Genomic DNA, 144179 nt, shown 5'->3' on the forward strand with positions numbered 1-144179 from the left:
TATTTAGTCTAGAAATAAGTGTGCCAAATTATATAGAAATAGGTTCAGATTTGGATATAGCCCCCATATATATTTTCGCCCGATTTAAGGAATTTGGTGCACGAAACACCCTATATATGCCCCATTTCAATTAAATTTGGAATGTTCGACGGTATTTAGTCTAGAAATAAGTGTGCCAAATTATATAGAAATAGGTTCAGATTTGGATATAGCCCCCATATATATTTTCGCCCGATTTAAGGAATTTGGTGCACGAAACACTCTATATATGTCCGATTTCAATGAAATTTGGAATGTGCGACAAAATTTAGTCTAGAAATTAATGTGCCAAATTATATAGAAATCGGTTCAGATTTGGATGTAGCCCCCATATATATTTTCGCCCGATTTAAGGAATTTGGTGCAGGAAACACCCTATATATGTCTGATTTCAATTAAATTTGGAATGTGCGACGGTATTTTGTCTAGAAATAAGTGTGCCAAATTATATAGAAATCGTTTCAAATTTGGCTATTGCTCATATACATATATATTCTCGGCCGATTTTAGGTATTTGATGCACGAAAGGCGCTATATATCTACGATTTCAATAAAACTAGAAATGTTTGCCGGGATTTGGCCTAGAAACAACTGTGGCAAATCATATCGAAATCGGTTCAGATTTGGATATAGCTCCGATATATATTTTCGACCGATTTGAGGTATTTGATGCACAAAACACGCTATAGGGAAGTCAAATTTCAATCGAAAACTTAAAACGCGTTTTTCTCGAAACTCGATTTTTTGAGATGTGTCACTATTTGAGTAAATGAGCGATATGTATATGAATGTGCCTTTGTACATATTGCTGCTTTTAACCTTGAAGTGTAGTTATCACACATTTATTCATGCATAGAATTGTAGTTTCTTCCTGCTACCAGATACAACAAAGTAAGACGTGGTCTATGACGAACTAGCGCTCAATTGATAAGACTTATTAAACATGTGAAACGATTTGGGACCCCGAGCACAAAGATACGTATATTTCTTTGTTGCAGAATACCATACTTCCAAAGGTGTTCCTGACGTCATCCGAAAATCGAAATAATCCAAAGCGTTAGGCCCACTCGGAATCTCAATGGTAATGCTTAAGCAACTAGCCATCCATATTGTTCCACAAGCCTTGAATGTTGGCTGGAGGCTGCCGCTATAAAAGCCAGGCAAGGATGCCAGCAGATGAGAATCGTACAGGACGATTCCCCTCCTATATCCAGCAGTGAAGATTCTATTCATCCACATGGTTTCCGGAAAGTGCATAATACAACAACAGCCTTACACGCTCTAACCACAAATATCCATCATGAATTGAACCAGATATCTAAGGACTGCAGTTCCTGACCAGAAGATCAAAAATTTCGGCGGTGGCAAATTTTGGCTTAAGTTTTCTCGGTGTTCGGCCTCGGCGATAAATAAGTAAGTTCCATAGCATTGAGCCAATATGAATCGACTTGCACTCATTGTATGAGAAAAGTCTCCCTTGTCCTGTTGTGGGAACATATATGTACGTATATAAAGCCTTCGATACCGTCCACCGACAATATGGGTGAACGTCAGTCGTTTGTAGAATTCGGAAATAAAAAGCCAAACCTGAAACAGGGAATTCCCCATGTTGTGGTCAGGGTTTCGGAGTCGAGGTATTTTTGGCTCGACTCCGACTCCGACTCCAGACGAGTTTTTTTCACGACTCCGGCTCCGACTCCGACTCCGGGTCGACTCCGAGAGTGAATTCCTATACCACTAAAAATGAATAAAATGTGCGCAATTTTTTAACTTTTTTCCTATATTTTGGACTATATAGGCTAATGCATTAGATTTTTCTTACATGTTTATTAGATAGGACATTCGTTCGAATACATTCGGACATATCAATATTGTTTCTGCCGAATCTTGCATTGAAAAATAGCAAAGTTAGAAATTTTTTGTCGGATTTTCTATTTTTTTTTTTTTTTTGCACGAGTACATTCTGGACGGAATTCTTCCGCGTGAGAAAATCTTTAAGCTTTCAAAATATGTGAAAATGAAGGGGCAATACAAATCATAAGGACTACATTTAATAAAATTTTTAAGCACTTCATGACCAAGTTTCAAACTTGATGTAAGCCAACATTTTAGTGTGCTTAGCCTTAAAAGGAGACCCCCAGTTGTAAAGTTGTAAAAATAGCCATTTTTCATGATTTTTTCCGAGAAAACTACGTAATTTTTTGGCAGATTTTTTTTTCATCTGAAAGAAAAACGATTTCGAGAAAAAAACAGTTTATATGCTGCATACAAAATCAAATAAATTATTCCCATCCATCGCTCATAATAAGGCAATATTTATAAGTAGGGTGAAGACCAGTAAGACTTCTGACGACAGAGGTTAAAGGTCCAATCTTAATTCGATTGTCATAGTATTTTACTTTTGTTTTTGCAAAAATCTAAAGAATCAATTGGATCAACAAAATAGGGATTAATAGGCTACATTTCTGAGGATAGTAAATATCCTGTGAATTATCCTTTAACTTAGTATAATATATAATTTGCATATATATTCTCTTATACATTTCTTTTTAAAAAAATAGGTTTTAAAAAAAAAATCTTGTTCCAAATTTAATGTTATATTTCTATAACGTCGAAAAAATTTCGCCCGGAGTAGGAGTCGAGTTATTTTTCTCGACTCAGACTCCGACTCCGACTCCGGCAAAATTGCTCGACTCCGACTCGTAGACTCCGACTCCGAAACCCTGGTTGTGGTAATATCTCGGGAACTGTTTAACTTCAACCTTTCTGAAATTCCTCGGACGGGTCCTTTTGTCGGTGACATAGGTTAAATAAATATATAAACACCTGACTCAGTACAGATTTGCACAGGCAATTCGAATGCCTGAATTTTATAGAGTGGCCTCTATAGGAGGATTCTATAAAATAAAAGGCCGCCATAGGAGGCTTATATGCTTCTACAGAATAAAAAGCCTCCATAGGAGGCTTCTACAAAATAGAAGGCCTCCATAGGAGGTTTCCAAAGAATAGAAGGCCTAAAAAGACCACCATAGGAGGCTTATATCGAACAAATGCATCCATAGGAGGCCTCTAGAGAATAGAAAGCCTCCATATGAGCATCTTAGAGAATAGAAGAAGAGCCTTCAATAGAGTAGAATGCCTGCATAGGAGCCTGCAGAGCAGAAGACCTCCATAGAAGGCTTCAAAAGAATAGAAGGCGTCCGTAAGAGGCATCTATAGCATAGCAGGCCTCCATAGGAGACTTCTATAGAATTGAATGGTTCCATAAGAGGCTTCTATAGAATATAAGACCTCCACCTCCATAGGAGGCTTCTATAGAATAGAAGGCCTCCATTGGAGGCTTCTGTGGCATAGAAGGCTTTAATAGGATATAATTTATAGAATAGAAGGCCTCGATAGGAGGCTTCTATAGAAGGCATCCATTGGAGGCTTCTATAGAAGGCCTCGATAGAAGGCTTCTATAGAATAGAAGGCCTTGATAGGAGGTTTCTATAGAATAGAAGGCCTCGATAGGAGGTTTCTATAGAATAAAAGGCCTCCATAGGAGGCTTCTGTGGCATAGAAGGCTTTTATAAGATAGAACCTATAGAATAGAAGACCTCCATAGGAGTCTTTTAAAGAATATAATACCTCCATAGGAGGCTCCTATAAAATATAAATCCTTCATGCGAGGTTTCTAAAGAATGGAAGCAGTGATGCCAGATTTGCCGATTTATCGGCATTTTGCCGATTTTTAGTCCGAAAAAATAGAAATGCCGATTTGCCGATTTTTACCCCTAAAATGCCGATTTTAGTTAGGGCAACTTGTTCCCATAAAATATTCCCAGAATCCAATGTAGCATCTAATATGTCAATGGGAAGGACAAAGGCTAATTCCATTGTTACAAATCTTGTCGGAAGACGTCAATTTACGTCTGTGTGCGAATTGTTAAAGAACAACCCTTTCTCACTCTGCGTCGATGAGTCAAAAGATGTAGCAAACATTAAGTCAATGTGTATGGTAGTTAGAGTATTTATCGATTTTGAAATTAAAGATTTGTTTTTTGGATTGCTCCCAGTTAGTAGTCAGCCGATGGGGCCTCAGTCATGACAGGGAAGAACCATTCTGTAGCTCAGCTTTTAAATTTTACATTGAACTTTGTGATCAGATTTTGAAGCAGTTTGATTTTGAAAACAAATTAAAGTGCCTAGCTTCAATAAATCCAAGTTTTATAATAGATGGCACAGAAGATTAATTTTTCACCATTATAAAGGAATACGAATGATTTATAAACACAAACAAAAAACAAGACCTGGGATTAGAATTACGCGAATTTTTTACGTTTAAATTTCCAAAATTTGTTTAAAGATAAAAAATAGAGTTGCTGGAGTTTTGGAAAACAGTGTGTGAATTAAGATGTGCAAATTCTGAACCATTATTTTCTATTTTGTCCAAATTTATTAAACATAGACTAAAGTCTTGCCACATTCTTCAGCAAATGTGGAAAGAGATTTTAGTTTGCAAACGATCACCTTATTAGTTATCCTTTTAAGATAATATTTGTACAAGTTTTGTTTAGCTTGACTGAATTGAAAATATATTGATCTCACGTACTTATAAATATATACATCATATGCAGACATCGGATTTTGCATATTTTTTAATATTAAAGATACGAAGATTCTGATTGGACCAAAATTCGTTTCAAAGAAATCTAAATTCAATGGCAGGGTCATATTTCGTATTTATTTTGCATATTTGCATATTTTGCATATGCACAAAATATGCAAAATATGCAAAAAATATGCAAAATATGCAAAAAATATGCAAAATATGCAAAAAATATGCAGAATATGCAAAAAATATGCAAACAGTTTTTGGCCGAAAATTGTCATAAAAGTCGTAAAATTGACAATTAAAGTTGGGAAAAATCATCAAGGTGTCCTAAATTAAAATTGTTGGCCGTTTAACGTCGCTTTTTTTAGCAAATTATTATGCTATTGAGACCCCTTACCACAGTGTGGATATAAAAATATGGTTATATGTATATTGTAATACCATTTTTTATTGTTTACCTATTAAAAAATATAAAATTTGTTAAATTGTCAAATATTTTATTTAAAATTCAATATTTTCTTTGTCTTCTTTGTTGAATTAGTCTGGTTTTAACTCAAAGGGAAAACATCGATGTTGGATTTTTTATGCGGTACTCCCCTAAAGTGTTTAGTTTGGTTAGATTTTAAGATTGTTAAAGTTTGAGCACAATTGGAATATGTTAACACATGCCACTGGGTCCTCGTAGTTATGAAAATCTCGACTTTTTGGCTATTTGACTACTTCAGCTACCCATATCTATGAAACGGTTAAAACTATTTGCCCGTGTTATGCATTAAATTAAATGCCATACTATTCTTAATATTTCTTGCCGAACAACAAAATACGTAAGTAATACTGAATTCAAGATAATAAAGCCAATGTCCTGAAAACGCCTTAGGGGGAAAATGGAGTCTATTGTGAAAAAACCCCTTTTTACAGTGTTTAATTTAACTTGCTTTTGTGTCTGTTTAGTTCAAATCTAGTAACTTATTTTCCACACAGTTGTAGTTGGCCAATCGAACTAAAACTTTGCACACTTTTCAGACTTGGATGACAATACAGGAATATGAAACCAAAACCAATATGGGTCCATTTTTTTCTTAGAGCCCCCATATAGCGGTACCACACGATTTAAAGTATTTTAAGGATTCTGGTTAAATTTTTAGACCGAATTGGTTATAACTTGCCATTTGGAGTTCCCAATGGTACAGAAACTTCCTCACTAAAAATGTTGGACTCAGGTCAATGTTTTGGTATAGCCCCTATATAACGGTACAACACGATTTCAGGTATTTTAAAGTTTTTATCTATATTTTCGGCCTAAATTGGCTATAATTTTGTTATGAGGTTCCCAGTGGTCAAAAAAATTAAATGCTGAAAAGTTAAAAATAAAAAATAGTTAAAAAAATAAGTTACAGTTTTTTATTTACAAATGCACTTAAAACTAGAAAATATTTTTTAATGATTAAATCTCTCAAATAAAACGCTTGCATTGGAATTAAAAATTGTGGCAATATTAAATGGCCACCAGCGTTTTATTTGAGAGAATCCATCATTAATAATTATGCTTTAGTTTTAAGTGCTTCTATAAATAAAACATTGTAACTTAATTTTTTAAATATTTTTTTTTTTTCTTTCCATATTATCAATTTTTGGGAATGAAAACAATAGTACGTTTATATATAACCGGATTTAACAAACCCACTGGGTTTCAAATGTCAATTCCATTGCGTATACTTCAAATAAATCCTCATAAAGAGGGTTAACCCTGCAAAAAGCTATAATATAAACATGGCCCAAATGTCTTTTACATTTTGTTCATATTTAAATGTATTTAAGGGGCTGACATAATGTGATTTTGGAGACATCTGGGTAAAGATGACTACTTGGTGATGAACTCGACTCATTGCACTGCTATGTCGTTCACAACTTTCAAGTTGTTTAACATCCTTTACCCTTCCTGGTAATTGATGTTCTGCGGTCAAGTTACAGGATCTTTTTCAAGAAATTACGCCTGGTAGACTTTTTCTGGAAATTTAGGAAGTTGTTCTTTTGTTATACCCCGGTTACACTTAAACGGATTAACCCAGTGGGTTTGGATTTCAAATGTCAATTCCATAGCGCAAACGTCAAAAAAATCCTCTCAAAGTGGGTTAACCCGACAAAAAAACTCTAGTGTAACCGTACTATTAGTTTGGATTTTTGGCATTTGGCTCTATACGGTGGTTTGAACTATCAGATAAGGCCAACAAGTTCAGGACTAAGATTCCACAGATGATATATCATTTTGTTATTTCCTTTATCTGATATTTGTTTCGTATTTCAATAAATCTTCAATGCGGTTAAGGTCTTTTTTTGGACCTAAAAAATTTCTGAATTTCGCTTTCACTATTTGTTGTATTAAACCCAATCTATTGTCTCTAATCCTTTTCAACCAATTGATTATGTTTACCCAATCCATCCAATATTATATCTACATAACCGTTATCTTGTTCATTATAGGTTTTGTAAAATCAATAACCCACACTCTCATTTATAACACTCAGTTGTTGTCCTTTGATACAAAATAAATAAACAAAATAAGAAACGTTCTAGGCGCATTAAACCAGCCTCGAAAGATGAAAACACAAAGTGCTTCTACGACCTCTTGTTCTTGGGAAGTCAGCTGGGAAGTAGTTTTAAAACATTCTCTTCTACATCGAACTTGGATTTGTCAATCGCAGACTATTCTTATAGAAATCGCGTGAATATGTTTGTTTGATGTCCGGATGTGCTGCCAAACTTGCAGTCAAAAATCCCTCTCAACAATACTTATTATAAATCTGTACGCAGCTACAGAAGCTCTCGACTTAACATCTGCTCAAGCTGGTAAGACCCCATTATTCTAGGCATTCGTACACTGCTAAGACTTGTTTCTCCCCTGAGCTACTGTCAGTTTCAGGAACGCCCAGGAGTTGTTGTGAAATTGTCATTGCTGCTGGATCCCTGTAAAGTGTCCTATAGGAACGTTAGTCGTATCATTTTTTCTACAGTAAAAGCTCTCGGAGAGGACCCCAACAAATATATGATCTTTAGAAGCTTTATCCGTTTATTCCGGAGAATAAACAGTGAAAAATACTAGCAACAACTTCAAGGAAGATACCCCAAAACAAGGCTAGAACAAGTTGTTCTTTACCCCCATACCAGATGATACCAGAACAGCAACCCGTTCTTTCTGCACTGTTTTGGGAATACCTGGTAATAGTTTTCCATGCCAGTGCACGCAAATAGCCTTGTTTTGGGGTATCTTCCTTGAAGTTGTTGCTAGTATTTTTCACTGTTTATTCTCCGGAATAAACGGATAAAGCTTCTAAAGATCATATATTTGTTGGGGTCCTCTCCGAGAGCTTCTACTGTAGAAAAAATGATACGACTAACGTTCCTATAGGACACTTTACAGGGATCCAGCAGCAATGACAATTTCACAATTTGGTTAGGAGTTTTTGGTTAGGAGTTTTTGTTGAAGCTGCGCTTGATTATTTTCGGGACAGATGGTTCTTCAGATTCTACGAAGCGTTTAGCATCAAAAGAAGACCTAGACCTCATTGAAAATCTATTGAAATACGAAAACATTGACAGAAAAAGGAAATAAAAAATGATAAAGCACCTGTGGTATCTTAGTCCTGAACTTGTTGGCTTGGCATTGTTTGATCCGACAGTGCAAAACACCGTAAAGAGTCAAATGGCGACAAAAATCTTAACAAAGCGAAGATGGAAACTTCTCCGGAAATATTCGACCCAAACTTACCAAAGAACAACTGTTCGAAATTCATAAAAAAGTCACATTAACTCCGAGTCGAGCTCACCACAGATTACAACCAATTAATTACAAAGGACGAACAACTAAAACAATGCGTTCTCCAAGTAGTCGGCTATACCCAGATAGGCTCCATTTTCGCCCTAATCGGAACACTGTCTTTCTATCTCGAATTCAGTAATACGTACGCATTTTGTTTTTGAATATAAAATAAACAGAATGGCCTTTAATTTAATGCATAATACGGGCAAATAGCTTTAACCGTTCCACAGATATGGGTCGCCGAGAGAGACGAGATTTTCATAACTTCGAGGCTCCAGTAGCACGTGTTAACTTATTCCAATGGTGCTCAATTGGCAATCTTATTCTTAAATCTATCTAAAATCTAATATAAGTAAACAGTTTAGGCGGCACCCCCGCCTAAAAAAAACCGACATCGAGTTCTTCCGTTTGAGTTAAAACCAGCCTAAAGCTACAAATTAAGACAAAGAAAATATTAAATTTACATAAAATGATTGATATTTTATCAAATTTTATATTTTTGCATAGTTTAACAATAAAAATAGTATTACAATACCATATACCCTACACCATACCGTCGTAAGAGGTATCAATAACACAATAATCTGCTAAAAAATCGACGTTAAATGGCCAACAGTCTTAATTTAGGACACTTTAAAGTTTTTTTGATGCTTTTTTCCAACTTTAATTGTAAATTTTACGACTTTTTTTGACGATTTTCGACCAAAAACTGTTTGCATATTTTGCATATTTTTTGCATATTCTGCATATTTTGCATATTTTTTGCATATTTTGCATATTTTTTGCATATTTTGCATATTTTTTGCATATTTTGCTTATTTTTTTGCATATTTTGCATATTTTTTGCATATTTTGCATATTTTTTGGCATATTTTTTGCATATTTTTTGCATATATTTTGCATATTTTTTGCATATTTTTGATATGACCCCAAATATCGAAAAATTGACCCTCAAAACGCCTAAATCCAAAATTTGAGTCCAATCGGATGAGAAATAAAAAACATGCAAAAATCCGATGTCTATTCATATGTATATGGTAAAACCATTTATATTCATACATATTTTGAATTGTTGCCTTGTTTTATGAATTGTTAATTGTTTTGTTGTACTTAAATTGTCATTTTTTAAACTTTTGCTTATTAAATAAAGCGATAATTTGAACTGAAATAAATGTTTTTTAATTTGCCGATCTTTTGCCGATTTTGAAAATTTTCTGCCGATTTTGCCGATTTTGGCACCCGAAAAGTGCCGATTTTCGACCAAACTTATCTGGCATCCCTGAATGGAAGGTTTCCATAGGAGGCTTCTATAGAATAGAAGGCCTCCATAGGATACATCTATGAACTAGAAGGCATCCATAGGAGGCTTCTATAGAATAGAAGTCCTCCATAGGAGGCTTCTTCAGAATAGAAAACCTCCATAGGAGGCTTTCATAGAATATAAGACCCCCATAGGAGGCTTCTATAGAATAGAAGAAGGGTTCTAAAGAATAGAAAGAATAGAATAGAAGGCCTACATAGGAGGCTTCTATAGAACAGAAGGTCTCCATAGGATGCTTTTGAGGCATAGGCTTTTATAGGATAGAATAAAAGGCCACTATAGGAGGCTTCTATAGAATATAAGACCTCCATAGGAGGCTTCTATAGAATAGAAATCCTCCATAGGAGGTTTTTAAACAATAGAAAGACTCCCTAGGAGGCTTCTATATAATAGAAGGCCTCCCTAGGAGGCTTCTATAGAATAGCAGGCCTCCATAGGAGGCTTCTATAGAATAGAAGGCATTCATAAGAGGCTTCTATAGAATAGAAAGCCTACATAGGAGGCTTCTATAGAATAGAAGGCCTCCATAGGAGGCTTCTATAGAATAGAAGGCTCCTATAGACTAGAAATCCTTCATTTGGGGTTTAGAAGGCCTCCATAGGAGGCTTCTATAGAATAGAAGGCCTCCATAGGAGGCTTCTATAGATTATAAGGCCTCCATAGGAGGCTTCTATAGAATAGAAGGCTTCTATAGAATAGAAGGCCTCCATAGGAGGCTTCTATAGAATAGAAGGCCTCCATAGGAGGCTTCTATAGAATAGAAGGCCTCCATAGGAGGCTTCTATAGAATAGAAGGCCTCCATAGGAGGCTTCTATAGAATAGAAGGCCTCCATAGGAGGCTTCTATAGAATAGAAGGCCTCCATAGGAGGCTTCTATAGAATAGAAGGCCTCCATAGGAGGCTTCTATAGAATAGAAGGCCTCCATAGGAGGCTTCTGTAGAATTACAGCCTTTATAGGAAGCGTCATCAGAATAGAAAACCTCCATAGGAGGCTTCTATAGAATAGAAGGCCTCCATAGGAGGCTTCTATAGAATAGAAGGCCTCCATAGGAGGCTTCTATAGAATAGAAGGCCTCCATAGGAGGCTTCTATAGAATAGAAGGCCTCCATAGGAGGCTTCTGTAGAATTACAGCCTTTATAGGAAGCGTCTTCAGAATAGAAAACCTCCATAGGAGGCTTCTATAGAATAGAAGGCCTCCATAGGAGGCTTCTATAGAATAGAAGGCCTCCATAGGAGGCTTCTATATAATAGAAGGCCTCCATAGGAGGCTTCTATAGAATAGAAGGCCTCCATAGGAGGCTTCTATAGAATATAAGACCTCCATAGGAGGCTCCTATAAAATATAAATCCTTCATATGGGGTTTAGAAGGCCTCCCTAGGAGGCCTCTATAAAATGGAAGGCCTCCATATGAGGCTTCTATAGAATAGAAGGTCTCCATAGGAGGCTTCTATAGAATAGAAGGCATCCATAGGAGGCTTCTATAGAATAGAAGGCATCCATAGGAGGCTTCTATAGAATAGAAGGCATCCATAGGAGGCTTCTATAGAATAGAAGGTATAAACCCTCTTTAGACTAATGGCTGAGGATATAAATTAAAGGCTTCCAAAGAAGGCCTCTCTTCTATAGAAGCCTCCCATGGATGTCATCTATTCTATAGTGTTAGCGCCATGAGCATCCCTGAGACAATATTCTGGACAGGCTTCCCCACCCAGGCACATTAGGAGAAATCTTAAGGATCTACAAACAAAAAACTCTAGATCAAAGAACCTATCAGGCAGGATGGTACAGCATTAGCTCGAATGCCTGAATATTGCACTCCATAAGTGGTTTTTACAGAATATAAGGCCCCCAGAGAAGGCTTCTATAGAATAGAAGCCCTCCATAGGAGATTTCTATAGAGTTGAAGGCCTCCATAGGAAGCTTCTATAGAAGAGAAATCGCCCGTAGGAGGCACAATAGAAGAGAGAGTGCCTCCATATAGAATAGAAGGCATTCATACATTTATTAATTAATATTCAAAGTAGTTGCTAAATAGATAATTTATTTTGCCCAACATATATTTATTTTCGCTTATAAGAAAATGTTTCTTATAAGAGAATAATTGTTAAAATTCAAAGTAATTGTAAAAAGACATGTATGTATGTATGTTCCCACAACATCCCTGAAGGGACAAGGGAGACTTCTCTCATATCAATGAGTGCACGCCGATTCATATTGGCTCAATGATATGGGACCTACTTTTTATTGCCGAGTCCGAACGGCGTGTCTTTCGACACCACTTGTAGAGAAGTTTTTCATGGCTGAAATACTCAGGAAATGTCGCCAGCATTAATGAGGGGGAATTTTGCCACCGTTGAAAATTTGATGTTGTTTGGCCTGGTATTCGAACCGCAGACCTTCTGAGTGCAAGGCGGACGTGCTAACCATTACACCACGGTGGCCCCGTGGACATAAACATAGAATTTTACTTGTGAAAAATATATATATTCGGTTATAAGAAACTGTCTCTTATAAGCGAATACTTGTAGGAATTAATTTCTTTAGTAACGTTATTTAATAAAAATAAAAATATTTGTGTCAAAGTGTTTTAGACAACAACAACGTTACAGAAAAATGTACCCAATTTCAACTGAAACAAATGTGAAAATATTGCAAATTAACATCACCATTTATATAAAGTTTATGTTAATAAAATTACAATGCTAACAATTGTATTGGGTGTTAATCATTTATTAACAAATTATGTGTAACAATTTTCTTTTAGCATTTTCAAAATGAATTATGTCAATAATTTTGTTCACGTTTATAGCCATTGTTGTTTTATTAATAATCGTTTTTCTCCACATGTGTGTCTGTCGGTCGGTCTTTCGTACCTCTGTTTTTATATTTGCATAAACTTTAGTTCATCCAGTTTGACTACCCGGCAAATTAAATTTAAAATGTAAACAAATCCGGCGCGATAAACAATAAACAAACATAGCCAGTCGTACAAACAAGACGACGAGCGAACCGACAGACAGGCGTTCGGTTTGGTCTGACATCAAAACCACTAGGCAGACATTTTTTCTTATAAAAAACTACTGCGTAGTTTTTTTCCGTCTTCACAAACCGCGGAGGTGTAGGAGAGTAAGGGTGCTGGCCATATTAAAACGTATTTTTATTATTCATTGTTTGTTGCTTTCCATGTTGACTGATTCGCTTTAATAAGTTGAAATTTTTATGATCCCATCCAACATGTGAACGACACACGCTTACTGTCGTTTACAAAAATACAGATACACCCTCCAAAATAATTATGCATAGGTATAGCGCCGAGCAACGTATTGCCACCACTTATGGAACGTGTATTTTATGACCTACACTATCGCCATTACGTGTTGTTGTGAACTAATGGTCTGTTCCCGTACTACACATTTCTACACATTTTTACTCCGATAACCGATTTTTCCTTTATGTTATCGAAAAAAATAGTAAAAATGTGTAGAAATGTGCAGTACTGGAACAGACCATAAATGTGTCCAAAAGTTCATATATGGATCTTTTTACCCTACACTAACACATGTAAGGGTATATTCGTACCGACATCGTAATGAAATCGGAACAAAATTCGGACGCCACGTCCGATGACGGATCCGAAATCGTAACGACTGTTGTATGAAGTGAAGAAAATCCTTTGGAAATTCGGAAGGGAAATTTATTTTCGACATAAGCTCCGATATCGGAACGAAATCGGTACAAAATCTGAACTATTACTCCACCGAAAATATCGTCTAGAAATCGGAACGAATTCTGAACGATTTGGCTTCCGTAATTGTTCAGACGTGTCGGACATCTGACATTTGGTTTGCTGGGTTGGGATCTCACTACAACTTTTCAAAATACATATAGGACCATTATTATATGTGTTCTTTTACTTTGAAATTCAATCATCACTTTTAACTTTAAGTTAATCGGAACGCTTTAAATCTGTTCGGTAAATCCAAACTATAACAAAAGAAGACATATAATAATGGAGGTTGATCCTATAATTTATTTTCTATTCCATAGAAGCTTCCTATGGAGGCCCTCTTTTTTATAGAAACTTTCCATTGAGGGCTTCTACTCTATGGAGACCTTTTGTTCGATATAAACTTCTCTCAGGTCTAGTAGTGCAGCCTGATTTTTTTTTGTCGATTCCGAAATTCTAAGTAACTTCAAACATCACAAATCTGAGCGAAGTGTTTAAAAAACCGTTCGTCTGTGTGCAAGTCGGGTCTACTAACGGTCCACAAAACATGCTAATTGTCAACCCGAATTCCGAATTATTTTACATCGGTCCACTCCCACATAAAATTCTAAAATGATTCGAAAAAGCGCAGATGAAGAACCTGTTTCGGAGAGTTTTGAAACGTTTGCAGCAGGTCATCCCAGCGGCCCTCTTATGACTATACCACTTGTTTTCTCTGTGGCTCCTTCTTACTGCAATCATCATATACCCTTAGTAAGGAGAATCAGTCTTGTTGGCTCGGTTTGGCCCGATTGTCTCTATTTCTTCTTCATCTTCGTATAACCTGTAGTAGTCAGCAATTTCATCACTTTCCATGCGCAAGACATTAATATTATTCGGCAGTGACCCATAATTATTCCTGCCGTTAGTTTCAGGTCGGATTTCTTCATGGAAAATTGAGATGTGATTCTTCGCTTGGAGAGCATTAGCCAGATTTCCTTGGTTGCTATTTACGATCTTCTATTGCTTTTGTTTTATGCGGAATCTTATTCATCCTACACCAAAATGCAGTTTGCCTTCGCGAGTCCTTAAATATTCTTGTCTCTGAGTGTCTATAGACATCCCGCTGATAATACCCCCATTCTACGGACTGTGGCTAACCAGTTTCCACAAGCTGGTCAAGAAATTGGGATGCCTACCGAGTATTGTCAGTGTGGGTGTAGAATCCACAGGGGACAGTGGCACGCATGCTGACAAAACCATTCTGCAGGGGTCTCCTTCACACTGACAACCGCTAAATGACACCATTCCGAGAGTTCACTAAGGTCCTCCACCGTGTTAGTAAAAATTCTAGGTATACCTCATTTTCACAACAGATTACCTTGACTACTCTTTGGGTGACAGGGCTAACGAACTGCATGTATTTGGAAAGTTCCCCATCGCCCGATAACACAATGTCATGCAGGCGGTCTTCGATAAGCAGCCATTAACTGTCATCTGGTCCTCTGATTTTCTTTTCATCGCTGCTACCGTGAGAAGAGATCCGAAAGACACCTTATGGTTCAGGTTAGATTATGAGGCTACCTTGAAAGTGCTATCTTTTCAGATGTCATTCTTTTGGTAATAGCCAGGGTTAATGAAAGATTTGGAGTCCTGGCTCGGGTTTGGTCTATTGGTCTTAGGGTGTGGTCTCCTTTTACCAAACACGGTGTTCTTTGATAAATAAGAATTGAGATACACACTCCTAGGTACAGAGGTCGGATACAGATTAGACTTGCTTTCTGCATTCCATGGATTCATTCCCTTTGACTGAACATCCTTCGACATAGGATACACCTCCTACCTGTTTGGTGGCAGAGCCTACCTTTGAAGAGGTGGTGGAATCGAAAAAGGTGAATGAATCATGGGCGTTTAGACAAGTCATAATTGCTCCTGGTTTAGCTGTTAGGGACTATTGGGTAGAGTTGGGTCGTTCATGAACGAACCGGCTCAAAGGAACGATTCCGTGAAAAGAACGAACGGATCCGTATCCAGCTCATTGTTTTATATCGTTCATTTAGATCCCCGATGGACGAGTCATTGCTGCTTACAAAATTAGCAGCATTGGTTTTGCTCTAAACAAACGCTGCGTTAGCGGAAGCAGCACAAATTTCCACACAAAACAAACAATGATTCAGAGAGCTACTCTCGCTCAGTAACTCACCTCATTCAGTAGCACATCTCGGTCAAGATATGACTTTTGCATCATTCGTTCATCTGGTTCTTTCATATCAAAACCACCAACACTACGTTCAGAAACAAAACCACCCCCATTAGCACACAAACAAGCAAGTAACACAACAGTTGTGTCATTCGTGAACGAACATTTTCAAAAGAACGATTCGGTGAAAAGAACGACGGAGTCATATGCAGCAGAGAACGAACGACTTCAAAAGAAAATAATACAGTCAAATGTATTGTTGAACGAAAAGGAGCCAACGAACGAAGTAAATGACCCGGATCTTTTTCGTGAACGGAATGAAAAAGATCGATCCGCTCAATGGACGAGATTGCCCAACACTACTATTGGGGTCGATGTTGACATTGAACTGTCGGTCATCGGGACGAGAGGGAGCTAATTTTCTTTCTTTCTTTCGAACTTGCTCACCACAATGTTATTGATCCTGATTAATGTACACTCTCTCATCGAGATGGATAAGGTTTCCCTACCGATGTACTTTATGAGGTTGTGCATCGACCTACAGTAAGCTATTCTCCTTAGCCAATCCTCAGTAGCGTCATGCCTTGGAAGGCCAGTTCTATCGGCTTCGGCCAATGGAAGGTCTTGATTTTTTATCGACGAATGCAGTTGCTGGAACGACTATGATAACAGGTTTGTCATCGGCCCCAGCAGAATCATTCTACCCTGGCTGAACTCAGACCCAACATCTGCTTAAGAAGGGCTAGAAGTTGTCGACTTTGTTTAGCTAGACTATCTCTGAAAACTTCTTAATTTGGTACCCCTTGCCGTTCGGCAATTCTCGGAATTAATGTTCCGTCAACCGTAGGCTGAGATTCTCCAGACCTGTTTTTTCCAAAATCGATATCCATGGGTGTGTGGCCTCCATAGGACGCTTCTATAGGATAGAAAATCACCTAAGTAGGTTTCCATAGAATAGAAGGTCTCCATAACAGGCTTTTATACAAAATAAATCATCCGTAGGAGACTTCAAGAGAAAGCCTCCATAGGAGATTATAAAGCCTCCTTATGAGGCTTCTATAGAAAAAAGGGACTCTATAGAAGGCTTCTATAGAAAGGAAGGCTTCCATAGGTGGCTACTACATAATAAAAGGACTTCATAGGAGGGTTCTGTAGAGTAAAAGACCCCCATAGGCAGCTTATGTAAAGAGAAGGCTTCTATAGAATAAAATACCTCCATAGAAGCTTTCTATATAATAAAAGGCCTTAAAAGGAGGCTTTTTATCTATAGAATAAAAGGCCTTTTATGTAATAAAATGCATTCGTAGAAGGCCTCCATAGGAGGCTTCTATATAAAAGAAGGGCTCCCTAGGACGCTTCGAGGCTTCTAAAGAGTAAAAGGCCTTCCCATAAAAGGTTTCTATGGAATAGAAAATCACCATAGGATGTTTCAATAGAACAGAAAGTCTCAATAATGGGCTTTTAGAGAAGATAACTCATCCATAGCAGAAAGCCTTTATAGGTGGGTGGCATCTATGGTATAAAAGCCTACTATAGGAGAGAACGCCTCCATAGGAGTCTTTTAAAGAATAGAAGACCTCCATGGGAGGCTTCTATAAAATAGAAGACCTCCATGGGAGGCTTCTATAGAATAGAAGAACTCCATAGGAGACTTCTATAGAATAGAAGGCCTCCATAGGAGGCTTCTATACAAAAGAAAACCTCTATAGGAGGCTTCTATAGAATAGAAGACCTCCCTCTATAGGAGACTTCTATAGAATAGAATGCCTCCCTCCATAGGAGACTTCTATAGAATAGAAGGCCTCCATAGGAGGCTTCTATAGAATAGAAGACCTCCATAGGAGGCTTCAATAGAATAGAAGGCCTCCGTAGGAGGCTTCTATAGAATAGAAGGCCACTATAGGAGGCTTCTATAGAATAGAAGGCCTCTATAGGAGGCTTCTATAGAATAGAAGACCTCCATAGGAGGCTTCTATAGAATATAAGACCTCCATAGGAGGCTTCTATAGAATAGAAGACTTCCCTTCTATAGAATAGAAAGCCTCTATTGGAGGCTTCTATAGATTAGAAGGCCTCCATAGGAAGCTTATATAGAATAGAAGGCCTCCATAGGAGGCTTCTATAGAATAGAAGGCATCCATAGAAGGCTTCTATAGAATAAAACACTTCCCTTTTATAGAATAGAAGGCCTCTATAGGAGGCTTCTATAGAATAGAAGAACTCCATAGGAGACTTCTATAGAATAGAAGAACTCCATAGGAGACTTCTATAGAATAGAAGGCATCCATAGAAGGCTTCTATAGAATAGAAGACTTCCCTTCTATAGAATAGAAGGCCTCTATAGGAGGCTCCTATAGAATAGAAGAACTCCATAGGAGACTTCTATAGAATAGGAGGCTTCTATAGAATAGAAGAACTCCATAGGAGACTTCTATAGAATAGAAGAACTCCATAGGAGACTTCTATAGAATAGAAGGCCTCCATAGGAGGCTTCTATACAAAAGAAAACCTCTATAGGAGGCTTCTATAGAATAGAAGACCTCCCTCTATAGGAGACTTCTATAGAATAGAAGGCCTCCCTCCATAGGAGACTTCTATAGAATAGAAGGCCTCCCTCCATAGGAGACTTCTATAGAATAGAAGGCCTCCATAGGAGGCTTCTATAGAATAGAAGACCTCCATAGGAGGCTTCAATAGAATAGAAGGCCTCCATAGGAGGCTTCTATAGAATAGAAGGCCTCTATAGGAGGCTTATATAGAATAGAAGGCCTCCATAGGAAGCTTCTATAGAATAGAAGAACTCCATAGGAGACTTCTATAGAATAGAAGAACTCCATAGGAGACTTCTATAGAATAGAAGGCCTCCATAGGAGGCTTCTATAGAATAGAAGGCATCCATAGAAGGCTTCTATAGAATAGAAGACTTCCCTTCTATAGAATAGAAGGCCTCTATAGAAGACTTATATAGAATAGAAGGCCTCCATAGGAGGCTTCTATACAAAAGAAAACCTCTATAGGAGACTTCTATAGAATAGAAGACCTCCCTCTATAGGAGACTTCTATAGAATAGAAGGCCTCCCTCCATAGGAGACTTCTATAGAATAGAAGGCCTCCATAGGAGGCTTCTATAGAATAGAAGACCTCCATAGGAGGCTTCAATAGAATAGAAGGCCTCCATAGGAGGCTTCTATAGAATAGAAGGCCTCTATAGGAGGCTTCTATAGAATAGAAGACCTCCATAGGAGGCTTCTATAGAATATAAGACCTCCATAGGAGGCTTCAATAGAATAGAAGGCCTCCATAGGAGGCTTCTATAGAATAGAAGGCCTCTATAGGAGGCTTATATAGAATAGAAGGCCTCCATAGGAAGCTTCTATAGAATAGAAGAACTCCATAGGAGACTTCTATAGAAAAGAAGAACTCCATAGGAGACTTCTATAGAATAGAAGGCCTCCATAGGAGGCTTCTATAGAATAGAAGGCATCCATAGAAGGCTTCTATAGAATAGAAGGCATCCATAGAAGGCTTCTATAGAATAGAAGGCCTCTATAGGAGACTTATATAGAATAGAAGGCCTCCATAGGAGGCTTCTATACAAAAGAAAACCTCTATAGGAGGCTTCTATAGAATAGAAGACCTCCCTCTATAGGAGACTTCTATAGAATAGAAGGCCTCCCTCCATAGGAGACTTCTATAGAATAGAAGGCCTCCATAGGAGGCTTCTATAGAATAGAAGACCTCCATAGGAGGCTTCAATAGAATAGAAGGCCTCCATAGGAGGCTTCTATAGAATAGAAGGCCTCTATAGGAGGCTTCTATAGAATAGAAGACCTCCATAGGAGGCTTCAATAGAATAGAAGGCCTCCATAGGAGGCTTCTATAGAATAGAAGGCCTCTATAGGAGGCTTATATAGAATAGAAGGCCTCCATAGGAAGCTTATATAGAATAGAAGGCCTCCATAGGAGGCTTCTATAGAATAGAAGGCCTCCATAGAAGGCTTCTATAGAATAGAAGGCTTTCATAGGCCTCCATAGGAGGCTTCTATAGAATAGAAGGCCTCCATAGAAGGCTTCTTTAGAATAGAAGGCTTTCATAGGAGGCCTCTATAGAATAGAAGGCCTCCATGGGAGGCTTCTATAGAATAGGAAAAGAAAGAAGGCCTCCATAGGATGCTTCTATAGAATAGAAGGCCTCCATAAGAGGCTTCTATAGAAAAGAAGGCCTCTATAGGAGGCTTCTATAGAAAGGAAGGCCTCCATAGGAGGCTTCTATAGAATAGAAGGCATCCATAGGAGGCTTCTATAGAATAGAAGGCCTCCATAGGAGGATTCTATAGAATAGAAGGCCTCCATAGTAGGCTTATATAGAACAGAAGGCCTCCATAGGAGGCTTCTATAGAATAGAAGGCCTCCATAGGAGACTTCTATAGATTATAAGGCCTCCATAGGAGGCTTCTATAGAATAGAAGGCTTTCATAGGAGGCTTCTATAGAAAAGAAGGTCTCTATAGGAGTCTTCTATAGAATAGAAGACCTCCATATAAGGATTCTTTATAATGAATGGCCTTCAAATGACGCTTCTATAAAGTAGAAGACCTCCATAGGCGGCTTCTATAGAATAGAAGGCCTCCATAGGAGGCTTCTATAGAATAGAAGGCCTCCATAGGAGGCTTCTATAGAATAGAAGGCCTCCATAGGAGGCTTCTATAGAATAGAAGGCCTCCATAGGAGGCTTCTATAGAATAGAAGGCCTCCATAGGAGGCTTCTATAGAATAGAAGGCCTCCATAGGAGGCTTCTATAGAATAGAAGGCCTCCATAGGAGGCTTCTATAGAATAGAAGGCCTCCATAGGAGGCTTCTATAAAGTTGAAGACCTCCATAGGCGGCTTCTAGAGAATTGAAGGCCTCCATATGAGGCTTTTATTGAATAAAGGCCTCCATAGGAGGCTTCTAGAGAATAGAAGTCCCTCAAAAGAAGCTTCAATAAAAATTTAGCTCACCATTTAAAATAAGAAACCAGCTTAATTTTTTGTAAAGATTTTCACTTTTGTTTTATTGGTTTTTTACAATAATTATTTTTTTCTTCTTCTTATATGCTAAAAAATATAAAACAAATATTTATTTTGAAAAAATATATAAACAAATATTACACTGAATATACAATATAAACCATGTTTCATGTTTTTTCTTCATTATACATTTTCATACATATATATTATGTATGTATGTATAGATATTATAATTATATGTGTGTATAGATTATGGTTTAGTGTTTAGGTTTCCTAAGGAGGAGAATCAAGGACAAATTCTTCTAAATAAATTGGAGAGTTTTATGCTTAAATTATAAAAGAAATTGGTATAATATTATAAAATAACAAAAGTGTTTCCAATAATAAAATATTAGTTGTAATAAGTAAAAAAAAAAAACTAAATAAAATTCTATTATAAAAAGTTTATTAATATATTGCCAATTTTTGTTTTGCAGTTAAAAACTATGGAGACAAAAGTACAAACAAAAAATAATCATGCCAAATAAAGCAATTGTTTTTTAAATCCATGCATCAAAACCCTTAAATACGAAATATTAAACCTCTATGTTTTTTACTTCATTTTGATTTTGATCAATTGATTGGACTTTCAAATTCTAAATACGCATGTGCAATTAAGTGGTTAAGGCCTGCGTACATAAGCTGTCTTGCCTGCTTACCTTGCTTACTTCTGATAAAAGAATAAAAAAGAAAAGGGCAACTCAGTTCGAAATTTCCTCGGCCTTCTTTATTCTTTTATTTTTATTATGTCAAAAATGAAGCAGGAAAGCAAGGCAATCAGGCAGAGCAGCTTATGTACGCAGGCCTTTAGGTTGGTTTCTGTTTAAATGTTGAACGCATGCAATAAAAAACCAGTAAGGAAAGGATCAAAGTCGGGCGGGGCCGACTATATGATACCCTACACCACTGTGAATATGTAAAATATAAATCGGAGCTATATCCAGATCTAAACCGATTTTGATATAATTTGGCACATTTATTTCCAGACCGAATTCAGTCACACATTCCAAATATCATTGAAATCCGACTTATATAGCGTGTTTGGAGCAGCAAATACGCGAAATCGGCCGAAAATATATCTGAACCGATTTCGATATAATTTGGCACATTTATTTCTAGACTGAATTCAGTCACACATTCCAAATTTCATCGAAATCGGAAATATATAGCGTGTTTGGTACAGAAAATACGTGAAATCGGCCGAAAATATATATAGGAGCTATGTCCAAATCTGAACCGATTTCGATATAATTTGGCACACTTATTTCTATACCAAATTCAGTCAAACATTCCAAATTTCATTAAAATCGGACGTATATAGCGTGATTGGTACATCACATACGAGAAATCGGGCGAACATATATATGGGAGCTATATCCAAATCTGAACCGATTTCGATATAATTTGGCACATTTATTTTTAGACCAAATTCAGTCACACATTCCAAATTTCATCGAAATCGGACATATATAGCGTGTGTGTTACAGAAAATACGTGAAATCGGCCGAAAATATATATGGGGGCTATACCAAAACTTGGACCGATATAGCCCATCTTCGAACTTGATCTTCCGACGGCTAAAAAAATGGTATTCCCCAATTTTCAGCGAAATCGGTCAACAAATGCGACCTGTACGTTGCGAACGGACGGACGGACGGACATGCATAAATCGACTCAGAAAGTGATTCTATGTATATCCCTAGAAGGAACTATGGGTCTATCTCGCTTCCTTTTGTATGTTACATACAAATGCACTAACACATAATACCCCTTACCACATAGTGGTGTAGGGTATAAATAGGATTTTAAATTAATTATTAAAAAATTAAATAATTTTTATTAATTACTAATATCATTTATTCTAGAAGTAAATACAAAAAATAAATGATTATTAAGAGTAAAATTGTTGGTGAGAAAAATTAAAAAGAATTAATATAAATGATGTTGTAGAAAAATTGGAAGGGGCCAAAGGGCGGTATTGGTTTTTTTAGTTTTCATTATTTTAGCATAGTGTCCATACTTTATAATTTTTATACTTTTCACAGAACTTTAATAGGATTTATTTGTTGCTATTTTGTCTTGTCTATTTCTATGTTTGTTATTGTTGTCTATTAGTTGATAATTATATTTGTTTTCGTTCGTTCTTAAGTACAAACATGTACATAATTTTAAACAGCCATTAATTTATTTATTTTTGTTTATTTTCGCAATATAATTTGCATTTTTTTTGTTATGTTATGGATATTTGCATATACCATGTGTGTGAAACGGGATAAGGAGATCTCAATACAGGTAAATTGTTATGTATGTGTGTATATGGCAATTATATTCATTCGACTTTAACCCCCTGTTTTTGTAACTATTTTTTGTTCGTTCGTCTATATTCGTAATAATTTGGGCACCCATAACTCTGCCCCTAAATAACATACAGATCTAATTCATCGTAAACACGTTCTATATATAGTTAAGAATTCCTCATTCAAAAATCAGCGTTCCACACTTGCGCTAAGGCGAGTAAATCGATCTTAAAAATTTGACAATTCGTGTGAGAACATAAAATTTTTTTACAAAAACTGGGGGTAAGTATCAAATTTTTGTAGGCTTTGGAAGCTCATTAAATATTCTTTTGTTCTGTTATTATGAAATAATGCAAAGATGTCAATATTACAAGATAGGAAAAGTCAATTGTGAAAAATTAACTGTAGTGGGAGTTAACCTCTGTTGCTACGATATCATACACAGAAAAGAAAATTGTAGCCATTTGATAAAGAAATTCAAAGATTCAACCAAAAATTTATCGATTTTCCGGCAATAAATAAAATTGTCATATTGACAAAATTCGATAAAATTTTTGATCACAAAGTAAAAATACATGTTGATAAAATAAAATTGTAATATTGATTAAAATATTTATAGATTTTTTTTCTTTGAACTGATAAAACATTTCACATATTGACAAACATATTTATCAAAATATTCCACATTTTGCTTGATAAAAACAAAATATATTCTTGATTAAAAAAATTGTTGAATACCTTTTTTTCCTATCAATAAAAAAATATTCATATTTACAATTATTTTGTTGTTTTTTTGTTAAATACAAACCCAAACGCCACAGAAAAAGATACATACACACATTTATAAATGGTGGTGGTTATTTATTATTTGAAATGTCAAGAACAAAAGCAACACCAGACGCATAGGTACATAAAAAATAACAGATGAAAGAAAGAAAAACGGAATGGAATAATTAATAACAGAAGTACATAATTATTTAGTGCCACACATTAATTTTAATATAAGAAAACAAATAAATCACCTTTAAATATAAAATACAGGGAACATCATTGAACGTTGTAAAATAAAACACATTCTTCTGCCACATTGAAAATCATCAGCGGAAAATGGGTATCTGTAATGTGAGAAATAGTACATCCATATATATTTCAAATATATAAAATGTTTTGATGTTATTACCAATATCACATGCGGTTGCTTCTTTGTCCAATAAAATATTCTTATTACCCTTTTTCATATTCATGAATTCAATTATAAAATGTATTGGCCATTTAATTTACTTGAAAAGCACCTTTACTTTAAGAAAACACACAAACACAGATTTATGCACTACCGATCCACATACCACGACTGCTTTAAAGCAAATGTGTTCTTCTTTGACACAGCGGTGCCGAAGTTTTTCGGCAATTTACACACATACGACCCGAATGCATAGAAAGAGCGTACGAAAAAGAGATAATGTTTTGATTTGTTTTTGTTTTGTAGCGTGCGTGCATAAAAACACACTAACACACAGTCAAAAGTTGCCAATAGTTTGAATACATTCACATTTTGGGCTGTTCTCTTTTTGGTCACGTCTGCTTTAAAGGAACTGCCAAAATAAACCAAACTGATGGTTAAAAAATGTTATCTGCCTTCCTAAACCACTAAGCAGAAAAAAACATGAGAACTCGTACCGTTTTTTTTACATTCCCTCTTCGTTTGTTAGGTTCATAAAAATCAGCAACAAAAAACAGTAACAAATTTACATACAAGCCTTCACCCGAGCACAAAAAAATAAACAAGCCAAATGCCACACAAACGTGCCGCAAAAATTCCATGACCATGCTTTGAAATATACATAGCAACGATACTCACATCTCAAGAAAAAAACACAGCACATTGTTGTAGCGCTCTCTTTATGCCCTAATAATGTTGTTTCTCTCGCTCTTGAGAGCGAGAACATGCGACAAACGTTGAAAACCATTTCAACTACAGAAATTTATTAATAACCATAAACAAATTTCAATAAATTATTTGTTTGAAATCGTTTATTGATCGCTTTCTAGTAACATTTTCATGTTTGATAAACATTTTCCCTATATATTCGTAATATTTTATCGCCATTCGACAAAAATATGGTGATAAAGCTTTTAATCAAAATTTTCAGGGTGGCTTTTTTTTCTGTGTAGCAACATTCTGTTAAACGAAAACTGTTATTCATTGGAATATTGACAAGAAAAACATTAAAACTCAAGTTTGACGGCATTCACTTTTGATTTTTTTATTAAATAAACAATAAAAAAAGTAAAGAAATAAATTTCAGCCACAAAACACAATGTTAATGTTTTCTGCCGCGAGAAATGGGAATCAAAAACGATTGGCATTGCTGTTATCAATTCCAGTAAGTTGGGTAGCCATCTGTAACCAAAATGTGGAACTATTAGCATATGTTTTTGGAAAATGCATTTGTTCTGGTCTTTATTGCTATACGTCTTTGAATAATAAACAAGTAAAAAAGTATCAGTCGGCTTTGCCGACAGAGGTATACCCTCAGCATGTGTATATTGAAACAATTTTTTCCCAAAATACGTATGTATTTTGGGGGTTTTAAAAATGTTGGGCGTTTGAACCGACAAAAATGTTGATTAGGATTAAAGATCAAAAGTTTTGCGGAGGAGATACTAAAAGGAATGGATCGATATTGACCGTTATGGAAGTGGATCTCCAGCCACAACATATGGTGTCATAGCGGGTTTTACACTCTTCGGGCTGTTTGCTCAAGAAATATGGACTTGCCCCTAAAAAAACTTTTAATATCGTAATTGAGGCAGCGAATGCAAGTTGCTTCAACAAAAATCAAAGTGATTCGATATCAGGTCTTAAAGTGAACTTATCCGAAAATTTTGTGTGGGAGGTACCGGATGGAGTGGACAAATATAGTCCATATTTGAACCTGATCTATATCTGGTAGATATATTAGGATGTTTAAAGTATAGACCAATTCGAGCACTCCCTTCAAGAGTTACCGTACGAACAATTTTTCCGAACATATTTGAACTTATGTGGGGAAGGTACCTGAAGGAGTGAACCGATATGGCTTATCTTCAAACTTAAACTATGTTTGGACAAAATATTACTAAGGCCATATTTTGGACCGAATCGGCAGATCCGTTCGAGAGTTATCTTGCGCTCCAACCACCTCACACGGTGTCATAGGGGTTTTTCTGCAACTTTCATGCTATTTTCTCAGGAAGTATGGACTTGCCCCTGATGAAACTTGTACCGTCGTATGTAGGGCAGTGAATACAAGTTGCTAAAACAAAAATCAAAGCGATTCGAGAGATGGCCCTAAACTGAACTTTTCCGAAATTTTGTGTGGGAGGTACCCGAAGGAGTAGACCTATTGAGACCATATTGGAACCTCATATTACTCTGGTAGGAAATTTACGCTATACAAAGTATGGACCAAATCGGTCACTCCCTTCAAGAGTTATCGTGCGCACAAACTTTGCGAACATTTTCGAACTTTTGTGGGGGAGGTATCGGAAGGAGTGGACCGATGTAGCTCATCTTCGAACTTAAACTAAGTTTGGGCAAAATATTACGAAAGCCAAAATTTGAACCAAATCGGTTCATCCGTTCGAGAGTTATCGTGCGCTCCAGCCAGCAGGACAGACAGACAGACGGACGGACATGGCTAGATCGACTCCAAATTGTCTGAAACACATTTCGTCCAAACATACTTGGGGTCTAAAACCATTATTTCGACAAGGCACATTTTCATCGTATCAAAGTGTATATGGCGAAAAACAAACATTTTTTACAATCGATGAATCCGAGTTTCGCCCATTCAGAATTCGTGAACCGTTAACATATTCTATAAAGTATGACTACAATTCTTTAAAATGAAGTGTTTTAGGAGGGATCCCATAATGTCGACCATTAAAATTAATTTTCGTGGAAGCTGTGTTGGCATCAATGTAGAAAAATTAGTAAAAATGGGTTGAAGCCAATAAGTTTTTTTATGTTCCCATACGATTTCTGGCTTAACCTTACATTTTGTAGACCTATCCACAAAGAAAGAATCACAGAATACTCCATGGGCAACAAGATTGTAGCGTATGATTTTTCGATATATCCACTGCATCCACCTAAAATTGATGCTGACATTTTGAAGCCGGGATTTCGGCGTTTTTTGAATTTTTTAATAATCCGGACGCGCAAGAAGATAATATTCCAAACTCTTAACAAGATTATAGAACTCGTGATTTTACGTCGTTTGGTGCATATCTCATGAGTGTGCTCCTTACAGCATCCTAGTAATTGGAGTCGAAAGGCCAACATTTGATGCGTGAATTTTCTTACAAAACCTATTTTTTGCGTGTAAAATTTACAACTGTCATCCATTTCCTTTGAAACCCGCGTGAATTCAGTTTTTTTACGCGACGGTTGTAATGAAGCCTTCCGCGATCGAATCCATCTACTAAAACCGCGGATATAGATACCTTGAAAATCGGAAAATCAGCAAAAATATATTTTGACAAATCCGCGTACTAAACCGCGATTTTCTTTAAATTTTTTTACATACATGGAATCCTTTACTGGCGATTATAATATTTGCGAAAACGCGTGTCATAAAAGAAAAGAGATACGCGAGAAATATGGGTCTTTCACAAAAAATTGAATGTTGAGGCACATCCGCCGTTCTTGAAGAATCTAATTAAAATTGGTATATTTTCACGTATTTTTGATAGGCGCTAATGAAACCGGATGCGCATCAAAATCGTATGCACATTGCGCGACTTTTACCAACTTTAAGGTTTTTTGCAGTGTATGATGCAACTGGCGGCACACAATGGCCCCTAAGTGAAACATCGAAATATGCATAAATTTTGAAAGAGATTGATTCGCTGTATCCAATAACGGATGCGCATCAACCGACTTTAACTACTTCGCGAATAATGGGCTTTTTAATTTTAATATTAATTGAATGATTGTAATTTCAATATTACTCTTAATTTCCTACCCTTATAAGTTATTACAGTAATCAGTTAAACTCTCGCGATGGTAAACCATATTTTTTGATGAAGTTTTAACAGTATACATTCATTATTCTATGGGATTTTAGCAAAATAGTTGGAGAACTCCCAAATATTTTTTTCTAATTTTTAGAATCAAACCAAAAAAATATTTGCAACAATATTTTCCAACAATAAGTTTTTCTCTTTTGTTGTTGCTGTAATATGCAATTTATGTACCCAATCTCTATAAATTTCGTATCATATTTTTCTACGCATTGTCTAGATTCCGCTTATATTCTTTTATTTATTTTTTGAGGGTTTGTACGGATTCTGGGACAGGATAATTTGGATGTACTTCAAAATTTTTTTATTATTTGTTGATTTTCCGCGAAAATATTAATAAATTTAATAACTATTTAAACATCTACGAATAGATATGGAATGCTGTTAACGATTTGTGCATACATTTTCTCATAACAACAAAAAATATATTTTTAAATATTTTTTCTTTATATGAGAATAAAAACCGCTATAACTTTTGCGCGCATTGGCCAATTTCGTGAACGCGAGCAGATTTCAAACCGGATTTTTTTCCTTTACCTCTATACCAAAAATCGTAGATGTGCTCGCAAAATTTTTTTTTTTAATTTTTTTCAAATGGAATTGTAAAGGAATTTTGTTATTCGCCATATACCCTCCTTAGCCTAAAGGCTGAGGGTATAAAAAGTAGGGTTCGGTAGTGCGATGCTGTAATTAGTTAACGACAACATTATCGGCAATCACCGATAAATAAAACAAGTAAAGAAGTATCAGTCGGCTTTGCCGACAGATGTATACCCACCCTCAGCATATGTGGAGTGAAACACTTTTGGGCGTAAAGATCATAAAGACCAAAAATTTGCGAAAATATCGATAGATGGGACTTTTGTACCATACTTGCCTAAAAAACAATATCGCTGTAAACAGGGCCACTATTAAACCTTCGGTAAAAATTTCCACGGAATCCTAGAACAGACTCTTAACCCCTCTCAGACTCTTTGCCCCTGAAAGAGTTTGTACTATCGTATTTGGGGCAGCGAATGCAAGTTGCTTCAACAAAAAACTAATTGATTCGGGTGCAGGTATCAAAAAGAATTTATCCGAAATGTTGTGTGGGAGTTACCCGAAGGACTGGACAAATATAGTCCATATACGAACCTGATCTATATCTGGCAGATATATTATGATGTACAAAGTATGGACCAAATCGATCACTCCCTTCAAGAGTTATCGTGCGCACAATTTTTCCGAACATTTTTGAACTTTTGCGGGGGAGGTATCCGAAGGAGTGAACCGATATGGCATTTCTTCGAACTTAAACTAAGTTTAAACAAAATATTACGAAGGCCAAATTTTGGAACAAATCGGCAGATCCGTTCGAGAATTATCTTGCCCTCCAACCACTACACACGCTGTCATAGGGGGTTTTTGCAACTTTCAGGTTATTTTCTCCGGAAGTATGGACTTGCCCTTGATGAAACTTATACCGTCGTATAGAGGGGAGTGAATACAAGTTGTTACAACAAAAATCAAAGCGATTCGAGAGCAGGTCTTACACTGAACTTATCCCAAATTTTGTGTGGGAGGTACCCGAAGGAGTGGACCGATTGAGTCCATACGATTTGCAAAGTATGGACCAAATCGGTTACTCCCTTTAAGAGTTATCGTACATACAAAATTTCCGAACATTTTCGAACTTTTGTGGGGGAGGTACCGGAAGGAGTGAACCAATATAACCCATCTTCGAACTTAAACTAAGTTTGGACAAAATATTACGAAAGCCAGATTTTGGATCGAATCGGTTGATCCGTTCGAGAGTTATCGTGCGCTCCAGCCAGCCAGACAGACAGACAGACGGACATTGCTCAATCGACTCCAAATTGTCCGAAACACATTTCGTCCAAACATACTTGGGGTCTAAAACCATTATTTCGATGAGGCACATTCTGCCCGTATGAAAGTGTATATACCATCGTTAGCATAAATGCTGAGGGTATAAAAATACCGTACCTTTTATACCCTCAGCATTTATGCTAACGGAAATTTTTCAGAAAAGTTCAGTTTAGGACCTGCTCACGAATCGCTTTGATTTTTGTTGTAGCAACTTGTGTTCACTGCCCCCCATACGACAGTACAAGTTCCATCAGGGGCTAGTCCATACTTCCAGAGAAAATAGCCTGAAAGTTACCTAAAACACATATGACACCGTGTGTAGTGGTTGGAGCGCAAAATAACTCTCGAACGGATCTAACGATTCGTTCCAAAATTTTAACTTCGTAATATTTTGTCCAACCGTAGTTTAAGTTCGAAGATACACGATAACTCTTGATGAGAGTGACCGGTTTAGTCCATACTTTACAGATCCTAATATATCTACCACATGTAGATCAGGTTCGAATATGGACTATATTTGTCCACTCCGTCGGTAACCTCCCACACCAAATTTCAGATAAGTTCGCCTTAAGGCCTACTCTCGAATCACTTGATGTTTGTTGAAGCAACTTTCATTCGCTGCCTCAATTACGATGGTAAAAGTGTTTTCAGGGGCAACTCCATACTTCTTGAGAAAACAACCCGAAAGGTGTAAAAACCCCTAATGCACCATATGTAGTGGCTGGAGAGCACGATAACTCTCGAACTGATAAACCGATTTTGGACCAAATTTGGCCTTCGACATATTTTGTCCAAACTTAGTTTCAGTTCGGAGATGGGTAATACCGGCCCAAAACTTCCATATCTCGACATGCCGGCACCGGATTCTCTTCTCTTTGCTCCGATTTGTCACATCCGCATCTTCACCCATATCCAACCGTCTGTGAGATGCAATAGATGTCAGGAGTGGGTGCATCTAAGGGGTTGCTCTGGACTCGTCTACGTGAGGGACTATGACAGGGACTATTTTGCTGCATGCTGCGTGAATACAGTCCCCAGTGAGCCGTCATCAGATTACGAAAATCCGTCGTTGTCAAATTACGAAACTTTCACGCAGTCCTCTAGACAGCGCAGCATTTAACACCACCTGTTGTTGTTAAAATCCCAGAAAGTGAATCCTTTTTGCAATTTAATTGCAATGGACTCCGGGGTAAGATCGAGGAAATAGCCTGCCTTAATAATCGTCTGGTCCTGGGGGTCATTAATGCGCATCATGATATGTGGAATTCGGTCCTCGGAAACGACCTGAGGGGTACAGCGCTGTCTGAACAGATTGAAGAAAGGCGACGGGATTAGCAAATGAGCGCGATGAGCTTCGTCGAACCAACCCCAATGACCCCATAGTCAGCGAGCTGACACTGGAAGTTAACAAGATGGACGGCGAGCATAAGCGAACCAAGTGGTTAAGCCATTTGAAGAGTTGCAACATTGGAGCAGATATAAGTGAATTGTGGGCAACGGTTAAGTAACTCTCGAACCCTGGAAGGAGGGAAGATAGGACCTCAGTCACGTTGGGCGACGTTACGTTGACTGAACCGAAGAGGTGCGCAAGTAATTTCAATCGACAGTTTGTCGAGCACCTCGAGAGTGACAGGGCAAAGAGAAGAGATTAGATGAGAAGAGGATGTGGGAAATTAGCTTGCCTATTGCACCAGTCTGATCAATAAAGTCGGGTGTGGAACTGCCGAGATAGATTTGCTGAACATATACATCCCGCCGAGAAATAGCTGTATCTCAGATTCCGAGCCTGACATTAGGCTGCTTTTGAAAGGTCATAATCGTCTGGTCCTAGAGGACTTTAATGCGTATCATGAGATGTGGCATTCGGCCCTCGGAATCGACCAGAGGGGTACAGCGCTGTCTGAACATATTGATAACTCTATGTTTTGCACGGCAATGTGGACGCCCCTACCAGAATTCGAGGAGAGTGTCACAGTTCGCCAGACATAAACATCGTGCCACCTGCTACCTGCCAACCCGTGATTTCCCTTGGATCTGACCATCTCCCCACAATCGTCTCCATTAGCAAACCACCCGATCTTAACACCTCTGAACGAAGCACATCATCACTGTTGCAGCCGCTCTGCTGGTCGAATACCCGAAGTAAGACCAAACTTCCCAGCAGAGGCGACGGGATTAGCAAATGAGCGTGATGAGCTTCGTCGAGCCAACCCCAATGATCCCAGGGTCAGCGATCTGACACTGGAAATTAACATACTGGACGGCGAGTACAAGCGATACAAGTGGTTAAGTCATCTGAAGAGTTACAACATTAGGGCCGGTATAAGTGAATTTTGGGCAACGGTTAAGTCACTCCCGAACCCTGGAAGGAGGGAAGATAGGACCTCAGTCACGTTTGGAGACGTTACGTTGACTGACCCGAAGAGGTGCGCAAGTTATTTCAATCGACAGTTTGTCGATCAGCCCGAGAGTGACAGGGCGAAGAGAAGATTATTTAGTCGCATCAGATCTCTTCCTGCCGAGGATGAACCGCCACAGTTTACAATGGATGATATTGCGACTGTCATCAGGAACGCTAAATCATCCAAAGCGTTGGGCCCTAACGGAATCTGTATGGTAATGCTGAAGCAGCTGGATGAGCCGGGAGTGGAGTATCTCACTAGAGTTTTCACCTTGTCATTGTTCCCGAAGTCTGGAAAATGGGCAAGGTGGTAACACTACTAAAGTCAAAGTGAATGCCAGCAAAAGTCGATTTTGTCACCCGTAGCAAAGACCCTTGAGGACTTATCCTCCCCAATATCTGAAATAGCTATCAAGTTACCGATCATCAGCATAGATTCCGTTAGCAGCACAGCACAACAGCAGCGCTGCACGCCATCTCCACATATATTTGTCAAGGACTCAACCAGAGATGGTGGCGCTTAACTTATCAAAAGCCTTTAATACAGTCAGGTACTCCGCGCTGTTTGAGGACATTGAGTAGACAACCCTCCGGCCCAGCCTGAAACGTTGGATAGTCAATTGTATGTGTGGAATTCAGGAACAAGAAGTCCAAACCACGTAGAGTGAAACAGGGAGTTCCCCAAGGTGGGGTTATATCTCCGTAACTGTTTAACCTTTAAAGTGTGAACAGAATGAAATACACCGCCTTTTTCACGCTCAGTTTCATGTAAAAGATTAAAAGCCAAGTACTACCTAATTCAAATGCCTAATTCATTTGAATTGGGTAGTACTTGGCCTTTAGGCTTTTACATGAAACAGAGCGTGAAAAAACGGCGTATTTTATTGTGTTTCTACCTTAACCTCTCCTGTATTCGAGATCGCAACATATGCGGATGATTGCACGATCCTGGCGTCAGATACCTTCCCTGATGACATCTGTGAGAGACTGAACTGCTATTTTACCGATCTTACCACCTTTTTCCACGCGAGGAATATGCAGATTTCTGCCACAAAATCTACAGCCACTCTCTTCACCACATGGACAGCGCAGTTTGGAAAAGAGTTGAATGTCGTGGTCGACGGTAGCAGAATTCCGACCACAAACTGCCCAAAATTCTAGGGATCACATTCGTCACTACGTTCAAGTCGTGGGCGCATGCCACATCTATCTGCGACAAACTGAAAAGTAGGAACAAGGTACTCAAGTGCCTAGCCGGCAGCACTTGGGGTGTAGATAAAAAAACCTTTTTGGCCACATATAACGCGATAAGTCTGTCTGTGGTAACTTGTCAGAAAATATAAAAATAATTCAATACAATTTCATGCAGTTAAACATGAAAGAGGCCATGTTTATATTATAGCTTTATGCAGGGCTAACCTTCTTTATGAGGATTTATTTGAAATATAAGCAATGGAATTGAAATTTGAAAGCCAGTGGGTTTATTAAATTCGCTTATATATAAACGTACTATAATTGTAAAAAATATGTGTTCATCCTAAAAGTATGCTCTAAATTTGTCTGTCAACTTGTATTGTTTGAGAATATTTTACACTGACCAACAAAAAACTTTTAAATACATATAAAATCATGAATTTTATCAATGACAACTTTTACTCAAAGAAAGATAAAAGCATTCATAGTTGGCACATGAAGGGGACTGAGCACTATAAGTATCTAAAGGTGAGAGGTAATCCTAGCAGGCAAGCAGACTAACAAGCTATTTGTTGTACCACTGGACTCAAAAGAGGAACTTGTCATTGTCGTTGTATCAACGCAAATATGCCCGTTCGCGCATTATTTCAGTTATCTGGTCCTTCTGTATCCAGCCTCAAAAACCTAGACTGGCTGCGTCCATAAAGAATCAGGAGACATGTGAGTGGGTTAGCTAAGCAGCTAAAAAATCCAGTGTGTTATGTGGTACCAATCCACAAGCAGGTTATGTGTTTGATATCGTGGCATCAATTCGGTTCGACCGGATTTTAACTGGGCTAAAACCACTGGTCTCTGCCTTGATGTCCAATAAGGGGTGTCTACACTAGCCATCAATGTCATATGACCTGAAATTTTCCATCGTTATATATTCGCTAATGTGTGCAATATTGGGGATTTTCCCTACGCCATTTACTTTTTGCGTCACACCAGTAAAAACGCAGTGAAATTACCGGGTATGTTCTGAGACACACTTTACATCTCAAGCATTTTGTTGACCCCATTTACTGAACAATTTTGTGACTTTCTTGAGGCTAAGATACATTAGGGTATTTTAAAAGAATAGTACACCCTAGTCCGTATATAAAATGCTCGAAAAATAGGCGTAAATAGGGTGAACAAAATGCTTGAGGCGTGAAGTGAGAGGTGAAGTGTGTCTCAGAACATACGCGTATGTCTCCACATTGTCTGTGTGGGCAGATATGGAATGTTATTTCGGGTCATATGACATTGATGGCTAGTGTAAACACCCCTTAAGATAAATTGGTATTTAACTAGCGAAGACACAAACCATTCGAGCGGAGACGCAAGCCAAAATGGAAAAAAACGTCAAAAAAGCTGGAACAAATGTCAAAGTCGGTATACCAGCCAATCAGACGCCGAGTAAACGCGAGTAAGAAGTTTTTAAAGAGAGCGTCTTTCAACGCCATTTTTGTTTAAAGAGAAGTGAAAATTTTACAACTTTTTTGTGTACAAGAACGGGGTAAAATGTGTAAAAGTCGTAAAAATTGTAAAAACTTTTTAGTTCTGGAACAAAGCTTTTGTAAAAAAATATCCTGTTTAGGTCCTTAGAGGAGAATTCTGCTCGGACAATATGGGTATCATTGGAAAGCTTATCGAGATAGCTATCTCCCGAGCTAATAAAAGCGTTGTTCCTTTACTTTTTTAATGGTAAGGGCGGTAAAAGAGAAAGTGTCAAAATTGCTCAAAATTGCTCTCTCATGAACATTTTTACCAGAAATGTAAAGGAACGGAAAATGGTATATCTGGCAGCAATGTCAAAAAGAAACATAAAAAATCAATTTTTTTTATTTCACAGTTTTTAAATTAGTTTTGTCAGCGTTCGACTTTTTCTTCTGTTTTTCGTCCGTTTTCTTTTTCATTGTGAAGTAATCGTCAAACAAAAGTCGAAAAATCAGTTCTGCCATTTTTTACCTGGTACCCATGTTGTTCTGGCAGAATCTTCCTTCAACGATCTGTGGTCAAAACATGTATCCTTATTCCTAAAACAGTAAATATCGAGACATCAGTCAATATTTTTTTAAAGATTTTATTAGTGCTAAAGACGTGAGAGAAGTCTCCCTTGTCCCGCATGGGTCGTATGTGGAACAATTATATATATAAAGACGTTTTGACGTGCCTGGGTGGGGAAAATCAGTTTACTAAATCGTCACAGAGATGCTTACTGCGATAACATCCAAACAGGTACTGCATCGAAAACATCCTGTTATGAAAATGCTGCACTGGCGTCATGTTGCAGTCCTCAGAGCGGCATTCTGGCAGGTTTGAATATTCTTCTATACAACGCTGGCTCCGCATAGCTTACGACAGACCGACCTATTGCCTTGTAAGAAGTCAAAAAGGTTTCTTTGCCATCATCCCAAGTGGACCTTGTTCATACCTCTGATCTTATCGCAAATAGCTGTAGCTTGCGCGGACGACTTAAACATGCTATCGAACGTTTCACCCACATATTTTGTGATAGTTAGTGGTCGGAATCAGGACACCATCGACCAATATTTTTAGTGGTGTTCTGATTCCTACCACTATAATAATTAATAATTGTTCCACAAACAAGGGAGACTTCTCTGATATCAATGAGTGCACCCCGATTCATATTAGCTCAATGATATGGGACCTACAGTTTATTGCCGAGTCCAACCGGCGGTATTAAGACACCACTTGTAGAGAAGTTTTACATGACTGAAATACTCAAGAAATGTCGCCAACATTACTGAGGGGTATTTTGCCACCGTTGAAAATTGTTTTGTTGTTGCTTGGCCGGGGAATCGAACCCACGACCTTCAGCGAGGCGCACACCCGCCATTGCACCACGGTGGCACCCGATTCCTACCACTAACTACTCCATAATATGTATTTGTGTTCTGCGGAAGGTCGTCCTCTCTGACGTATGTATGTAACTAGCGGCTAGGCCATGCCTAAACGCCACTTCTATAACCGACTCAAATTAGAATCGGATGAAGTTAAAGAGCGCTTCATAAACAGCATTAACACTAAATATAACCCCCACCAATACCCAAAAACAGACGTGGACGAAGAATGGAACAAAATTAAAAAATCGTTCAAAGAGACAGCAAAAGCCATCGTTGGCATTGCACAAAAGGAAAACAAGGAATGTCCATCTCCTGAATTTTGGACCTTGGTAGAAGAACGACGCAAATCAAGGGAAGTTACGATACAAGAACATAATCCTGTAAGAAAAGCTGAACTCCAAGCAACGTTCTCTCAGCTAATCAAGGATGTAACAAGAAGAGCAAGACATTACAAACGAAGCTTCATCAATACAATGGCTAGCGACCCTGCACAATACACGGACGCAACAATGAGAGTGTCTCACCTCGGTTAAATAGCGATCCCTTTATAACCCATAGCGGGGTAAAACAAGGGCGTTTACTTTCACCACTACTTTTCATCTGTACCTTGGACGATATACTAGCATACACTAACAATCAAAACAAAGGCATCCAGTGGAGAATTAACCAAAAGCTCGAGGATCTAGAATACGCAGACGACATTATTTTACTAGCCACGACAAAAGAAAACATGCAACATAAATTTAAATGAAGTGGGCTGCGGGACAAGACCAAATCTATGGTCATAAAAGGGAATGTCAATTAAACCGCATTCCATCTCAACAACCTCCCAATCCAAAGTATCACTGAGTTTAGCTAACTTGGAAGCATCATAACTAGCGACGGAGGCGCAATAAACGACGTATCATCTCGCGTGGCTAAGGCGAGAGTAGCTTATTTCAACCTAAAGAATATATGTAAGGCCAGTGCTATGTCACCAAAAACAAAGATACACACATACAATGCCTGCATCAAATCCGTATTACTTTACGGGTCAGAAACATGGACTGTAAACGAAGAAATAAAACGCAAACTACAAACCTTCACAAATAGATGCCTACGAAACATCCTCAGAATATGGTGGCCTAGAATCATATCGAATGAAACCTATTAGAAATAGCGGAACAAGAAGACATCAATCTGCAGATCAAAAGTAGAAAATACTGCTGGCTGGGTCATACTCTGAGAAGACGATACAACGAAATATCACACGCAACTCTCGAATGGAATCCCCAAGGATACAGAGGCCGAGGAAAACGTGGAGGCGTACAATTTTTACAGAAACCGGAAAAACTTTTAATGAATTAAGATATATCGCATCAGATAGACATAGATGGAGATTCTATGTAAATGGCTTATGTTCCTGATGGAATATGCTAAATAAATAATATTCTTTGAGCTGTGGTGGATTAAATTCCGTCTCCCTCACTAATAAAGTTGAGGTCCAGCCGGCCATACTTTGCATGGTACAGATAAATCTGCATCACTGCAAAACTGCGGCGGTCGAAATTTCCCTATACCTTTCGTATTCCGAATTCAGCGTTGCTTTAGTCCAGGAACATTTATGTATAACTGGGGTGGTAGAATTATAAAATAATGCAGACTGTATCATTTTGTGGGAGTGAACGATGATACTCTTGACAAAAAACAAGTAAGAACGGCGTTAAGTTCGGCCGGGCCGAACTTTTTATACCCTCCACCACAAGTTGTATTGAAGTAAAATGGAATAATTAGTTTCCTTTAGTGTATGATGAAGACTTAATACTAAATTTCAGCAATTTCGGTAAAACAATGTGAGGCACCATTCTATGGGGGATATTTCAAAACGTCGATCTATATCGACAAATTTCTGACGGAAAGTTTTTAGGCTCAAAGAAGACTAAATACCAAACTTCCTATATTTCGGTAAGAGAATGCGGCTAAAACTTAAAAAATACCGAAAATCAAGAAGTACGCTTCTATGGGGATATAGGAAAACGTGGACCTATACTGATAATACTCTTCTGGAATATTTTATAACTCTTGGAAGACGAAATAACGAATTTCAGCCATTTCAGTTGGATATTGACGTCACAATCTTCAGTATTACCAAAATCGGGAGGTACCGTTCTATGGAGGCTATATCAAAACGTGGACCTATACCGACGAATTTTAGTCAGAAATGGGGCAATATGAAAGCGTGGACCTGTACAGACATATTTCTGGCGAACAGTTTTATATCACATTGAAGACTAAATACCAAATTTCAGCCATTTTGGTGGAATATTGAAGACACAACCTTCAAAATACGAAAAATCGGGAGGTACCTTTCCATGGGGGCTATATGAAGGCATGGACCGATACCGACAAAGTTCTGGGGGAAAGTTTTATACCACCAAATTTCAGCCATTTCGGTGTGATAATGAAGGTAAAACATTCAAAATACCGAAAATCGGAAGGTACCGTTCTATGGGGGCTATATGAAGGTGTGGACCGATACCGACAAAATTCTGGGGGAAAGTTTTATACCCCTAAAGAAGACTACGTACCAAATTACAGCCATTTTGGTAGGATAATGAAGCTAAAACCTTAAAAATACCGAAAATCGGAAGGTACCCTTCTATGGGGGCTATATGAAGGTGTGGACCGATACTGATAAAATTCTGGGGGAAAGTTTTATACCCCTAAAGAAGACTACGTACCAAATTGCAGCCATTTTGGTAGGATAATGAAGCTAAAACCTTAAAAATACCGAAAATCGGGAGGTACCGTTCTATGGTATATATCCCATTTTCAATACCAACCATCCTGCAAGTAATATAAACTTCTGTGCCAAATTTTGACTCTCTATCGTTAAAATTGCGAACTGTATCTTGATTTCAACAGACAGACGGACATGGTCAAATCGACATAGAATTTTATGCTGATCAATAATATATATACCTTATAGGGTCTCCGACGAATATTTCGATGTGTTACAAACGGAATGACAAATTTAATTATACCCTCCATATGGTGGAGGGTATAAAAATATAGAGGGTTATCATGAATGAAATTTCCCCGTGAGTTTTGTCTTTCTGCCGTTTCAACTTAAGGGAGAAAGTGAAAAAATTCACGGAGAATTACCGTTCATGATAACCCCCATGAAATACCTAAATAGGTTTCACGCATTAAGACGGGACCAGAACGTCGATGGAAGAAAGACAAAGTGGAAACTGATAACGCAAAACTTTATATTCAAAATTTGAAAGAAAAAAGCACGAAGTTTTTCTGAAATCTTAATACAGAAAAATTTTCACTAAGGAACCACCTAAGTATTTAACTAAAGAGAAAACTTTGTATTCTTAATATTAGAAAAATTTAAAATCGATACTTTCTTTTAAAAATATATCATATTTTTATTAGTTTTTTTTTTTACATAATATGTTTACACAATAAAACAAAGAAGAACTGAAGGAGAATTGGTTTGCATTGATTTCAATCTAAAAATTTTGTTAGACAAAATTCACAGAGATCATTGAAATCAACGGCATATTTAGCTCTGTTACCTGGTCAATTAAAATTGTATTAAAAATAAAAGAAGTTACAAAACTCTTCGATGATTATTTTGGGATTTATATAAACATGTATATAAAAAATGTGTTACTATAGTTTATATGTATTACAAAAATTGTTTCAAAATTGTAATGTTTTTTTTTTTTACTTTTAAATAACGGGGGTTTTCACTTTTTATTTTGTGGAAATTTTAATAATTTTGATATTTCTAAGAGAAATGTTTTTTTTTTTCAAATGTCTTATTTGATTGATCGGGTTGTTCGGATATTTAAGTAGTAGTAGTAGTAGTTTAGTTGTTGTATTAACGAATGATAATATTCGTTTTCCTTATACATGTACGATTATATATAAAAAAGTTACAAACTTTTAGTTAACAACAATTATTATTAAACATTATTTGTAATAGATTTCACAGAGTTTTTTTTGTATTCTTTTTATAAGCCAATTTATATATTATAGGTTTTATACATTATCAAAATTGTGTATTATTTTTTTTTATTTTATGTACTACAAATTTTGTCTCTATGAATTTCATAAGACGATAAAAAATTTCAAATTTTGAACTAAAAAAAAAATGTATTTGCAAATATTTGTTTAATTATTAAATTTTTTTGCAAATTTCCAATTATAAAAAATGTTTTTTTTTAAATTTTGAATTATAAAAATAAAATTGAATTATTAAAAATTGTCCCCCTTGCCTCTCCGGGAGTTTTCATGCGAAATATATTGGTACAGAATATGTAAACAATAAGCCTTAGCACTCTCGTCGAGAGTTCTAAAGTTCTAAGATTTTCAGTATTTATTATAATGTTTTAAGATTTGAATACGATGAAAAATGTTTCCTTAAAAATAGAATCCAAAAAGGCGAAAAGGAGCGTGCTACGCGTATTAAAAGTCCTCTCAGCCTAGGAAGTGCCACCAACATTTACTGTGAGCGATGTTTCAGATGTCGGCATAAGATGAGTTGGGCCGCTCAGCTCCGATCGAAATTTATTTTTATAGGTAGATCTCACCTTCCTGATCACGACAATATATAATTTCTTTTTGGGAAATCCATACTTCCCGAGATATGCTCCTTTGAAGTTCAAAAATTCCCTTGGTTAAAGCCCAGCTACTAAGAAAAAAAACGTTTAAATTAAAAAAATGTTGTTCCCGTGCCGAAGGCCGGCTATTTAAAAAAAATTACAATTTAAAGAAAAAAAATTTTAGCTGAGCGGCTCAACTCAACTTGCTCCCAGATGTCATCCAAACAGCAACATCATCCAAAGCGTTGGGCCCTCATGAAAAGTTGCTTAGGCAACTGGATAAAGCCGAAGTTGAGTATTTCACAAGTGTCCTCAACTTTTCGTTTGCCTCCCATATTGTACCAGAAGCCTGGAAAGCTGGTAGGGTAGTCCCGCTACTGAAGGCAGGCAAGGATGCCAGCAGACTCGAATCGTACAGGCCGATCTCCCTCCTCCCATCGCCAGTGGCGAAGACTCTAGAGGCACTACTTCTGCTTCCCATGATAAGAAGCAATTTCCCAACATCAGCATGGATTCCGCAAAATACACAGATTAGCTTTTTCCCAAAAAATGATGGACTTAAGGGGTTTTAGAATTGTATAGCTTTTTTTTTTTTTTTTTGAACGTATGAACTTACCAACTTAAATATAGAACATTTCGAAATATTTATTTAAAGATTGGGGAAGTCCCGAATAATGTGGACGTTTTACTTAAAAATTTGATTTGAATTAAAGGCCAAAAGTGTTGAACATTCTGGAGGAGGGACCTGAAGGAATGAACCGACATAGTCCATTTTGGAAGTGAATTCAATTTTGGAAGTCATTCCTTTCGATGGTTATTGTGCCAACTATAGTTGGTCACCGTTGGATTTTTTAGAGGTTTTGGGACATATGCCAGGGAGCATAGGTGTTGACCATATAGTCCACTTGGAACTTGATTTCAATTTGAGAGGCATGTTACGATGTACAAAGTCTGGCTAAAAGTCAATCACTCCTCTCGATAGTTATTGTGCCAACCAGCCCCTTAAGTTGGTCACTGTAGGATTTTTAGAGATATGGGCCAATAAGTCAGGAAACATTGAAAATCGTTGTAATCAGAAACACAAGGACTACCTTCGATGATTATTTCAAAACCATCCTCAAAAAACAGCCCTTGAGCTACAATTAATTAAAAATTTTGAACTTTTATGAGGCAAGTACCCGAAGGCGTTGTCCACGTTTAGAAGAAATTTTACGATGTTCGAAGGCTCGTCCAAATGGGATACTCAATTCGTAAGGTTTCGTGCTCATCACTCATATTAGATGATGATGGCTGGGTTCCAATGGCTTTTGGGACATTAGCTCAGCATGTTTGGACTTGCCCGCGAAAAAAACTATACCGTCTTAATTGCGACCGCAATGACTAACAGTTGTAAAAACTTCAAAACGATCCAAGAACTGATCTTAAACTATACTTTTGTCAAAAATTTTAATTTTTGTGTGGTGGTACACTAGGAAGAGGGCCAGCCAACACAGTGCATATTCGAACCTGATATGTGCCTGGAAGAAATATTACGATAAGCAAATTTTGGAGAGCTATTGTGCGCACGATTTTGTACTTTTGTGGGGGATGTACCCGTAGACGTGAACCGATATGGTCCATCTTTGTAGAAAATATTACGAGTGGCAAAGTTTAGACCAAATTGGTTGATCTGTTCGTGCACACCTGAAACGGATTTCGTCCCATCATACTTTCGTTCTATAACCATTTTTAGATAAGTTGCATTTTGATCGTCTCAAGTGTGTATACTGGGGTTATGACTGTTTTGCAACCTCATATTCATGAATCATAGCGTGATGAGTTTCTACATAAGATTACATAAAATCTTAACTATACTCGTAAGGAGAGGAGATTCGGTGAAAGACCTCACGCTCAAAATGTTTTTAATTTTTTTTTTTATCAGAATTTTGGACAATTTTAAAGTCACTGTAAGCAGATGAGATAACCAAACTGACGTAACATTTCATTCTCACTAAAGAAATTAAGGAATTTGGAAAATTATAAAAATTTCGTAAACGCTTTTTTTCAAAGATATAATTTTTTAGAAAAAAAATAAAATTCAAAATTGTTTTAAAGTGATTTGTGCAGGACCTTTTTCAATATTTGAATTGAATAAATGTTGTTTTATTTATTAGTAGGCTTCATTCGTGCAACGGGAAATAATTTTTGAGAATTTTTTCATTTCCGGCTTTCTTTTTTCACTCGCATCATGGTCATTAAGCTCGTTGTAACGAAAAATTGATTAAGAATTTGTTTTCATTTCATACCTTTTGCATGAACTTTTTTTTATATTTCAATGGAATAAAAGTTAGTTTTGTGATTAATAGGCAAAATTTAATTCATCCAGGAATTCATTTTTGAGAAAAAATGTCGAAAAGTCATAGCCCTAGTGTATACCCTCGTCGTTGGCCTAAAAACTGAGGGTATTAAAAGGGTGATGAATAATAAGGTAGGAGGGGCATATGAGTTGCGTAAGCTTAATATCCAAAATGGGAGAAAAATTGGAAAACCGGCACCGTTGAAAATATAAGTTGTGTTCCTGAATCTGCAAAATATTGCTATCTAGAGTACTATTTTTCCAATATAGTTCTAGAAATCCGTTTCCGTACTCCACAAAATTTAGTAAAACTTGCACTTCTCTTCAAACAAAAATGGCGCTAAATGACGCTCTCTTCTACTTCTCTTCTATGTTCCACCACACCAAATTTAGGTGGGTAGAAACTAGCAGCTTTTTTGCTGACATCTGATGATTGGCTTATAGCTTGACTTTGTCATTTCCGCGAGTTTATTTGCAATTCTTGCATTTTTCCGTTCCATACTTTTTGAGCAAATTTCTATGGGAAAAAAAGTTTTGACAGTTTGCCATTTTGCTAGCTTTGTCAATAAAAAAGGTACAGGAACAAAGCAATAGTCTTAGTTCCGGTTATTGAACAAAAATTCCTAAGAAACGGCTTTCTTATTTTTTATACCCTCAGAATTTATGCTAACGAGGGTATATACACTTTCATACGGGCAAAATGTGCCTCATCGAAATAATGGTTTTAGACCCCAAGTATGTTTGGACGAAATGTGTTTCAGACAATTTGGAGTTGATTTAGCAATGTCCGTCCGTCGGTCTGTCTGTCTGGTTGGTGCGCACGATAACTCTCGAACGGATGAACCGATTCGGTTCAAATTTTGGCTTTCGTAATATTTTGTCCAAACTTAGTTTATGTTCGAAGATGAGCTATATCGGTCCACTCCTTCCGGTACCACCCCCACAAATGTTCCAAAATGTTCGGAAAATTTGTGGGCACGATAACTTTTGAAGGAAGTAAACGATATGGTCCATACTTTGCCCATCGTAAAATGTGTACCAGACTTAGATAATGTTTTAATATAGACTCAATCGGCCCACTCCTTCGGGTACCTCCCACACAAAATTTCGGAAAAGTTCAGTTTAGGGCCATCTCTCGAATCGCTCTGATTTGTTTTAGCAACTTGTATTCACTGCCCTCCATACGAAGTTTCATTAGGGGCAAGTCCACACTTCCTGAGAAAATAGCATGAACGTTTCAAAAAACCCCTATGACACCGTGTGAGGTGGTTGGAGCGCAAGATAACTCTAGAACGGATCTGCCGATTCGGTCCAAAATTTGGCGTTAGTAACATTTTGTCCAAACATAGTTTACGTTTGAAGATAAGCCATATCGGTCCACTCCTTCAGATACCTCCCCCACAACAGTTCAAAAATATTCGGAAAATTTGTTCATACGGTAACCCTTGAAGAGAGTGGCCGAATTGGTCCATACTTTACACATCCTAATATATCTACTAGATATAGATCAGGTTCGAATATGGACTATATATGTCCACTCCATCCGGAACCTCCCACACAAAATTTCGGATAAGTTCACTTTAAGACCTGATATCCTATCACTTTGATTTTTGTTGAAACAACTTGCATTCGCTGCCTCAATTACGATGGTAAACGTTTTTTCAGGGGCAAGTCCATACTTCTTGAGCAAACATCCCGAAGGGTGAAAAAACCCCCTATGGCACCATATGCAGTGGCTGGAGATCCACCTAATGGTCAATGTAAATCCATTCCTTTTAGTATCTCCTCCGCAAAACGTTTCATCTCTAATCCTAATGAACATTTTTGTCGGTTCAAATTCCCAAAATTTTTAAAAACTCCTAAATACATACGTTTTTTGGAAAAAAAAATTTCAATATATACAGACTGAGGGTATATCTCTGTCGGCAAAGCCGACTGATACTTTTTTACTTGTTTTAATTTATTTAATTAAAAACACGGTACCTGGCCCACAGAGCCAATACGGTTCCAAATACAACAATAAAGTTACTACACCTTTCTTATCACCAGTCCGAGTGCTGTCTCTAAAATAATAATTTTTAAATACTCGATAAATTACACTGGGGGTCTTAACCACCTCCGAAAAGTGTGATGTGCTCTTTGCATATCACTACAGTGGCACTCATATATAGTGGCATAAGCCAAAACAGATCAACAAAACAAGTGTAGGAAGATTTCCTTATGCAGGAATATGCAAAAAAAAATTGTTTCTACGTTCGCCTTATGGAACAAATGTTCCTTAATAGCCACCTAAGTATGAGGTTCAACAATACTGCCGATCATGCATGGATTTCATTTTTTTAAAGTTCCATTTATACCACTTTTCTAATTTCTGGGAAAGTAGGACACTTCCTTAATGAATTCTGTTGTGTGCAGTTCAGAAAGAAATGGACTAAATAAAAATCAAATTCTGGAGGGAGATTCCTTGATACAGGAAAAATGTTTCCTACATTCTTTCTGCTTATGGAACAAATGTTCTGTAATAGGCATCTAAGAATTTAAATGTTAAGTCACATTTGAACTACTTTTCTAATTTCTGGGAAATATTACCAGAAACTAGGGGGTTAGTTTTTGTAACTATTTTTTGTTAGTTCGCCTATATTCGTAATAATTTGGGCATCCATAGCTCAGCCCCTAGATGACTTACAGATCTAATTCTTCGTAGACACGTTTTCTATATATAGTTAAGAATTCCTCATTCAAAAATCAGCGTTCCACATTTGCGCTAAGGCGAGTAAATCGATCTAAAAAATTTGACAATTCGTATGAGAACATAATTTTTTCTACAAAAACAGCTGAATTTTTTAAAATACCTAATAAAACTATGAACAAAGTGTTAAGGTTGTAATATTGCAAATAGTTTGTAGTTGCTGTTTTTCAATTTAGGATTTATCACAAGCCACATTTAAGGATAATCAAGTGAAAAGTTTTTTTTTTATATAATTTCTATTTTTTTTATTAAATAAATTAAATATTTAGAACAAAATTAAAAACAAATAATTAATAATGTACAAAAATAGTGTTTGGGGGCATTGTTTGTTTTTTTTTTTTCTTTTTTCTTACAAAAATTACAAAAAAATTATATATAAAATAAAATGTAAATAACTAACTAATAAACATAATCGTATGGGTGTGTGTGTGTGTGGGAGAGATATACCACAAGGACACAGAAAAGGTTTAAGGAAAAAAAGGAACCAGGGGGGACAAAATGGGAAGGAAGCACATGGGAAAATTAGTCGTATCATTTGTTGTATACGATATTACACAAACAAAAAAACTATAAACATAATCATTACTTTTTTTATCATTATACATATATCATTATCATTAATTAATCATGGTCACTTAATATATCACGCAAAATGCTAAGATCTTATATTTCTTTCATTTCATTTTTGTTTTAATTTGTTGTTTGTTTTAAACTTAAACATTATCATCACTTTTCTGTGTTTACCCCGCTTCGGTTTATGTGAAAATGTGGGGGGAAACAAAGTTCTGCTTTGCAAAAAATACAATGTTTTAGGAGATTTTTTTTTTCATTTCTTTCTAATTTTAGACAATATTACTTAACAATTTATGTGGTTTTCTTGTTGTTGTTGTAGTTGTGGGTTTTCGTTAATGCTTATCATCTAAAAAAATGTTATAATTTAGGGTAGTAGAAGATCATTTTCTTGTTGACTTTCTCCAAATATAAAAAACAAAGGCATACAAAAATACAAAAAGTAGTGTGTTTGTGTGTGTGTGTGCAAAAAACAATCAAATAATTGTACAAAATCAACAGCCAGCTGTAGTTATAGCACTAGACCTGTAGTGGAGGTTCTAACTCTCAAAGCACCACTTTCATTCTTCTTCATTCAAATTTCTTCTTCTTCTTCTATATACATTTCGTTCCGTTTTTCCATATATGTATAAGTATATAAATATATATTTGTAGAAACAAAAACAAATAGTAGAAGTAGTAGTAGTAGTGATGAAATTCCTTTATTCCATGGTTAAGCATCATTATCATCAGCCACTACTTACCTACATAGCGCACATTCGTTAACAAAAGTCAAGTGGATGAGATGACAATGAGACTGCTGAAGGGCGGCTCGGTTCTGTAGCTAACCAACATTCTCAGTAAAGTTGTTGTTATTCTTCTGGTGGTGATGTTGTTTTCCATAACTACAGATTACTACCAGGATAACTACTGGCTCCACCGCCATTGCCACCTCCACCATTATTGCCACCACCCCCACCACTACTACTGCCATAGGAATGTGCCTGTGGAGGTGTAGCTGATATGCTGGGTGGTGTTGAACTGCCGTATATATCATTCATATGCATAATTGCCGCTGATCCACTAACCGCTATTGGTGCTGAAACAGTACCCCCCAACGGTGGTGGCAGCAACATATTCTCCTGCATCTGTTGTTCCATTTCCTGCTGTTGCCTTTCCAATTCCATTTGTTCCTTGAGTTGTTGTGTTATCAGTTCTTTATTTTCTAGCCAATACAGCACGGGTATACTTAACGTTGTGGTCAGCGTATCATTGTGCTCCTCCAGTGAATTTGTTGCATAATGTTCAACAAGTTTTTTCAGCGAATGATAAATGTTATACGGCGCCGCAAAACCATAGCCACTATCGGTTTTATATATAATACAATGATTGATGCAATTCTTGCACACAATCGACAGGGCATAGTGACCGGCGGAACGGGCTCGTATTAAAAATGTACCAGTTGGTGCACCGCGTAAATAATCTTCAGCTTCTTGACGTGTTACGTCTTTGAGGAACCACAAAGATTCATCGTTGTGCGGTTGATTCGATTCAATTTCGTAATGCTGCTGCCATGCCTCAAAGCCCATTTCAATAAGCTGTTTGATATCTTCTTCCGATATGCCAAATTCTTTGAGACGTCTGAAACGATAAAAGGAAAACAAGAAGAAGAAAGCATTAGTATATATTGTACACTACTATAGAACAAGATTCCAAATAATTGAAGACTGTCCGTTTTTAGCTAACAAAATCTTAACGATCTTTTGAGACCCAAACGTGGGGTACCCATAACCTTACCTGCCTTTAAAGGGTCTCTTAAAGAATTGCTCTGTGTATATAAGATTCGTATATTTTGAATATACTTTTATGAAAGACCTATTCAATAAGTCGTCTGTCAATAGAAGTCCTCTTTAGGATGTATTTTTCATACAAAAGACCCCTGTAGGAAGTCCTCTAAAAAAAAAAGATTCCTTTGGAGGACTTCCATCTAGAAAACACACCTTCTTAAAGATGTCTTTAATCTATGGGACCTTCCATAGGTCTTCTTTTTATAGTGGGCTCCTTTAGGAGGTATTTTACCTATAAAGGACCTCTTTAAAATGTGTTCTATCTATAGAATAATTCTTTACGGAGCTTTCAATTGTAGAAGACATCCTATAGGTGGTCTTCTATTCAGACCTATTCAAGAAGAAGTCGTCGGTCTATAGAAGTCCTCCTTAGGATGCATCATTCATACAAAAGACCCCTGTAAGAAGTCCTCTAAGTAAAAAAAATCCTTTTGGAGGTCTTCAATCTAGAAAAGACCCTTCTTAAAGGTGTCTTCAACCCATGGAATGTATCTATAGATCTTCTTTTTATAGTGGGCTCCTTTAGGAGGTATTTTACCTATAAAGGACCTCTTTAGAAGGTGTTCTATCTATAGAATAATTCTTTAAGAAGCTTTCAATTGCAGAAGACAAACTGTAGGTGGTCTGCTATTCAGACCTATTCGAGAAGTCGTCTGTCTATAGATGTTCTCTTTAGGGTGCACCATATATACAAAAGACTCATGTAAGAAGTCCTCTAAGTAAAAAATATTCCTTTCGCTGGTGGTCTTCCATCTAGAAAAGACCCCTTTCTTAAAGGTGTCTTCAACCTATGGAATGTTTCTATAGATCTTTTTATAGTGGGCTCCTTTAGGAGGTATTCTATATATAGAGGACTTCTTTAGAAGGTGTTCTATCTATAGAATAAATCTTTACGGAGTTTTCAGTTGTAGTAGACATCCTATAGGTGGTCTTCTATTCAGACCTATTGAAGAAGTCGTCTGTCTATAGAAGTCCTCTTTGGAATGTATCATTCATACAAAAGACCCCTGTATGAAGTCCTCTAATTAAAAAAGATTGCTTTTGGAAGTATTCAATCTAGAAAAGACCCCTCCTTTAGATGTCTTCAATCTATGGAAGGTAGGTCTTCTTTTTATAGTAGGCTCCTTTAGAAGAAATTCTGCCTATAGAGGACCTCTTTATAAGGTGTTCAATCAATTAAATAGTTCGTTACGGATCAATTGTAGAAGACAACCTATAAGTAGTCTTCTATTTATGGAAGACCAACTCAGGTATTTTTCTATTTATAGAAGACTACCTCAAGTGGTATTCTACTAATAGAAGACCTCATATAAGATATAGTGGGTTATTCTGAACGAATGTTCCCCGTGAGTTTTTTCTCTTTGGCGTGAGATAGTGAGAAAATAACCCTTCCTATCTGTAGGAGAAACTTCAGGAGTTCATTTTGTAGAATACCCTTTTAAGAAGTATTATATCTATAGAAGATCATTTTCTCTTTCCAAACGACCCTTCTACAGAACACTCATTTAGAAGGTCTTTTAATTATAAAGGATACCTATAAAAGGCACACAATCCATAGAAGACTCCTTTCGGAGGTTTTCTATCTGTAGAAGACCCCTTTAGTAGGATTTCTATATGCACAAGACCTGTTTAGCCCTTTTGGGTCCCCTATAAAAATCTTTTAAAAAACCACGCCTATTTCTTTTCGTGTTCCTTATAAACCTCTTTTAAAAATCCACTACTATTTTCTTTTTGGCCCCCCTATAAAAATCTTTTAAAAATTAATGCATATTATCTTTTTGGGTCCCCTATAAAAATCTTTTAAAAAGCCACGCTTATTATCTCTTTGGGTCCCATATAAAAATGTTTTTAACATCCACGGCTATTTTCTTTTTGGGTCCACTATAAAAAAATCCCCTTCAATAGGACCTCTATCTTAAGAATACACCTTTCGGGCCCTTAAAATACCCTTCAAGGAGGTCTTCTATCTTTAGAAGGAGTTGTTCGCCTTTAGAAGACATCTTTTGGAGGTCTTCTAGTGTTAGAAAGCTCATTTAGGAGGTCTTCTATAGATAGAAGATCCTTCAAGGAGGACTTCTATCGTTAGAAGACCCCTTCTTTAGGACTTATTCTATCAATAGAAGACCCTTTTATAAGTCTTTCATCTGTAGAAGTCCCCTTTTGGAGGTTTTCTATAAACCCTTTTAAAAATCCCCTTCAATAGGTCCTCTATCTTAAGAATACGCCCTTCTGACCCTTAAAATACCCTTCAAGAAGGTCTTCTATCTTTAGAAGACCCCTGTAGGAGGTGTTCGCCTTTAGAAGACACCTTTTGGAGGCATTCTAGCGTTAGAAAACACCTTTAGGAGGTCTTCTACAGATAGAAGATCCTTTAAAAAGGACTTCTATCGTTAGAAGACCCCTTCTTTAGGACTTATTCTATGAATAGAAGACCATTTTATAAGTCTTCCACTTGTAGAAGACCCCTTTGGGAGGTTTTCTATAAACCCTTTTAAAAATCCCATTCAATAGGTCCTTTACCTTAAGAATACGCCCTTCTGACCCTTAAAATACCCTTCAAGGAGGTCTTCTATCTTTAGAAGACCCCTGTAGGAGGTGTTCGCCTTTAGAAGACACCTTTTGGAGGCCTTTTAGCGTTAGAGAACACCTTTAGGTGGTCTTCTATAGATAGAAGATCCTTTAAGGAGGACTTCTATCGTTAGAAGACCCCTTCTTTAGGACTTATTCTATGAATAGAAGACCATTTTATAAGTCTTCCACTTGTAGAAGACCCCTTTGGCAGGTTTTCTATCTGTATAAACCCTTTTAGGGCGTCTTCTATCTTCAGAAGACTCCTTTGGAAGGTCTTCCATCTTTAGATGCTCTTCTATCTTCGGAAAAATCTTTTAAATGGTATTTTGCTTTAGAATATCCTTTTGCGATGTCATCTATCTTTGGCAGACCCCTTTAGGATTCAATAACTAGAAGACCGTTAAAGGAGGTTTCCTATCTGCAGAAGATCCCCTAAATAAGTCTTCTTTAGAAGGTCTTCTACCTGTATAACACCTTTTCAGGAGATCTTCTATCTTTAGAATATCCCATTAGGAGTTCTTCTATATTTGGATGACTCCTTTATAGGATATTCTTTTTTCTGAAGATCCCTTAAGGTGGTATTCTATCTTCGCAGCCCCTTTAGGAGTTTTTCTATCTTTAAGAGGTCTGCTAACTTTATAAGGTCTCTTTTGGATGGTCTTACAATCTTCAGAAAACCACTTTAGGAGTTCATCAGTCTTAAGAGGACCTCTGTAGTTACTTAGTTACTTCATTAGGTTGTCGTCCATCTTTAGGAGGTTTGTTGTCTTTAGAAGACATTTTCGGGAAGTCCTGTATATTTAGGTGGCATTTTTAGGACGACTTTTAACTTTACTAAACCTCTTTACGAAGTCTCCACTGCTTAGAAAACCCATTTAGAAGTTCATATATCATTAGAGGACCACTTTAGAAGGTCTTCTGACTGTATACGATATTCATTAGTAGAATCCTTTAGGTGGTATTCAATTTATACAAGACCTCTTTAGGAGGTCTTCAATCAGTATACGTTGTTTTTAGAAGGTCATACATTTTAGAAGGCGTCTTAGAAGGTCTTATATCAGGCCCGTTTGGATGTCTTCTATCTTCATAAGACTTATTTAGGAGGTCTTCAGTCCATAGAAGAACCCTTTAGAAATTCTTCTACCTTTGGTTGGTTTAAGGATGCGCAGCTGCTTTGATGGCAGCCACTTCACTCGGAGACCTTGAGGTCCACTGTGGTGATCCAGAATATTTTATGTGATGGATAGCGTGGAGCTTGGGCTATTGCTTTGTGGGACTGTATATGATTGGTTGTTTGATGAGGGGTGTTGTGTAGTTGGAGAGTTTGAGCTGATGTGGATCAGGTGTTCGGGCTATTGAGTTGCGGATTATTTTGTTGGAGGTGATGAGTTGATGTGTAATGTGTAAATAAAAGTGTTGCTGTGATGTATACGAGCTGATCCTGAAGAAGGGTATAGGAGGAGGAAGGAGAGTGGATAGACGGAATAGGATTGGAAGGAGAATAGATATAGTAGAGAGATAGGTGGGTGAAGATATTTAGTTGAAGAGTTAAAAAGTCATAGCCTATATTGACCCACCCCATAGCCATTTAAGGCTCCTGCAGTAGGTTATCAGGACTGTGTGGAAATGGAGGAAAAGTAGGAGAGGAATTCAATCACGTATACACCAAACATTCTGTGTCTCCTTGTCAACAGTTTAGGACACCGACAAAGAAGGTGCTCGATTGATTCCGTCTCCTTCTCATCCTCACATAACCTGCAGTATTCGATGTTGTTGTCATTCCACTTGCTCGTCATAGATCTGATGCCGCAGTGGCCAGTGATGACCCATATAGCGATTCTGATTTCCGTAGTGAGTTCTACACAGTTCTACGCCCTGAGATAACCGTCCAGATCAACTTCGATACCTTACAACCAGTAGTGCGATTCTCTAACTCATTTTTTGAGTTACCGACAATTGTTGGTAAAATTAAAATACTTATAATTTCGGTAATTACCGATGTTTTTCGGTAAGTTAGCGACGAAAAAAAAGCTGTCGCACAGTTCTACCGATATCAAGAGTGTTGTCAACTTTGATTTGAAATTTTCATTCATAATTTTGCGTTTTAATTTTACCGATTTTTGTCGGTAACTCAAAAAATGAGTTAGAGAATCGCACTACAGGTACATCTTGCCAGATTCTTACGTAGAGAACTACGTAGAAATTGCTGAGTTTGCTAAGGAAAAAGCAGAGCGGTGGCTTGACACAATCCTCCAGTCTTAGGTCCGAGGATTTGGAGCCACACCTTGCCAATTCGTCAACTATCTCATTACCTTCAACATCGCAGTGTCCCGGTACCCAGCAAAAATTAACGTCTATGTTACTTGCTCTAAGGATAGACCTACAATTTTGAAGGCCTTTAATTTGTAGAAGAAGGTCTTCTATCATTAGCAGACCCGCTTATGAGGTCTTTTATTTTTTAAAAAATCTTCTTTAGGAGGTCTTCAATAATCAGAAGACCCCTTTAGAAGGCCTTCAATCTTCAGAATGTACCTTTAAAATTTCTTCTATATTTAAGATATCTTTATACGACCACTTTAGGGGGTCTTCTGCCTGTTAAGAGATCTTTTTAGGAGTTATTCAATCTTTGGAAAACCCATTTGAAGACCTTCATTCTTTAGGAGACCCTTTAAGAGGTTTTCTATCCGTAGAATACCTTTCTATGAGGTTTTCTATCATTAGAAGACCTCTTAGAATGCCTTCATTCATTTGAATGACCTCTTAGGAGGTCTTCTATCGATAAAAGACACCTTTAGAAGTTATTTCATCGTTAAAAGATCTCTTAGAAAGCCTTCGTTCCTTAGAATGACCCCTAGGAGTTCTTCTATCGATAAAAAAACACACCTATATACGACCACTTTAGGGGGTCTTCTGCCTGTTAGAGATCTTTTTAGGAGTTATTCAATCTTTGGAAGACCCTTTTAAAGACCTTCATTCTTTAGGAGACCCTTTAGGAGGTCTTCTATCTGTAGAATACCTTTCTATGAGGTCTTCTATCATTAGAAGACCTCTTAGAATGTCTTCATTCCTTTGAATGACCCCTTAGGAGGTCTTCTATCGATAAAAGACACCTTTAGGAGCTATTTCATCGTTAGAAGACCTCTTAGAAGGCCTTCGTTCCTTAGAATGACGCCTTAGGAGTTCTTCTATCGATAAAAGACACACCTCTATATGACCACTTTAGGGGATCTTCTGCCTGTTAGAGATATTTTTAGGTGTTATTCAATCTTTGGAAGACCCCTTTAAAGACCTTCATTCTTTAGGAGACCCTTTAGGAGGTCTTCTATCTGTAGAATACCTGTCTATGAGATATTCTATCATTAGAAGACCTCTTAGAATGTCTTCATTCCTTTGAATGACCCCTCACAGGAGGTCTTCTATCGATAAAAGACACCTTTAGGAGCTATTTCATTGTTAGAAGACCTTTTAGAATGTCTTCATTCCTTTGAATGACCTCTTAGGAGGCCCTCTTTCGATAAAAGACACACCTATATACGACCACTTTAGGGGGTCTTCTGCCTGTTAGAGATTTTTTTAGCAGTTATTCAATCTTTGGAAGACCCCTTTGAAGACCTTCATTCTTTAGGAGACCCTTTAGGAAGTCTTCTATCTGTAGAATACTTTTCTATGAGGTCTTCTATCATTAGAAGACCTCTTATAATGTCTTCATTCCTTTGAATGACCCCTTAGGATGTCTTCTATCGATAAAAGACAGCTTTGAGAACTATATCATCGTTAGAAGACCTCTTAGAAGGTCTTCATTTCTTAGAATGACCCCTTAGGAGTTCTTCTATCGATAAAAAAAAAACACTTTTAGGAGCTATTTAATCGTTATAAGACGTCTTTAAGAGTTATTCTATCGATAGAATGAGCCCTTAGTAGGGGTTCTATCTACCTTTAGGGTCTATGTTGTCCTTATAAGTCGTCTTTAGGAGTCATTCTTTCGATAGAAACCTCCTTTAGGGGACTTCTATCTTTATAATACCCTTTTAGGGCATATTCTACATTAAGAAGACCCTTTTAAGTTGGCTGATATCTTTGGAAGACAATTTAGGTGGCCTCATATCCTTAGTAAACCGCTTCAGGAGGTCTTCTGTCTTTTGAAGACTCTTTTAGGTGGTCTTCTATCTATATATGATCCTTTTAGGTGGCTTTTGAAGACATCTTGAGGAGACCTTCTATTTCAAACGTCTCTTTGGAATGAAGACCGTTTGTCTTATATATTTCTTTAGAATACCTTCATAGAAGGTATTCTACCTGTATAAAACCCCATTAGAAAGCATTTCAACTGTAAAAACATCTTTACGAGCTTTATCTGAAAATGAAATTGCTTTAATTAAAAAAAATCCAATTCTTAGGCAACATCTTAAATTCTAAGAAAAACATTTCACTTTCGAATAAATTTGAATTGCATCAGGTGTTCTGCGAAAAAATGTTGTGCCATATTTTTGAAATATGTATGTATGTATGTATTATTTCACAGTTGGAAACAAAACATAACCCAGAAAAAGTAGAAAAAGTGCATTGTCATCAACAGTGACGACACAAAAAGAGAGAGGGAGAAAAATCTAATGTTCTCTTTTATGATTCATTATTCCATAATGAATATTATACATTTTTCTGGTTTTTATGAATAAATAACTCAACAGAATATCCTGCCCTAGATACCTATATTTTATCTACGACGTGTTTTGCTTGTCACTGTGCGCCGTCAGTGGTGCATTTTAATATCTTAATGGGATTGATAGCAATCCACTGAAATGAATGACCTTGTTCGTGTATTAGGCGTTCAATGAACTTATTATCAATTCTGATATATTAGAAAATATAAAAATTAATAGTGAATTCCCAGAATTCCCATACAAAGAAGCAACTTTGCCAAATTAGAAATGAGAAAAAGCAGCGGCAGCAGCAATAAAAACAAAAACAATAAAGGAATGATGAAATAACCTTCATTCGTAAGAATAAAAATGTGCATACAACAAAATATGAGTTTTTTTTGTGAGACATAAGAAGATTTCGATTACATGTGTACATATTTAGGTATTATATACGATACGCCCGATTAAATTCGGAAAATGACATTCAACAGGCAGATCATTTATATTAAACATGGACGTAGGTCATATAGCGAGCAATGAGCCTATCCAAATCACTTTGTAATAATTGTAGAACAACGTTGTGACACTACGCCTCTGTTTGTAACGACCACATATGTACATAAATACGTATGTATGTACATATGTATGCAATAATTATCTCAAAAAGTAAATAATTGCAATGAAACCGCCCCCGCCGCCCTCACATGACAATCATCATTACTACTGTTACTAAGTAGGTAGCCAATACAAATCGTTTTAAAAATTAGCAACAATTTAGTCTCTGAATGTAATTCTATTCATTTATTCCCAATTGTGAGATGTCAAAGCACAGCGATAAATTTAAATTTATTAGATATTGGGTTAGGATATCTACGTCACCATGGATGTCGCAGTTGTTGGTGCTGGAATTTATTGTGGTGTTAGGTACACATTTAAATACATATATTATATATTAGATAATTGTTATATTTATTGGTTAAGCGATAAGAAGAAGAACAACAACAAAAATGTATAAACCAACCGGTTAATTCATAAACCAGATTCTAGATTTACTTTCTCAGGGGAGCCATCATCATCGTTGTTAAACAAAGTGGTATGTATACATTTTATCCAACACTTAAAACAGTAGCCGAATAACATTAATTTACTAATGACATGCTTGATTTGTTATACCCTACACGCCACCACGTGCGTTGAGAGGACTGACATTGGTATTGGACAGTCCATTGCGAATATACTGTATTTTGGAATTAAAACGTTATGTTAAAAGGCCATGTTTTGTAGGAAAGTACCTCATAGGTCTTTTAAGGCCAATTTGACGTGGTTTCGATGTCCAAGAAAAATGATCAGATGTCTGAAAATAGTGAACTGTCGTGGAAACAAGTAAAAAAAGGAATAAATCTGTTTTGGCCACAGCTAAAGAATCAAGACTTCCTAAAGGGGGTTCTATCGATAGAAGAAATTCCAAAGATGTCTGAAAATACTGAACTGTCGTGGAAAGAAGTAAAAAAGGAATAAATCTGTTTTGGCGACAGCTAAAGAATCAAGACTTCCTAAAGGGGATTCTATAGATAGAAGAGATTCCAAAGAGTTATTCTATCTTTCAAAGACACCATCAGGAGGACTTTTGTCGATAGAAGAGCCCTGTATTAGTAGACTTCCTGCTGGAGAAGGTCCTTTAGGTGGTCTTCTATCTGTAAAAGACACCTTCAGGAGGTCTTCTATCGTTAGAAGACCCCTTTAGGAGGACATCTATCATTAGAAGAAGGACTTCTATCATTGGAAGATCCCTTTAGAAGGACTTCTATCATTATAAGACCCCCTTCTGAATGACTTCTATCGTTAGAAAATCCCTTTAAAAGGTCTTCTATCATTAGACCAACCCTCCTTAAGGCCTTCTATCGTTATAAGACCCCTTGCGGGGGACTTCTGCCTTTAGAAAATCTTTTCAGGAGGTCGTCTGTCTTTATAAGATCGCTTGAGGAGGATTTCTATCACTATAACCCGCCTTCAGGAGGCCATCTATCTTTATAATGCTTCTTTAGGAGCTCATCTATAATTAGAAGACTTCTTTTGAAGGTCTATCATTAGAAGACCCCTTCAGGAAGCCTTTTATTGTGGGAAGACCGCTTTAGGAGGACCTCAATATTTAGAAGACTCCTCTAGGAGACGTTCAATCTGTAGAAATCTCTTAGGAGGTCTTCTTCCTTTATAAGGCTGTTTTATTTATTTATTCATTCATTTATGGCGATTAATGCTTTTAAGCCAATAAACATGTCATTTTAAGTGGTCTTCTCTCTTTAGAAGACCTCCTTAGGTGGTATTCTAACTTTAGAGATCCTTTAAGTGACCAACTGTCTTTAGGAGATCTCCCACCTTTGGGAGACCCCTAGGAGGATCTTTTATCTTTAGAAGACGCCTTTATGAAGTTTCTATCTTTAGTAGACCTCTGTACGAGGTCTTCCATCATCAGAAGCTTTTTAGTAGGTCTTTAATACCACTTCAGGATGTCTTCCAGCGATAGTAGACCCCTTCAGGAGGTCTTCTATCTTTAGAAGATCACTTGAGGAGGTCCTCTATGCTCAGAAGGAAGAACCCTTTAGGATCTTATGACTTTAAAAGACCACTTTAGGAGATCTTCTATAGTTAGATAACCCCTTAAGGGGATCTTCTAGCATTAAAATACCCCCTCAGGAGGTCATCTATCGTTAAAACATAGAATACCCGTTTACGTGTTCTTCTATCAATGGAGGACCCCTTTAGCAGGTCTTCTATCATTAGAAACCCCCTTCTAAAGTCCTTCTCTCGTTATAAGACCCCTTAAGGAGGACTTCCTCCTCTAGAAGATCTCTTTAGGAGGTCTCCTGTCTTTATAATACCGCTTGAGGATATTTTCTATCAATATAAAACCCCTTCAGGTGGCCTTCTAACTTTATAAGGCTCGTTTAGGAGCCCATATGTAATTAGAAGACTTCTTTCGGAGGTCTTCTATTATTAGAAGACCCTTTAGGAAGCCTTTTATTGTGGGAAGACCGCTTTAGGAGGACCTCAATATTTAGAAGACTCCTTTAGAAGACGTTCAATCAGTAGAAATCCCTTAGGAGGTCTTCTTCCTTTCGAAGGCTATTTTAAGTGGTCTTCTCTCCTTAGAAGCGCCCCATCAGATGGTATTCTAACTTTAGAGAACCTTTTAGTTGACCATCGGTGTTTAGATCTCTCACATTTAGGAGACCCCCTAGGAGGTATTTTATCTTTAGAAGACGCTTTTAGGAAGTTTCTATCTTTGGAAGACCTCTTTAGGAGGTCTTCAATCATTAGAAGTTTTTTAGGAGGTCTTTAATCATTTAATACCTCTTCAGGATGTCTTCCAGCGATAGTAGACCCCTTCAGGAGGTCTTCTATCTTTAGAAGATCACTTGAGGAGGTCCTCTATGCTCAGAAGGAAGAACCCTTTAGGATCTTATGACTTTAAAAGACCCCTTTAGCAGATCTTCTATGGTTAGATAACCCCTTAAGGAGATCTTCTATCATTAAAATACCCCCTCAGGAGGTCATCTATCGTTAAAACATAGAATACCCGTTTACGTGTTCTTCTATCAATGGAGGACCCCTTTAGCAGGTCTTCTATCATTAGAAACCCCCTTCTAAAGTCCTTCTCTCGTTATAAGACCCCTTAAGGAGGACTTCCTCCTCTAGAAGATCTCTTTAGGAGGTCTCCTGTCTTTATAATACCGCTTGAGGATATTTTCTATCAATATAAAACCCCTTCAGGTGGCCTTCTAACTTTATAAGGCTCGTTTAGGAGCCCATATGTAATTAGAAGACTTCTTTCGGAGGTCTTCTATTATTAGAAGACCCTTTAGGAAGCCTTTTATTGTGGGAAGACCGCTTTAGGAGGACCTCAATATTTAGAAGACTCCTTTAGAAGACGTTCAATCAGTAGAAATCCCTTAGGAGGTCTTCTTCCTTTCGAAGGCTATTTTAAGTGGTCTTCTCTCCTTAGAAGCGCCCCCTCAGATGGTATTCTAACTTTAGAGAACCTTTTAGTTGACCATCGGTGTTTAGATCTCTCACATTTAGGAGACCCCCTAGGAGGTATTTTATCTTTAGAAGACGCTTTTAGGAAGTTTCTATCTTTGGAAGACCTCTTTAGGAGGTCTTCAATCATTAGAAGTTTTTTAGGAGGTCTTTAATCATTTAATACCTCTTCAGGATGTCTTCCAGCGATAGTAGACCCCTTCAGGAGGTCTTCTATCTTTAGAAGATCACTTGAGGAGGTCCTCTATGCTCAGAAGGAAGAACCCTTTAGGATCTTATGACTTTAAAAGACCCCTTTAGCAGATCTTCTATGGTTAGATAACCCCTTAAGGAGATCTTCTATCATTAAAATACCCCCTCAGGAGGTCATCTATCGTTAAAACATAGAATACCCGTTTACGTGTTCTTCTATCAATAGAGGACCCCTTTAGCAGGTCTTCTATCATTAGAAACCCCCTTCTAAAGTCCTTCTCTTGTTATAAGACCCCTTAAGGAGGACTCCCTCCTCTAGAAGATCTCTTTAGGAGGTCGCCTGTCTTTATAATACCGCTTGAGGATATTTTCTATCAATATAAAACCCCTTCAGGTGGCCATCTATCATTATAAGGCTACTTTAGGAGGTCATCTATAATTAGAAGACTTCTTTTGGAGGTCTTCCATCATTAGAAGACCCCTTCAGGAAGCCTTTTATTGCGGGAAGACCGCATTAGCAGAACCCCAATATTTAGAAGACTCCTTTAGGAGACGTTCAATCTGTAGAAATCGCTTAGGAGGTCTTCTTCCTTTCGAAGACTATTTTAAGTGGTCTTCTCTATTTAGAAGCCCCGCTTAGGTGGTATTCTACCTTTAGAGATCCTTTTAGGTGACCATATGTGTTTAGATCTCCCACCTTTGGGAGACCCCTAGCAGGTATTTTATATTTAGAAGACGCATTTATGAAGTTTCTATCTTTAGAATACCTCTCTAGGAGGTCTTCAATCATTAGAAGTTTTTTAGTAGGCCTTTAATCATAAAATACTCATTCAGGATGTCTTCCAGCGATAGAAGATCCCTTCAGGAGGTCTTCTATCCTTAGAAGATCACTTGAGGAGGTCCTCTATGTTCAGAAGGAAGATCCCTTTAGGATCTTATGACTTTAAAAGACCCCTTTAGGACATCTTCTATGGTTAGATAAACCCTTAAGGAGATCTTCTATCATTAAAATAACCCCTCAGGAGGTCATCTATCGATAAAACATACCCCTTTACGTGTTCTTCTATCAATGGAAGACCCCTTTAGCAGGTCTTCTATCATTAGAACACCCCTTCTAAAGCCCTTCTATCGTTATAAGACCCCTTGAGGAGGACTTCCTCCTCTAGAAGATCTCTTTAGGTCGGTCTTTATAATACCGCTTAAGTATATTTTCTATCAATATAAAACCCCTTCAGGAGGCCTTTTATCTTTATAATGCTCCTTTAGGAGATCATCTATCATTAGAAGACTTTTTTTGGAGGTCATATATTATCAAAAGACCCCTTCAACCTTAGGGTGTATTATATCAGAAGAATATCCCTTTTAGGAGGTCTTTTACCTTTAGAAGACTCTTTTAGGAAGTCTTTTACATTTAGAAGCTCAGCTTATGTAGCATTTTACGTTACATTAAGAAGAAACGTTTGGAAAGTCGTCTTCTATCTTCAGAAGACCCGTTAAGGTAGTCTTAGAGATTTTCTATCTTTAGAAGGCCCATTTAGGAGGTCTTCTATTTTTACAAGGCCGCTTTAGCAGGTCTTCTATGTTTAGAGAACCGCTTTAGCAGGTCTTCTATGATAAGAAGACCCCTTTAGAAGGTATTTCATTGGTAGAAGACTCGTTTAGGAAGTTAAATCTTTTTCAAGGTCTTCAAATCTAAAAAAAAACCCTTAGGACGTATTTTATAAGTATAATATCCTTTTTAGGAGGCATTTACCTTTAGAACACTCTTTTAGGAGGTCTCTTACATTTAGAAGCTCAACCTATGTAGTATTTTACTTTATCTTAAGAAAAAACCTTTGGAAAGTCGTCTTCTATCTTCAGAAGACCCGTTAAGGTAGTCTTAGAGATTTTCTATTTTTAGAAGACCCCTTTAGGAGGTCTTCTATTTTTAGAATGCCATTTTAGCAGATCTTCTGTCTTTAGAGAACCGCTTTAGCAGGACTTCTATGATTAGAAGACCCCTTTAAGAGGTCTTTTGTCGGTAGAAGACCCGTTTAGGAGATATTCTAGCATTAGAAACCCCCTTAATGAGGTTCCCTTTAGAAGGTCGTATACCTTTAGAAGACTGTTTTAGGTGGTCTACCTTTAGAAGCCCCTTTTAGGCGGCATTCTATATTTGGAACTTCTCGTTATGAGGTCTTCTATCTTTAGAAGACGCTATTATGTGGTCGTCTACATTTAGAAGATCTCCTAAGAATATCATCTACCTTTCGAAGACCCTTTTAGGTGGTTAGAAGACCTGTTTATGAGATCTAAATTTTTTAGAATGACCTCTTTAAGATATGTCTTTTATCTTTAAAAGACACTTTTAGGTGGTCTTCCACCTTTAGAAGGAGGTCTTTTTCCATAGAAAACGCCTTTATGAGGTATTTTATCATTAGTAATTCCCTTTAGGAGGTTTCTATCTTTAGAAGGCCCTTTCAGGTTGTCTCATACCTTTTGATGCCTCCTTTAGGTGAAATTCTTCCTTTAGAAGCCCCTTTTATTTATCATCTTTTATGATTAGAAGATCACTTTTTGAGGCCTTCTTCCCTTATAAGGCCCCTTTAGAATTTCATCTATTTTTAGAAGACCATCTTAGGTGGTCTTTTACCTTTAGAAGATGTCTTGGACTACATTATCACTGATGCAGTTTCACAGGCAGTTCGAAGTTATAATTGACTGCCCTACTCGAAGACCTCGGCCCCATATTTTTCGCAGCAGAAGAACGCCTGCCGCCATGGCAAACACGATTGTTTTAGTCCAATTGAAATCCGGACGGAATAGCCGCCTTGACACCAACCCATGCCCTACATGAGGACTGGAACCGCACGATGCCCTGAATCTAAACCAACTAAAATATTTCCCGCAAAAGGGAATATTTTTTCGATTAGGCGAGAATATTCCACCGATAGTTTTCCACGTTTTAAAATATTGATTTTTTTAAGAATTTCACCTTTTTTAAATAATTTTCCGTGCGGAAAAATTCCGAAAGAAATATTCATGATTTCCCTGATTATTTTCAGCTGGTAGGGTTTTATGTCACAAGTCCACAAGGGCTATCTTCGGTTAAAATTGCAATACGATTCTCGAAAAGTCCTTAAGTCATTTAAGTGAAAATGTTTGGACTTTTGTACCGGCAGAAGTGGACAGATATTCTTTCTTCGCACTTGATTTACGTTTAGGGGAAATATTACATTTCGTTCCTTTGAACTAGTTCGTTCATGAACAACACAACTCTACTTTACATCAGTCAGCCAGACAGACGGACGGACATGGCAAGATCGACTCAAATGGATTTGGGCTCATATCTGATCGTAATCATTAGGGGCTGTGCGTACGAAATTATGACTAACGAACTCCTTGGAACTGCAACAAATTTGGTTGTACCCTTGTGTGTGGGACTACATCATACCGAGGATCTATGATGAACATGTTTTGCAATAATGTCCGACATTTCAACAAAATATGAAACAATATACCGATTGCTATAGCGCCTGCATATTCTCCTGTAGTGATGAGCAAGGTAATCTGACAACAGATACAGATAACCTGCTCAGGTTATCTAAAGGTCACTTTACCAAGCTGCTGGGTATGCAGTAATAGTGATGATGTTGATAACAGGTTGTTATCATCTTCCTCATCCTTTCAGTTATATTGACATCACCATGGCAGTGTTACGAATAACTTTGCCTGGAAAGATGAGACAGCAAGATTCAACTGATTTACCAATTGGAAGAAGACACATGTGAAATCGATGAGCATGGCCCATCCATCCTATAATTTTTTCCTTAAAACTTCATTACAAGTATATTTTGAATATAAAATACTTTTTTGAACCCTACAACATTGTGAAATAATTATCAAAAAAATTCATATGTATTTAAAATCTCAATACTCACAATCGTATCGTAAAGGCAATGGAAATTTCTTCCGTACACCAACCAAGCAGAGCGCTAACAAGACCGGACCAGACAGTTTGACTACAATGGACTTACAATCAATCGGTTGATGAAATTCCCCAACGGTTAAGTAGTCGTAATAGTTTAGTCACCACAAGAGCACGAGCGCAAACCAACAACTAACAATTTCCGATTTCCACTCCACACAAAAATAATGTCAAATTGTTTTAAATAGATGACAGACAGCGGCTGTTCTTTACATAGAAAACGAATATATAGAAAAGCGTGACAATATTTTTTGTTGCTGTCGATTTTTTTTTCTTTTTTTGTTGCTGCTTTCAGTTGAAATCAACTTAATCGCGTATCGATCACACGACAATTTACAGACAGACAACAACCATATGTTTCAAATGTTTGGCGATGTTGTGGATGATGGATGGATGGTGCGGCAGAGAGGAATTGCGGGCAGTCGGTCGTTTGAACGGCAGTAACGTAAGATTATTTAAAAATATATCAAAGAATAAATCATCATTCGCACCATCACCGGCAGCGTCGTCGTCATTAAATTAACAAAAACATTTCCTTTATTTAATCTTCTTCTTCTTTCTCTGAAATGTGGTGGAGACGCTGTTGCATTAATTTGCAAGAACCGAAAAGTCTGTGCGAAAAAAGGGTCAAATGAATCACAAAACACTCTCTCTGCTGGCTCGGAAACACTACCAAATGCCTTGGTAACAAATGTTTAACTATTCGTGTTTTCAGAACGATCAAACGCTAATACCGGCAACAACAAACCTCAGCAGGGTGAAGAAGAAAATTGTCGGGTGGTATAATTTTCAAAGGGAAAGAATTGAGGGTACACCAGAACACATTGAATCATTTTTATATTCAACTACAACAATAAACAACAACACATCGTTCCGAAAAATCATTCTAAAACAACAACAACAACAAAGAATCAGGGATGGGAAATACCTCCTAAAGGTTTTCTATGGGTTGGGTATCTATTAATAAGGTTATGGTAGGGTATCTATAAAGTAAAGTTATAAAGATAGAAGGCCTCCTGAAGTTCTTGTAAGGATGGAAGACCTGCTAAAGATCTTCTAAGTATAGAAGATCTGCTAAAGGTCTTCTAATGAAAGAAGACCATTTAAAAACTTCTACGGAAAGAAGACCTCCTAAAGGTCGTCTACGGAAAGAAAACCCCTTAAAGGTCTTCTACGGATAGAAGATCTCCGAAAGGTATTTTACGGACAGGAGGCTTCCTAAAGGCCTTATACGGAAAGAAGACCTATTAAAGATCGTCTACAGATAGACGACATCCTAAAGGTCTTCTACACATAGAATACCTCCTAAAGGTATTCTAAAGAATAGAAAACCTCCGCAGGAGGTTTCTATAGAATAGAAGACCTCCGTAGGAGGTTTCTATAGAATAGAAGATCTCCGTAGGAGGTTTCTATAGAATAGAAGACCTCCGTAGGAGGTTTCTATAGAATAGAAAACCTCCGTAGGAGGTTTTTATAGTATAGAAGACCTCCGTAGGAGGTTTCTATAGAATAGAAGACCTCCGTAGGAGGTTTCTATAGAATAGAAGACCTCCGTAGGAGGTTTCTATAGAATAGAAGACCTCCGTAGGAGGTTTCTATAGAATAGAAGACCTCCGTAGGAGGTTTCTATAGAATAGAAGACCTCCGTAGGAGGTTTCTATAGAATAGAAGACCTCCGTAGGAGGTTTCTATAGAATAGAAGACCTCCGTAGGAGGTTTCTATAGAATAGAAGACCTCCGTAGGAGGTTTCTATAGAATAGAAGACCTCCGTAGGAGGTTTCTATAGAATAGAAGACCTCCGCAGGAGGTTTCTATAGAGTAGAAGACCTCCGTAGGAGGTTTCTATAGAATAGAATACCTCCGTAGGAGGTTTCTATAGAATAGAAGACCTCCGTAGGAGGTTTCTATAGAATAGAAGACCTCCGTAGGAGGTTTCTATAGAATAGAAGACCTCCGTAGGAGGTTTCTATAGAATAGAAGACCTCCGTAGGAGGTTTCTATAGAATAGAAGACCTCCGTAGGAGGTTTCTATAGAATAGAAGACCTCCGTAGGAGGTTTCTATAGAATAGAAGACCTGAGTAAGGTCTTCTACAAATAGAAGACCTGCAAAAGGTATTCTAAGGATAAAGGACCTACAGACAGAAGACCTCCTAAAGGTATTTTATGTATAGAAGGCCTCCTAAAGGTGTTGTATCGATAGTAGACCTCCTAAAGGTCTTCTAAGGTTAGAAGACCTCCTAAAGGTCTTCTAAGGAAAGAAGACCTCTTAAAGATCAGGTAAAGGATAGATAGACGACTTCCGAAAGTTATTTTACGGACAAAAGACCTTTCAAGAGCCTTCTGGGTAGAGCTCCTAACGAACTGGTAGGAAAATAAGACCTTTTAAAGATCTTCTAGGAAAGAAGATCTCTAAAGGTCTTCTATGGATAGAAGACCTAATAAGGTTCTCCAAAGATAAAGGTCTCTTAAGATAGAAGACCTGCTAGAGGTATTTTACGGACAGAAGACCTCCTAAAGGTGTTCTGGGTATGGAAAAACTCCTAAAGGTATTCTATGGATAGAAGACCCACGTAAGTCTTCTGTAGGTAAAATACATATCTTAGTTTTTCTGCAGATGGAAGACATAGCGGTCTTCTATGAAATTAATATCTCCAAAGTTATTTTAAAGATATTCATTTCCCATCCCTGTTAGCAACAATTACCGACGACAAGTGGTCTGGCAATAGCAAATGTTATTTTTGTTGTTGTTAAATTTTCATTCGTTAGTGATCGAGTGATGTGATGTGGTAGTGCACGAGTTCAGAGATGAGGTAGTTAGTTAATAGCAGCAGTTGGTAGCTACAGTTGTTGTATGTCATTAATACACTTAGTTTATTTTGTTGTTCTGTTTGTGTGTTCCTTTGTTTCGATTTGAAGCGAATAAATGGTCATATAATCGGAAATAGACACAAAGGTTAACCCTTAAGTTAGTCAAGTGGTCCCATGTAAACCATTTTTTCAATATATAAATTCTATTCTATAGAAGGAGTTCTGCCGTAGGACGCTTCTAAAGAATAGAAGACCTCCGCAGTAGGCTTCTATAGAATAGAAGACCTCCGTAGGAGGTTTCTATAGAATAGAAGACCTCCGTAGGAGGTTTCTATAGAATAGAAGACCTCCCTAGGAGGTTTCTATAGAATAGAAGACCTCCGTAGGAGGTTTCTATAGAATAGAAGACCTCCGTAGGAGGTTTCTATAGAATAGAAGACCTCCGTAGGAGGTTTCTATAGAATAGAAGACCTCCGTAGGAGGTTTCTATAGAATAGAAGACCTCCGTAGGAGGTTTCTATAGAATAGAAGACCTCCGTAGGAGGTTTCTATAGAATAGAAGACCTCCGTAGGAGGTTTCTATAGAATAGAAGACCTCCGTAGGAGGTTTCTATAGAATAGAAGACCTCCGTAGGAGGTTTCTATAGAATAGAAGACCTCCGTAGGAGGTTTCTATAGAATAGAAGACCTCCGTAGGAGGTTTCTATAGAATAGAAGACCTCCGTAGGAGGTTTCTATAGAATAGAAGACCTCCGTAGGAGGTTTCTATAGAATAGAAGACCTCCGTAGGAGGTTTCTATAGAATAGAAGACCTCCGTAGGAGGTTTCTATAGAATAGAAGACCTCCGTAGGAGGTTTCTATAGAATAGAAGACCTCCGTAGGAGGTTTCTATAGAATAGAAGACCTCCGTAGGAGGTTTCTATAGAATAGAAGACCTCCGTAGGAGGTTTCTATAGAATAGAAGACCTCCGTAGGAGGTTTCTATAGAATAGAAGACCTCCGTAGGAGGTTTCTATAGAATAGAAGACCTCCGTAGGAGGTTTCTATAGAATAGAAGACCTCCGTAGGAGGTTTCTATAGAATAGAAGACCTCCGTAGGAGGTTTCTATAGAATAGAAGACCTCCGTAGGAGGTTTCTATAGAATAGAAAACCTCCGTTGGAGGTTTCTATAGAATAGAAGACCCCCGTTGGAGGTTTCTATAGTATAGAAGACCTCCGTTGGAGGTTTCTATAGAATAGAAGACCTCCGTTGGAGGTTTCTATAGAATAGAAGACCTCCGTTGGAGGTTTCTATAGAATAGAAGACCTCCGTTGGAGGTTTCTATAGAATAGAAGACCTCCGTTGGAGGTTTCTATAGAATAGAAGACCTCCGTTGGAGGTTTCTATAGAATAGAAGACCTCCGTTGGAGGTTTCTATAGAATAGAAGACCTCCGTTGGAGGTTTCTATAGAATAGAAGACCTCCGTTGGAGGTTTCTATAGAATAGAAGACCTCCGTTGGAGGTTTCTATAGAATAGAAGACCTCCGTAGGAGGTTTCTATAGAATAGAAGACCCCCGTAGAAGGTTTCTATAGAATAGAAGACCTCCGTAGAAGGTTTCTATAGAATAGAAGACCTCCGTAGAAGGTTTCTATAGAATAGAAGACCTCCGTAGGAGGTTTCTATAGAATAGAAGACCTCCGTTGGAGGTTTCTATAGAATAGAAGACCTCCGTTGGAGGTTTCTATAGAATAGAAGACCTCCGTTGGAGGTTTCTATAGAATAGAAGACCTCCGTTGGAGGTTTCTATAGAATAGAAGACCTCCGTTGGAGGTTTCTATAGAATAGAAGACCTCCGTTGGAGGTTTCTATAGAATAGAAGACCTCCGTTGGAGGTTTCTATAGAATAGAAGACCTCCGTTGGAGGTTTCTATAGAATAGAAGACCTCCGTTGGAGGTTTCTATAGAATAGAAGACCTCCGTTGGAGGTTTCTATAGAATAGAAGACCTCCGTTGGAGGTTTCTATAGAATAGAAGACCTCCGTTGGAGGTTTCTATAGAATAGAAGACCTCCGTTGGAGGTTTCTATAGAATAGAAGACCTCCGTTGGAGGTTTCTATAGAATAGATGACCTCCGTAGGAGGTTTCTATAGAATAGATGACCTCCGTAGGAGGTTTCTATAGAATAGATGACCTCCGTAGGAGGTTTCTATAGAATAGATGACCTCCGTAGGAGGTTTCTATAGAATAGAAGACCTCCGTAGGAGGTTTCTATAGAATAGAAGACCTCCGTAGGAGGTTTCTATAGAATAGAAGACCTCCGTAGGAGGTTTCTATAGAATAGAAGACCTCCGTAGGAGGTTTCTATAGAATAGAAGACCTCCGTAGTAGGTTTCTATAGAATAGAAGACCTCCGTAGTAGGTTTCTATAGAATAGAAGACCTCCGTTGGAGGTTTCTGTAGTATAGAAGACCTCCGTTGGAGGTTTCTGTAGAATACATGACCTCCGTTGGAGGTTTCTATAGAATAGAAGACCTCCGTTGGAGGTTTCTATAGTATAAAAGTCCTCCGTAGGAGGTTTCTATAGAATAGACGACCTCCGTAGGAGGTTTCTATAGAATAGACGACCTCCGTAGGAGGTTTCTATAGAATAGACGACCTCCGTAGGAGGTTACTATAGAATAGACGACCTCCGTAGGAGGTTTCTATAGAATAGACGACCTCCGTAGGAGGTTTCTATAGAATAGACGACCTCCGTAGGAGGTTTCTATAGAATAGACGACCTCCGTAGGAGGTTTCTATAAAATAGACGACCTCCGTAGGAGGTTTCTGTAGAATAGAAGACCTCCGTAGGAGGTTTCTATAGAATAGAAGAAGACCTCCGTTGGAGGTTTCTATAGAATAGAAGAAGACCTCCGTTGGAGGTTTCTATAGAATAGAAGAAGACCTCCGTTGGAGGTTTCTATAGAATAGAAGAAGACCTCCGTTGGAGGTTTCTATAGAATAGAAGAAGACCTCCGTTGGAGGTTTCTATAGTATAGAAGACCTTCGTTGGAGGTTTCTATAGTACAGAAGACCTCCGTTGGAGGTTTCTATAGTATAGAAGACCTCCGTTGGAGGTTTCTATAGTATAGAAGACCTCCGTTGGAGGTTTCTGTAGTATAGAAAACCTCCGTTGGAGGTTTCTATAGTATAGAAGACCTCCGTTGGAGGTTTCTATAGTATAGAAGACCTCCGTTGGAGCTTTCTATAGTATAGAAGACCTCCGTTGGAGCTTTCTATAGTATAGAAGACCTCCGTTGGAGGTTTCTATAGTATAGAAGACCTCCGTTGAAGGTTTCTATAGTATAGAAGACTTCCGTTGGGAGTATCAATAGAATAGAAGACCTCCGTTGGAGGTTTCTATAGAATAGAAGATCTCCGTAGGAGGTTTCTATAGAATAGAAGACCTCCGTAGGAGGTTTCTATAGAATAGAAGACCTCCGTAGGGGGTTTCTATAGAATAGAAGACCTCCGTAGGGGGTTTCTATAGAATAGAAGACCTCCGTAGGAGGTTTCTATAGAATAGAAGACCTCCGTTGGAGGTTTCTATAGAATAGCAGACCTCCGTAGAAGGTTTCTATAGAACAGAAAACCTCCGTTGGAGGTTTCTATAGTATAGAAGACCTCCGTAGGATGTTTCTATAGTATAGAAGACCTCCGTAGAATGTTTCTATAGAATAGATGACCACCGTTGGAGGTTTCTATAGTATAGAAGACTTCCGTTGGAGGTTTTTATAGAATATAGGACCTCCGTAATAGGTTTCTAAAGAAGACCTTCGTAGGAAGTTTCTATAGAAGACCTCCGCAGGATGTTTCTATAGAATAGAAGACCTCCGTAGGAGGTTTCTATAGTATAGAAGACCTCCGTAGTAGGTTTCTGTAGTATAGAAGACCTCCGTAGGATACTTCTACAAAATAGAAGAACTCCGTAAGAACTTTGAATTTGACTATAAATTCCTCTGCGGCGACACAAGAGAGCATCAGAGCCTTGATCTTTGCTTCCTGGAAGCTAAAAAACATTACATTGCCAAAAACACATTTATTTTTAGAACGAACCATCGTTGGCGATTTTTGCGGCACATTTTGTCCTCTTCCAAAACAAATACAACATTCATTTCATAAATGCTGCTGCATCTTCTTTGCACATCTTAAATGCTTAAAATATATTACCTGATTTTTTTTTCTTCTTATTTAAATTAGTCGAAACTTGCTGTGTACCCCAAAAATCAATGATCGGAACAATGGATGTGACTCACTTACTGCACAACCACCACCAATGTTTGCCAAATAAATGCGATTGATACTCCCCTCCTCCTCTTGCTGCTGCTCCTTTTCATGGGGGAATAAGATAAAACAAACGATCGAATGGGAGCCAAACGAACCAATAATAGTAAACAGAGAGGAGAAGATGTGCAAATGAAATTTCAGAACAAACTTTAGAAAAAACGTACAACTGAAACGAATTCATCAATATGAACGACAAACGACGACAGCGACGACGATGATAATTTTGATGGCGATGAAGAACCATTAATTCATATCAAGCAGGGCGATCACATTCAACTTTAATCATTCACAAATTTACAAACATACATACATATAAAAAGATTGCTATGGACAAACAACCAACCAACAAACATACATAAAGTACATTTTAGCTAGATTTGAGAAAAATGCATACAAGATGTTTGTATGTGCGTATTTATGTATGTATGTACGTGCAATTATAGCTGCTGTTAGATGTGTCGTCACATGTTTCAATTCGATTTTTTTTCGTTTTCATAAGAAATTTGCAATTTTCCCCCTAGACAGAATGTCGTCGTCGTAGCCGTAGTTGTCGTCGACTACGCTGGTACCGGTAACAACAAACAAAGGTTATAATTGATAATAAAAGCAAAACTCTATTACTTTTTTTATAGCAACAACAACAATTGGGTTAGTTACCAAGATAAAGATAAGTGTTTTTTTTTTTTAATTAACAAGTCGAGGAGGGTATCTGTCTATTATGGCAATCGTAAGTAAGGGTGGTGTCGTTTCGGGGCATGACGAAATCTATTATAAATAGTGCCATATATGAACACATCTGTGCCATTTTGATTATCTAAATTGGTGCTTATATAAAAATGTTCAGAAAAGTATGTGCCTGCCTGCCTGACTGTGTTTATAGATATGGGGGTTCTTCAGAGAGATAGTAGGAACTTCAAACAAATGATAATTTTTTTGTTTGGTTGTCTGTTAGAGTAGGAGATAAGAAACTACGCAAAAAACGTGTTACAACAAACCTATTTTACAACAACAACAACACTGTGTCAAGTATTTTTGTAGACAACAATGATTGGCCTTACCAGAAAGGTTTTATAAAATTTCTTTGAACCTAGGTTAGGTTCGGTTATAAACAAAGATGAATATAGAAATGTGGTGGAAATCACATTTTTTATAATACTTTTTTGTGGATTTTTTTCCAAGTCTTAAAAATTGAAATTGAGTTTATTAACTTCGCCATCCTTCGCCACTCTCCAAATTTTTTGAAGAATGTGCAAAATAGTGTCAAGTTTACAAAAAATTTGGTTCCAGCTGCATATATTTGCATTTCCGTGTGTGCCTTTAAAAATACTGACGACGCTCTGGTCGTTTCAGTGAATATGCCGTATTACTTATTATTATTCTCTGCTTCTTCTTTATTTTGTGTTTTAATTGTTTTTTTTTTATTTATTTAAAGATTTAGACATTTTTGTTTTGGGATCTACTTATTAGTGTTTTTTTTTTTCATTTGTATATTTTTGATATATGTATGATGCTACATATAATATGAAAAACAAGTAAAAATGTTAAGTTCTAACCTCAAATGGAATAATTTGTTTCCTTTTCTGTCCACGATACCAGTTGGAGACGTTTTTTGACCACTAAGAACTCCAAACAGCAAATTACAACCAATTCGAACCGAAAATGTAGATAAAAACTTCAAAATGCCTGAAATAGGGAGGTACCGTATTATGGGGGAAGGTTTTTGATCACTGAGAACTCCAAGTGGCAAATTACAACAAATTCGGGCCGAAAATTTTGATAAAATCTTCAAAACACCTGAAATCGGGAGGTACCGTAATATGAGGGGTATACCGAAACCTAGACCAAATACCACAATTTTTGGTGCAGAAGGTTTTTGATAATTGAGAACTCCAAGTGGCAAATTACAACCAATTCGGGCCGAAAATGTTGATAAAATCTTCAAAATACCTGAAATCGGGACGTACCGTAATATGAGGGCTATACCGAAACCTAGACCTAATACCACAATTTTTGGCGCAGAAGGTTTTTGATAATTGAGAACTCCAAATGACAAATTATAACCAATTCGGGCCTAAAATGTTGATAAAATCTTCAAAATACCTGAATCGGGTGGTATCGTAATATGAAAGCTATACCGAAATCGGAACCTAAGATCACAATTTTTGGCACAGAAGGTTTTTGACCATTGGGAACCCCAAATACCAAAGTACAGCCAATTAGGCCGGAAAATGTAGATAAAAGCTTGAAAATACTTGAAATCGGATGGTACCGCCACATGGGGGCTATAAGAAAAACTGGACCCATATTGATGATTTTTTGGCTTAAGTGTTTCATACTTATTTTTAGCATATACTAAAAAAATCAGATTGATCCGTCGATTATAAATATTTTTGTCGCACATTCCCATACAACTGGGAACACTGTGCAGCGCGCCCCTGTTTTAGGTAATCGAAAAAATGTTTGCCTATATTGTGGCGCCCTCATCTTCTTCTAATATAAAACTATCAAGTGTCCCCTACTTCGTTACAAAAAGGAGAATTTGATCAATTTCATCACCTCTGAACTTCTAGCATCACAACAAAATATTTACCGTACTATGAGGGCTATACCGAAACCTAGACCTAATACCACAATTTTTGGTGCAGAAGGTTTTTGATAATTGAGAACTCCAAATGGAAATTACAACCAATTCGGGCCGAAAATGTAAATAAAAACTTGAAAATACCTGAAATCGGGAGATACCGTAATATGAGGGCTATACCGAAACCTAGACCTAAGACCACAATTTTTGGCGCAGAAGGTTGTTGATAATTGAGAACTCCAAATGGTAAATTACAACCAATTCGGGCCTAAAATGTTGATAAAATCTTCAAAATACCTGAATCGGGAGGTATCGTAATATGAGAGCTATACCGAAATCGGAACCTAAGATCACAATTTTTGGCACAGAAGGTTTTTGACCTTTGGGAACCCCAAATGCCACAGTACAGCCAATTAGGGCCGAAAATATAGATAAAAGCTTGAAAATACTTGAAATCGGATGGTACCGCTACATAGGAAAAACTGGACCCATATTGATGATTTTTTGGCTTAAGTGTTTCTTACTTATTTTTAGCATATGCTGAAAAAAATCAGATTGATCCGGTGATTATAAATATTTTTGTCGCAGCTTCCCATACAAGTGGGACCATTGTGCAGCGCGCCCCTGTATTAGGTACATCGACAAAATTTTTGCCTATATAGTGGCGCCCTCATCTTCTTCTAATATAAAACTATCAAGTGTCCCCTACTTAGCTATAAAAATGTGAATTTGATCAATTATTTTTAGCGTACACTCCATGTATAAGTTAGATACGTTGGCCTTCAACTTCTCGAGCCCAGTCGATCACGGATGCTGATTGACAGCTCGGGTATCACCTGATACATAGGAGAGACTGTTCTCTCACTGGAATAATTGTAGTTGTATTAGTATTAAACAAAGATCCTCTGCGATCACTAAGATCCTATGCGATCCACGTGAACCTCTGCGTTCACTTTTGTTTTATCTCTAGAAGCTTACAAAAGGTAATCTTTGTTGTAGTAAGAAAAGAAACACAATAAACAGCAATCATATTTATATAAAGAACTAATACTGGTTGTTTTTATTTCACTTGTTCTTTTCTCCCTCCACTGCTCATCATATACGGTAACTGAGAAACATAACCTATGGATCACCCCTCCCCCACCTCAACATTTTATCCTATCGAACTGGAGAATTTGTTGTTTCCCAACTAAACACTCCATCAACAGTGTGCCCAATTTCATCACCTCTGAACTTCTAGCATCACAACAGAATATTTACAAATCAACGCTTCAGCGAATGACCCAATCCCACTGATGTTCGGGTTGCAAACGTATTTTCCAGGTTCGTATCACTGCTTCATTCGTCGATTTGTGGAATAGTTTGATACCTCAACGTTTTACCAGATGAAACGCCAAGATTGCCAACATTACGGATCATGACACCCGGTCTCAAAAATGACGTCACTTAACAAATCGTTACAGCTCTATTTTGAACGTAAATTTCCCGTGAGTTTTCTCACACTCTTCTTTATGTTGAAACATTGAGGTCTGAAACTGGGCCCTCTCCAACAAACAGGCAATCATACAGACGTGTTAACCGCCTTCTAAATCACGGTCAATCTATCAAACTTCCAAATTGGAAGGTATTGGAATTCATGATGGAAAAACCCATCGATTGTACATGTGTATGCATTGAGAAATGATTCTAGACAAGAAAAAGGCTTCAAAAGTACTTCATATCTGCAAATTTCCAATAATGTCCGTATAAGTAGAAGTTATCAAACTCCGTCTTTGTCTTCTAGCCATTCACATCCGATATGCCTGATGAATTGAAGCGAAACGATCAATCCCTCGGCAGCGGATTCTTCCGTTCTTCGTACCGGATTGACCCGAAACCATAGTGTTTCGGCCAGTGGCTGCCAACCCAGCATCAAACCTGTGGTTCACGTAGGTTTCTATGCTGCTACAACAACAACAACAACCAGCGAAACGATCGTAGCATATTGTTTGGGTGTGTGGGACTTCGATAGAATTCACTTTTTCAATACAAACTCCTTAGGTCATGTTAGCTCAATTAATTCAATTAATTAAAAACTTTCATAAACAACCTTCGTCCTAATAAGCTGAGGCGGCTGAGGTTTAAGTTGAAACGGTGAAGAGACAAAACTCACAGTGAATTTACTTTTTAAATAAGGCTGATTATCTTCATAACCTGCCAATAATGGATTTTCATCAATCAACTTGCCAAACGTCAAAAAGTTTACCAATCATCACTTTAAAGAACTGGCCAACCCGTCTCTCTTGTTCGCAAGGCTGAACAGCTTTTCTGTAGTCGCTCGCTATACAACAACTGAAGAGAATACCTAAAGAGAGACCTAATTTTCCCAAGAAACAAATGGACCCAACACCAATGACCCCAGAGTAAAAGAACTTAGTCGACAGGTTGGTCGGTGACGAATTTAAATGTTCATCTACAGATACAAGCCACATTTAAAAGATCTTCTATCTACAGAAGCGCAATATAAGGACTTGTATCAATAAAATACGGGTTGTAAGTATCTAATCCTGATAAACGACCTGTTGAAAAGAGTATATGAAATAGCGGATGATATGGTATGGACGATTTGTTGAAGGGGCATTCCATTTATGAGAGAGCCCAACGGCACTTGTTTTAACTTTTTAAAGGGTCTACTTTCAAACGACCTCTTGAAGACTTGTTGCAAAGTTCTTCTTTCTATAGAAGATCGTTCTTCTTTTAATAGAAGACCCGCTGAAAGTACCGTTCCAAGGGTCTTCTGTCTATTTAAGTGTCTTTGTTCCATAGGAGGAGACCCGTTGAAAGGGTCTATGGTTTAAAGAAAATCCATTGAAGGGGATTTCTGGCTATAGAAGAGCTGCTTATAGGGTATTCTACAAAGAGAAGACCTTTTGAAAGGGACTTTCATAGGGTCTTCCGTCTATTTAAGGGTCTTTGTTCCATAGTAGACCCGTTGAAAGGGTCTACGGTCTAAAGATAATCCATTAGAGGGGATTTCTGTCTATAGAAGAGCCGCTTATAGGGTATTCTTCAAAGAGAAGACCTTTCGAAAAGGACTTTCATAGGATCTTCTTACTATAGAAGATCTCTAGAAAGGGTCATTAGTCAAGAGAAAAGTCTTCCGTCTATAGAAAATCCACTGAAGGGGCCTTCTTTCTATAGACCACCCGTTAAAAGGGCTCTCGTTCTATAGAAAAACTGCTGAAAGAATCTTCAGTCTATAGGAGACCCGTTGCATACGTCTTCCCTCTATAGAAGACCCTTTGAAAGATTTTTTTTTTCTATGGAATGCCCATTGAAAGAGTCTTCTATCTATATATGATCGGATGAAAGAATATTTTATGTACAGAAGGCCCGTTAAAAGGGTCTCCTGCTTATAGAAGACCCGTTGAAAGGGTGTTTTGTCTATAGAAGACCCTGAGAAAGGGTCTTCTTTCTACAGAAGACCAGTTGAAAGGGTCCTCTCTCTATTGAAGACCCGTTGAAAGGATCTTCTGTCTATAGAACTCTCGTTGAAAGAGTCATCTGCCCATAGAAAACCCGTTGAAATGGCCTTCTTTCAATATAAGAAGCCTTGATAGAGTCTTCTATACCCTTGAAGGATCTTCTTTCAGTATAATACCCGTTAAAAGGGCCTCCTTTCTATATGGATACCTTTGAAAGGGTCTCATTTCAGTAGAAGACTCGTTGAAAGAGTCTTCTTTCAATAGAATATCCGTTGAAGGGGTCTTCTTTCAGTAGAAGACCACTTAAAAGGTTCTTCTTTCAATAGAAAAGGGTCTTTTGTCTATAGAAGACCCCTTAAAAGGGACATCTGTCTATTGCAGACCCAATGAAAGGGTCTAATGCGTATAGAAGACCAGTTAAAAATACCTTCTGTCTATAGAAGAGTCGTTGAAATGACCTTCTTTCAATAGAAGAAGCCTTGATAAAGTCTTCTATATCCTTGAAAGGATCTTCTTTCAGTATAATATCCGTTGAAAGGGTCTCCTGTCTATATGTATACCTTTGAAAGGGTCTCCCTTCAGTAAAAGACCCCTTGGAAGGGGCTTCTTTTAATAGAATAATAGAGCAATTCAAAGGGTCTTCTTTTTAGAAGACCACTTGATATAGTCTTCTTTCTACCAGACCACTTGAAAGGGTCTTCTTTCAATAGAAGACCCCTTGAAGGGGTGTTTTGTCTATAGATGACCGTTAAAAGGTACTGCTGTCTATTGGAGATCCAATGAAAGGGTCTACCGTCTATAGAAGACCAGTTAAAAATACCATATGTCTATAGAAGAATCGTTGAAATGACCTTCTTTCAATAGAAGAAGCCTTGACAGGGTATTCCATATCCTTGAAAGGATCTTCTTTCAGTACACTACCCGTTGAAAGTGTCTCCCGTCTATATGCATACCTTTGAAAGGGTCTCCTTTCAGTAAAAGATCCCTTGAAAGGGTCTTCTTTTAATAGAATAGCCTTTGAAGGAGTCTTCTTTCAGTAGAAGACCACATGAAAGGGTCTTCTTTCAATAGAAGGCCCGTTGAAAGGGTATTTTGTCTATGGAAGACCCGTTAAAAGGGTCTTCTGTCTATTGGAGGCCCAATGAAAGGGTCTACTGCCTATAGAAGACCAGTTAAAAATACCTTCAGTCTACAGAAGACTCGTTGAAAGGATCTTCAATCTGTAGAAGAGCCGATTATGGGGTCCTCTTTTAATAGAAGACCTTGTGAAAAAGTCTTTTGCCTACAGAAGACTTCTTTAAAAGAGTCTTCTGTCTTCTATTCTTTGAGTAGAAGACCCGTTGAATGGGCTTTCTTTCAATAGGCCATCTTTCAATAGAATAACCTTTGAAAATGTCTTATTTCTATAGAAGATGGGGTCATTTATTAAGGAGCATTTAAAAGACTCCTCTTTCAATAGAAGGCCCATTGAAAAGGCCTTCTTTCAATAGAAGAACCGTTGAAAGTGTCTATTTTAAATAGAAGACTCGTTGAAAGGACCTTCTTTTAATAGAAGACTCGTTGCAAGGGTTTTCTTGCAATAGAAGACCCGTTGAAAGCGTATTATTTTAATAGAAGACTTGTTGAAAAGGTCTTGTTTCAATAGAAGACCCGTTGATATACTCCTCATTCAATAAATGACGTGTTAAAGGGAACTGATTTCAATACAAAATCAGTTGAATGGCTCCTCATTCTGTAGAAGACGCGTTTAAAGAGCATTCTTTCATTTGAAGACTCGATTAAAGTCGCTTATTCCAATAGAAAACATGTTGAAAGAGAGGATGTGCTTCCACAAACATTCCTGAGGGACAAGGAAGACTTATCGTATACTCGTATCAAGGAGAGCACCCCGATTCATATTAACTTAATAATATGGAAACTACAGTTTATAGCCGCCTCCGAACGGCGTATATTACGACACAACTTGTAGAGAAGTTCCACATAACTGAAATACTGAGAATGTCGACAACATTACACTGAGGGGTATTTTGCAACCGTTGAAAATGTGATGTTGCCTGGCCTGTGAATCGAACCCGGAAACATTTCATTTTGCCACCTACGAAAATATTATTTGCTTTTATAATTAGGGCTGTGTTTACTGTAAATTTACAGTTAGTTCCACCACTCCTGTTATCACCTTTTCTTTCGTGTTATAATCATAGGCTGAGGGAATTTGCATGTCGACAAAGCCTTTTCTCATTGGCTTATTTAATTGTTATAACCTTTTTCCAGTTTTTGCAATTGTATTTTAAAAAGGCATTAATTAATTGCACATTTTATTTATTTATTTTATTAATTACAAAACATCACTCAGTTGGCGTTGATATTCAATATTTGTTACTGCAACAATAAAGACGAATTAAATAATTAAACGAAAGACAACCCACTGTGCCAATTTAAATTTATAAATAAACTCAATGATAAAAGGAACAAAAATTAAACAAGTTGTATATAATTATATGCAATATACATACATAAGAACACGTATGCATGTACATACATATGTATATAAAGTGTGTGCGGCGGTATGAAGCTAATATCTTGCCCTCTAGTCATAATCAATAATAAATTAATTGAAAATTCGTTTGTCGCAGCGTCGTCAGCGACAGCAAATGCATGCAACACAGCACCAAGCAGGAATCGCCGCGCAATCGAAGCAATAAAACCGCACGTTTAAGCAATTAATTAATTGCAAATGTAGAAATTATTAGTAGTTACATGACTCCAACGAGAATATTGAAAAGGAAAAGGGGGAGGGGTTCCACCACCTTCTATTTAGCAAGTGATTGCGGAGACTTTATCATATTTTATCATTGCATTTATGTGTTGGTCTTTTGTCATATTCCAGACGACAAGCCAAGGAAACAGCCTTATGAAAGCAACAATTTGTTATCGGTTACAAATCGTTTTCATTTCATTTTTTTCCATATTTCAATAGGTCTATAAAGCGTACAAAGCACTGTCCCGTAGATAATTTAATAATAAATCAAATATGGTTTTATATATATTTTTTCAACGCACATAAAGAAAGAGGATAAATTGATTGGGGGCAATGTCATAATTTACTTTTAAGACCTGAAAATAAAACCGTTATTAGGTTGGGTATTATTTTGCAATCATTGAGAAGGGGGAAGGTTTTAAAAACACACAATTTGCGAGGTTTTTCACAAAATTAACATGTACAAATTTTTACAGAAACTCAACGGTGCCTTGTGTTCACTTCTCTTGCCCCTTGTCTAAAAATTAAAAATAAACATAATTCTGGTTTAAAACATTATTCCATGAATGCCTACTGTTTCAGTAGAAGGGCCGTGTTCGTGTTTTTCAGTCTATAGAAGTTCCTTTAAGTGTCCTTCTGTCCATAAAAAACTTGTTTAAAGAGTCTTCTATCTGAACAGAAGACCAATTGTAGGCATATGTATCCAGAAATCCGAGTGATAGTCTTCTGTTTACACACTGCGGACAGAAAGTCTATTCAGTCTAGGGATAGGTAAGTCGACATTCGATGAATCGACTTTTTGCAGTCAAAAGTCTAAAAATCGTAGTCGACGTTCCCTTTTATTGTCCCTTGAAGTTCCCTTTAAGTGTCCTTCTGTCTATGGAAAACTTGTTTAAAGAGTCTTCTATCTGAACAGAAGACCCATTGTAGGCATCTGTATCCAGATATCCGAGTGATAGTCTTCCGTTTACAGACTACGCGCAGCAAGTCTATTCAGTCTAGGGATACGTACGTCGACATTCGATTAATCGACTTTTTGCAGTCAAAAGTCTAAAAATCGTAGTCGACTTTAGTATGGACGGAAAATCGAATAATCGATTATCTTGCGATCGATTTTCGAGTTTGCTCATAGATTGGTGACTTGGCGGTTTTACAGTTTCAAAAGAATACTCGAAACTCGACAAAGAGTCGATTATAATCGATTTTCTGCGGTTATGAAAAAGTCGAAATTCGATTTTTAAGACAACTGAAATAATCGCCAACCAATAAATCGAAAAATCGATTATTGCTTTCCATTGCCTATCCCTAACTCGGTGTAAGGTAGACCTGTTAAAGAGGTCTTCTGCCTATAAACGACCATATGAATGGGTCAACTATATCCAGAATAAATCGAAATCGATTTTTAAGACAACTGAAATAATCGCCAGTCGAAAAATCGATTATTGCTTTCCATTACCTATCCCTAATTTGGTGTAAGGTATACCTGTTAAAGAGGTCTTCTGCCTATAAACGACCATATGAATGGGTCAACTATATACAGAAGACCCGTTGAAGACGTGATCAGCATATAGTAAACCCGTTTAGGGGATCTTCTTTTTATAGAAGACCAGTTGAAGGGGTCTTATTTCTGATGCGTTGAAAGAATACGCGTTGAAACAATTTTCTGTGCATAGGAGACCCGCTGAATGAGTCATCTGTCTACAAAAAGGAGGATTTGAAAGGATCCTTGAACGCGTCTCCTGCCTTGAGGAAACCCATTGGAGCATCTTCTGTCTATAAAAACGTCTTCTGAATAGTTATTTCTGATGCATAGAGAGGGGTAAACCCTCAAGAGTCTTTGCTACGGGCCAGAAAAGCGAATATGAGCTACACGAATGACCTTTACTGACATCCTAGCGGCACCACTCTTCTGTCCATTTTCAAGACTTCAGGCACGGGCGACAGCAACTTGTTGCGGTTGTGTTCACCGACCAACCTATTAATTTCCAGTATTAGCGCCCTAATTCGGGGGTCACTAGTGTTGGCTCGAGCAGCTCATCACGCTCATTTGCTGGATGAAGGAGAAGGGACGGTGAGGCGATATGTCAAGCGGCTGAAGTTACTGACGTTCCATAAAACTCAAGGCAGACTATAGGAAAATCGAACTCCACTTCCCAGCAAGTACGCGTAAGGACCTTCTGTAGATCCACCGCCTGACGCCAAGAAGATGGTGAAGCGTCAGTCGGCCAATCAGCTGGCTTCATACGGACAGTAGAAAATACTAAGTCTGGGAAGACCTGCAAAAGGCACCTACGTAAAACACCTACATACCCGTCTGGTGTAAGAACACGCGAGCCATCCAGGTATGTACGCATGATCGATTCAGATGACCTTCAGGACGCAATCATTGATAAGTCTGATCCTGAAGGGAGTGTCAGTGAGAATCATAGGTTGCTAGTAGAAAGGGATCTTAGGAATCTCATAACTTCTGATGATTTGGACGACATAAAACCGACTTTGGTAGGGCAGCGGGAATTGAGAGATTTTCGCATCCAGGCAGTTTTTGTTGTTGTAACAGTGTTTTTACTATATGTTTGTAAGTTCGTTTCCTGTTTAATCTGGGTCTGGGTCTATCTGCAGTTCTAGGAATGTGGCTGTTTCGATGGGATGTAACCACAGATCTACTGGAGTTACTTGGGTAGGTTTGGCAGGGCAGTTGAAAAGGTGCAGTGTGTCGTGCGGGCCTGTGCCGCACATGTTTTCCACGCCGTCATCGATCCTTGCCTATAGGAATTTAGACGGCTGCACCATCCCGAGTGTAGTTGAGCCAAAACTGACGTTCCCAGCTATAGATGGGTGATGTTCTCCGAGGTCAGCATTCACACGATAGTTGTTTATGGCATCTGCGACTGCATCCGTGTGAATGCTATTTAAAATTGCTGGATAGGTTTGTCGATCTAGGGGTTCTCTCTTTTAACACTGGACCTCTCTTTCTAGATCATGAAGATCCCTCCTGACATGCCTGGGTGGGGGAGTCCTATCCACCATATGGTGATTGGGATGGCTCTTACGGTAACATCAGAGCAAGTTTTGCAACGGAAGCATGTCATTGTGTTTCTGTACTGGAAGAATCTTTGTCTCCTCATGTAAATGGTCCACTAAAGACATGAGGAAACATCTTTTTACAGTTCTCAAACTTGTGACAGATAGCTGTGGAATGCGCGGACTACATGGACATGCTGTCGAATGTGATCCGTCCATGTGGTGAACAGAATGGCCGCAGATTTAGTGGCGGATGTTTGCATATTCCTCGCGTGGAAAAGAATGGACGGCATGGACATGCTGTCGAATGTGAGCCCTAGAATAAACTCAGTACTCACCTCTACCGTCCATGTGGTGAACAGAGTGGCCGAAGATTTAGTGGCGGATGTTTGCATATTCCTCGCGTGGAAAAAAAGGTGGTAAGATTGGTCAAGTAAAAGTTCAGCCTTTCACATATGACATCATCGGGTAAGATACCTCACGCCAAGATCTTACAATTATCCGCATACGTTACGATATTAATGCCGTATGGAGGAATACAGAAGAGGTAGAGGTTAAAGAGTTCCGGACATATCCCCCCCACCTTGGGGAACTCTCTATATCACTCTACTGGGCTTGGACTTCTTTTTTTCTGAATTCCACGTTAGAATGGAGTCCACACATACAATTGACTATCAAAACGTTTCAAACGTGGCAAGAGCGTTGTCTGCTCGATGTCCTCAAACAGCGTGGCGTGCTTGACAATATCAAAGGGTTTTGATAAGTGAAGTGCTACCATCACTGTTCTATCACACGGCTTGCTCTGGTTGAGTCGCCCTCGACTAATATATGTGGAGATGGCGTGCAGCGCTGTTGTCGTGCTGTACTGCTTACGGAACTCATGCTGATGATCTATTTGTGGCGCTGGAGAGGACTAAAACCTCAATGGTGTTTGCTAGGGGAGGCAAAAGCAAAATCGATCAGTACGACTCACCTTTGCTGGTCTCCTTGCCTGGCTTGAGTAGCGTGATCACTGTGTCCATATTTCAAACTTGGGACACGATGTGGTTGACTGATTAAGAACTTTCCTGAGATACTCAATTCCCGGTTCATCCTGCTGTTTCAGCATTACCATAGAGATTCCATCAGGGCGCAACGCTTTGGGATGATTTAACGTTCCTGATGGCATTCGCAACATCATCCATTATAAATTGTGGTGGTTCATCATCGGCAGGTAGTGATTTAATGCGACGTAGTACTCTTCCCTTCGTCCTGTCACTCTCGAAGTGCTCAACAAACTGTCGGATAATATAATCTTCTTTCCAGGATTCGAGAGTGACTTAACCGTTGCCCACAATTCATTTATTTCGACTGCAATGTTGCAACTCTTAAGATGATATGGCCACTTGTTGCGCTTATGCTCACCGACAGTATCAGCTCCATGACACTGGGGTCACTGAAGCTCCTCGGTCCCATAAATCTTAAGTACACATTTTAGCGAATACGAATAAAATGGCTAGCTTTGATAAAAGGGTGCTCCGTAGGGGCAAGTGTAATGTTGGCGACATTTCCTCCTGAGTATTTCAGTCATGTAAAATTTCTCTACAAGTGGTGTCTTATACCCTAGACAGACGGCAGCGTTAATTTGCATTAATAACTGTATTTAATTTTGGCCTGACAGACGACAGTTTCTGCATTTACGAAACAGCTGATTGCTGTTTTGTTGTTGTTTGCAATGTATTTTTTGTTTTCCTTGTGTCTCAGAGCATGAATATGCTCTCTCTCCTCCATATGAATATGGGCTCTCTTCTACGGCATTGCCATATTGAAATACCTAAATATCTTTTAAATGCAGCTCGATTTTGTGCATTAAGAATGTGGATAATGCACGAATTAATTTGAATTAAGGCAGTTAATGCAAATTAACGCTGCCGTCTGTCTAGGGTATTAAGATACGCCGTTTGGACTCAGTGGCAAACAATAGGCTTCATACCATTGAGCTGATATAAATCTCATTGATATTAGAGAAGTCTCCTTTGTCCCTTCTGGAACACTTATGTATATTATTATTATAGTTTGATAAAAAAAATATGACCTGCTCGCGTAATTTGCCGCTAAAAAGTAGGTTCCCAAACATTTAAAAAAAAAACAAATTTATTGTGATCTTTGCATGCTGCTTAAATATTCCCATTTTCTAGTCGACAACCCTCATATCCAATAATTATTAAAGCCTAACGTGTGTGTTGAGGTCTATTTATCTCCTCCTCAAAAATACTTCACTTAAAATAGAAAACAAATATAGAGCAACGACATAATACCTCCATAATTCCCCTTATCAACAGAAAAACTATCAAATACATATTTAAATTGAAAAATATGGCTATATAATTAAGGCACACCTTAAGGTACAACAAAAAATATGTACTTCCCCCACCCAACACAAATCGAAACAAAGCTTCCTTTGTATTTTTCAAAGACAAGGGAAAAATATAAATTCCTTTCCCAACCTACCTAACGAATGTTGCAAAGAATATTTCAAAACTATTGCAAAAAAAAGAAATTACAAAAATGTTCCCCTATGTATTTTGAGGGAGTGTGTAAAGAGTAGATAGGCTAGAAAAACAATTCATCAAATTAATATTTGTCAAATAGATCTACAACAACTACTGTCACTGTCGACAAACTAAAACTAAACAAATAATGTCCCAAAGTATATTTATTATAGAAAACGTGTCGCTGCTATTAGAAGGCCGCCGGCCGTTCATTATTCTTCGCGCGCAATAGTAATTTCAAAAGCAGATGTTCTTCGTTTCAAACATTTTTTTCGATAATCTATTTTTAAACAACTACTGAAATTCCTTTCGCCTAAAAATAGTATTAAAAATAAAAAAATAGCAAATATCACCAAAAAAATGATAAATGTATCCATTATGGATTATTATTTGGGTAGTTAATGTCTTATTTATTAGTATAAATTAGTGGGCGATAAGAATGATATAAAAAACAGCTATAATGTATTATTATTAGCACAAAATTTAACATAAAAGTTTTTGTTAGTAACAACAATGTTAATTAAATACCAATTATTTAATTTGTTTGGCTATTATTTGCTTCTGTCTTAATTAAATGTAAATATTATGTGTGTGAGTATAAATCTTTATGTAAGAACAGTCGGCATTAATCTTTTATTATATTTGTTTTTATAATAAAATAGTTTTTATTTGCCTGCATCATTTTCTTACTTTGTAGCGAAATAAAGATTGTGCTGCTACCAGCAGCGATGTTCTGAAAATAAATCTCGAAGGAATGCGATAGAGAAATTGTGAGCACAGAGAGAGAGCTGTGTAAAAAGTTCCCAAAGAAACTATAAATCATATAAAATTAGATTAGGTCACGTTTTGCAGATTTGGTCTCTTCCTGCCAAGGAGGAATCACCACAATTTACCATGGATGATGTTGCGAATGCCATCAGGGGAAAGCTAACTCATCCAAAGCGTTGGGCCCTGATGGAATGACCATGGTAATGCTGAAACAGCTGGATGAGCCGAGAGTTGAGTATCTCACCAATGTTGTCAACCAGGCAAGGTTGGCAGCAATGGTGAAAAGTACAGACCGGTTTCACTTTAGTCGCCCGTATCAGACTTTTGAGGCTTTACTCCTCTCCAGCGTCAGAAATAACTATCCATTTACCGAACATCAGCATGGGTTCCGTAAGCAGCATAGCACGACAACAACGTTGCACGCTATCTCCACACATATTAGTTGAAGACTCAACCAGACCAGGTCGAGCGATAGGACAGTGCTGGTGACACTCGACTTATCAAAAGCACTCCACGCTGTTTAAGGACATTGAGTAGGCTACCCTCCAACAAGTTCGATACGATGGATAATCAATAATCAATATCTCCGGAACTGTTTAACCTCTACCTCTCCTGCATTCACCCCCCTCCAGACGGCATTGAGATCTTAACGTATGTCTGTCTGGCTGGAGCGCACGATAACTCTCGAACGGATCAACCGATTCGATCCAAATTTTGGCTTTCGTAAAATTTTGTCCAAACTTAGTTTTAAGTTCGAAGATGGGTTATATCGGTCCACTCCTTCCGGTACCTCCCCCACAAAAGTTCAAAAATGTTCGGAAAATTTGTACATACGATAACTCTTGAAGGGAGTAACTGATTTGGTCCATAATTTGCAAATCGTGAAATGTCTACCAAACCTAGATGTGGTTCCAATATAGACACAATCGGTCAACTCCTTCGGGTACCTCCCACACAAAATTTGGGATAAGTTCAGTTTAGGACCTGCTCTCGAATTGCTTTTGTTTTAGCAACTTGTATTCAGTGCCCCCCATACGACGGTACAAGTTTCATCAGGGGCAAGTCCACACTTCCTGAAAAAAATAGCCTGAAAGTTGCAAAAAACCCTATGACATCGTGTGAGGTGGCTGGAGCGCAAGATAACTCTCGAACGGATCTGCCAATTCGGTCCAAAATTGGGCCTTAGTAATATTTTGTCCAAACATAGTTTAAGTTCGAAGATAAGCCATATAGGTCTACTCCTTCAGGTACCCCCCCCCCCCACAAAAGTTAAAAAATGTTCGGAAAAATTGTTCGTACGGTAACTCTTGAAGGGAGTGGCCGAATTGGTCCATACTTTACACATCCTAATGTATCTACAGATATGGATCAAGTTCAAATATGAACTATATTTGTCCACTCCATCCGGTACCTCCCACACAAAATTTCGGATAAGTTCACTTTAAGACCTGCAATCGAATCACTTTGATTTTTGTTGAAGCAGCTTGCATTCGCTGCCTCAATTACGATGGTAAATTTTTTTTTCAGTGGCAAGTCCATACTTCTTGAGCAAACAGGCCGAAGGGTGTAAAAACCCCTATGGCACCATATGTAGTGGCTGGCACTTCCATAGTGGTCAATGTCGATCCATTCCTAATCAACATTTTTGTCGGTTCATACATCCAAGATTTTTAAAACCCCCTAAATACGTACGTTTTTTGGGTAAAAAATGTTTCAATATACACAGGCTGAGGGTATATCTCTGTCGTCAGTCAGCTTGACTGTTACTTTTTTACTTGTTTCTCCAAAATTTCCTATTTAATGGGCCGAGTAGATCTGTCATTATGAATGGATGTGCCGTTTTATGTTGTCTAGCCTTGGAATATTAAAAAATCATGAACAAATTTTATTTTATAAGAGGTACCCCCATTATTATAAGTCTTCTTTTGTTATAGTTTGGATTTACCGAACAGATTTATAGCGTTCCGGTTAACTTAAAGTTAAAAGTGTTGATTGAATTTCAAGGAGGAGCTTCTTGTCATTAACTTTCAATGTGAAAATTATATTTTTATTGCCTCCAAATTAGTTTATTTTACATTTTCAAATCCATCAGATAGTAAAAGAACACATGTAATAACGGCCCTTAGACAATCTTTAAAAACCCAGTTTTGAAAACTTCTAAAATCCTCAAAAACCTATGTTATGTTACATTAGGCAACTTTCCTTTTGGCAATTGTCAGTTTGATGGAGGGAGAGGTTAGGCATATGGTAACAATTTGCCTCTCTCACCGACAAACTGACAATTGCGGCAAGGTAAATTGCCTAAGGTAGATATGGACCTAGTTTAGACCTTCAAAATTAATTAAAGACATCCACGCCTGAAGGGTTTTTTAAATTTGTGGTTATATACCTTCCAGACTTCATATACTAGCTATTTGTTTCAAAATTCTAAATTCAATTCTATACATGGATATAATCGAATTCCTACAACGATATTATATTTTTGTGACCTGCTAATCCGAAATTGTGTGAACCCAAACAATGCAATAATGGAGGGTACGATAAAATCATCTTGTAAATAGAATTTTTAAAGAAAAAAATTAATTAAACAAAATCTATTAGCACAAGTTTACAATTTTGGTTTTATAAATAAATCATTATAAACTAAATTTATTGAGTGAAATAAATATCAAATTTAGTGTTTAATTAGCACCAGAAATAGACAAGTTGTGAGGAAGCTTTAAGCTAGCTTTAAGCTGTTGCCAACTAAGCTATAATTAGACATCGATTAGCAAAAATTATAAATTGAACTGGAATGATTCATTATGATAATTAAAATCAAATATAATTTCTTCTTCAATATCAACTCGAGGGGTTTCCCGTTAAATATTACTCAAAATTGACAAGATCAATTCCTAGTTTACTTCCAGGAAAAAAAAACATTTTGGAAAGTTTTTAATTTCATTCAGACAACTGAAAAAAAATATTTCTATTGTTACCCATATCATAACGTTTCATATTTCATTTCTGCGCAATTCCACATACATTTATGTAGTTATTTTATGTTTTCTCATTTCGTTGTCACTGTTCATTTTCAGATTTTCATTACTTTTTTATGTGGTGTCGTTTGTTCATTGAATATGGCAGAGTCTTCAAATTACTGTCGAGAAATCATTATCCGGGTATTGAAAATTTTTGTAGCAAAAATTTACAAACGTAGTAAAATTTTCGTTTTTTTTTTTTTTTTTTTTTTTTTTGGTTGTCCAACCAGCCAGCCAAAACCATCAGCGATCCCATCACATATTGTGTACGTGCCTTTTTTGAATTTCAGCAATTATGATGAGTGCAGTTTTGTTAATTTTAATTTATTTTCCACACCTCTTATTCCCTTATCTTGTTGCTCTCCCTCTTCCTTTATCCAGTTGCATACATTTTATTCTTTCCACATATGATTCATTCATTTCGCTCGCTTTTGTGTTGGTTTTGGGATTTGACTAAATGACTGACTGATTGATGATCGATGTAATTAATTTAGTAGTAAATAAATATTTAGAATAAGGATTTTTTACATCTGGACGAAGAAGAAGAAGAAAATTATAATTTGTAAATTTTCCATTCGAGTCAATGCCATCATTTACGTCACAATTTCGTTTAGATGTGGAATATTTGAATTTGAAATTGCAATGCTCAACAAAAAAATGTTTGTACCCTCTAAATCAGGGTAGACATACGTTAATGTGAATGTAGTGATGTTTGTTTTATAAAAACTGGGCAAGGGTAGGTTTAGGTGCAGCCACTTCAACCAGTGACCTTTGGCCCATTTTATTCATTCTGGTTACCAGAAGAGTTATGAAAAATTTAATTTCCTGCGAATTTCCTCTTTCCGCCGTTTCAATTTAAAGGAGAAAATGAGAAAACTTACTGGAAATTTACGTTCAGAATAATCCCCATTGAGAAGAAGGGAATAATCGCGGGTTATTCTGAACGAAAAATCCCCGTGAATTTTGTCTTTCCGCCATTTTAACTTAAAGGAAATGATCAAAGTCGGGCGGGGCCGACTATATGATACCCTACACCACTGTGAATAGGTTAAATATATATGGGAGCTAAATCCAAATGTGAACAGATTACGATATAATTTGGCACATATATTTCTAGACCAAACACCGTCACACATTCCAAATTTCATCAAAATTAGACATACATAGCGTCATTGGTGTATCAAATACCTTAAATCGGACGAAAATATATATGGGATCTATATCCAAATCCGAACCGATTTCGATAAAATTTGGCACACTTATTTCTAGACCAAATTCCTTCACACATTCCAAATTTCATTGAGATCGGACATATATAACTTCTTTCATGCACCAAATACAAAAAATCGGCCGAAAATTTATATGGGAGCTATATCCAAACCTGAACCGATTTCGATATAATTTGGCACATTTATCTATAGACCTAATTCCGTAACACATTCCAAATTTCATCAAATTTGGACAGATACAGCGTGTTTTGTGCATCAAATACTTCAAATCGGCCGAAAATATATATGGGAGCTATATCCAAATCTGAACCGATTTTCACCAAAAGCAATAGCGTTCTTTATTAGGCTAAAAAAATTATCTTCCCCAATTTTCTGCCAAATCGAACAATAAATGCGACCTCTACGTTGCGGACGGACGGACGGACATGCATAAATCGACTCAGAAAGTGATTCTATGCATGGTGGAACTATGGGTCTATCTCTTTTCCTTAGGCATGTTACATACAAAAGCTTAAGACAAGATCACGGATAATATAGAATTATTTTTGCAACAGTTTGTCCTTGCGTCCCATATTTCATGAGATAATGGCCCAAAAGCTCCAAAAAAATAACTCTGAGGTTCCAAACAAAAAAAATTGGTAAGCACAATCTGTTTTGGCGGAAACTTTGCACGCACATTGTCTAAATTCTTCAAAACATAAATCAAGTTCCAAGGCGGTCTATATCGGCAGTACCTTCGGAAACCACCCTCAAAAAATTGCAAAATTTTCGCGTTAGTACAGTTTAAGGGCTGTTCTAGAATTGGTTTGAAATTTTTGCTGAAGGTACTTCTTTTGGTGCTGTTTACGTCGATATTTGTAATGTTTTTCATGATAAACTCCATAATTCCTCACATAATAGTCAAACCCCTCCAAGAATTTTCAACAAAAGTGACCGGTAGGCCCAATAATGGCATTGGTCCAACCTATGCATATCGTAATATTTCTCTCAAACTTAATTCAAGTTCGAAAATAGACTATATCGGAAAACATCTTTCGGTATCTCCCTCACTGAAGTGAACAATTTTCTCTTAAGAGCAGTTTTTAGTAGTCTTAGTGGCCTTTGTTACAACGCTATAATTCTAATGTTCCAAAACTCCTTTGCACATCGCACCATCCAGAACGTAGTTGGTCTATCGTGGCAGCTGACACCTCTCAGCTGCTATAGATTTATGGGGTATGTTCTCCCAGGACCGCATTCACACGATAATTGTTTATGGCATATACGACCGCATCTGTATGAATGCTATTCAAATCCGCGTGATAGGCTTGCTTATCTAGGGGTTCTGTCTTGTAACGTTGGGGAGTCCTATCCTCCATATGGATATAAGGAAGGCTTTCATGTTAGTTTCAGAGCAGTACTTCATCGAGAGCATACCATTGTATTGCTTTACTAGAAGCATCTTTGTCTCCTAATGTAGATGGTCCACTGAAGACATGAGCGGGAACTCTGTTGCAGTTCTCACGGCGGCATTCTGACAGATTTGACTATTTTTGCATAGCGTTGAACTTATATTTGCCACGAACCACAAACCGACCTCTCACGTTATATGTGGTCAACATGGTTCCTTTATCTGTACCCCAAATGCTGCCGGCTAAAGACTTGTTCCTTGTTCCTACATCTCTGCCTGTCGAATATGACCCCTAGAATCTTGTGGTAGTTAGTGGTCGGAATTCTGCTATCATCGACCATGACATTCAACTCAGTGCTCACCTCTGCAGTCCATGTGGTGAACAGAGTGGCCGAAGATTAAGTGGCGGATATTTGCATATTTCTAGCGTGGAAAAAGGTGGTAAGATCACTCAAATCGGAGTTCAGCTTTTCTCCTTCCCTAGTTCATCAGATTATGTAGCTGGTTTCCAATTTTCCTCTCACACCACATCATGGTGCGGGTCATGGTGTGAACGCTATCTTTACGCCCCCTCGGTCAACTGGGGTGAAAAGAGAGGCGTGGGAATTAAAAAAAATACATCGGTGAAGTTACATGATGCCAAAATCGTACAATCATCCGCATACGTTACGATTTCAATGCCCGTCTGCGAGGCGTTGTACACAGGAGCGGTAGAGGTTAAAAAGTTCGGGACATATCACCCCAACTTGGGGAACTCCCTGTTTCACTCTACGGGGCTTGGACTCTTGTTCTTGAATTCCAAGTACGACTTGCTTCCACACATACAATTCTAATGTTTCAAACTTGGCCTGGACGCTGGAAAGGCACAAAGCGTCAAGAGTCTTTGATAAGGGCGTCAAAAGCGAGATCGGTCTGTACGATTCTCCTTTGCTGGCATCCTTGCCTTTCACCTAGGCCATTTTCCGGACTTCGGGAACTTGGGAAATACTCGATACACCATCCCAAAGGCATTCGCAACATGATACTAAAATATGTCCCCACAACATCTCCGAAGGGACAAGGGAGAATTCTCTCATATTAATAACTGCATGCCGATTCATATTGACTCAATGATATGGGAACTACTTCTTATCGCCGAGTCCGAGCGGTGTGACTTACAACACAACTTGGAGAGATGTTTTTCTTGGCTCAAATACTCAGGATATGTAAGCCAACATTGCGTCAAAAGGATTTGCCACAGCAGAAAATTTTGGCTCGCATTCGCAACATCATCTATAATGCTGCTTTGCCAAAGTCATCATTTTTATATTATACTCTTTGGTAGCATTTTCGAAATTCATTCTATATCCTGTTCATGACATTTTTTTTCGCACTGCGGGCTTTTTGTAATGTTTTCTACATATTTTTTATTTCTACAAATTTTAAACTCTGTGTAAAACCGCGGAAAATCACAGTAAGTAGTTTAAACTATCTATCAATGTCATATGACACGAAATAAAAACATTCCATATCTTCCCACGGAGGCATTGTGGAGACGTAGTTTTTTTTTACATTTTTGCTGGTGTGGACACACGGAGTAAATGGCGCAATGAAAATCTCCAATATTGCACATATTAGGGAATATATAACGATGGAAAATTTCATGTCATATGACATTTACATATAGTGTAAACTACCTCTAAGACAGCAAACAATTTCCTGCATAATTTACAAAATCAGAATATTTTACAAGCAAAACTTTGAAATCTAATACAAAATGCAAACAACATTAATCACTCCTATTAACAACAAACAAAACGGTAAAAAGTCTTCAAAATTCTACATTACACTCAATACAATACCCTAACCTATCATAATGTCGTCCATGCCGCGAAATAAAAAGCAACAGGCATAGAAATACCACAATGACGACCTCAACTCTACATTGTTTGTCTTAGATATTTCTACGCTGTGCAAATATAACGAAACAATCTTCTGCTAATAGAAAAATAAAAAGCTATAACTTAATACAACATATTATGAAATATACTCGTTGGTCGATCGGTCGACGGACGGGTCTGTATAGTAGTACACCGTTGTGATTAATAAGCAAATATTTAATGGCATTACTCACTCCATAAATTTCTCTTTGCGCATATTGATGGCTTGCAATTCGGGTTTTGCGGCATTGATTTGTCTCTCCAATCCCTTGTATTCCTCCTTTTTTGCTTCAACATAACGATTCAGTTTGTTCTTTTCATTGCAGAGATCACTTAACCGCGCCTTCATAAGGGCGGCATTTTGTTGTAATTGTTCTTGTTCTTGTTGGCGGGTGGCATTATTCGTTGGTATTGTTGTTGGTGGTGTACTATTGGAGCAATTCAAATTAATCGCTGACGGTTGAGAGTTTATGAAATTTTCCAAAATCTTTATTTGACTTTGGAACATTTTCTCGGCCCTCTGAAACACCTCTTGATGAAGTTTCTTGTCATTTAGCTCCGCTTCAATAGATTTGAAAGTTTTTAATTTTTGTTCTAAACTTAATTGTTGTTTATTTAGCTTATCGTGTAGTACTAAAAATTGTTCAGCCAATTGTCGCAGATCACCATCTGGCTGTTCATCATCTTCAATGGGTCTGATAATGGGATTACTTAACGTTATATCCAAGGTTTTATTGTACAATTTTAGTGAATTGACTTTATAGTAATTGATTAGCTCCACCACGGAGTTGAATTTACAATCAACAAAACCATATTTCCCATTGAGATGGCAAATTTTGATTAGCTTCTCTGTGCCATCTTTGATTAGTGTGAGGGTATATTCACCCTCCTTGGAGAGGGCATCACGTACCAGGAAACTACCATCCGGCTTGCCAGCTAGGATATTTTTTACCTCCTCTCTTGTCATTTTACCCCAATACCACTCAACATTGCGTAGCTCTTCAGCGTTAGCATCCAAGCTTTGGCCACCTCCTCCAACAGGAGGCTGTGGTCTCATTGTGGAATAATGAAATGGTGAAGTGAACACTGTAAACAAATGGGAACAATATGTTAATAAAGCTGGGAAAACCCGAAGCATTAAACGAAAAACTTACTTTTCTCCTCCTCTGTTTAACAGAGTTCACCTTAAAGGGAACAAATCAAATCACAAAAATTTCACCGGAAAATGGAAAATCTACGATTTGTTAGTTTTTTTCTTTCTTTTCTTGTTTTAATGTAGTTTTCTCTTTTTCTTCTTTATCGGATCTTTCTTTACCGTTTCTTTTTGTTGCCGTTTTGTATTTCTTTCTTCTTCTTAATCTTTTTTTGCTTTATTCGGTTTATCTCTTCTTTTCATTATTTGAATTTCTTTTGTTTCAATTCTCTCCTTTTTGTCTTCACTAACAAAAATTCACATTAATTCACATATTTTTCATAATTAATTTTGTATATATGCAATTTTTATTTTTAATTAATTTTTTGTTGGTCAGTTGGTTTTTTTAATACCCACACAACCTACTCAGTGTTGCTCAGCGTTGACGGTGGTGGTGGGGGGTTTTGTTGTATTTCGCGTATTTCAATTGTTGAATTTATTTCTTTTCAATTTCGTTTTATCATCAAAACGCGTGTAATTAACGAATGTAAAAATCCGACGATTCCGCGTTGATACTGACCTTTCTTTAAACACTTCCATCATCTTCGCTAACTTAACACTAAATCCTATTGCAAATTAAATTGATTACTATTCATTCCACACGTTTTTTCTTCATATTTTTTCCTTCCTTTTTTTCCTTCTCGACTTTTAATTTTTTATCTTTAAATTGTGTTAGGAAGATGTAGAGTAACGCTAGTACCCGTTACGATTAGTCGGTAGTTCGATAAGAAATAAGTGAGTACTAGAGTTGTACAATCTAGTTCATTTGGAAGATCTAGTTCAATAGTTCAGCTCTTTTAACTGAACTAGTTCAGTAATCTAGTTCATAGTTCACTATCCAGTTCAATCATTCGGATCATAATCCGATAAGTAATGAAAAATAAATAAATAAATAAATAATCGTTCAATCAAAGGCATACATACACCAAACACAAACAAACAATAGCAAAAATCTTATGTTGTGTGTGTGCAGAAACTGTCAACGCGAAAAAGCTTTGTGCGTGTGTGTTTATTTTTATTTTTCTATCCAGAACAAGGCACATTCAATATGGGAATATGTGGAATTTGTTGTGTTTTTGAAGAAATCTTCATTTTCGAACATCTATTTATTGTACCTTGATCCAAAACGTAAAAAAACTTATCTCATTACGAAGGCATCACTTAACACTGACGACGGCGTAACTTTTTGCATATGTGAACGACATGTTGAACTAGATTGAGAATCGTTCGTACGTTGATCGTACAGTCGCCGACTGATTATAGTTCAGTGAACTATAATGAACTATATTGACTGATCTAGTTCATACGCTCTATTCAATGAATCGTTCAATTGAACTAGTTCGTTCATGAGCTATACAACTCTAGTGAGTACTGAACATGGTACAATTACAAAGGTAGATGCATCGGCGAATTGCTATAACAAAGCAACTTTTTATACCCTACACCACTATGTGGTAAGGGGTATTATGTGTTAGTGCATTTGTATGTAACATACAAAAGGAAGCGAGATAGACCCATAGTTCCTTCTAGGGATATACATAGAATCACTTTCTGAGTCGATTTATGCATGTCCGTCCGTCCGTCCGTCCGTTCGCAACATACAGGTCGCATTTGTTGACCGATTTCGCTGAAAATTGGGGAATACCATTTTTTTAGCCGTCGGAAGATCAAGTTCGAAGATGGGATATATCGGTCCACGTTTTGGTATAGCCCCCATATAACGGTACCCCCCGATTTGCGGTATTTTGACGTTTTTAGCTACATTTTCAGACCGATTTAGCTATAACTTGACATTTAGGGTTCTTAAGTTTCAATAAACTTATATAACAAAAGTTGTGGACATAGGTCCCCGTTTTGGTATAGCCCCCATATAACGGTGCCCCCCGATTTACGGTGTTTTGATGTTTTTAGCTACATTTTCAGACCGATATAGCTATAATTTGACATTTAGAGTTCTTAAGTGTCAATAAACTTATATAACAAAAGTTGTGGACATAGGTCCACGTTTTGGTATAGCCCCCATATAACGGTACCCCCGATTTGCGGTATTTTGACGTTTTTAGCTACATTTTCAGACCGATGTAGCTATAATTTAACATTTAGGGTTCTTAAGTTTCAATAAACTTATATAACAAAAGTTGTGGACATAGGTCCCCGTTTTGGTATAGCCCCCATATAACGGTGCCCCCCGATTTACGGTGTTTTGATGTTTTAGCTACATTTTCAGACCGATATAGCTATAATTTGACATTTAGAGTTCTTAAGTGTCAATAAACTTATATAACAAAAGTTGTGGACATAGGTCCACGTTTTGGTATAGCCCCCATATAACGGTACCCCCCGATTTGCGGTATTTTGACGTTTTTAGCTACATTTTCAGACCGATTTAGCTATAACTTGACACTTAGGGTTCTTAAGTTTCAATAAACTTATATAACAAAAGTTGTGGACATAGGTCCCCGTTTTGGTATAGCCCCCATATAACGGTGCCCCCCGATTTACGGTGTTTTGATGTTTTTAGCTACATTTTCAGACCGATATAGCTATAATTTGACATTTAGGGTTCTTAAGTGTCAATAAACATATATAACAAAAGTTGTGGACATAGGTCCACGTTTTGGTATAGCCCCCATATAACGGTACCCTCCGATTTGCGGTATTTTGGCGTTTTTAGCTACATTTTCAGACCGATGTAGCTATAATTTGACATTTAGGGTTCTTAAATGTCAATAAACTTATATAACAAAAGTTGTGGATATAGGTCCACGTTTCGGTATAGCCCCCATATAACGGTACCCCCCGATTTACGGTATTTTGACAGTTTTAGCTACATTTTCAGACCGATTTAGCTATATTTTGACACTTAGGGTTCTTAAGTGTCAATAAACTTATATAACCAAACTTGTGGACATAGGTCCACGTTTTGGTATAGCCCCCATATAACGGTACCCCCGATTTGCGGTGTTTTGACGTTTGTAGCTACATTTTCAGACCGATGTAGCTATAATTTGACATTTAAATTTATTAGGTCTATAAATAAATGTACCAAATTATATCGAAATCGGTTGAGATTTGGATATAGCTCCCATATATTTTTCCGCCGATTTGGCGTATTTGCTGAAAACACGCTATTTTCGTGCAATTTTGATGAAATTTGGAATGTGTGACTGAATTTAGTCTAGAAATAAGTGTGACAACTTATATCGAAATCGGTTCAGATTTGGATATAGCTCCTATGTATATTTTCGCCCGCTCTGTCTAATTTTGATGAAATTTGGGATGTGTATATATATGTATAAAAATCAGTTCAAATTGATACATATCTCCTATATTTTACATATTCACAGTGGTGTAGGGTATCATATAGTCGGCCCCGCCCGACTATGATCCTTTCCTTACTGGTTTTGTAATGTAAACTGTCAAAATTTTCGCCAAATGGTCTCTTATTGTCTCTTTTTATCGCTTGTGTTTGCCTATAAACTGTAGACATGCTATCTCTTACTTACCGAATCATATGGTTTTTTGTTTTGATTTTTCATGGCGAATTCCTAGCTTTTTGACGTTTTACATTCGATAAGCTGGGCTGAAGCATCTACCTTTGTAATTGTACCATGGTACTGAAGTATGGCCTGTTCCCGTACTTATAAAGTGGTAAAAGTCGTAAACGATTTTCATATAAATTTTGTATAGTGGTAAAAATTGTAAAAACTTTTATGTTCTGGAACAGAGCTGTTGTTGAACAAATTATTAAGCTACCTTAAAGGTGTGAACAGAATGAAATACGCCGCTTTTTCCATGCTCAGTTCCATGTAAAAGATTAAAGGCCAAGTACAACCTAATTCAAATGCTTCATAATTCATTTGAATTAGGTAGTACTTGGCCTTTAGTCTTTTACATGAAATTGAGCGTGAAGAAGCGGTGTATTTCATTGTGTTTCTACCTTAAAGGCCTGCGTACATAAGCTGCTTTGCCTGATTGCCTTGCTTTTCTGCTTCATTTGTGACATAATAAAAATAAAAGAATAAAGAAGGCCGAGCAAATTTCGAACTGGGTTGCCCTTTTCTTTTTTATTCTTTTATCAGAAGCAAGCAATGTAAGCAGGCAAGGAAGCTTATGTACTCACCCCTTTACATTTACCATTACCATGATAATTTCAAGATATTCTATTTGTCAAATACAAAAGAAGGAAAAACGCAAAGTGATAATAGGCCTGTTCGATAACTTCGCAAGTAAAAAGTATTTGCAAGTTCTTGCGAGTACTTGCAACTACTTCTCATTTCTTTTTTATTTAACAAGTTTGTTATCGAACAGCATTTTGTAAAAGTTTGTACAAACTTTTGGGTTATCGAACAGACCTAATGAGCACTGCGTAAAGCCGAACTTAAGCCTGCGTACATAAGCTGCCTCGCCTGCTTACCTTGCTTGCTTCTGATAAAATAATAAAAACGAAAAGGGCAACCCAGTCCGAAATTTTCTCGGCCTTCTTTATTCTTTTATTTTTAGCTTTGCTCCTTTACTTTTTTAATGGTAACAGTGGTAAAAGAGAAAAGTGCCAAAATTTCTCAAAATTGCTCTCTCATGAACATTTTTCCAGAAAAGTAAAGAAACGAAAAAAAATGGTAGATCTGGTAGCAATGTCAAAAAGAAACATAAAAATCAATTTTCGTCTTTTATTTCACAGTTTTTAATTTAGTTTTGTCAGCGTTCGACTTTTTCTTCTGTTTTTCGTCCATTTTTTTTTTTTCATTGTAAAATAATCGTCAAACAAAAGTCGAAAAATCAGTTCTACCATTTTTTACCTGCAGAAATTTTGCTGGTAACCTGTGGTAGAAGAGAAAGGCATATGTGCTCTCTCTCACTCTCATAAAAATTGCTGCCAGTTTTGCAACTTTTTGGGGTTAATGAACGCTTTGCAGGTTAAAAATGGTAACAAATGGTAAAAATGTTAACCGCAGGTATGTAAAGGAACACAGCTTTTATTATGTCAGAAACGAAGTAGGAAAGCAAGGCAACCAGGCGAGGCAGCTTATGTACGCAGGCCTGGGCTGGATTCTTGTTCTATGAAAATTTGAAATGAAAAATATTTCCTTTATATTTTTTTCATTTGACAGTTTTCTCCTTTATAAAAGTTTTCATTTCACATTTTCATAGAAACAGAATTGAGTCCCTGTTTTCCTCCTTCGTTTCTGACATTACAAATATAAAGAATAAAGAAGGCCGAGCCAATTTCGAACTATGTTGCCCTTTTCTTTTTTATTCTCTTATCAACAAGCAGGCGAGGCAGCTTATGTGTCCAAGGGCTGGATTCTCGTTCTATGAAAATTTGAAATGAAAAATATTTACCTTATAAAATTTTTCATTTGACATTTATTTCCTTTATAAAACTTTTCATTTAAAATTTTCATAGAACAAGAATTGAGCCCCAGGCATTTACACCGTCCCGATCAACACTAGAGTGATTTCATTGAAAAAATTGGATGAAATTATGCGTCTCTAGATCGACTTCCATAGTAGAGTAAAATCATAAAATTGCTGTAGTGGGGAATTCGATTTAAGAACGCCTAATTTCAAGAAATTTTTAACGAAATTCACGCTAGTGTGGACCGGGACATCTAAAGTTTTAATAACAGCTTTGTTCCTCTACTTTTTTAATTGTTAAAGTAGCAAAAGAAGAACTGTGAAATTTGCTCTCACTTAACAAGTTTTGCACAAAAATAAAGGGCGGAAAAATAGTAGATTTGTAGTGGAATTCTGTAACTTATTTTTTGAGTTACCGACAAAAATCGGTAAAATTAAATTTTTTGAGTAGGCATAATTCAATTAAATTATATTTTACTTATGGGTACTTTACACGGTATGTTTTTTACATATGAGTTGTCACTTCTCCAATACTCATATGTAAAAAACATATCGTGTAAAGTACCCATTACTTTTACCATACATATATTTATTAACTATATTTTAATTTTTTCAACAATTGTAATTTTTTATATGATTTACGTTAATGTTTTTTTTCGTTGAATTTTGAGTAGTAATTTATGCTCTTGAACTTTTTGTAAACTTTTAATTTTTTGTATTTTTCATGTTTAATATCAACGATATGATATTTAGGCCCGTTCTTAAATCTTGTCTTTAAAGTCCACTTTTGTTATACCTTACTTTAAGAAAGGTAAGGAATAAAGTTCGCATTACAAGGGATTTGTTATTATATCTTCCATTTAAACTAAATGTTATATTTTGTACAGATATGGCAATATCAAGCAAAAAATCTGTATACCTCAAGTTTTCTCAGATCTGATTGGTTGATTTGAATTTGCCGACAATTTTGTCTTGCTTTTGGTGCAGCATACTCTCGGGCGCAGTTTAAATTTTAAAAGGCACACAAAGTTCCTTTTAATTTATCTGACACAAACATGTAATGGGTACTTTACACGATATGTATTTTACATATGGGTTGTCACTTTGCGTATACATTTTTGCTCTGTTCCTTTACGTACCTGAGGTTACCATTTCTTACCATTTTTAACCTGTAAAGTCTTCTCTTACTTTTAATAGCATACAATTTATATGATAGCAGTTTACCACTTTTGCCATTTTCTGCCATTATTACCATTTTTAAAAGTAAAGGAACAGACCATTTGTATATAAAAAGTGACAACCCATATGTAAAATACATATCGTGTAAAGTACCCATTATTTTTTGTTGATTTCAAACATATCACAATAATCAAGGTAGATGCATATGCGCAGCTGATCGAACATGAATTTTCAATACAAGCTGTTGTAAATATAAGCTTTGTTCCCATACTTTTTAATAGTAAAACTCGTAAAAGAGAAGAAGAGAGAAAATTTGTTGTCAAACAAAAGTTTTTTCATAAAGTTCGGGAACGCAAAAATGGAAAAAACGTCCAAAAAGCTGGAACAAATGTCAAAGTCGGCGTACCAGCCAATCAGACGCCGGCATCCATGTTACTATTTTTTACACGCTCAAATTTGTCGAGTAAAAAGTTTTTAAAGAGAGCGTCATTCAGCGCCATTTTTGTTTAAAGAGAAGTGAAAATTTTACAACTTTTTTGTGTACGGGAACGGGTTTTCGGGTAAATTGTGTAAAAGTCGCAAAAATTGTAAGAACTTTTTAGTTCTGAAACAGAGCTATAATTAGTCATCAAAAAAGTACGACAATATAGAACTTTACTGCTTTATTTCGAATATTATAATATATCGTATTAATTGTGTATAATACTAACCCAGCAAAATAAATTGGAAGTAGTAGCAATGTAGACTAGTTCTTTCACGGCATGTTTTTATGCAGTTCAAACGGAGTCGTGAAAAAGGCACTCCATTCCTCACATTTTAACCGCATTTGGATGCAATCCAAAGAATCACATCCATTTGTCATATTTTAACAACATCTGGAGGCAGTTCAACGGAGTCGTGAAATAGGCACTCCGTTCGCTACATATTATTAGCAGTTGTTAGAGATCCCTACATGTACATAAATCAGTTTGTACATCTCTACAGGCAGCGGCATACATTTTCAATAAGAGATAAGCGTGTTAACATTTCCAAACATTTGTTAATACAAACTAAATAATATTTAATTTGTGAACATTTTTCCGGTAACTCACGAGAAGAAAATTTCCCAATGGAGTGCTGTTGGAGTACATGTCGAAATCTTAAATGGTGATGGGAAGATAATATCAAACCCATTTAGCAGATGAAGCAAAAGCACTTAAGCTTGGATTAAATGAAGAGCGGAGGAAACACACATGTTTGCGATTGAATTCAATAGAGAATTTTCATAATTTGTGTTAATTTAATAAAGTTATTAATATATTTGTTTTACACAAATAATAAATGCATTTTATTTTGTTATTCAAAACACGTGATCTGGACTGCCTCCTATTCTACCCCAAAGGGTCAGTTAAAATGCAATGCCAAAGGGTCAGTTAAAATGCAGTGCCAAAGGTTCAGTTAAAATGCAATGCCAAAGGGTCAGTTAAAATGCGGTGCAATGGAGTGCCTCTTTCCGGGGTCACTCCCTTGTAAAAATCATAAGTGAAAAAGCAAAATTTGATGCACTTCCAAATCACTTGTACATATCATTTAACTGCCTCTTTGTAGGCAAACTTTTCGCTGGGTAACAAATGAAAAAATTAAAAAAAGTGATTTTATCGTTGAAACATCATAATAATAAATTTTGATAGATAAAAATTGTGTTCAGAACCTGCAAAATATTACTACTTGCAGTAGTTAGTGCTACAAACGCGTTCCCGTACTCCGAAATCTAGCAAGACTTGCACTTTTCTATAAACAAAAATAGCGCTGAATAACAAACACCCTGCTCTTCTGTTTTCTTCTATACAAATTTGGCATAGTAAAACCTAGAGGCATGTTTATTGGCATCTGAATAGAATTTCTGATGCATTCATTTTGACATTTCTGCTGGAGTTTTTGCAATTTCCGTAATTTTTTCATTCCCGTATTTTTAGGAAATTTGTATGGGAAAGAAATTTTTACAATTCGCTCGTTTTTCTAACATTTCCATTAAAAAAGTACGGGAACACAATGGAAAATATCCTTGCAACAAATTGGTTTACAAAAATCCATAGGTTAAACGTCAAATGAAATCCAGATGAGATTTCATTTGACGTTTAATCTATGAATTTGAAAGTTGAAATCGAGTGGATTTCGTAAATGTAAACCAAGCACAAGCATAATGCTTGCTGTTTTTGTTTAAAGAGAAGTACAAGTCTTGCTAAACTTCGTAGTACGGGAACGCATTTTTAGCACTAAACGGGAAAACTGCTGAAAGTTCTGAGCACAACTTTTATCTATCAAAATTTATTAGTATGATGTCTCAACGATAAAATCATTTTTTATTTTTTCATTTGTTATTACTATACACAATTAATACGATATATAGATAATTTTACGATAATTTTCGAAATAAAGTTGTAAAGTTCTATATTGTCGTATATTTTTGATGACTAATTCAATTTACAACAACTTGATTTGAAAATTCATGTTCGATCGGCTGCGCATATGCATCTACCTTGATCATTGTGATATGTTTGAAATCAACAAAAAAATAAGTGTAAACACCGGGATGTATTTCAGGATTTCGGGAAATCGCGTGGATTTTAGAGCGCAAGTGTAAACTTGGCACAATAAACATGCTGCTAGTGTCTACTAGGCCAAATATCTATAGCAGAAAACAACAGCTATTTTTGTTGAAAGAGAAGGAATACGGGAACGCATTTCTAGCACTAAACGGGAAAACAATTGAAGTAGTAATATTTTGCAGGTTATGAAAACAACTTTTATTTAACAAAATTTATTATCATGATGTCTCAACGATTAAATCATTTTTTTCTTTTGTTCGTATTATACACAATTAATACGATTATCTATATAATTTTTATTCGATATCAATACAAAGAAAGCCTAATTTTACGATAATTTTCGAAATAAAGCAGTAAAGCTCTACATTGTCGTATATATTTGATGTCTAATTCATGGTATAATAAGAAAGGTATGACAGAGCTCCCAGCTGATTACAATTTTTTTCATGAAGGTGACCGACTTCTGTCAAACTGTCATATTTTGTTTTGAAAATTGTGACCAAAACAAAATATGTGTACATATGTATTGAAGTTCCATTGAACAGAAATGGAATTTTATTTTAACACAACATTAATTTAAAATTGTGCAATGAAATGCCAAGAAAATGTGCGAAATACATCGAGATGGTTGGAAGCTACTATTGACCCATTTCAGAATTTCAGGCAACTAATAAACGGATGTATGAATGTGCTACAGAATGTGATATTAAACTTATCGGTCTCAAATGTGAAGAAATATGCTGTTGTCTAAAGTTTCTTTTTTGTTTTCATTGAATTGATGGTTTCAAAAAGCCATCAACGTTTTGGAATTCAAGTTACTTTGAATTAATATTTTTACTTGAAAACTGTAGTTTTTAATCTTCCTGCAAGAAAAGAGGATTTTCAAATGCCATATTGGAAACCTAGTAAAGCAACTTCTCAAGGCAGTTGCAAGTGTTTTTGTAAATGTATTTAACATGACCACATCCATATGTATTTATTCATTTACATGTAATTTCAAAATAAAAACATCAAAATCATAACATAACTTTCCAATATGTATTGATCGTTGATCTCATTTGCCACTACTTCTTATTATGCTCTGCCGTGCCTCGTCGCGGTTTAATAAAACTCCGAAAGAAACATCTTGTGATATGCTTGTGGCATTTTGATTCTGCATCATGCATCTATGATGGTTTATTTATGAGAAGTTGAAATCTCCTTATGGCAGACTGCTATATGGGACCTTTTTTCGTGTTTCTTCCTTCATGTAAATTTCTCTTGTTCTCTGGAATGAATGTATTGGGCTGAGGCTCGAAAACAGCATCATTTTCGGTAATTCCGCGTTAAAATAAACTAAGCTATGGACAAGAAAACGATTAACAACACTTCTAACGCGATACTGAAAAGTTAAACTTACAATTAATTCAATTTTGCACATTTCAATGATGTTGAAAGTTGAAGGCGACCGGACTTAACGCCCAACGGACATAACGCCCAAAATTGATTTTGGGCGTTATGTCCGACCAAAAATCGGACTTAACGCCCAAAAAAAAAAAACGGACACAACGCCAAATTTTTTTTGGGCGTTAAGTACAGGGTCAGTGCGGACATAACGCCCAAAAAAATATTTTGTGTTTTTTTCATAATTTAATGAATTACTACCAATATTTTGGGAAGCAGGAGTGTTGTAACGCAGAGCAGGTTGCAAAATAACGGTTAATTGCATTTTAAGAATAATTTGATTGATGCGTAAAACAGCAAACATCATTCAGTTGTTTCTAAACTAGTGAGAAGAATGGGTGAAAGAATTGAATTTGAATTTGTTGTGGGTGCTCGCCGCAATTGTGAGTTATTATATACCCCTGTAAATAAACAATTGTACAAATTTAAAACACAATACAAAAATAAGAAAGGGGTGTGCATAAGGCGTTATATTTGTTACCAAAGTAATTGTAAGACCTTTCTGCAACTTATTAATAGAGAAGTGTGTATTTTGCCCAACAAAGATAATGTGCATGTGGAACATGAAGATCAGGAAAAAATTGTGAAGGAATTTAAATTAAAAAATTCAATTAAAGAAGGTGTTTCCAAACCTAGTTTGGAAAATAACAAAATTCGTTCCGTTTTTAACGCCGAGTGCAGAAATGCTAAGGACATTGCGGAACAGGTTGTTTTCAGCAAAATGCAGAGACACTTGAAACGCATAAAGAGTCAATCAATGCCGAAATCGCCACAAAGCCCTCAGGAATTCATCAATATATTTGGAAATAATGAATACATGAGGGAGTACGGAATGTGTGAGAGCGTGGCGGACGAACAATTTTATCAGACAACAGTCTTGGAGACAGGCTTTGCGTACACTTTGTTTTGCTCCACACCAATGGCAAAACTAATTGGCAAAATGGACCATGACAACCGCCACTATCTTCTTGATGCAACTTTTGCCGTGGTTCCGTCAAGTGGCTACAAGCAACTACTTGTAATATATATTGGTTACGAACGTCACGTAAGTTGTTAAGCTTAATTGTATTTGGCATATACAATTTAAACATTATTGTAAATTACAATCGCGCGCGCGATTTTTTTAAAATATGCCATTTTTGACTTCTGCTCAATCCCTTTCAACATCCTTAGATTTGCTTTATGACTCAATTTGTAATTTACAATAATGTTTAAAGAACTTCAGCAAATGTCATTACTAACTAAGATATTTTCCAGGTGTTCCCTTTTGCTTATGTACTAATGTCAAAGAAAAGCCAAAAAGCTTACGAACACGTTCTGAGTTTTATAGAGGCAAACGTGTTTCGTCTTCAACCAGCCTCTTTTACGACAGATTTTGAGAAGGCAATGCGAAATGCCATTTTAAAGGTATATTCTGGAGTGCACCTGAAGGGGTGCTGGTTTCATTGATGCCAAGCATTGCGGCGAAAGGTAGCAAAATTATCTGAACTGGCGAAATTTATTAAAAGTACGGATGAGGCACGGAGAGTGTTTAAAAAGATGCTGGTATTACCACTGCTTCCGGCCGAAGAGATACCCATCGGTTTTAATGTATGCAAAGAAGAAGCATACGCGAATCTCAAATGCTACGTTAAATCGGAAAACGTCTTTGATAAATTCTTTGGATATTTTGAACGACAATGGATAGATTTGGTAAGAATAGATAGCACAAAGAAAAATATTAAGCAAATCATTAAAAATATATATTATTCCTAGGAAACTCCGAAAAGATTCTCTGTCCATGGTGAGTGCGTGCGAACGACGAGTGCTGTTGAATCGTATAACGGTTTTTTGTGTTCACAAATCCCAATGCATGGAACGTTTTGGGATTTTCTACAGGTGGTTAAGCAGCAAGAGTTTCAAAAGTATGTCGATCTGAAACAGATATTGGACGGCGTTGCAGACATTTCACAACCACCCAAAAAACGAAATCGGGATAAGAATGAACAAGTTAAAATACTAACAACCCAACTAGCAAGTAAACAAATAACCACGAAGATGTTTCTACAAATGATGACAAATAAGATCAATAATCTCGCCCCAGTGGTTTTAGACCAAACAATTTCCGAAGAGAGTGAATCAGAAGATGAAAGCCCACCTACCCCTCAGGACGGTCTGTTGTGTGAAATTTGTTTTAAAAATAAAAAATGTATACTTTTGCAGCCATGCTAAGATTTGTAAAACTTGTTTCGAACAAATACAAGAAAAACATAACGAACACGGTACCTTAATATTGTGCCCATTCTGCCGACAAATTGTTGGCAAAACCATAGAAATTTTCATTTAATTTCTAATTAAAGCTTGAAATAAACATGAATTTGTATATGAACTGGCGTAATCTTTTATTTTGAAAAACGGACATGTCCTCCCCCATACCGGACAATGGGCCTTATGTCCGGTATGGGGGAGGACATAACGCCCAATTTCATTTTGGGCGTTAAGTCCGGGGTCAGGGCGGACATAACGCCCAAAATCAATTTTGGGCGTTATGTCCGTTGGGCGTTAAGTCAGGTCGCCAAAGTTGAACACAAGAATAAGAAAACAAAAATAAATAAAATAAGTTGATGTTTCTAAATGTGTATGTATAAATAATTTTGACAGAAAGCGGGCATAGCTTCAGGGTTGAGTTTTTGATGTTTTTCAGAACCTGTTATACCTTCCTTATTGTACCATGGTCTAATGCCATGTTTATACTTGAGCTCTAAAATCCGCTGGATTTCACGAAATCCTGAAATACACCCCGGTGTTTACACTTATTGTTTTGTTGATTTCGAACATATCACAATAATCAAGGTAGATGCATATGCGCAGCTGATCGAACATGAATTTTCAAAACAAGTTTTTGTAAATTGAATTAGTCATCAAAAATATACGACAATATAGAACTTTACAACTTTATTTCGAAAATTATCGTAAAATTATCTATATATCGTATAAATTGTGTATAGTACTAACAAATAAAAAAATACAAAATGATTTTATCAGACATCATAATAAAAAATTTTGATAGATAAAATTTGTGTTCAGAACTTGGAAAATATTAATACCTGCAGCAGTTTTCCCGTTTAGTGCTAAAAATGCGTTCCCCTACTCCGAAATATAGCAAGATTTGCACTTCTCTTTAAACAAAAATAGCGCCGAATAACACCCTATTCTTCTGTTTTCTGCCATACACTTTTGGCATAGTAGACACTAGCAACATGTTCATTATCATCTAAATACGATAGTTGATACGTTGATTTTGACATTTCTGCTGCAGTTTTTGCAATTTCCGTCATTTTTTCGTTCCCGTATTTTTTTAAAAAATTTGTATGGGGAAGCAATTTTTGACAATTCGGTCTATTTTCTAACACTACCATTAAAAAAATACGGGAAAACAATGAAAAATAGCATTGTAACAATGTAATTTAATATTTTTTCTCGTTGTTTACAAATTTTGATATTAACATATTTTGTTCCAGCAATTCGCACATCTACCTTGTTTATTGTGATACGTGAAAAGTGTTGCAACTTTTGGTACTTTTTAAGGCAAAAGCAAGGTTGTATATCATGTGTACTGTGATTTCGATGTTGATTTCGCTGAAATCACGAAATAAGATGATTTCATTTTTGTATGCGAAATCATGATAAATTTTGCATGATTCCGCGCGAAATCACGAAACGCCTTCGAAATCACGAAAAGACGCCGAATGTAAACCAAACATAATTCAATTTACAAGAAATTGTTTGAAAATTCTTTTTCGATCAGCTGCGCATATGCATCTACCTTGATTATTGTGATATGATTGAAATCAACAAAAAATAAGTGTAAACACCGGGATGTATTTCAGGATTTCGTGAAATCCAGTGGATTTTGGAGCGTAAGTGTAAACTTGGCATAAGAATAGAATGACATTTGATTTATAGTGTTGCCACTGTGTGTTTGGTAATAACATTTTTATGGTTACCATTTTGCAATAGAACAAGTGCTTTTAAGCGGCGGCCTTTGAACTTTCTAGTTTTTACGACAGAAGCTTTCATTGTGCTTTGTATAAAATTCTTTCTATAACGCCATCCCTATTTTAGCAACGATGTAAACACGCCCAGTTGTTATTCGACACAATCTGGCATCTCAACACCAGCTGTTTATCACATTAGTCATGTTCCTTCAAGTGAAAGAATCTTTAAGTTTTACCAGTTTTTACTCGAAAAGCATTCCCTTATTTAAAAATGATATGAACACAGTTGGCCATTCAGAGTTCTGTTAACAACATTTGACAACAAACATAATAGATTGTTCATTATTGTGATTTGATTTCCTTTGTACGTGTTTAGACACACAAATTTCTCGGAAAAGTAAATTCAGTTTTTAGGCAATAGGGGGTAGGAAAGAGTATTGAGGAGCTCTTTCCTCTCCGCTCTCTTCCAAAAAACTCAATTTACTTTTCCGAGAAATTTGTGTGTCTAAACACAGACTTTGTATTTTATGTATTTGACAGCAAACTAAATAGTCAGGGCTAACTAGTTTGGGCTGAATGGCCAACTGTATAATGCCTTGTTCAGACTGACGGTAATTCGTTCTCTATTCGTTGTTCGACCCCAAATTACGATATAATTACTTCATTTCCCATACAAAATTTTGAGAACGAACAACGATTTGTGTACTTTGTTCAATTTAAATTACTCTCAGAACGACGATAAAATATGTCCCATCTCTAACAAATGAGAGAATTTATCGAAATAAATTAATTATGACAGAAAAAATATAAAATTTTAAATTTATTAAAAACCCAACATTTTTTAGTAAAACTGCAAAACCTGAATGAAAAGTAAACGGTTTAAGGGCTAATAAACATTCAAATCATAGCAAATTTTCTATTTTCGTTTATTGCAGTTGCATTTCTTGTCCATCGTTTCAAATTCGCGTACAAATTTAAAAACAAAAATCAAATGCCTGCCAGAAAGTCTGTATACCAAAAAGTTATTTTGGCAGGTCTCTCTCTCGTTAATTTTGAAAATAGAAAAATATTTTTATTTGCTGAAAACAACAAAATTGTGCGAAAAAATAGAAAAGATGAATGAAAATAATGTAATTAAATATTAAATAGATATCTGAAAGAAGGACAAATAGTTTTTCAGTTCATATCAATTAATTTTACTCGTCTTTTGGACGAATCTTTCTTTAAAATCAGAAAATAAAAAGTATGAAAATATGAATCATGTTGCTATGAATTGTGTATCATGTCGTATGAACGGGTTAATTCGTGTACGTAATTATGAGAACGAACTACGTGATTCAAATTCTAGTATGAACATGGCATAAACTGTGGATATGAAGGCCGTTCATAACTTTCACCATTTTTAAAAGTCTGCAGATGTTCGTTTCCATCTGGTGTGGTCCATTCTCCATTTTTCAATCTATTGAACTCTTCGACTGAACAGCTGTTTCAGATGTCATAACAAAAACATAACCCTGAAATTTTGAAATTTGTGAAATAAGAATCGCTTTGTTGTGGTTATTAGCTAAAATCGAAATAGAAATTAAATATTTCAAAATATTAGTTTTATTCTCCGAAAACAAACCATACAATTTAGCTGTCAAAGATGGCCAAACCACCAACACGAGATATTATTAAAATTATATTTCAAAATTTCTTCAAATCATTTCGTCCCCGACAAATTCGAGGAAATTATGTAGGTGAAGATTATTTTGGAAACAAATACTATGAAATTCCAGCTGATCCATCTGTGGGTAAACGCAAACCGTCGAGGTGGTTTGAACCTGTCGATAAAGAGGCTTTTGATAATGAGCTAACAGCCGAATGGGAGGCTTGGTTGCGGGGTCGTCGTGAGGAACCACCAACAAGAGAAGAATTGGTACGCAATTTACAAATTATGGATATGAAGAAGAAGAATGCTGCAGAATTGGATGAGAAATATGGACAAAAAGATGCCAAGGGTAAACTAATCAGGCCCAAAGAAACTGTGGGAACATTTCCCAAATATAATGACTATGAAATAATTCCTGGAAAGGACCCAGAAAAAAAATTTTAAGAGGTAGAAAAATTGCTGTGATAGAAATGTATGTATCTTTTGTAGAAAATGTAATTTTTGTTGAAATTTGTTCTAAGTAAATAAAGAAGATTGTTGGAAAAGAGTGGAAGTGTTCAATTTGAATTAGATATTTAAATTAAATTAGATTTGAATTAATTTGATGTTTGAAAGTCATGTAAGCATGGCTTTTCACCCCATCTTGAAGTTTGAAACCTAACGACGCCTACCCACCTACCCACAATGATTTTAATTTCTAGCTTGTCTAGAGAATGGGGAGAGTGATTGTCCTGGATATTCTCCAGTCTAAGGTTTCCAATAACTTTCTTGGGCATAAATTGAATACTCTACCAGCTGGCTGAAAGATCTGAAATGCTTACCACAGGTAGATCTTTACGTCCTGATTACAAAAACATAAAGTTTGTTGGGGGGGAAGTCCATACTTCCCGAGGTATGGGCCTCTGAAGTTTCGAAAATTCCCTTGTTAAAGCAAGAAAAAAATGGAGCAAGTTGAGTTTACGCATTAAGCTCGGATAAAATTATAATTTTTTCTATATAGCCGGAATTCGGCCGGAGATTTAAGACTTTCTGCTATGGACAGGAGCCAATCTAGGGAACGGGAGCAACATTTTCTTTAAAATTAAAATTTTTCTCTAAATTGCCGACATTTAACAAGGGAATTTTCGGAACTTCGGAGGCCTATATCTCGGGAAGTATGGACTTCCGCAAAAAATGTTATATATATTTGTGATCAGGATAACGAGACCTACCTGTGGAAAAAATTTGGTCCCGATCCGAGCTTAATGCTTAAACTCATCTTAAGCCAAAAAAATTATGTTCCCGTGCTCTAAATTGGCTCCTGTCCATAGGAGAAAGTCGCAAATCCCCGGCCTAAGGCCGGCTACTTAGAAAAAACTTACAATTAAAAAAAATTTCAGATTTTTTCCGCCAGCTGGTAGAGTATTCAATTTGTTCCCTTTCTTGATTTCACGCTTACTCTTATGGTCGGGATTTACAGAAATTAGTCTTGGATGTTTCCAATAATTCAGTTAGGCGGACACGCTAACCGTAAGTATTATTCAAATATGACCCTTTATAAAGGGATTCATTGATTATTTTAATATATTATCCTTGCAATATTTTTAACGTATCACCATGCAGAAAAGTTGACCCTCGGAGAACAGATAACAATTAATTTAATATTTTTCTTTAGTTTTTTTATATCCCTTAACTAATTACGATTACAAAATATAATAAAAGTAAAATCTTTGCTTTGGACAAAGTAAATTGCAAAACTACCAATCGTCCATATCCAAATCTTTAACAATATCCACTTCTTCATTATCGGGTTCCTCGACGGGTATATCGGCTTCTGGTTCTTCGGCGGCATCATTTGTTTTCTTGGCCTTCTTTTTGTCCTTCTTCGCCTTCTTCTTAGGTTTCTCCTCCATCTCCTCATCATCACTGTCCTCAACACCAGGCAATTTCGTTGCACCATCATCATCTTCTGAATCTGAAGGGAACAATTCAACTTCACCATTTTCATTTTTAATAGACATGGGTTTCTTTGTTTGCTTCTTAATGACGGGCAGGTCATAACCATCATTAACACTATCAGCTTGGGCTGCTTGACGTCTCTTTTTGGTTTCATGTGTCTTAACCCATGCATTGTAGTAAATGTCCAATGGTGTTCCTTTATTGCGTACTTGTGTTTCCCAGGCACGAATTTGTTCAGTATCCTTCAGGCCAAAAGTGATTTTACGACGTTCCTGCTCTATGAACTTGGTGTTTTCTGCTATTTTATCTACCAACTGTTTTATTTTCCTTGAATAGTTGGCATTGCGGCACTCTTTGAGATAACTCTTTAGGGCCGTTACGGTATGCACTGCCAGGTCACAGAAAGCCAAAGAATTTGATTCGTATGCCAAAAATTCCAAAGTCAGACCACACACCTGTTCCACAACTTCATCTCTAAAACCGTTTTCTGCCAGTTGACCCTTATTCAAACGCAATATACAGGTGAATTGTAGAGGTTTCATGGAAACAGATGTGTGTTTCTTGTTGAAAGTGTTGCTGCGCAGAACCTCAAGAATAAGAGGCAAAACTGGTATGAAGGTGTTGGTATTCTTGGCCAGCTCAATTAGTGATTGTAAACAATGGAATCTCAAGGGGAAATATTGAGCTGTTGGTATTAAACGTATTACACCAATAGCAATGGTCACCAAGGGATAAATCAAAGGCTGTAATTGTTGCTTATCAGCAGTAAGACCCAACAAGTCACACCACAGACGCAAAGAGTTGATATACTGCCAATTATATACAGCTTGGAAGCTATCTTTTTTCTTGAGGATAACAGCATTACGCAAATGTATGGCCAATTGACGTATGTACAAGAAGGCATGTTGATAGGTGGTGTTCAAATCCAAAGCAAACATTTCAACCAAGGAGCGGCGCATGAAATTGATCGAGGGCAGGGTATTGGGAGAGACGAACTTGGAATTACGTACATAGGACAGATACATTGCCTTCAGCACATGATTCAACATGGTGGCCTGTAAATGAGCATAAAAATAAATTCTAATTCCAAATATCATTACCACAAATTGTAATACCAACCTGTTGATTACGTGTAATTTTCAGAATACACAAAAATGCCACCACCCGAATAGTTTCATCTCCGGTGGACCACAAAACAATAAGGCGCTTTAAAATAGTCTTACCCAAGGTGCTAAATGGAGCCACCATATTGGCCATTTGATGCAAATGTTTAAGCAGAACTGAGAGAATATTAGGACTGGATACTTGCTCCACAAGACGTATCAAGTCAGTCAAATAATAACGTAGACAACCACGCACCTTGTTCCATTTCTTGGTTTTGTGCAAAGGTATTGAGGATTTTTCTTTGATGCCCAAAAACCTTAGTATAGCTGGTTGTAAATGTAACACACACAATTGTATGACCCCATTAAATGCGGCAGAACCAGCAACCTTAAATGGTAATTGGACCTGATCAGCATCAGGCGTAATACTTGCCAAGGCAGAACTAAAAGCCTGTGTTACTTTGCGCACAACTTCTATGGGTACTTTGTCCTGTTCCAATTGTATTTGCCATTGGCGCAACAGATTCAACGTAACCTTTTGTGTACCATCTGTGGCGGTTTCACCTTCTTCATCAGCTTCAAAATCACTTTCATCACTAGCAATCTCTAGATCAGCATTGGGTTTGTGGAATTTTTCTTCTTCCTCATCGTCATCATCCATTTCTTCATCATCTTCTTCCTCGTCGTCATCTAACAACTCATCATCAGAATCCATTGACTTCTTAGGTTTCTTCTCTTTTTTGGTTTTTGTTTTACATTTAACACCTTTCTCTTCCACTTCCTCCTCATCATCATCGTCGCTGTCCAACATATTGAATTCCAATAGTTGCTTATCATTCTTCTTGAGGAAATCATAGAATTCCGGATCAATGTCTTTCAAACCCTCCAATTGTTCTTTGTGGGATTTTTTGCCTTTCTTCTTTTTACCATCGTCATTTTTGTCCTTTTTATCGGTCTTATTTAGCTTTTTTGACTTTTTAGTTGGTTTAACCACCACCTCCTCCGCGGAGGACAACTTGGCTGTCTTGTCTTTTGTTGTCTCGGGTGTCTCAACTTCTTCTTCGACGTTCTCAATCACCTTTTTTAATTTCTTTACTTTTTGTAACTTTTCCTCTGACTTTTTGGCCACTTTGTTCTTCTTTTTGTCCATGGTGGCCAGAGATTTTGGCTTTCCTGGTCTTTTAATTAAAGTTTTCATATTTTTTACACGTTCTCTTGAAGCAAAACTAAAAAATCTAAACAAAAAACACGTGCGAAAGCAAAGCCGGCGTTCGTCGATGTTATTTTTTGACGCAGTCAAATGTTTTATGTCCGCCGGTGAGATTGTGAGGGTTATGCTTGGTTTACATTCGACGTCGTTTCGTGATTTCGAAGGTGTTTCGTGATTTCGCGCGGAATCAGGCAAAATTTATTATGATTTCGTATACAAAAATGAAATCATCTCATTTCAAGATTTCAGCGAAATCAACATCGAAATTACAGTACTCATGATATACAACCCTGTTTTTGCCTAAAAAAGTACCAAAAGTTGCAACACTTTTCACGTATCACAATAAACAAGGTAGATGGTCAATTGCTGCAACAAAAAATCAAAATCAAAAATCAAAATGTATCAAAATTTGTAAATAAATATTAAATTATTTTGTTATAATGCAAGTTTTCATTGTGTTCACGTACTTTTTTAATGGTAATGTTAGAAAAAATGCGAATTGTCAAAAATTGCTTTCCCAAAAAAATTTCTTAAAAAATGCGGGAACGGAAAAATGACGGAAATTGCAAAAACTCCAGCAGAAATGTCAACATCAACATATCAGCCATCGTATTTAGAAGCCAATAAACATGCTGCTAGTTTCTACTAGGCCAAATATCTATAGCAGAAAGCAACAGCTATTTATGTTCAAAGAGAAGTGCAAGTCTTACTAGATTTAGGAGTACGGGAACGCATTTCTAGCACTAAATTGGAAAACAACTGCAAGTAGTAATATATTGCAGGTTATGAACACAACTTTTATTTAACATAATTTATTATTATGATGTCTAAACGATAAAATTATTTTTTCATGTGTTCGTATTATACACAATTAATACGATATATGGATAACTTTGCGATAATTTTCGAAATAAAGTAAAGTTCTGTATTGTCGTACATTTTTGATGTCTAATTAAATTTACAAGAAATTGTTTGAAAATTCATGTTCGATCAGCTGCGCATATGCATCTACCTTGATATATGATTGAAATCAACAAAAAATAAAGTTCTGTTCCAGAACTAAAAAGTTTTTACAATTTTTACCACTTTTACACATTTTGCGTTCCCGTACCCAAAATGTATATGAAAATCGTTTACGACTTTGTCTTTTATTCATCTACCAGAAATGACACAAAACTTAGCTCAAACGTTGGATGTGTTCTCAGCTTAATACTATGTTTACATTTACGAAATCCACTAGATTTCATCTGTCAATTCCTTTGTGTATACGTCAAATGAAAACTCATCTGAAATCGATTAGATTTCATTTGACGTTTCAGCAATGGAATTGACAGTTGGAATCGAGTGGATTTCGTAAATGTAAACATAGTATAATTTAGAGTGTCAATACGGCTGACTTCCACAACGTCATAAAACTGCGTTGTAAAAGTATTTTGAAATGCACTCTGTTGCAAAATCTACCTAATGTCCCGGGCCACACTAGGGTAATTTCAATGAAATTTTGCATTTTTTTGGGAAAAAACACACAATTCCAATTTTGCTTTGTTGCAATATTCGTATGAAACAAAAAGACCGTTTTATTTTACATTTTCTTTTACTTCCATGCCAAAATTTCAGTGAAATTACTTTAGTGTGGGCGGGGACAGTGCATCAATTTTCTACCTGATATAGATGGAAATAGATGCTTAAGACATTTACAAAGCACTTGACGTTTCGGAAGTCAGCTTACATGTTCTTCTTGTAAAATAAAGATCCCTGCTTTTGATAATCCAAAAGTTTGTACAAACTTTTACAAAATGCTGTTCGATAACAAACTTGTACAGTGAACAGTGAAAGTTGCAAGTACATACTTACAAGAACTTGCGAAGTTAACGAACAGGCCAATATTAAATTACCTACCATAAAATACGCTACCAGTAATTTTAACACCGTTGCAACAGCTGGCTTTGCAATTGATTAAAGCGTAGTTGCAAAACTTGTAGCAATCGGATTTTTTATCTTGTATATAAACTTGTTAATTCAAAGTATTTTTTGATGATTTGAATTCATTATTGTATTGCCACTAAAGAAAATGTACTATTTTACATACAAAATAAATTACACTAAACCATATGTATTACAAAAATGTTACATTAGCAGATAAAAATCATTGATAAAATAATGTCAATAATATTGATGTTCATAATAAATCCTTTAAGTATTCCTCATCTTCCTTGACAAACTTTTCCGCTACATCCTGAGGTACATCCACTTGTTTGTAGTTGTCTAATCCAATTTCCTCTTCTTTCCTGCAAATTAATAACATTATTATTGAAACCAAACCTTCTCCACTAATAAACTTGTTGTTTTAAATATTAAAACAACAAAAGGGATTAAGCCAGACTATTTTGAAAAATCGAAACCGCATTTAAATATAAACATTAAAAGATGCATACTTGATTAATATATCGACCACATTTTCGCATGCAAGTAGGCATTCCTTGTTCATTCCAATTTTAGCCTCCCATTTGTGGTATTCCCTTAGAATCTCATACACTCCTTTTGACCGCAAATGTTCACGGGACTTTTTACGAGAACACAATTGCAGCAAGGATTCTAAAAGCATTTTTCGTAAATCAGGGTCATCTTCTCGAGTCTTGGTTTCTGGAAGGAACTTTTTCAAAGATTATACAAAATGAGTGTTATTTCCAAGTATTAAGGCACAAATTATCATTTTTGGATATTGTTTTGATCTCTTTAGCAGTTGGTCTTACCTGTAGATCTATAGGTAACATATCGTTTTCTTCATCACTAAATTCTTCTGGACCGCATAAAGGATACAGCAATGCACAGAGAATATCGTCAGTGTCGCGTAATATTATATCATGATATACTGGATCAAAGCAAATATTTTTCAATATGCCAATAGTTCCTCCTCTTCGTATCAATGACTCTTGGAATGAAGCAAATGGAAGTATTTTGTCTATGAGATTATATTTCTCTAGACAAATAAGTTCTCTTCCTTTTCCAGTTTGAGTTAAATTACAAAATATTGGGCCAAGGTAGTCCAGTTTATTTTTCTTCTTATTATAGTCTATTTTCGTGAAAGCTTTGACCAATTTGAGAATGTCTTTAGGATCCAATTCATTTAATATATTATTTGCCAGCGATTCCACTCTCGACATATTACTTAACACCATTGTCCAGGCATCAGCCAATTCTGAATTTTCATCGGTTATAATTTCAATAGCTTTTGAGACAATATTGAAAACCTGAAAGTTGTAAATTACAGTTTTTGGTTTAAGATAAATGTGTGTTTTGTTTTAGAATTAAGTTGAATACACAAGCTAAATGGTAAACGTTTTGTAACCATAAAAGATCCGAAAGTTCAAAAGAACCATTTTCGCATCCAAAGCCAGCTTATATATTCAACTTGCTCCCTGTTTACTACTAAATTATAATTTTTACCGGATCAGCATTCTTTGCCAAGTCATACACTTTTAAGGCTCCATCTTCTTCTGCTGTTATATTTATCAAGCATAGCACAGCATCTTTGGCAACTACCTTTTGTGCATCCGTGGTTAAATTAAAGAGAGCAATTATAATATTTTCATGAGATAGAATTGCATCTTTCCCCTCTTGTGAGCCTGTAAGGCCTGGAATTTGAAATGAAATTAATGAATTCGTCCTTTTTATATTAAAGTAAATGATTCTTACTTAATATATGTGTTAGGGCCACTGACTTTAAATCCAATCGCTGGCTCGGCCGCAAAAATTCTGTAAATTCTGCCAAACTTTCCATTAAGAATTCGTGAATATATTAGAAAATGAATAGAATCTGTAGAATCTGAATAAGTTCTAATAATTTTGTTTTGAATCTACTCCTTCCACGTGAGAAATGTTTACTATTTCTTCTTCTTGAGACATACGTACAAGGGCTCTCCCTAAATAATTGCGTTAACGCACGTACAATTACCATGGTAGACATATCCGCGCTACAACAAAAAACAATTTTAAACGTCAACATTTGCAAATTATATTACCGAAGTGATTATATACGATCCATAACCCTGCGTTTACAAATGACAGGACAGTTGAGTTCATGTACTGATTGTCAAAACCCCAAAACTTGCCTGTGTGACGTAGGCGTCCCGACAACTGCAAAAACAGTTGTAAAATTATGAATGAAAATCATCGATTTGTTTTCGTTTTCCGTTCACTTACTTTTGGCCTGTTCCTTTACTTTTAAAAATGGTAAAACCGGCAAAAGTAGTAAAACTTGTAAACTGCTCCCATATGAGCCCTGTTCCTTTACGTTCAAGAATCTTCAAGTTTTTCCACTTTTTACTCGAAAAGCGTTCCTTTACTTCAGACACCATACAATTCATATGAGAGCAGTTTACAACTTTTCCTACTTTTGCCGGTTTTACCACTTTCTAAAGTAAAGGAACAGACCGATGAATTGTATGGTGTCTGAAGTAAAGGAACGCTTTTCGAGTAAAAAGTGGTAAAACTTGAAGATTCTTGCACGTAAAGGAACAGAGCTTTTATTTTTGTACTTACTCTTTTGTTTTCAGCACATTTGAATTGTCATCTCACTTCTTTTTCACAAACAGAGGTGGAAGCGAGTCGATTTTTGGTCGGCGGCGCGCCGCCGCTTCTCTTTTTTTTAAGGTTGTAGCCGCCGCCGATTACATCGGCTCAAAATCGCCGCCGTCAACCCGACTGGAGATGGCGCGCTCCGATATTTTTTAATCGATTTAACGAAAAAACGCTGATTATAATTCTAGTTGTCAAAATGCATTATTGTGAATAAAATCACATACAAAACGTAAACGAGAAATTCACAGTAATGCGTTATTTTTAACAAATTTTGACTCTTGGACTGATTTTGAGCAATTGATGTAACACCTTCTTACTCCGCCATGATTTACACTTACCGATGAACTGTGGTGTGCGCCTTTTAAAGGGTTAAATGCGAAAAAGAAGAAGAAGAGCATTTTGTTTTGCCATTCACTAAAACAGCTGTTTGGTATAATAGTTGGCAAACGTCAATAAGGGCAAATAAGAGAGAAATGGAAAATGATAGAAAATGGAGGAAATTTCCTGTAAGAAAATGATAGGAAAATCTGTCCTTTTTACTTTACCCGTGAAGATGATTGGACGTGTGGCTACCAGAGAGGAAAGAAAACACAGTGGGCATTTTAATCTTTTATGTTCTGTGAACTTTTATTGAAAGTAAATAAAGAAAAAAATTCAAACATTCAACACTACAATTAATTAGACAAGAACTACATTACCTGAAAAGAAAATTAAAAATTCATATCCTGAAATAAAAGGAAGAAAAGAAATTGAACTATAACATTAACAAAGACTGATCGTAACAAACACAAAGTAAAGTTATGAAACAAATATACACTCAACATAAAGAAAACTCAATTGAAGTTAACAAGACTTAAAATATAACAAAAGAAGCCACAAAGAACATTAAGCAAAAGTCAAATTTAAATAAAATACAGTATAAAGATTGTCAGCACATTCCTGGAGCCACACTCATCACGCATCCAATCCAACGAGGGAGGCGCAGTGTTTATGCATGACCAGACCGGCATGCTTTGGTATTTCTTCCCAGACTTGTGATACACCAATACTTGGACAGACAGACGGACGACGGCCCAAATAATTAGATTCCCGGTAGTTGATATGAAAAGAGAAGAGAAGTAAAAAGTTTATTAGTGAAGAAGGAAACCAATGGGGAATTAGTTAGTCTATACTCACCGTATTTTGGGTAAATAGTCCGGAAAACTCGTGGTTGAGCTCGATCTAGGGTTTAGGGGGCTGTTTTCATGTAAGCTATCGCCATCTAATGTAGGCGCCATCGTCTCCCTTTTGTTTTCAATTCTGAAACTGAAAAAAAGAAAAGAAAATGTACAATTAGATAAAAATATATAAATCACGTAATATATTTAAACCTGGAATATAATTAAACGCTAAAACTATAAAACTGAATACTTAACTTACGATTACTTACCTTACCAATACTTACCTCACGATACTTAATACGCCTTGGGGAAGAACCAATCCAATAGCCATCTCTGCAGGCCAGCCGCTAAATCTTCACTCGTCAAATCTACATCACCTGTTTACACCTGAAAAAGAAGAAACATGATTAGTTTGCAGATCTATATTAATTTTTGATTTTTTTCCGTTTGCTAATTTGGAATTTGTAATTTCATAAACCTTATAATTTTCTCTCTTAAACTGTTTTCTAAGCGCAAACATTTATGAATAATAACTTTTTAGAATGAAATGAAATATTTTGTGAACGAAAATGGCTTTTAATAAAACCTTTTATAACGTGAATTGAAATTTTCTATGATTTTTATAATGGCAATCTAAACAACTAGAAGGTAAGAAAATGTAGACGCAAGCAGGTGGGCAGAATTTGGGGTATTCCATAATGTTTTGGGAGAGAAGGAATACCATGGTGGGGTGGGAATTCTCCGGCACATACAATAGCTAATAAGTGCCCAATTGACCAAGCACTCTCCAACGAGGTAAACCAATCATACTGAATGATTCATGACTGTTGTTTGTTTTGTTTGTCATCCAGCTGGCAATAATATTTTGGTTTTTTGTCCACCCTAACGAGGGCTAGTGTCACTGACAAGAACTGCGGCCCCAAAGACTGAGCTATCGCCGTGCAATATGTCAGCCAGCCAGCGCCGTCAGTGATTTAGTTCCTTCTCCAGACGTTAGGGGTCCCTAGGACAGGACAAAAATGGCGCCCGCAACATGGGGCCTGAGTAATCAGGTTCTCAAATTCCTTTTTATGCCACTTCCAACGCTGCCCTACGTCTTGGGGGTCGAGCATCTTAGGCTGGTGAGAGATTTGTCAGAAGTCTTAACCATAGGCAAGATGGTGGGCCTCTGAGGGGTAGGATGGGGTTGGGGTGGTAGTGCCTTTTCTTGAAGGAGACGTAAGTCATGGTATGCTCACCTTGTTGTACAGCAGCAATTCAGCAGCGACGTTTCTGAAAAGAAGAGAAATACATCATTAAATACAATAGTCAATCGCAATAGCCCAAGATGATTTGCTTACCTGTCCGTCTGTCTCTTGAAGTTACTGATTCCCGACTAAAGAGTCCTGAATATTTTTCTGGTGGAAAGGCTTTTTCAGTGTCCTTTGGATCTTTGTCCGCTAGGTTGCAAATCATTCCCATTTTAAAGTTTAAGTTACAACAAGTCATCTGAAAGAGAAAGAAGCTTTTACTTTTTGGAGACAAAGTGAATGTTTTGGAGTTTATATTGGAGAGTTTGATTGGTTTGTATACCCACCTGTGTAAGTCTGCATTTTCGAAGCCTTTGTCATTGCATTTGTTTCGGCATTCCGACATTTTTTTTTTGTTTTCCTGAAAACAGAGAGAGCATATTTAGTGTGTTTATTTATATTTTATGAAGGAAGTGAGTTTAATGAGATATTGTAATTGAATTATTGTTTTCAGGGTTTTTTTTATATGATCTGGCATATCTTGAATAGAGTTTAAAGGCTATTTTTAGAAGATTGAGTGGTTTAGGAGCAGTTAGGTAGAGTGTGTGTCAGTGCGGATAGTGGTAGAGGGGAGTATGAAGACTAGGTCTAAGTCATACGAAGTTGAAGATAACGTCCCAACCTCCTCCGGCATGGCAACAGCTGCGTCGACGGCTACGGCTACAACAGCAGTCAATACAGAGAGTGGTTTTACAGCAAATACGACAGCAGTCTGCACTGTGACCACAGTGGGAACGAACATTATGTCCGCAATGTCGAGTCCAGCCCAGCCAGTTAATGAGTCCATTTCCTCAATAGACGACGCTACTCCGGATACTCCAGACTTTAGTAGTCTAACGGCGCGAAATATACGGCTGGAAGTGAGGGAGAATCGGCCACAAGTGCAGCAAGACAGGGTGTCTGGCCAAGCAGGTGACGTCCAGCAGAGAGGGGGCGTTAATTCGGCCATAGTAGTTGGAGAGATGGAGCTTGCTAGGGTGCTGGACGACAGATTGAGTTTCCTGGTGCCACAGATAGTGCAACGGACGTTGTCCCAGTTAGGGGTTGTGCAAGGCTCCTGTCAATCCAACCAGAGGCCACCGATTCCGCCGAGCGCAGCGACAGGTCAGAATCAACCTCCTCCGGCGGTCTCAGGCGGGCGTTCCGAGCACCGAGATCATGACCACCGACCTCCACAACAGGGTCCGCAACCACAACTGCCACCACAGCAAGGCTCCGGTGCAACGGGGCAAGAGGATCATCCGGGGAACGGGCAGCTACCTCCTTCGGGTAGTAACCAGCAGCGCTCTGAGATCAGCTGGCCGCCAATGTTCCCGAATAACTGGCCACCTCCATATTCGGCGTACAATTCCAGGCGAAGTGAGATGGATAGGTGGAAGCTAAAGTTCGATGGGACCTCGAAATCTATTACGGCTGAAGATTTCATTTTTCGGCTGGAGCAATTGAAGGCGGATTATGGCTGTAGCGATGAAGAGGTCGCTAAAAAGTTTCCTCAGCTTTTGGAAGGTCCAGCCGAAAATTGGTTTTGGATGCAACGGCGCTTAGGGAGACTAACTAGCTTCCAGGACATCAAGCATACATTCCTGTCGCAGTTCAGGAAGTTTGAGAGCGACTTTGACGTCCAGCGTCGCATGATTGATCGTCGCCAAGGTCCTCACGAAGCTTTCGAAGATTTCTACAATGCCGTACTACATTTACATCACCAGCAGCGAGTGCCAATGGACGAAGGTATGCTCGTGGACATGTTAAAGAATAATCTCAAGCCGGCAATGGCGTCTCTGGTTTTCCCTATTAAGATCTATGGGCTACAACATTTCCGGGAAGAGTGCCGGAAAGCCGAGCATCTGCTGACTAACCAGAAGCAAGCCTCACAACTACATAGGCAGCAATTCCCTCCTCGAGTACATGCCATCGAGTGTGGAGATCCCACGAATGAATGGGAAGTGGACGCAATCTCCAGGCAAGCGGGTTATATCTGCTGGAATTGTAAGGAGAAGGGGCATGGCTTCATGGATTGTCCATCTACCACACGAAATTTATTCTGCTACGGTTGTGGTCTGGAGAAGGTAGTCAAACCAAACTGTCCCAGATGCCAGGGAAACCAAAAGACCGGTGCCGCGAGGGGGATAGCGCGTCCGGCCCAGTCGAATCCCCAGTAGTGGAGCCTGAGGAGCAGAGGGCACTCCCAGTGAAAATTTTGAGAGATAATAGTAGCAATGTTAGGTTAGTCAAAAATGAAGTAACTGAAAGTAGAGTTAAGGAGATAATACCCTGGCATGTCCGTCTGCAGAAATATGAAGCTGCTAGGGAAAGAATTTTTAAGGAAGATAGTAGTAAGGAATTAGCTAGTGAGGATAATGAAGTTGTAGAAGATAATTTAGCTGTTAAGAATACTGAAGTCATAGGAGATAGTTTAGTTAGTAAGAGTACTGAAGTGAATAAGTTAGTAGAAATGAATTCCGATATTAATACTGAAAAGGAAAATGAATTAATACCAGTAAGTAGGACAAAGATATACAGTCCGAATAGAACTAAGAGAATAGTCAGAGCTAGAAACAGGTTCAAGGTTCGAAAAACGTTAAGGCATCAAATATCGGAGGCAATGCTTTACGAGGGAGAGGATACCCGTTTATACGCCCGAATCAAGATTGGTTCGGAGGAGGTCGAAGGTCTCCTAGATAGTGGAGCCACCGTCACCTGCCTTGGTAGAGGCGGTGTCGATCTTGCGGAACGAGCCAATATCCCTATTTATCCCTTTAAGTCAATTATTAAGACTGCTGACGGGACGCCTCACCCAGTTGTAGGCCGAATCAGAACACAGATAAAATTAAATAGGCTCGAAAAAGAGGTAGAATTCTTCTTAGTTCCAACCTTAGGCAGGGTACTTTACCTCGGGGTAGACTTCATGCGGTCTTTCAAGCTGTTGGCTGCCATTGAGTGCTTATCGATGGAGGAAGAAACTGAAGCGGAGGTTTCTGATCCCACTTTACATAAGCTGTCCGTAGAAGACCAGAAACGTCTAGATGAGGTGATTGCCCTATTTCCATCTTTTGCAGTGCTCGGTCTGGGGAAAACGAGTCTCGAGACCCACGTCATTGATACAGGGGATGCGGAGCCTGTGAAACAGAAACACTACCCTGTCTCGCCTGCGGTGCAGTCTCTTATGTTTGCGGAGTTGGATAGGATGCTTGACATGAAGGTCATTGAGCAAAGCCAAAGCCCCTGGAATAGCCCTGTCACCCTGGTGCGCAAAGGTACCAAGAACAGGCTATGCCTGGACGCCAGGAAGCTCAATGCCCTGACTGTCAAGGATGCCTATCCGCTCCCAAATATTGAGGGCCTGCTCAGCAGATTGGGGGATACCCATTTCATTTCAAGTGTGGATTTAAAAGATGCTTTCTGGCAAATCCCGCTTGAAATGAAAAGTATAGAGAAGACAGCGTTCACGGTCCCTGGAAGACCCTTGTACCATTATACCGTCATGCCTTTTGGGTTGTGTAATGCAGCCCAAAGGTTATGTCGGTTGATGGACAAGGTCATTCCGGGGCACCTGCGCGAAAGGGTATTCGTGTATCTGGATGACTTGCTCATCGTAGCACCCGATCTTGAAACGCACCTCAACCTTTTAAGGGAAGTTGCGGGCTGCCTGAAAGCAGCAAACTTGACAATCAATGTCGGAAAATCGAAATTCTGCTTTCGGGAGTTACGCTACCTAGGCTATATCGTGGGCGAGGGCAAATTAAAGGTCGATCCTGAGAAGGTGGCAGCCATTGTTAGCTGTAGCTACCCCAAGAATGCTAGGCAAGTGCGAAGATTCACGGGGATGACCGGCTGGTATCGCCGTTTTATCGCAGATTACGCGACTCTAGCCACACCTATATTCGCCACCCTCAAGAAAGGTCGTTCTTTTGAATTTGGTGAGGAAGCTAAGCAGGCGTTCGAGAAGCTGAAGCTAGCATTGACGCAGAGTCCCGTCCTGCAGCATCCCGATTTTAGTCGACATTTTTATGTGCAATGCGACGCGTCGGACTTGGGAATAGGTGGTGTACTTTTTCAGAAGGACGATGAGGGGGGAGAGCACCCAGTTGCCTATATGTCGCAGAAGTTGACCCCAGCCCAGAAAAACTATTCTGTGACGGAGCGTGAGTGCCTGGCTGTGGTAATGGCAATTAAGAAATTCAGGCCATATATTGAGCTGATGCCGTTCACGGTGATCACAGACCATTCGTCCCTTAAATGGCTGATGACAAATAAAGAGCTGAGTGGACGTTTGGCTAGGTGGAGCCTCCTTCTGCAAAGTCATTCTTTCGATATAGAACACCGCAGAGGAAGTCAAAATATAGTGCCGGATGTTCTATCGCGTTATAACCTGGAGGAACTGGTAGAAGAGATGGAAAGTCTGGTGGATCTGACGGCGGAGGACTTTAAAAGTGAAGAATACATGGCAAAGATTCAAGCCATTGAACAGAATCAAGATAGCCTCCCAGATCTAATAGTCAAGGATGGCTACATATATAAGAGGACGATTCCGGTCACTCTAGATATACCTCTTGAGGACTTTGTTTGGAAGCTGTGGGTCCCAGCGACACTGACGGTTACAGCAATTACCCGAGCACATAGTGCAACAACAGCGGCTCATGGTGGTTATCATAAGACGCTGAAACGGCTAAAGCAGTTATACTATTGGCCTAATATGAATCTGCAAGTAAGGGAGTATGTACGAAAGTGTTCTGTTTGTAAGGAATCAAAGGCCAATTATCAAAACATGCAACAGCCGATGAGTGACAACATACCCTTTGGGAGACCGTTTCAGAAAATTTATGTTGATTTTCTTGGCCCATATGTGCGATCCAAGTCCAACAACTCTTACATTTTTATAGTACTCGACCATGTCACCAAGTTTGTTCTGCTAAAACCATTGGCAAAGGCAACCTCAAAAAATGTGATTAAGTTCTTAATGGATGAAGTCTTTCACAAGTTTGGGGTTCCCGAAGTCTTAATGTCAGACAACGGTCAGCAGTTCGTTGGAAAGGATTTTTCAAACTTCCTAGAAGCATATGGTGTAAGACATTTTCGAACTGGTCTGTATGCCCCACAAGCCAACCAATCTGAGCGTGTAAACCAGTCAATATTGACAGCTATAAGGTCCTATTTAAAGGATGATCAGAGAGATTGGGATCAGAATCTGTCTGCTATAGAGTGTGCTTTGCGGTCAGCGGTCCACTCTTCGATAGGTATGACACCATACTTTGCACTCTTTGGCACCAACATGATAACACATGGCAGTGTGTATAGGTTGGCAAAGCAGTTGGAGAGTATGAATGACCCTGAGTTTAGTGCTCTGCCTAAGTCCTCAAAGCTCGAGTTGATTCGTAACGAAGTCAAGAAGAATTTAGAAAGGAGTCATATTGATAGGGCTAGGAAATACAATGTTAGAACCCGAAAAGTTAAATTTGTCCCCGGCCAGGAAATCTATCATAGGAATCACCAGCTAAGCGATTTCAGTAAAAATATCAATGCTAAACTATGTAAGAAGTTTGTCAAGTGCAGGATTGTGCGTGCGGTAGGGAAATGTCTTTACGAGATTGAGGATTTGAAAGGAAAATCGCTAGGAGTCTACCACGTCCGCGACCTCAAACAGTAATAACTAACTTTCATGGGAGTCTTGGAATCACATATTTGTGAGCAAATTTTTATCCGGAACTAATCCTATTGACGCTATGGCACATAATCGTAAGCTTCCAAGCTGAAGATTTGTCTAGTAATTTGGGCGAGATTGTATTGTGCCCATAGACATGGAACACAGTTCGGAATGAGGGGAATGAAATAAGACATTGATACGTCAGTAAAAAGAAAAGATAAATGGGTACCCTGATAGGGAAATAAAACATGACAATAGTTTATTTGGTGTAAAAATTTCTGCTAAATTTTCTTTTTTGTCATTTCGTAGCATCAAACAATGAAATAAATTTGCAATGGAATGATGGGATGTAACTTACGTGTGCAGCATGCGGGGATCCCAGAGATATTGTTGGTTTTGGAACACCTGATTCTTGAGCTTTTCGAATCTTTTTCTTGATCTCACCACGGGTGACCGGTCTTCCGGACCACAGCAAACGTCAGAAATGCAAAGTTGGAGTACGAAGAGAAGCTTCCCTGTTTAAGGACTAACACTGGATTTACGACGCCTGAGCAGTCAGCTTGTGACTGTCCTTGACCCTTAAGTACCCGTCCCGTATTTATATCGTACACACATAACGTTTGTATATATACATATAGTATATATACTACATAATGCGTGTAATAGCAGTACCCATTTGAAACCATGACACAAGGCTAGGACTGCGGTACGGGGTCGCGGAGCTGTCAGTTGTCGATTTATGAAGTGAAAGTCTTGAATTAGGGAAGACACGCTCAAACACACCGAAATGTGTTTGAAATAGCATCGTATCCAACATTCTGACGAGGGCCGAGGATCCAGTTGATGGCACATCCGTGGTGGGGGAAAAAGAGGTAGGATTCTCTGAGCTTACCACCCTCCTTTAGTTCAGATCTTTCTTTACTGTTCCAGTGAATCCCTTCCCGCAATCTCTGTCGTTCCTAGAGCTGTAAAAGGATAGAACAATTGCATAGTTGTTTGATATGATGACTGTATAAAACGGTAGATGACTGTATAAAAAGTTTTGATCGCACAAAGTAAGTCGTAGGTGAATCCACCAGACTCTTTTCAGATTACCAAGTTTTCTTTTCTATCGTATTCAGCTTCAAAATAATTTCTTAATTCAACCTGCTCGCAACTTCCTAGATATTTCAAAATTATTATTCATTTTGCTGCAGGACTAATTTCGAAAGTACCGATAATGGTTGCTTTTGATGAAATTTTTTGCTTAAAAACCATTAATTTTCGGTGTTTTTCTTATTTTTGCACATTTGATTCCATTGCATTTCCAAATTGATTCGAATATTTTTACCCAATGAAACCGACTTATATTTTGCATTCATCTTCTTTGGTGAATCACTTTCAAAACCATTCCGAAATCTGAACTTCCAAATCATCAGCAGGTTTTCTTATTTTATTCAGGTGCAATTGCAATAAATGAGTAATAGTCACATCGCCAAAATTACAACGCATAAAACATTTTGCCACATATTTGCTATGTAAATATGAATTAACTTTTTCCCTGCAGGCAAAACAAGCAGAAAAATTTCCCAAATTTGGTTCCCAAAATTTGGTTTTGGCCATGTATTTAAAGAAAGAAGCGAAAATCTCTATAAAATCAACAACAATATCGCACTCAGAAGTTAGAATTTGACAATTCGGGATAAGAGATAGAGAATTTATATAGTGAAATTTTTCGTCATGGTGAGAAAAAGTCATTCAAACAATCTTTCACATTTCGTAAGCAACAAGCAAAGTTCATGTTGCCATAATTTCTCATTAAGAACAAATTTCTTCACCCAGCAGTTACACATGACAGTTCAAGTTGCCCTAAAAAACTATTATAACCACCAAAAATGCCCAAAATAGCATCATATTTCATATTAAAAACAATGCACAACGCCTTTGATTAGTAGCTTTCCATTGTGTTTTCATCATAAACACAATTAACCTATCTTGCCATGACACGATACCTTTTTTTTGTCAACATATACATTGAGGTCATTTACTATTTTGCCTCTTTAACTGAAAGGAAGTTGGACAAGAAGCATCCAGATAGAAGACAATCGGTGAAATATTGGTATGCAGTAGATTTGTAGGTAGTTTATGATCCAATAACTGCAAGAATGGCTCCAAAGGACTTGTTTGTATTGTAAATATTGACCAGAATCTATAACAACACACATGATTTTATGTCAAAAAAAAAAAAAATATTTTTGTATTTATTTACTTGTTTCTTTTGGAAAAACGTGAAGAACTATGCTTTCAATTACCAATAAACACTGTCAATGTGTAATCACTGGGTAATATTTAGCGACTTTTCAAATAAACCACCGAGAATTTGGAGAAAAAAGAACATTCAGCAGCATTTTACAATAACCGGGTACACGGACATACACACATTATTATTTGTTTTGGCAGAAATTTCTAATTAAATTTCATTCATCCACTTTCGGTAGTGATAACCATTGAATAAATAGGATTTCTTACCAATATTATGATTATGTTTGTTTTGGGTTTGCGTTTCCTTTCCAATCACATTCTTATCTTGATTCTTCCTTATCCTTTAATTTATTCTGTTTGACACATCCATTTTCTTCGAAATCATCATAGCGTGATTTTCGAAGATCATTATTTCCGCCAAAATCACGTTGTTATACTTTTTTTGAATGAGTGCAATTTCTGAGTGAAATGCATCTTCATTAAGCACTATTACACACACACACACACACATACCGGGGGATTCTTTAATTTCTTTTATTTATTTTTTCCCTTTTTCAACAATATTTTGTGAGCATTTGATGCTCCGGCCATGATTTAATATTTCGTATTATTTATCTTTTCATGATTATAGGCAAATTAAAACATATTTTTTTCGTCGTGTGTAGGAATTTGCCATGTTCAATGTACTCACATACAACCGCACTGTATTTCCAATAGGAATTTTCATTCATACCTTTTTGCCTATTTACACATTTCACGCACTACACATTACAATTTTAATAGCCCGGCACGACAATTATATTTTTATCCCGATTTATAGTTTTCCACGCACTCTACTTACCTATAATTTTCATTTGTCGCGACACTTTATTTTTTTTTTCCGCGTTTACCGATCGAAAATGTTTTTTACAATAGACGCCGCCATGCCATCATTCATAAACGTCATACTCATTCATTGTCAATTTTCAGTCAGTCTAAATATGAGTGCGTAACGTATGATGTATTTATTATAGCAGATTTACACTAGGGGTAGATGAAGTAGGTTATACCAGGTTTACACGAAGGGAAAATACATCATGATGTTTTAACCTAATATTTGATTGCGTAAAAGTTGAAAATGAATGGTAGGGTTGCCAGATCAATATGAAGTGTTGCCAGATGAAAATTTTCTGTATATATGCTTAAAATCTAAGAATTATGATTATTTTATTGTCCGACCGGCGCGTTTTTTTTCCCTCCTATCCTTTGATAAGGATATCTTCAGGATAGTGGGGTTTGTGGTGTGCGCCTTTTAAAGGGTTAAATGCGAAAAAGAAGAAGAAGAGCATTTTGTTTTGCCATTCACTAAAACAGCTGTTTGGTATAATAGTTGGCAAACGTCAATAAGGGCAAATAAGAGAGAAATGGAAAATGATAGAAAATGGAGGAAATTTCCTGTAAGAAAATGATAGGAAAATCTGTCCTTTTTACTTTACCCGTGAAGATGATTGGACGTGTGGCTACCAGAGAGGAAAGAAAACACAGTGGGCATTTTAATCTTTTATGTTCTGTGAACTTTTATTGAAAGTAAATAAAGAAAAAAATTCAAACATTCAACACTACAATTAATTAGACAAGAACTACATTACCTGAAAAGAAAATTAAAAATTCATATCCTGAAATAAAAGGAAGAAAAGAAATTGAACTATAACATTAACAAAGACTGATCGTAACAAACACAAAGTAAAGTTATGAAACAAATATACACTCAACATAAAGAAAACTCAATTGAAGTTAACAAGACTTAAAATATAACAAAAGAAGCCACAAAGAACATTAAGCAAAAGTCAAATTTAAATAAAATACAGTATAAAGATTGTCAGCACATTCCTGGAGCCACACTCATCACGCATCCAATCCAACGAGGGAGGCGCAGTGTTGATGCATGACCAGACCGGCATGCTTTGGTATTTCTTCCCAGACTTGTGATACACCAATACTTGGACAGACAGACGGACGACGGCCCAAATAATTAGATTCCCGGTAGTTGATATGAAAAGAGAAGAGAAGTAAAAAGTTTATTAGTGAAGAAGGAAACCAATGGGGAATTAGTTAGTCTATACTCACCGTATTTTGGGTAAATAGTCCGGAAAACTCGTGGTTGAGCTCGATCTAGGGTTTAGGGGGCTGTTTTCATGTAAGCTATCGCCATCTAATGTAGGCGCCATCGTCTCCCTTTTGTTTTCAATTCTGAAACTGAAAAAAAGAAAAGAAAATGTACAATTAGATAAAAATATATAAATCACGTAATATATTTAAACCTGGAATATAATTAAACGCTAAAACTATAAAACTGAATACTTAACTTACGATTACTTACCTTACCAATACTTACCTCACGATACTTAATACGCCTTGGGGAAGAACCAATCCAATAGCCATCTCTGCAGGCCAGCCGCTAAATCTTCACTCGTCAAATCTACATCACCTGTTTACACCTGAAAAAGAAGAAACATGATTAGTTTGCAGATCTATATTAATTTTTGATTTTTTTCCGTTTGCTAATTTGGAATTTGTAATTTCATAAACCTTATAATTTTCTCTCTTAAACTGTTTTCTAAGCGCAAACATTTATGAATAATAACTTTTTAGAATGAAATGAAATATTTTGTGAACGAAAATGGCTTTTAATAAAACCTTTTATAACGTGAATTGAAATTTTCTATGATTTTTATAATGGCAATCTAAACAACTAGAAGGTAAGAAAATGTAGACGCAAGCAGGTGGGCAGAATTTGGGGTATTCCATAATGTTTTGGGAGAGAAGGAATACCATGGTGGGGTGGGAATTCTCCGGCACATACAATAGCTAATAAGTGCCCAATTGACCAAGCACTCTCCAACGAGGTAAACCAATCATACTGAATGATTCATGACTGTTGTTTGTTTTGTTTGTCATCCAGCTGGCAATAATATTTTGGTTTTTTGTCCACCCTAACGAGGGCTAGTGTCACTGACAAGAACTGCGGCCCCAAAGACTGAGCTATCGCCGTGCAATATGTCAGCCAGCCAGCGCCGTCAGTGATTTAGTTCCTTCTCCAGACGTTAGGGGTCCCTAGGACAGGACAGAACAGTAGTCCCACTTGTATGGGAAGGTGCGACAAAAATATTTATAATCGTCGGATCAATCTGATTTTTTCAGTATATGCTAAAAATAAGTAAAAATTACTTTAACCAAAAAATCATCAAAAAATCATAGCCCCCATGTTGCGGTACCACTCTATTTCAGGTATTTTGAAGCTTTTATCTACATTTTCGGCCCTAATTGGCTGTACTTTGGTATTTGGGGTTCCCAATGGTCAAAAACCTTCTACGCCAAAAATTGGTCTTAGCTCCAGTAGTGGGATTCTGTAAAGCCCTCGGCACATAGGATCCGTTGTGTCACGCGTTGGGCGTTGAAAACAACAACCATATGAAAAATGTGTAAGTGATGCCAAGTTTGTTCACGAAACTTTCATGTGGTTGTTGTAACGCAACGCCGTATGTGCCGAGGGCTTAACTCATTTTTGCTGTTATCGATAATTGTCGGTAAAATTACAATGCTTATAATTTCGATAATTAACGACATTTTTCGGTAAGTTAACGATGAATAAAAAATAGTCACTAGCCTCTACCGACACAAACAGTGATGCCAACTTTTCTTTATGTTTTTAGTCACAATTTTGCGATTTCATTTTACCGATTTTTGTCGGTAACAGCAAAAATGAGTTACAGAATCCCACTACAGGTTTCGGTATAACCCTCATATTACGGTACCTCCCGATTTCAGGTATTTTGAAGATTTTATCAACATTTTCTTCCCGAATTGGTTGTAATTTGCCATTTGGAGTTCTCAATGATCAAAAACCTTTTGCACCAAAAATTGTGGTCATAGGTCCAGGTTTTGGTATAGCTCCAATACAACGTTACCTCTCTATTTCAGGAATTTTGAAGTTTTTATCTACATTTTCAGTTCGAATTGGTTGCAATTTGCTATTTGGAGTTCTTAGTGGTCAAAAAACGTCTCCGACTGGTATCGTGGACAGGAAAGATAACAAGTTATTCCATTTCGACGCCTCCAAACAATAATAAGTCGACTTAGCATGTTTTCAAGTTCTTTACATTTTTATATTTAACGTCCTTTAACTTAAATTCTGTCAAATTTTGGTAATGATCGGACAATCCGAACAGAAGTTATAAACAAATATTGACTTAGCATAGTACTGAAGTTCAAAAAAATTTCCAAACTTTGAGAGCTTCTCCTGCAAAACTCACTTTTTAGACTTAGCATACTATTATTTGGAGGTGTCGAACGCCCTTTAACTTAAATTCTGTCTAATTTTGGTAATGATCGGTCAATCCGAACAGAAGTTATAAACAAATATTGACTTAGCATAGTACTGAAGTTCAAAAAAATTTCCAAACTTTGAGAGCTTCTACTGCAAAACTCACTTTTTAGACTTAGCATACTATTATTTGGAGGTGTCGATTTGAGGTCAGAATATTTCATGGTAGGGAATATAATAAAGTTCGGTGCGACCGAACTTAACATTTTTACTTGTTTTTATACCCTCCACCATATGGAGGGTATAATTAAATTTGTCATTCCGTTTGTAACACATCGAAATATTCGTCGGAGACCCTATAAAGTATATATATTATTGATCAGCATAAAATTCTGTCGATTTGACATCAAGATACCGCTCGCAATTTTAAAGATAGAGAGTCAAAATTTGGTACAGAAGTTTTTATTACTTGCAGGATGGTTGGTATTGATATATCGATCCACGTTTTGATATAGCCCCCATAGAACGGTACCTCCCGATTTTCGGTATTTTTAAGGTTTCAGCTTCATTATCACACCGAAATGGCTGAAACTTGGTACTTAGTCTACGTTGGCGGTATAAAACTGTTCGGTATTTTGAACGTTGTGGCCTCAATATTTCACCGAAATGACTGAAATTTGGTATTAAGACTTCGCTGGGGGTACTCAACTACCCCTTTAAATTTATCGGTATAGGTCCACGCCTTCATACATCCGTATAAAAGCGTACTTCTTGATTTTCGGTATTTTTTAAGTTTTAGCCACATTCTCTTACTGTTTTGTTTTGTTAAATACCATTATAAATTACAAAAACAGTGCTGGAATATTAAAATATGATATGTTTAGAAACAATTTGCTGAATTGTCGCAGAGATTTGCTGATATCGATTTTTGTCGCAGGTTGGGACCAGTGTGTGATGTAGCCAAAATTTTATATATCGTAAAATTTCTTGCAAACATACCACAAGTTCCAAGAGTTCGCAAGGTATCTTATTCACAAAAGTTCAACGTTTTTGCTTAAGTACATTTTAGAGACATGTCTAGGATCGATTCTAAGTTTTACAACGGGTCCGTGCGGCTCATATTACGACTGCATACTTTTTATCGCGTTTTAGTCCATGCTGACTGAGATAATTGCCCTGTAGAAATCCAACTGCAACCATTTGTTCCTTTAAAATTTTAAAAACAATAAAATGTTTAGATTCTTGGATAGTACAACAACATGAAAAGTATGTCCACTACAAAATATGCCAAAATTAGCCGCCAGTCAGTAAACTAGTCGGCGCGCCGCCGCCGATTGGCTACCGTATGAACTGAGCGAGGAAGTCGAAAAACGGGATCGGCTTCGTTGTCTGTTCACAAAAATGTCAAAAATTTGTCAACCCGGCTGTCTGTGAAAAACTGATGGACAGCTCCCTGTAGGAAGCATGGGGACATGTGTCGACATGTCACCACTTTGTCTACTATTATGGTGACAAAGTCAACACCATGGTACATTGTACACCATGGTATTATTGTACCATGGTCAACACTTTGTCAACAGGTTGTCAACAATTGATACTTTTACCTTAATTAGAAGAAGCATTGTTTATAGTGAAAACTGATAGCCCAACGAAGCATCTTATTTTTTCTTCATTTTCGTAATTGTTTGGCATAAAATAATGTGTTCTTGTGAAAAATCAATAAAATATATAATTTTAATTACAACAAGTATGAGCAAAGGAAATTATCAAAGGAAAATAACAGACAAGTGAAAAAATAGACAATTCTATATCAAAGTGCAGGTTCTGAGGCGGCTGACAACATTTGTGGTGAAACTTCGACTATTAGACATTTTATGGAATCTTTAGAGAAGATGACAAATATTGTCCCGTCTCGCTGGAAATGATGAACGCAACTTACATCTGATATTTGGACACGGCATAATAATGAGTTAGAATGTTGAAGAGTTATTTGGCAAAAATTGATTGCGAGATTTTTGCAATGTTTATACGGCTGTAATGTAAGAAAATTTAAAGACATTTTGTTTATTTATACATGTTTATTCTTTTCAATTCTTAGATGTTATATCAATATTCAGCGAATCGCCTAATAAAAAGCGAAGTGCAGCAGAAGAAGAAATATTTTAAGCAGATAAATCACACCAATTCTTATGGCCAAGAACCACCAGTTCTTAGGCGATGATATTTCTGACAATGAAAACGATTTTTTTATTATTTGTTAGTCAGCCTTGAAAACATTGGCTTCATTTACTAATTTTGTGCTTATGTGGAAATCTTGGGCTTAGCCCTTTATAAAGATAAAAAGACTGTAATATGCAATTTGTACTTTTTAGTATTTTCATAATTATATGTTATTCTTTAATAAAATACACTACTTAAACAAAAGTATAAGTTCATCGTCTTATAAAATACACTATATAGCATGATGAAATTATAAGGTGGCGTAAAACGGCCAGCTGATTGGTTTCAATATGTCAAATATTTTGTTATTGTGAATAAATTGTATGAAAACGTAAACAAACATTTTGACATATTGAAGAGTTTTCTGCCAAAATAGAGTTGTTGTTGTGCTACTTACGTGACCTGTTAAATAGATCTTGCTATATAGCCTTTTAGTCTATAAAAAGTTTCAAATAGGCAAAAAAAAACTTAATGTGAACAATTTGGTACCAATGTCTCCATATGACCCTTTATGTACTATTGACTCACTACCTCCAATGTCTCTATTGACTCACTACTTCCAATGTCTCTACTGACTTACTACCTCCAATGTCTATACTGACTCACTACCTCCAATGTCAACACATGGTTCCACTAGAACTACTGACTTACTATTGACATACTAGTTCCGTTGTCAGTACTGACTTTCGAATGACACGTTCATACAAAATGTCTATAGGAAATTACATTAGTTGTCTACAGTTTGTCAGTAGTACTGTTGACAATGTCAGTAGTAAGTCAGTATAGATTCACTATTGACATTTGCTACAGGGCTGAGAGACAACCCTGTAGGAAGTGTGGGGTCATGTGTTGACATGTCGCCACTTTGTCTACTAATATGGTGACAAAGTCAACACTTTGTCACCAGGTTGTCAACTATTGATACCTTTACCTTAATAAGAAGAAGCATTGTGTATATTGACAGATGATAGCCCAACGAAGCATCCTTTTTTAATTTTCTTAATTGTTTGGCGTAAAATAATTTTTGCGGTTGGTGAAAAAGTGTTTTTGTAAAAATCAATAAAATATCGTGAAAACTTAAAGCATATAATTTCAAAAACAAGTATGAGCAAAAGAAAATATAAAAGACATGTAAAAAATAAACAATTCTATAGCAAAGTACGAATTCTGAGGCGACTAACAACATTTGTGGTGAAATTTTGACAATTAGACATTATGTGGAACCTTTAGAGAAGATTGTGGAGCCTGATGTATATATTGTCCCGTCTCGTTGGAAATGCTGAATGCAACTAAACATAATAATGAATTACAATGTTGAAGAATTATTTGGCAAAAATCGATTGTGAGATTTTTCCAATGTTATACAGCTGTAATAGGCAAGCAAATTTAAGGACATATTTTTTATTTATGTTTATTTATACATGTTTATTCTTTTCAATTCCTAGATGTTATATCAACATTCAGCGAATCGCCTGATAAAAGGTTAAGTGCAACAGAAGAAGAACTATATTAAGCAGACAAGTCATTGGTGCGACTTGGCCAAGAAAATAAATCGAAAACGTTTTTTTATTATTTATATGTTAAAATGTTTAACAAGCCTTAAAAACATTGTCTTTATTTACTAATTTTTACTTCTGTGGAATCTTTGGCTTAGCCATTTAAAAAGATAAAAATACTGTAATACGCAATTTGTACATTTTTTTGCATTTTCAATATTATTTGTTTTATTCTTTAATGAAATATAGTATTTAAATAAATGTGTAGCTTCATCTTCTTATTAAACGTACTATATAGCTGTTTTATCTATGAAAAGTTCCAAATAAGCTAAAAAATTTAGTATTGAAAATCTGGTACTATTGACTCACTACCTCCAATGTCTATACTGACTCACTACCTCCATTGTCTATACTGACTTACTACTTCCAATGTCTATACTGACTCACTACCTCCAATGTCAACACATGGTTCCTCAGGAACTACTGACTTACTATTGACATACTAGTTCCATTGTCAGTACTGACTTTCGAATGACACGTTCATATAAAATGTCTATAGGAAATTACATGAGTTGTCTACAGTTTGTCAGTAGTACTGTTGACAATGTCAGTAGTAAGTCAGTATAGATTCACTATTGACATTTCCTACAGGGAAACGACAAATGTATGCATGTGTTAGTAAATCAGAGTTGTATTTGAAGACAAACTGTCTGGTGTAAACGCCTAGTAATGCAATACATAAGTTGGAACAGTAAAGCTGTAAACACATCCAACGTTTGAGTAAAGTTTTGCGTCATTTCTGGTAATAGAATAAAGAAAAATTGAAACTTGGGTGCCACCGTGGTGCAATGGTATGCACAGCAGCCTTGCACGCAGAAGGTCGGGGGTTCGATTCCCCGGTCAGGCAACATCAAAATTTTCAACGGTGGCAAAATACCCCTCAGTAATGTTGGCGACATTTCCTGAGTATTTCAGCCATGTAAAACTTCTCTATAAAGGGGTGTCGGAAGACACGCCGTTCGGACTCGGCGATAAACAGTAGGTCCCATATCATTGAGCTAATATGAATCGGGGTGCACTCATTGATATGGGAGAAGTCTCCCCTGTCCCGTCTGGGATGTTTGCGGAACAATTATATATATATATATATATATATATATATATATATATTATAAAATTGAAACTTGGCAGCACTTTATCTTTTATTCTTCTACCAGAAATCACGCAAAACATTAATCAAACTTTGGATGTGTTTTCGGCTTATGACCAGCTGATTTCAAATTAATTTTTAGTGTCACTTAGACGATGGTCAGACTAGCACGATTTTAACATGGCGGCGTCCAGTTTATGGTCGAGGGGTATGAAGTAGTGAAACCCGTGTACATGGTTTTCTGTGTTTGTTGTGTTGCCTCTTCTTGTTATTCGTTACAAGACATTTTCTTTCATTTTTATTTTCTCAAGCAAACGTTAACAACAAAACAAGCAAAAAGAGATTTAATAAAAACAATTTATTAATGAAATAGGAAAAATTTAACTATTAATATTAAATTAATTATTAATGTTAATTATTTTGTGTTGTTTTTTAATTTATTTATGTTTGTTTTGTTTTTATTGGTATGAGAAACACAACAAACGCGAATGGTAAAATAAAGAGGACACTCAAAAATCTTAATGAGTCCAACGCACACATTTTTCCAAAATGTACGGGAACAGAAAAATTGCAGAAAAGTCAAAATAAACTGGAACAAATGTCAAAGTCGGCGTGTCAGCCAATCGGAAACCGGCAAACATGTTGCACATTTTTGCTCGCTCAAATTTGTCGCGTAAAAAGTTTCTAAAGAGAGAGCCATTAAGCGCCATTTTTGTTCAAAGAGAAGTGAACATTTTGCAACTTTTTTGGTGTACGGGAACGGATTTCGGGGAAAAATGTTAAAAATGTGTAAAAACTTTTTAGTTCTGGAACGAAGCTATAATGTGTCAACTGCATTGAATTGATGTCAAATTTTGACACCTTATGTCACCAACAATTGCCGATGCGGCTACCTGTACCTGTGTATTTGTACCATGTCATCGACTTATACTATGTCGATGGTCAGACTAGCAAGGTTTCTTGAAACCAATTTCGGTAAAGTTTCTTTTCAAGTTTCGTTAGTGTCCACACTCGTTAACGTGAAATTTAAGATTTTTGCGTGTCCTCTTTATTTTACCATTCGCGTTTGTTGTGTTTCTCACACCAATAAAAGCAAAAAAAGACATAAATAAACCAAAAAAAAACAACATAAAATAATTAACATTAATAATTAAATTAATATTAATAGTTAAATTTTCACTATTTCATTAATTAAATGTTTTTATTAAATGTATATTATGTTTGTTTTGTTGTTAACGTTTGGTTGAGAAAATAAAAATGAAAGAAAATGGAAGAAATAATCTTGCAACGAAAAACAAGAAGAGGCAACATAACAAACACAGAAAACCATGTACATGGGTTTCACTACTTCATACCCCTCGCCTATAAACTTGACGTGGCCATGTTGAAATCGTGCTAGTCTGACCATCGACTATGTTTACATTTACGAAATCCACTCGATTTCATCTGTCAATTCCTTTGTGTATACGTAAAATGAAAACTCTTCTGAAATCGATTGGATTTCATTTGACGTTTGAGCAATGGAATTGACAGTTGAAATCGAGTGGATTTCGTAAAGAAAACATATGCTATGTTTACATTTACGAAATCCACTCGATTTCAAATGTCAATTCCATTGCTCAAACGTCAAATGAAATCACATCTGGATTTCATTTGACGTTTAACCTATGGAATTGACAGTTGAAATCGAGTGGATTTCGTAAATGTAAACCAAGCAATAGTATTAATCTCATCATGGTTTACCCTGCGTTTACAAATGCCAGTACTGGCAAGATAATAGCAAAAATACAAACCTTTTTCACAAATACATTTATACATTTTTAAATATGTACCCCCCATACCAGATGCGGATAATATTCGAATGTCCGGCTCAACTTTCAAAAACGATATCACATTCGAAGGATTGGCAAACGTTTTTCGGGTGTACACAAAACGATATCATTTTCGAACATTTGGCGAATGTTTTTTCTTTACAAGAAAAATTGTTTCGAGAAACATTTTGTAATTCGGAAATTTGTTTATTTTAAAAAATAATTTTATGTAGTTCGTATAAAATTCCCATTTGCTTTTTTTAAATAGTTTCGATAAAAATATCATATAAACAAGAAGTGTTGATAAACACAACATATGCCTGGGTTACATGGTACAAATACACAGGTAGCCGCATCGGCAATTGTTGGTAACATAAGGTGTCAAAATTTGACATCAATTCAATGAAGTTGACACATTATGTTACCATCAGCTGGCATGATAATGCTACCTGTATTATTGTACCATGCTGGGTTACAAATTACAAAACAACATGGTACAATAATACAGGTAGCATTATCATGCCAGCTGATGGTAACATAATGTGTCAATTGCATTGAATTAATGCCAAATTTTGACATCTTATGTTACCAACAATTGCCGATGCGGCTACCTGTGTATTTGTACCATGCAAAACAACAATGTTTATAAACAGTTACCGCACATCGTATCGCAAACATTACAAAGAAGAAAAAGGTACTCCAACGGAAAAAGATGTACTCCAACGGCAAATGTACCGTACACTTCCCAGCAAAAAATTTTGAAAGTTGTGCAATTGCAGTTATGATTTCACAACATCTTTCGATGTACTCCAACAGAGTTATGAAAAATACACTCCGTTACATTTTATAAGCAGTTGCTATAGAGATCGCTACATAAAAAAAATTGGTTGATCCCTTCACATTTCTTCAAAAGATAAACGAGAGTGTATTCATTTCGAAGAATTTGTTATAAATTAAAGAAATAAATAGAAGTAAAGAAATAGCTTATGTTGCGAACATTTTTGCTGTAATTCACGAGACGGAAATTTTTAATGGTGTGGAGTTGGAGTCCATGTCGAAAGCAGAGCTAGTGATAGGAAGGCAACATACAAAACTTTGGGATGATGAAAGAAAATCAGAGAACGGAGGAAGTAAGCTCAAATGTGATTGATTTATGGAAATTTATTTTTAATTTGTTTATATAATAAAGTTCTTTGTGTTGTTGTTTTACGCAAATAATAAATGTATTCTATTTATTTTGGGATATTTCGCAATGGCTTGCATTTTAATTGCATCTCTAGACTGATTAAAAATGCAATCCGAAGAACGCATATAAATTCAATCCAAAGCACTGCATCTTAAGCAGTGATTTGGATGGAAAATGGAGTGCTTCCTAGCTGTGTGCTGTGGAAGCAAAATGGAGTGCATCCTAGCTGCGCGCTCTCTTGTAAAATACATAAATGAATTCATAGGAAAAGATGTACACCAACAGCAAATCTACCGTACACTTGTACAGATTCAACTGCATCCGCGGATGCAAACTTTTTGCTGGGATTTGTTATAAAATAAATAAAAACTTAAGTTGCGAACATTTTTGCGAAAATTCACGAGACGGAAATTTTTAATGGAGTGGAGTTGGAGTTCATGTCGAAAGCTGAACTAGTGATGGGAAGGCAACATAAAAAATTTTAGGATGATGAAAGAAAATCAGATGCGCTTGGATTAAATCGAGAACGGAGGAAGTAAGCTCAAATGTGATTGAATAATGGAAATCTTTTTTAATTTGTTTATATAATAAAGTTCTTTGTGTTATTATTTTACACAAATAATAAATGCATTTTATTTATTTTGGGATATTTCGCAATGGCTTGCATTTTAGTTGCATCTTTAGACTGACTAAAAATGCAATCCGAAGAACGCATATAAATTCAGTCCAAAGCACTGAATTTTAAGCCGTGATTTGGATTGAAAATGGAGTGCAACCTGGCTGTGTGCTGTGGAAGCAAAATTGAGTGGATCCTAGCTGCGCGCTCTCTTGTAAAATTCATAAGTGAATTCATAGGAAAAGATGTACTCCAACGGCAAATGTACCGTACACTTGTAGTGATTCACCTGCATCCGCGGATGCAAACTTTTTGCTGGGTAGTTTGTGGTTCACCTTATTAATTGCATCATGGTTTACCTTTTGTCATGGTACAAATACACAGGTAGCCGCATCGGCAATTGTTGGTAACATAAGGTGTCAAAATTTGACATCAATTCAATGCAGTTGACACATTATGTTACCATCAGCTGGCATGATAATGCTACCTGTATTATTGTACCATGCCTTTTGTATGTATTTTGACAGCTAGTATGCCCCGGTCAACACTAGAGTGATTTCGTTGAAAATTCATCTGCTTTTGTTGTAACACCTTCTTGTTGCAGCTCTGTTCCTTTACGTGAAAGAATCTTCAAGTTTTACCACTTTTTACTGGAAAAGCGTTCCTTTACTTCAGCCACTTTCAAAAGTAAAGGAACAGACCATGCGCCTCTTTTGCTGGGATTTTACGACACCTTGTAATTGTACAATGAATTGCAGCATGTGTGCCACCTTTTTCATGGACCAGCTGATGTTATTTTTATTTTTAACAACGAGTTGTAGTAGTTCTATCGTTCTAATATCAAAAGTATTCCGTTTAAAGAGCAGAAAGAAGTTAAAATGTAAAAAAATTGTTTATAAATCGACATTTTATAACTTGCATTATTGACTATTTCACCTATTTCATTAAAAATATTACAAGTCATCGCTTGAATGCATAACCAAGAACGTTTTTCGGAACTTGATGTCCATTTCTCAGGAAGTATGAACTTTATAGTTATATTGTCGTAATGAGGGAGGTTATCATGATGTGGAAACTTAGCTGGTAAACCAAATTTTGAAAAATCT

The 144179-nt window shown here is 37.0% G+C and overlaps 5 protein-coding genes across 22 annotated transcripts in view; 2 read left to right on the plus strand and 3 right to left on the minus strand.

Moving 5' to 3' along the window:
• Positions 1–46816: 46816 nt before the first annotated feature.
• Positions 46817–95638, minus strand: Pi3K21B (phosphatidylinositol 3-kinase regulatory subunit alpha). Its single transcript, XM_073970280.1, has 4 exons — positions 95453–95638; positions 94895–95179; positions 93935–94826; positions 46817–48324 (listed from the first exon to the last, which is right to left on the minus strand). Coding segments are annotated over exons 2-4 (1629 nt in total). The 5' UTR covers positions 94896–95179; positions 95453–95638; the 3' UTR covers positions 46817–47588.
• A 15214-nt stretch (positions 95639–110852) lies between these two features.
• On the plus strand, positions 110853–111675 carry LOC141393250 (NADH dehydrogenase [ubiquinone] 1 alpha subcomplex assembly factor 2). The gene has a single exon (XM_073966233.1). The coding sequence runs from the start codon at positions 111123–111125 to the stop codon at positions 111570–111572; it is 450 nt and encodes a 149-aa protein (XP_073822334.1). The 5' UTR covers positions 110853–111122; the 3' UTR covers positions 111573–111675.
• A 1089-nt stretch (positions 111676–112764) lies between these two features.
• On the minus strand, positions 112765–115461 carry Noc2 (Nucleolar complex protein 2). The gene is made up of 2 exons (XM_073970281.1): positions 114186–115461; positions 112765–114121 (listed from the first exon to the last, which is right to left on the minus strand). Exons 1-2 carry the CDS (start codon positions 115365–115367, stop codon positions 112865–112867), a joined length of 2439 nt encoding a protein of 812 aa, XP_073826382.1. The 5' UTR covers positions 115368–115461; the 3' UTR covers positions 112765–112864.
• Positions 115462–117491: 2030 nt separating this feature from the next.
• On the minus strand, positions 117492–119302 carry LOC141395004 (protein HGH1 homolog). The gene is made up of 5 exons (XM_073970303.1): positions 119076–119302; positions 118827–119014; positions 118133–118630; positions 117815–118032; positions 117492–117667 (listed from the first exon to the last, which is right to left on the minus strand). The coding sequence occupies exons 1-5, from the start codon at positions 119158–119160 to the stop codon at positions 117559–117561; spliced, it is 1098 nt and encodes a 365-aa protein (XP_073826404.1). The 5' UTR covers positions 119161–119302; the 3' UTR covers positions 117492–117558.
• Positions 119303–143843: 24541 nt separating this feature from the next.
• LOC141395001 (uncharacterized) overlaps positions 143844–144179 on the plus strand; it is a 2234-nt gene continuing 1898 nt past the window's right edge. For 2 of the 18 annotated variants that reach the window (XM_073970285.1, XM_073970282.1), the window contains exon 1: positions 143862–144179. This exon is cut by the window's right edge and continues 280 nt beyond it. The gene's annotated coding sequence lies outside the window, so the exon portion shown is untranslated. The other 16 variants (XM_073970292.1, XM_073970293.1, XM_073970283.1 and 13 more) reach the window with 15 other exon arrangements.

This window comes from Musca autumnalis, unplaced genomic scaffold, assembly GCF_047663935.1.
Source record: "Musca autumnalis isolate F117 unplaced genomic scaffold, ASM4766393v1 scaffold_2, whole genome shotgun sequence".
In the NCBI taxonomy this organism is placed as follows: Eukaryota; Metazoa; Arthropoda; class Insecta; order Diptera; family Muscidae; genus Musca; species Musca autumnalis.

Bases quoted from the DNA above. Each gene is read 5' to 3' on its own strand.
- Pi3K21B (XM_073970280.1), bottom strand. The intron at 48,325-93,934 runs GTGAGTAATGCC...TTATCGTTTCAG, and splicing joins CGCAAAGAGAAATTTATGGA to ACGTCTCAAAGAATTTGGCA.
- LOC141393250 (XM_073966233.1), top strand. From the start codon at position 111,123: ATGGCCAAACCACCAACACGAGATATTATTAAAATTATATTTCAAAAT.
- Noc2 (XM_073970281.1), bottom strand. From the start codon at position 115,367: ATGAAAACTTTAATTAAAAGACCAGGAAAGCCAAAATCTCTGGCCACC. The intron at 114,122-114,185 runs GTTGGTATTACA...GCTCATTTACAG, and splicing joins AAATTACACGTAATCAACAG to GCCACCATGTTGAATCATGT.
- LOC141395004 (XM_073970303.1), bottom strand. From the start codon at position 119,160: ATGGAAAGTTTGGCAGAATTTACAGAATTTTTGCGGCCGAGCCAGCGA. The intron at 118,631-118,826 runs GTAAAAATTATA...TACAACTTTCAG, and splicing joins TGGCAAAGAATGCTGATCCG to GTTTTCAATATTGTCTCAAA. The intron at 117,668-117,814 runs GTATGCATCTTT...ATTAATTTGCAG, and splicing joins GTGGTCGATATATTAATCAA to GAAAGAAGAGGAAATTGGAT.